Below are 144,179 nucleotides of genomic sequence, written 5' to 3'. Positions count from 1 at the left end.
CAGTAGGCAGCCTAAGTGCTCCAGCCATGCTCTAGCTATGCTCTGAGACTGTGATCTTCCTACAAGCAGCCACATCTGAGCAACCATGGCCTGCTGTCAACTGCTGGTGATGGTGGGTCTTTTCTAGAGACCAGACCTGGACCGTGGCAACCTCCTTCATCACTGGTTGGCCATGTATTATTCTGTTAATTGTTGTCTTTCAGAACAGGTCAGAATCTTGGCCAAGGGTTGGGTGTTAGCCTTCTTCTAGTACTTAAGTCCCTGAATGTCTCTTCACAGACTAGTTGAGCTAGAGAAGTATCAACTATTTTACAACTGATAATTCTAGACTCCTCATCTTTGTTGATGACCACCTTCTACTATCAAACAATTCTTTTGGACTTTTTCTATTAAAATAACTGATATAGTTCTGTCTCTTGACTGGACCCTGATGCATAAACCTTGTGTCTTAGTCCACTTGTGCTGCTATAACAAAATACCTGAGACTGGATGATTTATAAATAATAGAAATTTATTTCTCACAATTGTGGAGGTTGGGAAGTTTAAGATCAAGGTACCAGTAGGTTCAGCGTCTGATAAAGGCCCTTTCCTCATACATGGGACCATCTAGTTATCCTCACATGTAGAAGGGCAGAAAAGCAAAAGAGACAGATGGCTCCTTTTCTGAGGGTATCAATCTTGTTCTGTGCTCATGACTAATCCCTTCCCAAAGACCCCTCCTCTTCATACTATCTTATTGGTCATTAAGTTTCAACATATGAATTTTGAGGAGACACATTCAGCCTATAGCACCCTGTGAGAAGGAAATCATGTCTATTTTTTACCAAGTAAATTGCCCTTTGCTCAATGAATTTATTTGGATGGGTAAAACATCCTAAATCAGATTTTATTTTATAGTGTACTCCCTGTTCTCTAAGCTCCTTTCCCCAAGAAGAGGATGTGCTATGGAAACTGATGTTATCTATTATGAAATATACAAAAGGAACCTTAATATGTAACTAGAGTTCAGGTTTTGAGAAGCATTCTTGTAAACAATTGCCTGAAATCATGATACAATAACTGGATTATAAGTTGATGATGGTTCATAAATTTTATTGGTTGGTACAAATGAATCAGTGGCAAGTTCACTGAGTTCTCTTTTTTGGTCTTTTATTTCAGAGCTATAAAAAGCTCATTTTAACTCTTGGTGGTTAGGGAAAAAATGACATTCTTTTCTGCAGAACTTTTTAACAAAAGGATTTGTGATTAAACCCTGAAATATAAATGCAATATAAATATTGTGAATGGTAAAACACAAACCAACAAAAACTAAACCAAATGAAACCAAAATCATTTAACATAACAATCAAAATAGAAACTAGTCCTTAAAGTTAGACAGATTTCCCTGTTCCCATTAGAGTGAGCTGCAAGCTGTAGCTGATAGCCTAGGAAGGACTTCTCAAACTTCAGCATGCACCAGAATCAACTGGTGAACTTGTTAAAGCCCAGATTGCTGAATCTTACCCTAAAAGTTTGTAATTCAGTAGACAAGGCCAGAGAATTTGCATTTCTATGAATTTTTAATGTGATTTTTGTCTGGGGATCATACTTTAAGAAATTTGTGAAATGGTGGCTGGGGTTGTAGCTCAGTGGTAGAACGCTTGCCTAGCATATGTGAGGCCTTGGGTTCTATCCTCAGCACCATATATAAATATGTGCAACTACAACTAAAAAGTAAATATTAAAAAAAAAAGAAGAAGAACCAACATTTGGGGGCAAGAATTCCTTTATCTTCTCCCATTTCTTTCTCTTTATTTGATCCCAGTTGGCTTGCATGTACTATTGCCACCCTGGGATTCATATTTTTGATACCATATTCTGCCTTCAATTTCTATAATTCTTTTTACAATGTTTTGAAACTTGACACTTTTTTCTTTCCACAATCATACCTCCCACTGCCATAGATTCTCATTGCCGATTTCAATCTCCAGTGTCATGGTACACTAGCTTTTATTCCAGCTCTTTAATCAATGCCCTCCTCCTTCCTTCCTCCCCACCCCTCTATCCACAAGCACTCAAACATGCTTCTATACTGCCAGTAATGAATGGGAGGTGTGGAATTTGGAGAGACGAGTTTAGGATGTGTGTTGCTTTTTTCAAGTTAGTCCATGCTAGGAACTAGATGACTTCTTTAATAATCCAATTCAGAATCTTCCTTAGGAAATTTGTGAAATGATCTCTTACTTTTTTATGATTATTGGGTAATCTTTATTTCATTGCTATTCTGTATCCATCATATACAAGTTCTTGTTCACACTTCTTTCCCTCCTTACCTTATCTTTTCCACTCTGAAATGCTCTATTCCTTTTGAAGTTCATATTAAGCACTGCCTTTCTGAAAATTCTTTCTTAAATACCCTTCTCCCCAGGGGCCTACTTGATATGTTACCATACATCCTACAACTGCGTGGAACTTCTCCAAGTTACTAGACTTCATCGACATGTTTCTTTGTAATCTTTTTAATTGTGGATTTCTATTCCTTAATAAAATTCAGTTCATGATTGTCCTTGAGAGAAAACATGAAAATAGGGGAAATTAGGAGTGGTCTTTCTTTGTGTTGTAGGCATATCACTGGCTGTCATTTTGAACCCATCCTGTCAAGCTCACATTTGTGTGCAGCAGTCTGGCTGGGCACAAACCACAAGCCACTGAAGCAGGAACAAACTTTATTTTTGAACTGCAAGAAAACACTTCACACAGGCTCCCGGGGAATTCTCCCGAACTCCATGCGGCTAGTCCAGGAACCAGCCACCGGAAATATCTCCTCCGGAAATCCCTCCTCCTGAACTTCCCCAACCAATGGGAACTCTCGGGGAATCCCCGGGAATCCCCACGAGAACGCCAAAGTAGTGCGAGAACTCAAAAGTAGCGGCCGAGGTGGATAGTAATGCCTCGCCTGTCAACCAATACCGTTGGCAAAATGCCAGGGGCCATACAGACTCGGCCATGGCTCTCAGCATTTGTGCATGCATTTAGTACTTATTAAGAAAATGTTTGCAATATTTCCTCCTTGTTTAGACTTGATATTCTCATGCCTGACTGCTATACTTCCTGGTGCTTTTCCATACTTCTATTTATGGCTTGTTTTTTGCCTCTTGGCTCTAATATTTGATATTCCTTCTCTGTTACTAACCAGAGGATCATATCTGCTTATATGTAGTCACTCTGAGTAAGCCCTATTTCAGGGTCCATAATCTAGGGTGATGAATTAATCATATAGAAATTTGGCTTTGGGCTGGGGATGTGGCTCAAGCGGTAGCACGCTCGCCTGGCATGCGTGCGGCCCGGGTTCGATCCTCAGCACTACATACAGACAAAGATGTTGTGTCCGCCAAATACTAAAAATAAATAAATAAATATTAAAATTCTCTCTCTCCCAATCTCTCACTCTCTCTCACTCTTAAAAAAAAAAAAAGAAATTTGGCTTTGAAGAATATCAAAGTGAGTACTCTGACATACATTTTTACACTTTTGTTGGGTAACAGTGACACATGTTCAGCAGGAACAAGATATGAAACGAAGCCAGTCTTTCTCAATAGTTCCATGAGAAAACTAGACTTTATTTGCATCAAGGCATCCATTATATGCAATGAATTAATGTTTCTCTTCCATACATCTGGAGTGGTATTAGTTATATAACCACCTTGGGAGAATTGAGAAAATTGTCACACAAATCGTTTTTCCATGTTTTGCAATTTAGATGACCAGATACTGTGCTTTCTTGGTTATCCCAGAGAATGTGTGTTTGGGTGATGCCACGGTCTGAACATCTGTGACACCCTTCAAATTTATATATTGACTCCTATTACGCAGCACTAAAAAACAACAAAATCATGGAATTTGCAGGGAAATGGATGGCATTAGAGCAGATTATGCTAAGTGAAGCTAGCCAATCCTTAAAAAACAAATGCCAAATGTCTTCTTTGATATAAGGAGAGCAACTAAGAACAGAGCAGGGAGGAAGAGCATGAGGAAAAGACTAACATTAAACAGAGATGAGAGGTGGGAGGGAAAGGGAGAGAGAAGGGAAACTGTATGGAAATGGAAGGAGACCATTGTTACACAAAATTACATATAAGAGTTTGTGAGGGGAAAGGGGAAAAAGAAAAAAAAACAAGGGAGAGAATTGAATAACAGCAGATGGGATAGAGAGGGAAGATGGGAGAGAAGGGGAGGGGGGATAGTAGGGGATAGGAAAGGTAGCAGAATACAACAGTCACTAATATGGCATTATGTAAAAATGTGGATGTGTAACTGATGTGATTCTGCAACTTGTATTTGGGGTAAAAATGGGAGTTCATAACCCACTTAAATCAAATGTATGAAAGATGATATGTCATGAGCTTTGTAATGTTTTGAACAACCAATAAAAAAAATTTATATATTGACTCCTAATCACCAAGGTGATGGTATTAGATGATAGGGATTTTGATAAATGCATAGAGAGACTCTCATGATTAAGATTAACCCTCATGATTAATCCTTGAGGGACTATGGTGGTAGCTCAATGGTAGAGTGCTTGCTTAGCATGTGTGAGGCACTGGGGTTCAGCCTCAGCACCATATAAAAATAAATAAATAAAATAAGGATATTATGTTTATCTACAACTAAGAAAAATTTTAAAAAATTAATGCCTCAGAGAGACACCCTGCTCTCTCTCCCATGTGCAGATACAGAGGGAAGGCACTATCTATGACCCAGAAAGTGGGGCCTTATCTGATGCTGAATCTTCCAGTACCTAAATATTGGGCTTCCTGGCCTTGAGAACTGTGAGAAACACATTTATGTTGTTTGTAAGTGAAGGTATTTGTTTTTATAGTAGCCTGAATGGATGAATAAAGGTGTTGAAAATAGTTTTGCAATTGTCCAGGGGAAGGCCTGTCACATCAGAGGAAGTTCCTCACCAGAGCAAAGGCATATTATACTTAACGCTTCAGGATTTCTCATTTGCATGGGTCATTCGCAAGGCCTTAGAAGAGATCACAGAAATTTGAAGTTTGTTAGTTTTTATTTCTTCTTAATTAGGTGCCCTCCTCCCAAACTGAATATGTCTCAGGCCCCACAAAACCTGGATCCACCGCTGTGCTTCTCACTTAAACCATGCCTGCCTGAAGTTCCAGAATAATTAGATTACATGGATTTTAAAAACTATTTTAAGCAAACTACATCATTCGGATCATCAATCAACTTCTAGGCACATATGGTTTTTTGCCATGTCATAGAAAACATCTGGCAACCTGATCCATAAAAATTATTGTTTTTTTCTACCTACGCTGGCATCCCACTCACTGGCACCATGCAATCAAAACCAGTTAGCAAACATGCCGGAGACATGGCAGGCCTGCCTGGGACTGATCACATGCAGGAGATAGATTCAGGAGATAGAACTTGATCTTCCTCCTTCTCTCTCTTCTCCTTTTCTTCTTCATTTCTTTCTCCACCCCCTCCCCAAAATAACAAAAAAGAACAAAGGAGGATAGGAAAGAGGCAGTCAGGCAAGCAGGAAAGAAACAACTTGCTATGCATAGTATTTAGTTAGTTCACTTGTTAAGCATATTGTTGCCCTGGGACTACTAGAATAGCCCCTGTGTGCAATCTTATGTGTTTTTTGTTTCCTTTCTGTGTACACATAAAATCATTCCTCAGTGTCTATGGAGGATTGGTTCATGTTCCCTGCAGATACAAAAATGGATAAATAATCAAGTCCCTCATATAAAATGTTGTAGTATTTGCTTATAATCTACATGCACACCTTCCTATATATTTCAAATCATATCTATATTGCTTGTATTACTAATACAAGGCAGATGCTATGCAAATAGTTGTTACACTATATTGTTTAGGGAATAAGCAGAATAAAGTCTGTACATGTTCAATACAGGTATAGTATTTTTCTTTTGCAAATATTTTTGATCCTTGCTTGGCTGAATCCAGAGTTGGTTGACTCTGCAGTGCAAATCCCACAGAAACAGAGGACAAATGGTATGGGGGGTGTGTGTGTGTGTGTGTGTGTGTGTGTAGCTAATAAGACTACATAGTTTTAAATATGAGGTTACATTCACTCACATCCTCACACATACAATAAAACTCTAGTATATGGTATGCTAATAATACTCTAAAGTCTAGCAGTGTATCTACTTAGTATTAATGTGCTTGCTAATATAATTATATAATGATAATTATGCTTCTGCAATTTTCTACTCTGTTGAATTATATAGGAGTCATATTTTTTTCCTCTGAACTTTTTGAAATATAGATTCTTAAATCTAGGAAATTTCATTTAACTTAAATTTCAGATTTCTTAAAATTAAATAATGACCAGTCTTTCTCTCTAGACCTATTGCTGATTATAAAATGACAAAAATTGAAGTCTTTAATGCAGTCTCTCCTACATTACCTCCTGCCATTACCACTTTCACACCTTATGTTCCAACAAATCTATGCTACTTATAATTCTCTAATCCAGTTAGCTCCAGGGTTAGTGACAGAAGTTAAGTGCATACACAGAGATATGTCTTCTATAGGCCACCTACATGGGTTTTCCATATTATGAGAGGTTAAATTGCTAATGAGCATGCCAAAGATTCTAACTTATAAATTATTGGAAAGGGAGTTTTCACATTTAGGAGGCGGAGGATATATAATTATGATAAGAGTTTGAAATTGTAACAATAAAATTAAAAAGAAACAAATATACTAGAATTAAGGTTTTTTAAAAAACCACTTACCATTGCAGAATTGTGAACAGATTAGATGCTTCAACCTTGCTTGCACTGGCAATCCTTCTTGTTCCAGGAAATGTATTATATGTAAAGCTATGAATAAATAGATCCTAAGTAAGACTCCTAAGACTGCAGCTCTGTACCTTATTTTAGACAATTATTGATAATATTATTGGGAAATATAATCCTGACTATCTCATAGTCAGGAAATAAGATCCTCTTACACTGCTTTTTCCTAAATGGAAAGGAAATGTTTTATCTGGGAAGTAGACAAAGAGCCAGCCTTGTATACATTGTATGCAAAATGAATTTTTAAATTTGATTATAGAATATGTTCAAATAAATAAAAAGTCCAACAAGAGAAATTAACTAAATTTTAAAAAAAGGAATCAAAATAGATGTAATGACTGCCACTCTAAAAGGTCACTAAAAAGAAAAGAGAATGAGTCATAAACCACATTAGCAGAGCTGAAAATTGGGGCAATTCCCCAGAACTCCATGTGTGGGGAGGTGGAGGCGGAGAGTGTCACCACTCAGCAAACAAGCAGCTAGCAGACCTGGGCATGAGTCAGGGAGTGACTCCCCTCCAACAGCGGAAGTGGCTCTGCCACTGTGAAAGACAGGCCTGAGCTCTGCCTGTGCTACTGTCAAATGATGGTCCCCCTGTCTTCAAAGGAGGGTCAACTATCTACTTATTCTTCTCAAACCACACTCCAGTTGCCCCGATCTTCACATTATGCAGTTCTACCTATATAAAAATGTTATTCTGCCAGCTGGAGGGTGATGAAGCTGTGATGTTTATCCTGGGGCCCAACTGTCCTAGAAATTCATAAAGGGAAATTAATAGAGTTAGATCATTCGGGGGGTCAAGAGAGAGAAATACTAATCTGAGGTTAATTTGATAGCTGGAAAATGTCAAAAATTTCTGGATACTTGGCTGATCTTTTAGGAAAGATCTGAAAACCAAAACTAAACCAAACCAAACAAACAAAAACCCTGAGAGAACTACAGAATCTAAGTTTTACCCAGTTACAAGAAAGAGGCACAAATGAGAAAGGAACTGAGAGAAATCATTAAGTGTGTTGAAGGTTATGGATCTCAATTATTGTACATTTAGATGCTTCTCAGATAATTAACCTTTGTAAATACCTATCAGCTCCATGAAGCAATTTGAATTATTTCTGCACTTAAAGACTTTTCTAGTCAGACAAAGAGAACAAAAATTAAATCTGACTGGATCTTTTGGTATTGGTGAGGGCTCAATAATAGGAAAATAATCTTATTTCATTAGAAAGGATTCTCTTGTCCATTAGAGTACAATCTAATCCACATATTTCATTGTTTGAATTTTAAAAATGTTGTGTATATTTAGATAAGGGCAGTCCTGAAGTCACTTTGAGAAGTAAGAAGTACAATTCTATGTTATTCCTGGCAACCTTCTTAGAACGATATTCTCAAATATTGTTATCTATAATCTAACTATATTAATTTCTCTTTATGAACTTCTAGGACAGTTGGGCCTTCCCCAAGATTTACATCCACAAAAAAAAAAAATAAAAATAAAAATAGAATGAAATGAAAAATAACAAAGAATAGCTCTAAGAACAACAATAATGAATGCTCAATGATACCCTCTCAAATGAAGGATTGCCCTAACCATTTAAAAAAATCCCCCTCACCTTCTCTTATTAGGAATGTTATTCCTTTAACCTCTGAGAAATTCAGAGCCGGGGTTCTCATGACAGTTTTGGGGTTTGATTCCCGAAGCTATATTTCTGAGTTATATGGCCTTGGGCTAGTTACTTAACATTTCCAAGCTGAATGTCCTCATATGAAAGATGAACTATCTAAAACACCTACTTCCTAAGAGTTTTTGTGAGGATTAAATGAGGAAATGTTTAGAAAGTATTTCAGAAGTTGGCATACAGCAAGCATTCAACAAGTTTTTGTTATTTATCCAAACAATATTTATCTTTATTTATATTCACAATTAACAGTTGTATTGGCTAGGATTTACATTTGGCAGCTAGTAACAAATAGCAAACTAATTTAATCTTAAACTGTTTCTCTAACAAGTAAAAGAAGCTTGAGGTTGAGTAGTCTAATTCTCACAGGGTTGTGCCTCAGAGTTCAGAGGCCCAGTTTTTTCTTATATTCCTACTATTCCATTTGTAGTTATGGCTTCTGTCTTCAAAGTTTTCTCACGGTCCAGGATTGTTGCTGGAGCACCAGCCACCATTCTTAAGCTCCAGGTAAGAAACAAGAGAAAGGTAGAAAAGTGAGAAAGGATTCATGCAAGCTGTCTGTCTTTCTCTTAAGATACCTTTCTTTTCCATATTCAGTTTTAATGCGGACTGCAAAAAGAAGTCCTTTACCTGGTCATATTGATTCTTGGAATAAAAAGTCAAAGTTTTGTTACTCAGTAGGAAGAAAAGAATCGAATTGATTTGGCTGCTTGTCTCTTCCATAACTATCAATTGGGACACTAACATTGCTATCATAATGAAGGTTTCAGTACATCAAAGCATGACTCCCAAATTATGTTGTCTTTGTTTTTGCCCTGTGGTAAAGATATGCCTTCACCTGTGGAATGCAGGTTTCTTTGAAGTTAGTTTGTATGAGGTTAATTCACTTCAAGGTACAAAACTAAGAGTTTTGAGTTCTGAAAGCAAGATAGATTGCCAGTGATTTATGTTTTGCATTTATTACACAAATATGTACAGATATATACCTGTATTTTGCCATTCTGCATATTCATAGATCCTACAATATTTCCAAATTACTGAAGTCAGACCATATGTAAGGATCAACTCTTTCTTTGACCCAATCATTTTAAAATTGTATCATTAATAACTAGCCTAGGGGCTGGAGCTGTGGCTCAGTAGTAGAGCACTTGACCAGCAATGTGTTTGGTTCTCAGTCCTGCATATAAATAAATAAATAAAATAAAGGTCCACCAACATCTAAAAAAAATAGCCTAGAAAAAAATGTGATCTTATAATTGACATACTTTTCCTCTGACGATGTTCTAAAACCTAAAATGTGATTTGACAAAAAACAAATATGCCTTTGTGAAGTCTTACCTCTTAAATAAAAGAGAGAATTTAAATATTGAAGACAAAGGTTTTTTGAAGGGAAATATAATTTTCCTGGGAGAATGAAAGCTTAACAATGAACACAGGGAGTATAGGGACTCTGCTCATTTGAAGGACTGCAACACGGTGACGCAGAGTAGACAGGAAACATTGATTTCCCTGTCAGAGGTGGAGGTGGATGTCTCCAACAAATGGGACAGGAGTGGGTAGGAAAGAAGCGACTCAGTAGTAATGCCCTAACTAGTTTTGCTTTTATTGTTGCCATGTTACCAGTGTGTATTCATGGCCCTGTCTGAAGCTAACAGTGAGTCATGCTTAGAATAAATACTAATAATTAGAATAAATACTAATAAAAAAAGATGTTTTGCATAGTAAACTCTGATCTTCACTTTAGGGATTAGGTCATAATCCTCACATCTTATTTTTACAAGATCTCATGTAGGCTTGCCAGACAAAACACATGATGCTCCAATAAATTTGAATTTTAAATAACAGACAAATAATTTCTCAGTTTATGTATGTTCCCAATATTGCATAGGATATGTTTATGCTAAAAACTATTCATTATAGGGCTGGGGTTGTGGCTCAGTGGTGGAGTGCTCGCTTTGCATGAAGGCAGCACTGGGTTTGATCCTCAGCACCAGCTAAAAATAAAATAAAGGTACTGTGTCCATCTACAATTAAAATTTTTTTTAAAAGTTATTCATTATCTGAAATTCAAATTTAGCTAGGTTCCTGTATTTTTATTTTATTTGCTAAATTTGGCAACCTTTGATTTTAAAAAATATATATACACACACAATTGTACTCATCAGTACCAGTTTGAATATAAGTTTAAGTTATTAGGGCACTCCAAGAGGCAATAGCACTTGTATCTTTCTCTTTTAAGACCCCTCTCATCTTCTCCATAGCCTTTATCTTCTTCTCAACTTAGCTTTCTCTGAAAAGGTTACTGGCTACTTATCACCTGATTCACTGAGAAAAGGGGAGGAGGGGGAGGATAGGTAGAATTTACCCAACCTATGTCCCTATTCCTGCCTCTCCTCTTTCTGCTTTTGTTCCTATCTCAGAACTGAGATACTCTTCTGGAGAAGTCTTTCCCCTGCATGAATCCCAAGTTCTCAGCTCCTCCTAGGGGGTATAGCCCCTCTGCTCTTGTCCCTGTCTCCAGTTTTTCTTTCTTTGGCACCTTGACTGCATTGGAGCAAGCAAGCAAGACTCAACCCCCACCTTGACTTTCTAATGGCCATCTTCTCTTTCCCTTTTTCTTTGACATACAAGCTCTTTGGGAAGCATCTGTACTAGTAGGTCCCAAACCTGAGTAATTATTAGCTTTGCCTGGGAAATTTTATTTAAACTATTGGTTTCAAATCCCTCTCCAGGCAAACCAAATCCTAGGATACATCCTTACTATGTCTAACCAGTTCTGCTTCTTCAATGGCTTCTCCCTACCTGTCCCCGCCTCTGAGTGCCCACTGTCCCTGCTTTGGTCCGGACAAGCATGACTCCTGCTAGGGATATCTCCCTTTAGTTGCCCCATGTGGCTCTAATCTAATCTGTCTGACCCTTATGATAATTGTTGTCAATTCATATTTTATCTTGACACATTCCTATTTTGAGATCTTAAATGATTTTTTCTTGCCTTCAGGATACAATTCAAATTCCTTAGCATGCCAAACAGAACTCTTAATTATGTGACCACTTCAAAATATGTAGCCAGATCGCTTATCACCCTTCCTCCCAAGAATACTTATTTGCCTACAATTTCTCCATGCACTGTTCATTCTTGCTTTCCAGGTTTTACTTGAGCAACTTCAAAAATACTCCTTCTCAGAGTAGCTTTAGCCTACCTCTTAACCTCACTCCTCCTTATCTTTTAAGATGTAGGAATTTCCTGTCTGCCCTTGCTATTGGTAGTGAATTCCCTGAGGTAGACAGATATCTGATTCATTTTTGGATTCCCCCCTATGTAATTGAGGGCATAATAGATTCTTGTAGGTGGTTGTTGAAAGAATGCTAAGCCAGGAGTGGTGGTGCCTGCCTATAATCCTAGCAATCCCAGTGACTTGGGAGGCTGAGGCAGGAGGATCACAAATTCCAGGTCAACCTGGGAAAATTAACAAGTCCCTGTCTTAAAATAAAAAAAATAAAAAGGTATAGGGGTATGGCTCAGTGGCAGAGTGCCCCTGAGTTCAATTCCCAGTGCCTGGAAAAACCATGAATGATTTAATTAAAAATATTTAAAAGCTGGTAAATTACTCCCAAGGGAAAAAGTGTTGGAATACAAATTAAAATTTCAAAAAGCAACTAAAATGTAGTATAATAGACTTAGGGGCTAGTGATGCATCTCAGTGGTAGAGCACTTGGCTTAGCAGTATCAGGTCCTGGGCCTGAAAAAAAAAATAGACCTAAAGATCAACAAACTTTCAGGGTCCATAGAATCCATTTTACAAATGTATGAAGATTAAAACCATTAAATATAAAATGCTATTCAGATTTACACATATACTTCAACAAAACCAACTGGGTCTGTATTTAGCTATTCTCTATTTTGTTTTGTACCATCGGCTCTCTGGCCTTTCTTTTTATCTTTCTCTTCCCCATAAAATCCTACAATGGCTACAAAATTTCTTAATGCATCTAGTAAATCCAACTAGCAAACTCAATTTGAATGATAGTAAGTCTTGCCTACTCAGTCCTGTTTCTGAACCTCAGTATTATGTAGCCCAAATGTTTCACAATCCATTATACATCCTTTTCTCCTGGACTGTGTGTGAGTAGAATGTTATTGAATGAAATAGATTATTTCCTCTCACTAGTACAGGTATTTGTTATCAACCTTTTATGTTTTCATAATCATTTCTACTATTAATTATTTTCTCTACATTAACTAGAAAAGATAAAATCTCCATGGGAAAATGATGTGAAAAACATTGTCATTCCTCAAGGTATGCTGGGATGTGCATGCATGCTGGATTTGCAAACACACGTGGAAAATATTTATTAATCTATCCTGTCTCATATACATATTTCCTTTATGTACCATGCTTGTTTTCTGTTGCAAAAAAATTGTGTTAATTTTTTCCTTCTTCAATTTTTCTATTGTGGTAAAATACACATAACATAAAATTTACCATTTTAACTATTTTCAAGGTACAGTTCAGTGGTGTTAAGTGCAATCATTGCACAACTGTCATCACTAACCATCTCTAGAACTCTTAAAAAACTGAAACTCTACACCCATTAATATAATAACTCCTTATTTCACCTTCCATGTAACCTCTGACAACCATCATTCTACTGTTTCTCTAGGATTTCTTACTATTTTAACTACTTCCTTAAAGGGGAATTACAGAACTCATCTTTTTGTGATTGAATTATTTCACTCACCATCATGTCCACATGTTGTAGCATATGACAGAATTTCCTTTATTTTTAAGGCTAAGTAATATCCCGATATAAGTGTGTGTGTGTGTGTGTGTGTGTGTAAAACATTTTGCCTATCCATTTATTTATAATGGACAGCTGGTTTGCTTCCACATTTTAGTTATTTGAATAATGCTTCCATGAACATAAGTATACAAATATCTCTTGTAGACTCTGCTTTCAATTTGGGGGAGTTTATACTCAGAATTCAAGATGCTGGATCATATAGTAAATCTATTTCTGGAGGCTAGAAGTCTAAGATAAGGAGTCAGAGGGTTGGTATCTGGTGAGGCCTCTCTTCCTAGCTTATAGGTAGCCATATCCTTGCTGTATTCAAACATGGCCTTTCTTCCATGCAGTATATGGAGAGAGATCTTTGTTATTTCTCTGTCTTTTTATAAAGACACCAATCTCATCAAATTAGAATCTGCTATAGTTTGGATCTGGAATGTCTCCCAAAGATTCATGTATTGAAGGCTATGTGGGGTATTGCCTTATATGATAAGTTAAAAAAGAACATAAATTGAATATATAGAATAATTTATTATGTTTAATAGAATCAAGAATAAACATCACATTGTGTCAACTGACATGGAAAAATATTTTAACAAAATTCAACATTCCTTCATGCTAGAAGCCCCGAGAAACTAGGTATAAAAGGATGGTGTCTCAACATAGTAAAGGCTATATATGACAAACCCAAGGCCAACATCATACTAAATGGAGAAAAACTGAAAGCATTTCCTCTAACATAAGGAACAAGACAAGGGAGTCCATTCTCACTACTCTCATTAATTATATTATTTGAAATTTTAGTCAAAGTGATCAGGTGAGAGGAAAAAAAAATAAGAGGGACACACATAGGAAAGAAAGAAGTCAGATTATTCCTATTTGAAGATTATATGATTTTATAAATAAATAAATAAAATTGAATATGATAATTCAATTATATTCTTATATCATTTAATTATATACTTAATGCTCCAAAAATTTCTGCTTAGAAAAAAAAGACCAGAAATAAACCCATTGTTTACCTTTGTATGTTCAAATTCCTTTGATCAGAAAAATGTTTATTGTAAAATTCTAACTATTAAAATTATGAAGGATATTGAAAAGTACTTTATGCTTTCTATTAATATTTGATATTAGGGAGGTAATCTAAATTCAGTTTTTTGTAAAAGTTCATGCAAAATTCTTCTAAAGAGTTTGGCTGTTTATTTTCCTGGATACTCACACTGAGAATTAGATTAGGTTTAATTGAGTCTGATGATGCATCTTTTTATAATGCTATGAAGTTTATATTCCTTAAGGATGTGATTTTGTCAGATAAACAAAGTGAAATTTTTTTCCAAAAAAAGAAAAATCATTGATACTCTTTAAAACTAGACTTTTTGAATAAATATTTTAACCTCTTTGAGGTTAGCAGATAGATTGTGGGTGGAAGAAGAAGTCCATGTTTAACAAATCATTCTTGTCTGCCTTCATTGATTTTAGTTGTTTAGAAGCCAAAAATATCTTGGAGATATGCCATATATATTTGACCTAAGATGAGATGTATGGAATGGACTCTTGAATTGTTAGTTATCAATATGAATCATTTCTAGCTACTAGTTGCTAGATACCTACTATTTGGCAAGCTCTCTGTTAGACATCTTGTTATCTTAATAGATCATCAATTCAATCCAGGGAAGAGAGTATTTTCATTTCCATTTTTAATGAGGAAATTAAGACACAAAGGGAATATTCATCTTGGCCAGGGTCAGCTACTATGTAAGTGACCAAGTTGGCTTTAAGACTCAGTTTTTTAGGACAGCAGTTGTGAAGAGTAAATAAAATAATCAAGGTGGAAACAATCCAAAGTCTACTCATGGATAATTAAATTTACTTTTTTTGGATAAAGGAGATTTATTTAGTATAATACAATAGAATATTATTTAGCTCCCCAAATAATCATGACACATATTATAACATGGATGAATCTTGAGAAATTTATACTGAGTGAAATAGTCAATCACAGAAGAACAAATATTGTCTGATTCCACTTACATGAAATACCATTAACAGCCAAAATTATAGAGACGGAAAGTAAAAAGGTGGTTGCCAGAGGCTGGGAGGAGAGGGGAATGTAGAGTTAGTGTTTAATGGGTACCATTTTTTAGTTTGAAATGTAGAAAAATTTCTGAAAATGAATGATGGTAGTGGTGGCAAAACAATGTGAATATACTCAATGCCACTGAACTGTACACAAAAAATGGGTAAAATGGTAAATTTTATGCTATGTATATTTTATTACAATAAAAAAGTCACACATTAAAACTTTAGAAGCATTCTAGTTCATTATAGAACCAATACTTGGTTGAGGATAATAAACGACTTTATCTGTAGTAATAAGTGAAAATGGAGCCTGGTAAATTGGCAACCTCCTATAATCCCAAATACGCAGGAGGTTGAGGCAGGAGGGTTGCAAGCTCCAGGCAGCCTGGGAAACTTAGCAAGACCCTGCCTCAAAATAAAATATAAAAATGGCTGGCGATGTAGATTAGTGGTACAGTGCCCCTGAGATCCATCTCCAGTACTGGAAAAATAAATGGAAAGGAGAATATTAATGACAGGACATGTCACTGGTTAAATCTACTTACATTTAGAGAAAATCAGGGAAGAATTTATGGAGAATGCTTAGAGGTTTCCTAAACTTCATTTGTAAAATGTGACACTTTTGTCACCTCCTGGAATGTTTCCCTGTTCATATTAAAATTTCTTAAGGAATGAAATAGCATTGTATTGTTATTTCTACCTAGTGATGGAATGGGGACTTCAATGATAGTCAGCAAATTAATAACAAAGATTGCTCTATGTTGGTCTCATGTTAGGTACTGAAAGAGTATCTTTTGCTACACAACTACTTTTCTGTAGCAAAAGATGGAAGGAAGAGAAAGCAAGTCCAGATTTAAAAAAAAAAACAAAACTGTAAAAGAGCAGGCAAAATAGTAAGGCCTTCTGAAGGGATACGGAATGGAAGACAGAAGAAGGGGGGAGTGGGAAGAGGGAGGGAGAGGTAGAGAAAGAATATGAATCTGATGCTCACATAGACAAATATAAACAGTTTTACCCCCCAAACTAAAGGTCAGATAAGAACAAAACAAAACAAAAATCTTTAAATAGATCATCCATTGATGCATGTTTCTGAACTGAATTATTCTCTTATTTTATAGGATGACCCCCCTTGCCTACCTTGGGCATTTTTTTTTAACATATAAGAAGGCAGAAGAAGAGGCAAATCAAACACATTACTCCATCTGCTGATGCCAGGTTCCTACTGTCAAGAACAGTCAAAGAGATGTCAATATTTCTCTCCGTATCTGTTTATGTCTGCATCTATCTCTATCTGTCTTTATATCTGTTGCTGTATCTAACAAAGGACACATTTCCCCAAAAAGTGAGTTGTTGCAAATCCAGGAATAAAAGCAGGCTATTTTATAGAAAATAGGCAAATGAACCCAGCAGCAAAGACTATCTGTAGATATTCAAGAAGTAGAGAGTTAAACTTTACTAATCATGAAGAAAATCCAAATTAAAACCATGAGATGCAACTACAGTCTCTTCAGAATGGGTAAAAGAGAAGGGTAAAAGAAGAAAATCAAATGTTGGCTCAACTGGAATTATCATACATTGATGAGGGGAGAGAAAATTTGTATTATAATTTTAGAAAACCATTTGTCAGTATCTACCAAAGTGACTGTGTATATATATATATATTATAATCTAGCATATCCATTTGTAAGAATATAATCATCAGACATGAATACATTCATTTACCAAAACATATACAAGAATATATTTAGCAGCATTGTACCTCTCTTATAGGTTTAATTAAGTCTCCACAAAATTCACGTTAAAATTCTGGCCTAAGAATTTGACTTTATTAGGAAACAGGATTGTTTCAGATGTTCTTAGTTAAGATGAGGACCCGTACACCTGTAATTCCAGTGACTCTGGAGGCTGAGGCAGGAGGATTGCAATTTAGCAAGGCCCTAAGCAATTCAGAAAGACTCTAAACAACTTAGTAAGACTCTGTACCAAAATAAAAAATAAAATAAAAATGGCTGGGGATATTGCTCAGTGGTTTAAGCACCCTCAGGTTAAATCCCTGATACCAAAAAGGAAAGAAAAGATGAGGTCATACTGGAGTAGTATGGGACCCTAATCCACTGTGACTAGTGACCTTATAGAAAACCCGATACAGAAATGCACAGACAGGGAAAAATATATGAAGATGAAAGGCAGAAATGGGGTGATACTTCTGCAAACCAATGAGCAACAAATATAGTAAGCAAACCATCATGAACTGTAAGAAAGCAAGTTTATCTTTATTCATATCTGTATGGTTATCTGAAGGAACCAACCCTGCTGACACCCTGATTTTGAACTCATGGTCTCCAAAACTGGGAGATAATAAATTTCTTTTTCTTACATCACTCAGTTTGTGATGCTTTGTTATAGCAGTCCCAGAAAATGAATACAAAGCCCAAACTAGAAACAATCCAAGTGCCAACCAGACATATTATTCAGTAAAATTGGTAAAAAATATATACTTGGTGTGGAATACTAAAAATAGTGTGACAAAAATGAATAAACTACAACTATACTCAGCAATATGAATAAATATTATCAAAGTAAAATTAAGCAAAAGAACAAATGTATAAAGGCACATCTTATTATTCCAGTAAACAGAGTTATAAAACAGTTGAAACTAATTTATTATGTTATATGTCAGGATAATGGTTATCCTTTATATGGGATAAATCAGGAAGTAGATCATGGAGGATCTTTTGGGGTTTTGGAAAAATTTTATTTCTTAATGTGGAATCTGGTTGTAGTTTGTGAAACATTATTAAGTTGTACACTTTTGAATTATGTACTTTCCTGTATGTAAGTATATTGAAATAAAAAGTTGTAAAGTGAAGAAAAAAATGTGACAGATCTTTTTTCTCTCGCTTGCTTTGTGATTTTTGGTAAATTTCTAAAGACTAAAATTTCTAATATGTGAAATGGTAATGATAATGCTTACTCCATATGTTTGTTGTGAAAATGCATTGAGACAGTACATATCAAGCACTTAGCAAAATTGCTAGCAACATTCAATAAATGTTAGCTATTATTACCATAATTATAATGATTAACAAATATACTATGTAATAGTTCTACTCCTGGGCAAACAAATACTGACATATTTTCTGTGGTTACACACTCTTAAGTCTGTTACTTATTAGTTTGTAGAATATAATAAGCCCAATTAGCCTAGAAAAAAAAATACGATGTGATCAAGTTGGGAGAACTAGTTTCAGAGTAGAAGCTAGTCTCCATATTTCTTAAATTACAATATTTATTCTACATTTTAAGTGCGAAAGGTTTTAAACTTCTTTTTTTCCTGGCAGTCAATATAAAATTAAAGAAATAAAAAGGGCTTCCAGAAATAAAAAGGACTTCTTTATATTTGTATGGTTATATTTTCATTTGAGCTTTACGACAACCAGTGAGACAGGCAAGAAATAATTATTATGGTATTAAACATGTGCAACCAGCTTAGCAGGTTAAGTGACTTACCCAGGGGCCACATTGCTAAGATATGGCAGAGTTGGGATCAAGGCTATTACAAAAATTATTTGGATAATTCAGGAAGTGAAGAAAGGAGGGTAATTAAACGTGAATAATAAGAGAATGTTTGCTTGAGCAATCATGTCCAGTGGAACTTTCTGTGATGGTGCAAGAGTATTTTATCTGCAATGTCCAACATTGTAGCCACTAGACACTTGTGGCAACTGAGCACTTGAAATGCGGCCAGAGTGACTAAGAAAATAAATGTTTCAATATTATTTAATTTATATTTAAATGGTTGTGTGTTGCTATGGGCTACTGTATTGGACAGGGCATCAACTCCATTTTAAGAATTATGATAAAATCTCAGGGTTAAAAACTAGAGACTGGTTCACACTTCTAATATCAGATATCTGGGAGACTGAGTTGGAGGATCCTAAGTTCAAGACCAGTCTGGGAAACTTAATGAGACCCTGTCTCAAAGTAAAATCAAAAAGGTATTGGGATGTAGTTCAGTGGTACAGCACGTGCCTTACATTCTTGAGTCTCTGGGTCAATTCCTAATACTGCAAAAGTGTGGAGGCTGGACTAAGAGAGACAGACTCCCACTTACTTTATAGGTTTAGGTTCTTTTACATCCAAACCTATATAAATGGATATGTATGTATGGGTTGGGATTGTTTGGATTTTAAGCTTGAATGCATTCAACTAACGTTGGATATCTACTGTATTTTCAAAGACTGCCGCAGCCCGGCTGGCTGGGCAAAATAACCGGGGGGAGGGGGAGGTGACAAATGACTTGTGTAAGTTGATACAGCAGGAATGGAAGCCGTTTATTGTAGGACAGGAGTGGTATTTATACATTTTACACAGCTTATCTAATTAGCATAAAATAGATACAGCAGTCAACCAATAAGGAATCTCCACACTTAATGGCTCGATTTTGTTACTTCACAAACCACTCCCTCTGGCATTTTGCCAGGCACCATGCAGACTTGTTTACAGACTCCAACATTTCTCTGGCAAAATACCAGGTGCCATCCTGACTTGTTTACAGACCTTAACAAAAGACTACATTTGTGAGGCATACATTTTATTGTACTTTAAAAAGTAGATATTTTACTTGCTCCAAGGCAGCAAATCTTGAAAGAATTAGTAACTAAGACTCTTATCCTTTTTGGTGGCAATACATTTGCCTGTCCTAGTTCTTCCAAAAGAGTTTTTAATATGTCAAGTACAAGATGTGTTGGAATTCTATACTTTTTACTTTTATTAGTACTGCTTTCAAGGGACAATTCTAATTGGGTGAGGTGAGAAAAGTCAATAGAGTATTTTGGATTGTGTTATAACTTACCTTAATTGAGTGAAACTGGAAATGGAGTGATAATTGTTTCACAGAAATAACTAGGGGGCAGGGGCTCCAGATGTGGCTCAAGTGGTAGCGCACTTGCCTGGCATGCATGGGGCACTGGGTTCGATCCTCAGCACCACATAAAAATAAAATAAAGATGTTGTGTCCACTTAAAACTAAAAAATAAATATTAAACAACAACTTTAAAAAAAAGAAATAATTCGAGGGCAGTATTTATCTCTTGGAACCTTAGTTTCTGTCTTCAAAATGAAGCTGTTGGCAAAGGTGGTCTTAAAGTTTTGTGGTAAACACACAAATGCTAAAGATTTTTTTTTCAGGGGTGGGGGAGGTCTGGGGATTGAACCCAGGGTGCTTTACCACTTATCTATATCCCCAGGCCTTTTTATTTTTTATTTTGAGACAGGGTCTTCCTAAATTGTTTAGGATGACCTTGAATTTTCAATCCTCTTATTTCAGTTTTCCAAGTTTCTGGGATTACAGTATGTGCCACTGCACCTGGCCCCAAATGCTAAAATTTTATAGCTCTATAAAAACACACATTTCTCTATTTTCTAGACAATTAGGTTCAAGGAAGTTTCGGTCAGCCCCATATTGCCCCAATTCCAACAAATAAGCAAAAAGTTTGATTTTATATTCTGTGGCATATTTGTGTGTACATGAGTGTTTTTGTAACATTTATGCTTTTGTTTCTAAGAATCTGCAGAAAGGAAGCTCTACCTTGAGGTGATGTCTTTTTTTTTTTTTTAAGATCTCTTTTTGATATGGACACAATATCTTTATTTATTTTCATGTGGTGTTGAGGATCAAACCCAGTGCCTCACATGTGCAAGGCAAGTGCTCTGCCGCTAAGTTATAACTCCAGCCCCAATGTGATGTCTTTATTTGGGAAAATCATGTGAAATTTTTCAGTGATCATTCTTAACTAGCAGAATTTATAGATATTTCTTGTAAACTTTACATATGATTTATTGACAAATGAAGATAGATGCAGTATAATCATTTTATTTATTCTGGGATAAAAATGGTAGATAAAAAAAAGGAGTTTCCTTTTCTTCTTAAAAAGTAAGTTCACTCATACATTGCTAGTGGGATTATAAATTGGTGCAGCCAATATGGAAAGCAGTATGGAAATTTTTTGGAAAACTGGGAATGGAACACACATTTGACCCAGCTATCTTTCTCCTCACTCTATAGCCAAAGGACTTAAAAATAGCATACTACAGGGACACAGCCACATGGATGTTTATAGCAGCACAATTCACAATAGCTAAACTGTGGAACCAACCTAGATATCTTTTAGCAGATGAATGGATAAAAAAGAAATGTGGTATGTGTGTGTGTATATATATATATATATACACACACACACACACATACACACCACACACACACACACACACACACACACAATGGAATATTACTCAGCAATAAAATAATAAAATCATGGCATTTGCAGGTAAATGGATGGAGTTGGAGAAGATAATGCTAAATTGTCGGAAGCCATTCTCACACGTGACTGGGTGACTCCCGGTTAGGGTCTGAGGCGCTCTGGCTGTGTCGGAGCTTTCCCGGCCCTCTCCTGATGAGAGAACCTGTCTGTGTGGGGGTGTAACTGACCACTGACCCCGGAGGCCCAATCACTGACCCTGACCTTGGAGTGCGGCCCCCCCTTCAACCTTCATTGGATGGAATTATCCCCTGAATTTCTTGCTCCCCAATAAAAGGCTACTCCCTGGCGTGCTCTCTCTCTCTCTCTCCTGCTAGCCCTGAGTAATCCTTGCTGCCCTGCCGGGCGGTTAGAGGAGGGAACCAGAGAGGGGAGCCGTCTCGGACCTGGTCATAGAAAAAGGTAACTGAATCTGTGTGTTTATTTCGATCTCGCTAGCTAACTTTTATGCCAAGAACCTCATTAATGAAACCATTGCGCTGGCCGCATGGTAGAATTGGCGCCCACGAGGGGGGCATTCTAGATTAGCTAGATTGAGTGGGAGCGCGCGCTATAAAGATAAAGAAAAAAGTAAAGATAAAGGAAATAGTGACAATTTGGGTCACAAAAGGAAGTGGTGACAATTTGGGTCACAAAAGTACCTTAAGATATTGAAGGAAAGAGACGTTAAATTAATTAAAATGGGAAATTCAACTTCTACGGATAAGGAAATGTATCTGACTATTTTAGACAGTATAATTAATCAGAAAGGAAAACAGATAAAGAAAGCTCAGTTATTACAATTCTTAGAGATTGTAGGTAAATATTGTCCTTGGTTTTGTGAACAAGAGTCTCCAAATTTACTTACTTGGGAGAAATTAGGAAGAAAGTTACAAAAGGTCTGTCTTTCAAATGAATTACCTGGAGGCATAGATAATATTCAGAGAACCTGGACGGCCTTGGAAGTTTGTCTTTTTAAATATACGGGCCAGGATTCGTGGCCCCCTGAGGACCTGCTAAAAGACATTCAATGGGCTATCAAGTCTATTCAAATGGAAAATCCTATGTTAATTCCTTTTCCTTTAAGCCCCTTAAAAACGAAGGCCCTAGGGGCCAGGCCCAAAGTTAAAAATGTAAATTTAAACTTACAAAATCAGGCTACTCCACAGGGAGATTATGGAGAGCAATATCAGAAAGGAGATACCTCCGAGGTCCTAGAGAGCCCTCCAAGGGAGGTAGACAATCTTCCTGGAGAGGAAAATTGCGGAAGAGATTCCTAGAGGGGCTCAGAGTTCTTCTCAGCCACGTGACTTAAAAGCCCAATTTCAAAATGGCGACAGCACAGAACCTTTACCAGCTAATCTATGGGGAAGAGATATTTTAACCAAAATGGGATTATTATTAGTTACTCCAAACTCTATAAGATCAGTTGAGGAAGTTAGTCAGAGGTATTTTCCTGGAGATGATAGGGAGACCCTTCAGGAAGAGTATCTGTTTACAAACCAGTCTCCACGACAAAGATTAGTAAATACTCCAAGCCAAAATTTTTATTAGGGGCCCTGAGTACTTCCCCGATCCCTAAGACAGCTGAAAAAATCACCTGGCTCACAGAGGAGCCTATATGGATTTCTCAGTGGCCCATCTCAGGGGAAAAGCTTAAAATAATTCATAGGTTAGTAGAGGAACAACTTCAGGCTGGTCATATAGAACCAACGCTTAGTCCTTGGAACACACCTATTTTTGTTATTAAGAAAAAGTCAGGAAATTGGAGATTGCTGCAGGATTTAAGGGCAATAAATCATGCAATTCAGCCTATGGGATCCTTACAGCCAGGATTTCCCTCTCCCACAGCCATTCCTTTAGATTATAGCTTGATGGTAATAGATTTAAAAGACTGTTTTTTCTCTATAAGGTTACATCCTGGAGATTGTGAGAGATTTGCTTTCACTGTCCCAACAATTAATTTTAAGGAACCTGTTAAAAGATATTGCTGGAAAGTACTCCCACAGGGAATGCGTAATAGTCCTACTCTGTGCCAAAAATACGTAGACCAGGCGATAGATCCCATAAGAAGTAGCTTTCCTGATGCATATATTATTCATTTTATGGATGATATATTATTGGCTCATGCTAATTCAGAGGTACTTTCAGAAATTTTTACTCAGTTAGAGACTTCGCTTGCAGCAATGGGTTTATGCATAGCTCCTCAAAAAATTCAAAAAGTGTCACCTTTTCAATATCTAGGTCAGATAATTCAAGGACGTACAATCCGTCCTCAAAATCTTCAGATAAGAATTAAGGAGTTACATACCCTTAATGATTTTCAAAAGCTATTAGGAGATATTAATTGGCTGAGGCCATCCTTAAAACTAACTACTTCTGAGTTAAGTCCTTTATTTCAGATATTACAAGGAAATCCTTCTCCAACCTCTCCACGTCAGCTAACTTTAGAGGCTAAAACAGCTTTAAGGAAAGTTGAAAATGCAATTAAAAATGCACAGCTTACTAGAGTTGATCCTAAGGAAATGGTGTATTTATTAATATTTCCAACTGAACATACACCAACAGGAGCCATATGGCAAAAATTAGGAGTTATTGAGTGGATTTATTTATCCCACTCCCCTCAAAAAACATTAATTCCTTTTCATGATTCTATAGCTCAATTAGTAATTAAGGGTAGAACTAGGATTTTACAATTAGTTGGATCTGAACCTGATATCATAATTATTCCATTTTCTGTTCAACAGATTAATTGGCTTTTTCAAACTTCTAGCCCATGGCAAATAGCTTTTGCTGATTTTCCTGGCCAGATAGATAGTCACTATCCTCGTGATAAGATTATACAATTTACATCATTAACGTCACTTATTTTTCCAAAGATTGTACGTGCCCATCCTATAGATGAAGCCTTATCAGTGTTCACTGATGGATCAAGTTCAGGTAAAGCAGGATTTTATAGTCGTGTTCACACAGAGGTAATACAAACTTCTTATACTTCTGCCCAAAGAGCAGAGCTTCAAGCTCTGATTTGTGCCTTAACTTACTTTGCAAATGAGCCTATTAATATTTATTCTGACAGCTTATATGCAGTCGGAGTTACTAAAAATATTGAAACTTCAGTTATTGGGTATACTTCATCACAAGAGTTATTTAAATTATTTCATAATTTACAAAAGGCAGTGCTAATGCAGAAATATCCATGTTTCATAGGACATATACGAGCTCATACTAATCTTCCAGGACCTTTAGCTTCAAGTAATAACAAAGTTGACAGACTCGTAGCTTTTTGTCAACAGATGTCTTCATATGACTGTGCACTAGCTTCCCATTCGTTACATCATCAAAATGCTTCTAGCTTACGTAAAAAATTTAATATTACTAGAGAACAAGCTCGTCAGATTGTAAGCCAATGCCCTAAGTGTGTTATTCACACTCCATCTCTGCCATCAGGGGTAAATCCCCGTGGATTAAAACCAAATCAAATCTGGCAAATGGACGTAACTCATATTCCTCAATTTGGTAAACAGTGTTATGTGCATGTCATAGTGGACACTTATTCTAGATTTATTTTTGCCACAGCACGTACTAAGGAAAATTCTCAAAATGTAATTTCTCATTGCCTAGCAGCTTTTTCTGTTTTAGGATGCCCTATGCAGATTAAAACAGATAATGCTCCAGCTTATGTGAGCTCTTCTTTTCAACAATTTTGTCAAGAGTTTAAAATTAATCATAAAACAGGAATTCCTTATAACCCCCAAGGTCAAGCCATTGTAGAACGAGCTCATTTATCTATTAAACTTCAATTACAAAAATTAAAAAGGGGGGATAGGCTTATGACTCCCCAAAATAGCCTTAATCATGCCTTGTTTGTTTTAAATTTTTTAAACTGTGACGCAGAAGGTCACACTGCTGCTGAGAGACAAATGTCTCCCTCAGTAATAGGCCCTTTAGGCAGAGTTTTGTGGAAAGATTTACAGACCGGTCAGTGGAAGGGCCGAGACCCGGTGATTATATGGGGCAGAGGGCATGCTTGTATTTTCCCAGAAAATTCTTCTCGTCCTATTTGGGTGCCTGAACGTGCTATCAGACATGGAAGAGATAGAACCCAGATTGAAGCGACTGAGGATCGACCCAGAGGAGCCCCCATCCAGAAGGAGGAGATATTGGAAAAGGATGAGGAAAGACCAGATTGACCCAGCCAAAAAGCTGATTTCATGGAAAGACGTGAAGAAGCTAACAACCTAGGCTTCCCGAATACTTCGAGACCTAGGAGAAAACAGGACCCCAGTGATGATGGTAACAACAGTAATTGCCCTACTGGGCTGTCAGGTAAAGGGGGATCAAGTAGACACTTACTGGACATATTTCCCAGATCCACCCCTGGTACACCCAGCTGTGTGGACTGGAGAATCTATTCCAGTATTTACTAATGACTCATTCATGATGGGAGGATTTACAGATACTCATATTGCTCCCAATCATGTGACTAGATTTAATTATTCTGGCTATAGTGCCCAATTACCCTTGTGTTGGTCCCACGATAAACATGCTGGCTGTCTGAAAGTATCATTCGAAGAAAAGACAGCGATTGGTAGACCTAGACTGACAAATAATTCTATTTATGGAGATTTAAAGCCTAATACTAGATCAGTAATTAAGATGGGACTTTCCCATAATAAGCCAGTCATTTCTGCCAAACCTCCACGGATACACCACTGTCCAAATAGTTCTATAATTGAGATTGGCACCTTTCCTAAATGGATGGATTGTATAAATCCCTTTCCTGTACAACATAAGGTGTCTAAAGATAGTGGGTATATTTTAGACTGGTCTCCAAAAATTGATAAGAGGCAATTACGAAGAAATTCTGCTATGACACCTGCAGGATTTGTTAGTAATATTTTGACTTATAGTAAAGGTGGTGTTCAAAAAGATATTTGGCGTTTAATTGCTGCCTCAGAATTCTTACATTTTACAGACAAACCCTTACCAAGATTTATTGGCAAGAACTGTAAAGAGGGATCTTGCTATGGCTTACGAGCTTGTGTCCAATCTCCTTATGTTTTAATCATTGGAAATGTAAAAGTTAAATGGATAGATGACAGATATATTGTTACTTGTAATAAATGTAACCTAACCAATTGTATTACTAGGTATAATGGAGGAAAAGGAGTGCTGATACTTCATCAGCCCTCTTTTGTTTTATTACCTGCTAATATTTCAGAGCCATGGTATGCTGATGCTGGTTTACAAGTCTTACAGCAAATTCATGCCCAGCTGGCAAGACCTAAACGTGCTATTGGAGTTATAATTGTTGGTGTTTTGGCGCTAGTCTCTTTTATTGCATCAACTGTCTCTGCGTCTCTGACATTGTCTCAGAATATTCAGCATGCAAAATTTCTTAATAATTTAGCTCAAAATACTTCCAAGGCTCTGCGTAATCAAGTAAATATTGATGAAAAGATTGAAACTAAATTAAACGCCTTAGAGGCAACTGTTATTGACATAGGTAATGAACTTTCAGCCTTAAAATTTAAAGAAAGGCTTAAATGCCATGCTAATTATAAGTATGTGTGTGTTACAGCTGCCAAGTACAATGCTTCTCTCTGGGATTGGGAGAAGGTTAAAAACCATTTGTTAGGTATTTGGCAAAATAGTAATAATAGCTTGGATATTCTGGAACTTCATCACCATATCCAAGACATTCAAAATAATAGAGCTGATTTTTCAGATCCTTCTTCTTTGGCTAACCAAATATTGAAGGAGTTAAATGGATTCAACCCTGGAAATATTCTCAAACACTCGGCCTGGTACATTATTGGATTATTCTCTTTGCTGCTAATTCTTTATTGCGTTGTAATTGTAGGATGGCGAGTCTTCAGAACAAGAATGCAGTAACTCCGGAGAGTGAATCGCCGCCTCATTTTTGCGAAAAGAAAGGGGGAATATGTCGGAAGCCATTCTCACACGTGACTGGGTGACTCCCGGTTAGGGTCTGAGGCGCTCTGGCTGTGTCGGAGCTTTCCCGGCCCTCTCCTGATGAGAGAACCTGTCTGTGTGGGGGTGTAACTGACCACTGACCCCGGAGGCCCAATCACTGACCCTGACCTTGGAGTGCGGCCCCCCCTTCAACCTTCATTGGATGGAATTATCCCCTGAATTTCTTGCTCCCCAATAAAAGGCTACTCCCTGGCGTGCTCTCTCTCTCTCTCTCCTGCTAGCCCTGAGTAATCCTTGCTGCCCTGCCGGGCGGTTAGAGGAGGGAACCAGAGAGGGGAGCCGTCTCGGACCTGGTCATAGAAAAAGGTAACTGAGTCTGTGTGTTTATTTCGATCTCGCTAGCTAACTTTTATGCCAAGAACCTCATTAATGAAACCATTGCGCTGGCCGCATGGTAGACTAAATGAAGTTAGCCAATCCCCAAGACACAAATGCCGAATGTTTTCTCTGATATAAGGAGACTGATTCATAGTGGCATAGGGAGGGGAAACATTGGAGGAATAGACAACTCTAGATAGGGCAGCGGGGTGGGAGAGGAAGGGAGAAAGCAGGGGGTTAGAAAGAATGGTGGAATGTGATGGACATCATTATCCCAGGTACGTGTCTGAAGACTTGATTTGGTGTGATACTTTATATACAACCAGAGATATGAAAAATTGTGCTCTTACGTGTAATATGAATTGTAATGCATTCTGCTGTCATATATATAAAAATCAATAAAAAAGTAAGTTCACTTACTCTGCCATTAGATTTTTCCCTACCTAAGGCCAGGAAATGTGCATAAGTTTCTTCATAGTTTTGGAACAATAGCATGTGATAAGTCTTCAGTCTTATTACCACTGTCATTGTATCCTATAGATATTGAGTTTTCTTTATCCTCGATGCTAAAAGCAGACAGCCTTTTTTATGGTGACCTTATAGTTGATGATGTATTATGTTGTTAATGGTGAAGCAGTGAACTGACATCAGACTGTGTTTAAAAAATGAGGCCTAATTTCTGTTGTGGAGGGAAAAAAGCAAATGCTCATTAATATGTGAAGAACATCTTAACAGAGGAGATATTTTTGTCTGCTAGTAATTTACACCCACTCCACACCCTCACAAACAGTGTTTGTCACTTTACATCAAGATCACTCATTAATCAGTCAAGGGAAACCTGTCATAATAGGCAGCACATTTAGGGCCAGTTCTGCTCTTTATGAGGACAGAGAATAGCTTGCAGAGGCAAATAACAGCATATAAATCTCTGCTTTGGTATTACACACTTAAGGTAAAACAAAGTTCACTTCATTTAATTTTGTAAAGTTCATTTTAATAATATAATTTACACAATTTCAAACATGAAATATCTAAGGCAAAGTAATTGTTGATTTATTTAATTTGTTGCCCAGGACGAACCAAAGGAAAAAAGTAATGCTAAAGATTTATATATGTATATATTAAAACTGACAGGAAATACTTAAATATTGGAAACCTATTTGAATCTTTAAGCTAAGTTTCTGGTGCTTCCTGTCTTTTTCCTGTTCATTCTCCTTTCCCTCTATCCTTTATCTTTGTTGTATAGAGACCATTTCAGTTTATAGTGTTTAAACAAACATGTGATGTCAGTTCTCTGTGTCAATCTGGCTAAGCTGTCACCTCAATTATTCATTAAGCACTGTTCCAGGCATTGCTGTGATTGAAGTTCAAAATCAGTTGACTTTAAGTAAAGAAGATTATCCTCTATAATCTGAATGGGCCTGATTCTATCAATTAAATGTATTTAAGGGCAGAACTGAGACTTCCCTAAGAAGAAATTCTGCCTGTGCCAGTAACTTCAGCTTCTGCCCTGGAGTTCCAGTGGCATGAGCTAATGGTTTCATACTTGCCTAGCCAGTTCCCGCTATTGTATAAGCCAATTATTTGCAATAAATTTGTTAATATATATCTTCTGCAAAATCTGTTTTTCTAGTTAAATTATGGCTGATAAAAAACATTGGTTATATTTTAGATTGTACTGAAGAGAATAAAGAGGGCAAGGAAGTAGATATATGATTGTCAAATTGTTCACACGAGATTTCCTCTCTAAAATTATAGAGCAGGGGCTGGGGATGTGGCTCAAGCGGTAGTGTGGTTGCCTGGTATGTGTGCGGCCCAGGTTCGATCCTTAGCACCACATACAAACAAAGATGTTGTGTCTGCCAAGAATTAAAAAAAATAAATAAATGAATATTGAAAAAAAATTCTAAAAAAAAAAAAATAAAATAAAATTATAGAGCTGAACAGATAACAGAACTCTCAAAACCGGTTAAATAAAGAACTTGTGAAGCTAAGTTGAGGTTCAATCCTACAGAATTGCTTTAAAGATACTCATGGTAACAGAGATAAAACTTGAGAGTAATAAATGTGCTTATTCATTTATTAAAGTAAAAAGCAATAGTTTCTTGTATATTCTAAGATATGTTTTGGAATTTAAAGTTCAGAAAATAATGGTTAATAAATTCTAATTGAGAAGAGATAGATATTTTCAGATAGAGAATGCAATTTTACACCTTTTCATTCTCTAGATAAATATACAAAAATCTTACATATTCCAAGTACAATTAATTATTAAGGTCTTTGGTCACACTAACCATAAGAAGCTACTTTAAGGAATAGTTCTATGTTATGTGTTCTATATTGCAGAGGAAGTGACAAAAAAAAAAAGTCACTGAACAAGGAAAATATGGAGCACTTGGCTACTTGTGACTTAGGCCTATGTAGATGCCCTCTATAGGCACTGACATTTCTATTGCTCTTTGATGAAAATCTCAACACAGAATTCTGGTGCACATGTACAGATTTCAATATACATTGTTAGAAGTAAAGGGAGAGGAAAATGATTGACAAGAAAGGAGTTTAACTCTAGAGAAAATGGTTCTGTTCTTGGAAGGTGGGAGTGTTCTCTATGGGACATCTGATCCAGACAAAGAGGTCCCTGTGATCCGACAGCATCACTCTGTAAAACATTGAAGTTTCTTAGTGTTAAGGTGGTAGATACATTATGTCTACATGAGCAAATGCTAACAATGTGGGGTTCTGAGGGTCATTCTGGACATGAAACATCACCACATGAAATGATATTTATAGACATTTAACATAATTTTGATGATATTAATAATCTTCTATTACTTTACTTATTGGTACTTGTCTAGGTTGGGCTCTCTAGGAAGCAGATGTTGATAAAAAACTAAGAGTGCAAGAGATTTATTGGAGAGAAACAGGTGTGAAAAGAAAAAGGATTGTGCATGATTTGACAAAGTTTTGCCAACTTGACAGGCAAAATATGCTCCTTAAAGAGATCTGGAGTAAAGTAAAAACAGTTTAAACTTGTGCCACCGCCTTACTCATTCAAAGGCTGAATGTCATCATGAAAGCAGCTCCACCTAAAATTGAAAGCTGAAGGAAACCCTGGCAAAGCTAACAGCTGGAAGATGTTGAATATCTGCATTCCTGGGAAGAGTGAGTTTTTTTGAAAGGGAATCTGGGTAAGTGTATCTGTCCCAGTATTTCAGCATTCACTAGTAATATGTTGGGTGGTTGTGTTTAGAGGTGAATATTGATTAGATCAGAAAAAGAGGGGTTAGTCAAGAGCACTAAATCAACAATTCTACTGAGTAGCCTGTAACAGTGTACCTCATCAATTTCTTAGTTAACTGGAATTATCAGCAGAAGATCAAATTTTGAAAATATTATTGGATATTACTCAAGACCTCTGAAGTGGCAAAGAATATTGTTACTCATGTTTCATTCCAAAGAAATTGCTTCCAGGGTGACAAGTCAATGCCTCTGCTTGTGACGGTCCATTAGAGATCACCCAGGCTTAGTCGAAATAAAGCTCAAAATGGCTCTTTTTGGGGATGATGAGAAACATCATTTCATACAGATAAAGACATGGCTATTTGTGGTGCTGCATCACTGTCGTTTTATGTCTTCTGAACAAGTTTTACAGTAGTAGTAGCCAGAAAGGAGAAAGACAAGTCCTCTTTTTTCAAGATTGTATTATGGCATAGTGCTTAAGATAGTGGAAGCTCTGGTGTTCTTCATCACTTACTGGAAATTTGGTGTTGGAAATACACCTAATATCTCTGTGCCTTAGTTTCCTCATCTAAACAGGGGTTACAATAATGTCTAACTCTTGGCTTTATTGTGAGGATAAAATAATTCATGCATAGTCCCTGGATTAAGAAGAGCTCAAAACTTATACGTTGTTGTTCTACTACTGTCTCCTCTTCCTCATTCAAAATGTGCTTTCCTGTTGAATTCTGTTACCTTCTCTACTAGAGTAACAAAATGTTCAAAAAACTTTGGAGGAGGATAAAACTGAAAGATTTTGTTACTCTACTGAAAGAATTTGTTACTCTAACAGGATTTAGGATGCCTGCCATTGATCAGGTCTCTGGTTTTCAACATTATGTTCTCAGTATTGTATAGGGAGTAAGAAGTAGTCTCTGAGGAAAAAGTCTGTTTGAGAAATGGACATTAAAATGGTCAATGAGGGGCTGGGATTGTGACTCAGTGTTAGAGTACTCGCCTAGTATGTGCGAGGTCCTGGGTTCGATTCTCAGCACCACATAAAAATAAATAAATAAAATAAAGATAAAAAAAGGGTCAATGAGAACACAAGCACATATAAAATTTAATTCTACAACATTTCAGCGCTTACTACATCAGCCTGATCAAACATAAATGAGTAGGAATCTAATTTTATTTTGCTACCATTGGCTCTTTTGATCACTGATAGACAATTCCAATTGGGTTGATAATGTGAGTGTGAGTACTTATGTCAATGATATCAATAAGATGTCATACTTGTTGTCTTAGATTCTAAAATATATTACAGTAGATCATTACAAAGCAAGTTTAAAGAAATTTAAGTATGATATCATTGCCTTTCATTACTGTTATCTTAGTAATGCTCTTGACTACCAGATGTGTCAACATAGCAAAACCAGGTACAGCTGATGAATGCTTTGGGGGAAAAAAGCTATCAGGAAGGCTTAAACTTTTTAGCTGATGATATTTCAGTGAATTTCCCTCTTTATTGTATCATGATATTTAAACAAGTTGGTTAGGCTCATCCATTGACCTTCCAGGAATCTCCTCTTATTCATGAGGAAAGTAAAGTGAGTGCTGTTCCAGACACTTCTCTATCCTCTCCTTAATAGGCTCTTCTATAATATCACTTAGGATGAAAGGGTTCAATTATCTTAAAAGATACCTGGGCCTGATCATGTGGGATCATATGTTATTTAGTCTACAGGGTACAAAAAGCAGGCCTTTGGATTAAAAAGTACTTTTTGCTGCTCCATTAGACTCTTCTACTTGCTAGAGAAACATGCTTTGTGTTCTGGGTGAGAGATGCATATACCATCTATGCTTAATCAGACACTAACAGAGTATTACAATAGTCCAGAGTAATTCCTTACAGTTAAATTCCTAGGAATTATTGATAATTACCACAATATTTCCTACCTTATTTCATTATTTTCTTTTCTCCTTCTCACTCATAACCCAAAACGCTAAAGGCCCGTTTCCTTAAGAGATATATGAATATGTCTGTGTATTCCTTACTACCAAGAACGAAAAAAAAAAAAAAAAAAGGATTAAACAAGTATTCCACACAGAATTTTAAGGCAGTGAAAGTATTTTCTATGATACTATAGTGGCTATTACACATTTATTCAAACCCCTAGAATGTACACCACCCAAAATGAAAACCTTTATGCAGACTATGGACTTTGGGTGATAATGGTGTGTCAATATGGGTTCATCAATTGTAACAAATGTTCAGTGTTGATAACATATTGCCCTAGTGCGGCAGGCTTTGCACGTGTGGGCACAAGAGGTATATAAGATATCACTATGCTTTTCTTTAAATTTTATTGTGAACCTAAGTTGCTCTAAAAATAATCTTTTAAAAAAACCTTTTTTTTTTTTTTTTGTACTAAGGATTGAACCCAGGAATGCTTTAATACTGAGCTACTTTGCCAGTCCTTTTAATTTTTTAAAATTTTGAGACAGGGTCTTGCTAAATTGCTGAGGTTGGCCTTGAAATTGCAATTCTCCTATCGCAGCCTCTGGAGTTGCTAGGATTACAGGCGTCGCCACCAAGTCTGACTCGGTAATGGAGCTGAACGACCGATTTAGGAATGCCCTGGAGATGGATTGCCTTGCAGTGTCCTAAGGCTGGATGAATAACAACAGGAAGCGGCCCTCAGGTGTTGTAGGAATGCGTCCTCTTTCCTCGCGATACCCGCCTCTCTGCAGCGCACTTGCTCGTTCCTGCGCAAAACCCGTGTACACAGAAAAATCCAATCAAGGACGTAGATTTTTTTTTTTTTCTTTCCCAGTTCCTTTTGCCACCTCCCACTCCCGACAGACTGACAACCTACACTGCTTCCCTGAACTTCCCCTATTTTCCCATCTCCTCCCACCCAGCAGTACCCTCTGAGCCACGGCGCGGATGGAACACCGGAGGAGCCAGCGAGCATGCGCGACCGTCCCGAGCATGCTCAGTAACGCACGCGACGCCCCGGAGCTTCTCCAGCGAACCGCGCGCGACGCAGAGATCTCCGCGGCTACTGCGGGAGCGACAGGAAGTGAAGCGTCCCCGCCGGGCGACCGCGGCGGCAGAAACCCAGGCGGAAGCGGCGCTGCGGCAACGACGTCGACGACGGGGGAGGCCGAGGGAGCTGAGCGCGGAGGGGACTTGTCCGCTCGGAAGCCGGATCCCGAGCCGGGCAGGATGGATCATCACCAGCTGGGGACTGGCCGCTACCAGGTGGTGAGTTCCCGGCCTCCTGGGACCTCGGGACTGACGCCCACTGTGACCCCAGAATCCCTTTCCTCAGGTTATTCTTCGGGAGGACGTTCTAGTTAATTATTATTATTTTGGACCTCTGGCTTGGGCTTTTCCCCTCACACCTCTTCAGTTGGATTTCTGCTTGTGACTCTAATCAAGACCCTTCCCTCTTGCTCCATGTCTCCCCTTGGTCCCCTCATCCGCAACATATTCCACCCTGTGAGACAGTCTTCCCACCGACACCGTAGAACTCATTTATTTCTCCTTATTCCCTGTCTCAGTCTCTCCCGAGACTGCCCCGGCGATTTTCAGCTGGAAACAGCTAAGTTCACATACCTGCCAGGAAGGTGGTCGCCGTCATAAATGGGGTGGGTGGGGGAGGTGTAAGTACTGTGTACTAGGTGGGCTGCAGATTTGGTAAAATTGCGGGTTAGGAATTGTGGAACTGTAGAGAATAGCTTTAGTGCTGGCCTTGCCTGCTCTCGTTAACCTTGTCATTTTGTCCTTTTCCATTAAGTTAGTTATTAAAAGTGATTATATTCATTTCCCTCCCTTCATTCCCACATGCATTTTTTTTTTGGAGGAGGGGTGCAAGGAGCAGAAATGTTTTATTTGAAAAAATTCTGATCTTGTTTGAAAAATTAATTTTCACCAAACACAAGGTTTTCCGGTTTCTACTATATAAATCTCAGTTACTTTAAATGTGTGAAATGTGTTGTTTGTTACTTTTTGTCAGTTTTCCTGTATTTTTCCTTTGTATATTAATTCTGATGATGTCATTGGAAATTCTTATTGTAAATCTTATTTAAAAGTGTACTCAATAATAAATGACAGTTCTGTTGCAGCTTGGTAGCATGTTAGTCTTTAAAGTTTGAGATGATAATTTAGTTTAAACCTGTTTACTGAGGAAAAGGAGAAAAATGTTAATACGTACTGGTAATGATGCAGTTTATAGATTATAAAATTTTACAAATGTAGATTAGTTAATTCCATTATTTCATTCAAACTATTTGCATATTATTGTGAATTAAGAATTTTTATTAATAAATGCATCTTGACATGAAGAGTACTGAAAGATGACATCTCAAGGTATGTAATTTTTCATTTTTCTATGGAAGATCTCACAGTATTTCAGTTGTCAACTTGTCTACCTCCTGTAAAACCTCCAAATAAATCAAGTTAAGAAATTCCTGAAAATTTATCAGTATTTCCAAAATGATTTGGAAAATACTGGTGCTAGAATAGAGGGTGTCTTTCAATTTGTCAGTGTATACACTTTTGGTGATTTATTTTTTCTAAAGTAAATTATATTTGTAAACATTAACAAAAATAAAATGCAATAGATAAATGTTGAATAATATTAGCAGTGGTACTTTTTTTATTTTTCTTATCTTTCTGTTCTGTTTGTTTTTTCTTAATGGTATGAAGTGATTTAAATTCTTTCTTTTTGGGTGAATTTGCTTATTGGGATCAACAGTGTTCTCATACATAAGTCACTAATCAAAACAATTTTAACTGATGTAGCTGCACTTTAAATAATTTATTGTTACATTTCCTTTCAATAGGTATTACCAGTTGAGACTATTTTTCAAAATTCCTGCTACCAAAATGTTGAAATCTGCTTTCAGGTTTAAAAAAAATTTTTCTTTTTTAGTTGCAGATGGACACAGTACATTTATTTATTTTTATGTGGTGCTGAGGATTGAACCTAGTGCCTCATATGTGCTAGGCAAGTGATCTAGCACTGAGTTGTAACCCCAGCCCATGCTCTTTCAGTTTTCAGATACTTTCTTTTATTCTACTACTTTCAAAAATAAGTGGATAATATCTTTTTTTTTTTCCTTCTGACATTGGGATTTGAATCCAGGGACACTTTACTATTGAGCTACATCCCTTGCCCTTTTTCTTTTTTTATTTTGAGACAGACTCTGAGTTGCTCAGGCCACATTTGAACTTAGAATCCTCCTGACTTGTCCTCTCTAGTCACTGGAATTAGAAATTGAGCCACCATACCCTGCTTACAATATCATATTTTATTGCCCCTTATTTTTTCAGTCCGAAGCTTTGACCTATATAGACTTTGAATGGGTGGAGGCATTCCTTGATAGCAGAGGGCAAAACTCAGTTATTCTAAAGATTCTACTGCCTTTAGGTGGGAAATCAGTTTGTTTCTTCTGTAAGGCAAAGCAGTAGAGAATGTTAGCACAAATTAAATTTGCATTTTAATTTCTGTTATTTTGTAATTACATAGTAATTTCATCTATTCAGAATAACTCTTGGTTTTGTGAATGGTCTCATTAATAACTCTGTCTTGGTATATGTTACCGAAACAGCTAAATTTAAGTTTTATGTAGACTTAGAAGCTAGATTTCTGTCTCTGACTCTGACTTTTAGAATGACCACAGCTGTTTTGTGACTGCTTTAGCTTGTGTGTGTGTGTGTGTGTGTGTGTGTGAGAGAGAGAGAGAACGAACTCTGGAATGGTTAATAAACTGGAGCAATAAACAACTTTGGTTGTTAAATGTTAAGAGATGACTAAGTCAGGAGACAGCCAGGTATCCATAGGAATGGAATGGTATGCCGTGTTATTTTATTATTTATTTAAAGGTTTAAAATTCAGCTCTCCATATTGGAAAACTGACAGTGCTGCCCAGAACATCAGAATGACTTTCTTGTATTGATGAATAGATAACCTTTCTCTGGAAACTGCTTTTTCTATGGTTGCTTCTTCCCTTCCATTGTTAAACGGATCTGAATTTAGTTAAGGAAAGCAATTAAGTAAAATAGTTAAGCAATTAAGTAAAACAATGTAGAACTGCAAAAAGTCTTGTTACCCTTCTAATTTGAAAAAAAAAAAAAATCAGGCAAGATAAATAGTTTCTTTGACTTATGGAAAATTTAGTTTTGCTTGGTCAGAAAACAACTTTGTCCCAAATTATTAAATAATTAAATTGTCTTGCAACTGTTAGACCACATTCTAACTTTGATCTTCTGTGTTTTAAAGGATCATATACCTCCACCAAGGTGACTACTAAGATTTAAAAGGTATTCTGTGTAGAAGTTAAATTGGCAGTTTTCATTGTTAGCAGTAGTTTCCCAGACTGTGTTCCAGAATGATGATAATAGGTATTCTTGGAAGATTTATAACATATACTACCTTTTTAAAACTACGAGAAATTCTATAGTAAAGACAGGGTTTGGATTTGTTTACTTTTGCTCTTCCTCATCTTTGATCACAGTTATTTTTTAAAAATTTTAAGATTATGTTAACATTTCCATTCTAAAATGTTAGTTTTCAATGAAACATGATTTGAAGTATTCACATTATGAAGATTTGAATACTTTGCTCTTGGATCTGGAGAATTAAATTTGCCTTTGATAAATCAGCTAGAAAGGAAGCTTTATAATTAATGGCCAAAAACGGGATTTGGAGCTAGTTATTTTATGGCTCAGTGGTAAAGTGCTTGTCTAGTTTTCACTGAGGTCTTGGGTTTGATCACCAGTACCATAAAAACAAAAAACAGGTTTTAATGTCATCTAGGCTTATATTTAAGTTGTGCTATTTAAAAACAAAAAACAGGTTTTAATGTCATCTAGGCTTATATTTAAGTTGTGCTATTTGCAATTTTTGAGATATTGCCTTAGTTACTTTGCATCTTTTCTGTTCTTTTTTTGGTATCAGGGATTGAACCCAGGGGTGCTTAACCACTGTGCCACATCCTTAGCCTGTTTATATTTTATTTAGAAACAGGTTCTCCCTGAATTATTAAAGCCTCTCTAAATTGCTAAGACTGTCTTTGAACTTGTGATCCTCTACCTCAGCCTCCCAAGCTGCTAGGATTACAAGCTTGTACCACTGTGCCTGGCCATTACTTTGCATCTTGAAGCTTCAGGGTCCTCATATAAGTGCCAACTCATTAGGATAGTGTAAGAAGTACCGAAATATATATAAAACATAGACTGGTACATGATAAATAAATGCCCTGTTTACAAGCTAATATTTTAGTGTATTAAGGTTTTGTGGTGGTTGGCAGAAAACAGGAAAATCCCAAATCAAAGAAAAATAACATTACTCATGGCATCCTGAACATCAGCATATTTGAATAGATTTCTTTTGTTCTCAAGTTCCAAGAACCTATAATGGGTGTTCAGATGGACATAAGCAGGGGATTTGCTTCATAATTGAGGAATGCAGAGCCAAGGGTGCATTCCCCTTTAAAGCCAGCTTACAAATAGTGTAGCAGACAACAAACAGGCTAGTTTACCTCTCCTTTGGACAGTTACATGCTATGGTTGTCTTGATCTTTTTTGCCTATGTAGCTTATTACAAAAAACAATTCAGTATCAGGAAATGGAAAGCTTTGCAGACGGCATACTCAGCAAGAATGTGTGGGGACATTCAAGCCCACGTACATGTTCTAGAAAAGATAAAGTAAGGTGATTTTTCAGGTGAAGTAGCTTGCTTTCATTTTCCATCTTAAAGGAGTATTATAATGTTTTACTTTATGTTGCTCTCTAGTTATCATCCTCTCTTCTTTTTTGTGGGGAAGGGGGTACTGGGGATTTAACTTAGGGGCACTCAATAATTAAGCCACATCCCCATCCTGATTTGGTATTTTATTTAGAGACAGGTCTCACTGAGTTGCTTACTGCCTTGCTTTTTGCTGAGGCTGACTTTGAACTCGCCATCCTGCCTCAGCCTCCTGACCCATTGGGATTATAGGCATGCCCAGCCATCCTCTCTTCTTGACCCACTCTGATTTCTTTGATCTTCATTTAGTTCCTTTGAACTTAGCAATATGCTTTATCTGACTTATATTTACTACACCCCTTTTACATAATCAAGGTTACCTAGTTGCATAATCTAATACTTTTTAGTTCTATCTTGCTTGAGTTCTCTGTTATATTGATACTGTGAACTTTATTCTTAGGAGTTGAAAGAATTGTGCCATTAAATTTTATATACCATATATATAAATTTTAGGGCCTGTAATTAGCAGCTCATTTTATTGTGTTTTTGTATATTTGTCAATCGAACTTATTTTTTGATTCTTTAAAAAGTGAGTTGCATTATGTCAGTGTACTTCCTGAAAAATCACATACTTGTCAAAAGCCTAGAGTTCACTATTTATTTATAGTTCTTTTTCTTTGGATTAAAATCACCATAGACCAAAATACACAAATGTAACATCCCTGTTGAGTGAACTTTGATCCATGTAACTGTGTACTACTTTGAAAATATAGAGCAGAGGTCAGCTAACTACAGTCCAAATCCTGTTTTTATAAATAAAGTTTTATTGGAACACAACCAATTCATTTCAATGGCAGAGTTGAGAATTTGAGGCGGAGCCTATAAAGTCTGAAATATTTACTATTCTGCCTGTCTTGTCTTGGGCTGCCATGAAAAGGATTAGATGAGTGGCTTAAACAACAAGAATTCATTTCTTAAAGTTTTGGAGGCTCAGAAATTTAATATCAAGGTGCTGGAGGATTCAGTTCTTTGGTGTGGGCTCTCTTTTTAGCGTGGAGATGGCCAAAAGTTCTGGTCTCACTTTTCTTTTGAAGACAATTCCATCATGGGGACCCTTTCCTTATAACCTCATCTAAACCTTCTTATCTCCAAAAGGCCCCACCTTCAAATATCACTTTGAGGTTCAGGGCTTCAACATATGAACTTTGGGGAGATACAAATATTCAATCTGTACTCTTGCTCTTTACATGTACAGCTTATTGATCTGATGCAGAAGATTATTTCAAAGGTCCTTTATGATCATTCCCAACAGATCAATCTCTGTTCCCTAAGTAATTATTCTGATTTTTTTTTACTTCAAATTATTTTTTTCAGTTCTAGAATCGTATAGCATATAGTCTGCAAAGCTTCTTACATTCAGCATAATTTTTTTGAGGTTGATCCATTTTATTATTTATTTTTAGTAGCTCATCCCTTTTTATTACTGAATAGTTTTTCATAATATAAATTATATAAATATACTGCAGTTTATCTAGTCCTCTATTGGTAGACATTTGGGTTGTTTTCAGTTTTTGCTATTAGAATTAAAGCTGTTGTGAATGTTTTTGTACACATTTTTTTGAAGACATGTTTTTATTTCTGTTGGATTGAATTATGAGATAATAGGATAGGTGTATTTATACTTATATAAGAAACTACCAGATATTTTCCCAAAATAGTCTTCCCATTTTACACTCCCACCATCAGTGGATGAAAGTTGTAAAATTTTGGTGTTGTCAGTCTTTCTAAAATTTCATCCATTCCACCAGCCTTATTTTATTTTTGAAGTTTAAAATTCCTATTCTTAGCTATAGGTTCCTGGAATGGGTCTTCCATATCTGTATAATGTCATATCTCAGGAATCTCTTTTTCTGAATTTGTATGCACTGATTACCGTAGTCTAGAAGGACCTACTTATTAGTTATTCAACCATAGTGTATTCTCTTCTACTTCCCTGACTTTAATTAGTCCTGGTCTAGTTTGTTTGTCTTATAAAATCTTACTCTTAAATGTAAAAACTCCTTTGAATCTATAATTAGGAGAAGGAGACAGGGAGAGTTTCTTGCATCTGTCATCTGCATTTAATGCCAAGGAAAAATTGGGAATCGCAGTATTAGAGAACTTGTTATACTGAATTAGGTGTTTTTGTATCTTTCTACCTTCTAGACTAGTGCTTTTCTTCAAAGATGCTTTAGGGCTCTGTGAATTTCTGATTTCTATTTCATTTTTTAAATAAATTTTAAACTTTTAAAAATTGTAATTGAAGAAATTCACACTCAGTTGTTTTGTATACTGAGTTGTACAGCAACACTCAAACATATTGTTTATGAAGTTGTCATATATAGCTTGAAGATCACTATTATGTTCATTTTTGTTACCAGGGTGAATCGTTTTTAAATGGATCCAGACTAAAGTTTCTCTTGCTATTTCTGAGCATGTCATAATAATAACTGTGTGTGTCATTGATTTGATTGAATGTAGCTCATTAAAAAAATTATACATATGAGCAAATTGCTTCAGCGCAGTCACACCTGTAATTCTAGCTACTCAGGAGACTGAGTCAGGAGAATTACATGTTTGAGGTCAGTCTAGTCAATTTAGTGAGACCCTGTCTCAGAAATAAGAAAATTAAGAAGCTAGGGTTGTATAGCTCAGTGGTAGAGCACCACTGCGTTCAATCCCCAGTACAAAAACAAACAAACAAAATCAACAACCTGAATGATGCTGAATTAAATGCTAGCCTTTGTTAGCAGTTCATGTTCTAATAATGGTGTAATGTATAGTAATGAGTCAGTGCATTGGAGTTGCATCATGAAAGGGCTACATAATATAGGTAGTGTGTAGGCTTATTTTATGTTTGGAGACTCATCAAATTTATGCTTAAGATGGAAGCAGTTTTTAGACATCATAATTGGTTAACTATGAAACATTTCCTATAACTCATTTATTCATTTAATCAATACATAATATCTTAGAAAATATTTCTACCTGCCAATTTTTATGTTAGGAATTGGTGAATAGGACAGTTAAATTCTTGTCTCATGGCTCTTTCTTTGTTGGAGGGAGGCAGATAAATAAGTAACCATCATTTCAGGTAGTTAACAAGTAAGTATAGTTTCAGATAGATGTAGGCAGTTTGAAGAAAATAAAGCACTTTGTGGAATAAGTAATAAATTTTATCAATAATGAAACAGCAATAATAGAATAGTAACTACTTGCATTATGTCAAAACTGTGTTGAGAACTGTGCTAAGTACTTTATATATATCAACATATTTAATTCTCAGAACAACTCTGTGAAGTAGATAGTGCTATAATCCTCATTTTGTAAATGAATAAAATGGGATGCAAAGAAGTTAAATAATAGGCCCAGCTTTGATGAAGCTGGTGTTTAGACTTTGTTGTTTTAATTTTATATTGCTTTGTGACAAAATACTTAATCACAAGCATTTTGTTATCTTTCAGGATACCAAGTGTTGAGGCTACAAGTATAGCTCAATGGTAGAGAGCTTGCCTGGTGTGTGTGAGGCCATGGGTTCACTCTCTAGTACCACACACACACAAATAAAAATAAACAAATTTCATGGGCTGACTGTGATCAGTAGAGCATTTCTTTTGCTCCATATGATGTTAGTTGGGGCTACATCTGTTTTGAGGCTTGACTGCTTTGGATCTTCCAAGATCCACTAACTTGACTGGCAGTTGATACTGAGACTATTGACTATCACATCTCAGTTCTCTTTCTGCTTTGTCTGTGTGTCTTTACACACCTTCTCAATGTGACTTTGGCTTCTGACTGCATAGAAGTAAGAAGAAGCTGCCATCCTTCCTAAGGCCTGGAACTATAGATTCAGAATGTCATTTCTCTTTCATCCAATTGGTCAAAGCAGTTTAAGGGCAGCCCAGATTCACAGGGAGAGGGAATAAGCTTTCATATCAGTTGGGGAGAAGGTTGCATTTACATGCAGGGAAGAAATTGATGGATGCCATCTTTGAATTAGTCAGTTTGACACCTTAGTAGGTAGATATCAGGATAGTCTGTTACCTCCATGCACTTCTGACAGTCAACTGAGACTTGGTTGCTCTACCTCAGATTCAAAGATCCTGTTTTGGTTGACAAGTATTGCAGGTATAATCATGACCTTTGGAAATTAGTTTGTTGGTTTAGGAAATAGGAAGAAAGCTCTGTGGCTGTAGCAAGGTGAATGAAATGGCTTACAGTGGAATAGGACAAAACAGAAATAACCTGTGTGCTGAATTTGATAGAATAATGGAACTCTCATTTGTAACTCCAGTTTATAATTTTTGCTTCATGAAAGCAAGTGAGTCCAGGTACATAATTTACAAGACCCAATGCCAAAAGAGAAAATATGGGACTCTGGGTTGGGGAAGTCAGTCTCTCCTAGTAGTCTGCTGTCCCAACTCATAGCAGAAAGACAGTCTCCAGTGTATCACAGTCTCTCTGCTTGGTCATAACCATCACCCAAATCGGTGATAGGCTAGAGATTCCTATGATTTATTGGCTGAATCTGCCAAGGTGATGCCACCTTGCAGTGGAGATGCACTGCCTTGCTTTGCCCCTGGTTGTAGGGTGAAGATGGGGAGGTCAAACTGAGCCAGCTGACTATGAGCCCTTCCTAGAGAGGTAAACTGACTATGAGCTGAGGTTCTAAGTCCCTGTTCAGCATCAGACCCCTACTGGAGTTCACTTGTAAAACTCATATTCATCCAAGTGCCCTGGGCACCTCAGGAGGCTGAGGCAGGAGGATGGATTGCAGGTTCAAGGCTAGCCTCAGCACTAAGTGAGGCCAGTTAGATCCTTTCTCAAAATAAAAAAGGCTAGGGATGTAGCTCAGTAGTAAAGCACCTTTGGGTTCATCCCCAGTACCAAAAAAAAAAAAAAAAAAAAAAACACAACCAAACAAACAAACAAAAAAACCCCCCAAACAACAACAACAACAACACAAAACAAAAGTACCCAACAATAACAAAACCCCTCAGATTCAAAGATAAAATTATTAGAGATTTCAGGACAATGATCACAAAACATAATACCCCAATCACAGAGCCCTCTTGAGGAAGTGGGGGACTGTGTAACTGCAGTCATCACATGATCATAAGGAAGGCCCTGAAAGTAGTCTTACTGCTGGGATGGTGGTTGTGATGGTAGTGATGATGACATAAGTCAGGAGTAAGTAAACTTATTAAAAAGGGCCAGATAGTACATATGTTAGGCTTTTCAGGCCTGTGATTTTTGCCATAGCTATTCAGATCTGTTCTTGGAGAACAACAATATCTATATCAAGATATAGAAAACAAATGAATGTGGCTGTGTTCCAATAAATTTTATTTACAAGAAGTGATTGGAAGATGAGTTTGCCTTGCTGGCTACAGTTTGTCTACCCAAGTGTAAATGATATGGGAATGTACCTTTTACAGGCTTAAAGCTTTGACACTTTGAAGGATGTTTCTGAGAAATTAGGTATTGCTTTTTTTTTTTTTTTTTTTTTGGCCTAGTTTTTAAATCCTTAGGAATATGGTGAGGTTGTTTTGCATCTTTTCTTTACCTGAAAATAAGCTGGACAGGCTCTTACTCTGTTACTGGAAATAGGATATAGAGAAGTGGGTAGTGGAATAAAGTATAAAACTCCTTGTGAGAATGGCAAAGACAAATTTCTTAAGTCTGGTGAAGTCCTCTTCATTTTAAGTGTTCACCTCATTGAGGCCATTGTTATTCACCCTGTGTAAAAGCACCATTCATATCCCTTTCATAGTACTCTCTATCCCCATTTTGTTTTAGCTTTTGTCCATAATACTTTGAACCATCTGATATTGCAAATATTTTACTTATTTATTTCCTACCTCTCCTCTTCTCTCTGAATGTAAGTCTCATGAGTGCAGAGAAGTTTTTATTTATTTTGTTCAGTGCTGTATCTTTCCATACCCTGGCTTATGTTACCACTCAATAAGTATTTGAAAAGAATGAATGACTAAATGAATGTTGCTAGCTGAAGATCTTGCCTTTGTTAATTTTTTTTTTTTTTGCTATGAGTCTTGGATTCTTTAAGGTGGTGGTGGTGGTAGTTTTTTTGCATTCTTTTCCAGTTTAACATACATTGTCTCCCTCACTCCATAATGCCCCCATGAGTTGTTCAGTAAGTAATTCAGGAAGCCATAATGCAGTAGCTCTGGCTGAATAGTACTTATCTTCATTAACTATGAAGTTGTGGGTACTGCTTTGATTTTGTTCATTTGTTTTATATTGATTACTTAGTGTTTATGTTCTTTTTGGTCAGATATATTTTTTTAAATGTATCTGACTTACATTTTAAAACCTTGTCTAATTTTATGTGTATTGATAATATATATTGTTTTTGAATTTTAAAAGTATTGTATATGTAGTTCTGAAGTAAGTTTAATAACTATGGAATACTTTCTGCTGACATTTATTAAATTTGAATTTATTGACAAGATCATTGTAATTAAGGCCAGTCTACCTACCATATTATTGTAAATCATCATTATGTCTGTGTTTTCAGGCAATGTTGTTATGGATTCTTTGAAAAGTTTGATCACTTAGCTGTAATTAAGGTGTGGGTAAAATTCTTGTTAAAGACATGCCAAATGCAAGTTGGGAAATGCTGCACTAGTTTTAAGATTTACTATCAGATTATTTCAAGGTTTTGACTGACTTACTTTTAAGATTTGTTTGAACATGAACAGTTTAATGCTTTAAAAGTTCAGGAATGTGCTGTGTTTTAAAAGTTTGTCTATGATGTTTCTCCAGAATTACCCATAACATTATATGAAAAAATTGTGTTGTTTGGATAGAGGCTTTGAGAGTAATGCAATTCAACTGGAGTTTTTTTTTTTTTTTTTTTGTTGTTGTTGTTAAGAGTCTCTTAATATGATGGGGCTAACCTCTTTACTGATTTTGGAGGGTCTTAAGAAATGTAGGCTGTAAGATATTAGAATGAAGAAATTCAGTAGTGATAGTTTTAGTACAACATTTGTTCTCTTTACCCGGAGAGCTTTCATTTATATCAGATGACTTTTTGTGTGATTTCCCTAAAAAGGGGAGGAGTCTCAAAATTATACTTGAGACTCTTTTCAGTTTCAGTTTGTAATGTTTGAATAGCAACATAAGCCCTTGCTTATTACCTTATTTCTACTTATTATTTTATTGCATCACACACTTCAGCCATGTTTTGAACTATAATACTCGTGTTCTCTGCTGTCTGTAACCACTGCCTCTAACCTTGCCCACTTTGTCTTGTGGTTTTTGAATGTAATATTCCTCTTTTCTCTCTCCTATCTCCCTCCTCTGGGAACTGATGTCTATTCTTTATTAACATTTATGGTGTTTTAAAACTATTTTTTAGTTGTAGTTGGACATTTATTTATTTATTTTTATTTGGCACTGAGGATTGAACCCAGTGCATTACATGTGCCAGACAGGCGCTCTACCATTGAGCCACAACCCCAGCTCCAATATTTATGTTTTGATGTTATTTTCTCCAGGAAACCTTATCTAACCCTCTGTATTCGCATTGCTATTTCCCACTTTTCACTTCCAGGTTTGTGTATGCTTTTATCATGCTGCACTTGTACTTGTTATAGCCCTTCCTTCATGGTCTATATTTCCCCACTGGCTTGTAAACTAGTAGGAAGTAGGACATAGATCTGTTGTGTTTATAATAGTATATTGCATTGTTTCTGACTTCTTTATTATAGGTGCAGAATAAACACTTATTGAAGAAATAAATGAATGCATTTTCTGAATGATTGCAAATGTATGTTTGGAGATATGGATATATTATCATATTTATAAAGAGGTGTATAGTTTTAAAGATTCTGTCCTGGAAAAGTAATAATGTATTGTGTAATCTATATAGTATTGATATTCTTGATGTCTATAATTAGGTATGTAATTTGCTCTTAGAATATTGTTATTACAATTTTTAGATGAATTCTGGTGTTTTTGCCTAATTCCTCTTCTAACTAGTAGTTTGCATTTGCAAGATAGTAACTGTAGTTAGATTATTTGGACACCCATGAAAAGGAAAAGAAATGTTTCTAAATACCGTGGAAGTAGAAAAATCTTTAGTTATCATTTTCTTCAGTCTTCTCATTTTATAGAAGACTATCTAAGGGAGATTCTGTTCAAGGTTATGCAGCAAAGCATGGATGTCAAATTTTATTACTTGTAAACATATCAACAGAGTTAAAATACATCAAAGATCCTGAGAAATAAAACTTTCATTATAGTTAACTTTCTTTTATTTATAGTAATACCAGACGTGGGGAGGATGGGTGGAATAGCATTAAGAGGCTGTTAGTCACCTAGCAACCAAGTGAACTCAACTGTTGTACAGAACTAACAACCCAATACTGGAAGATTACTTCTGCTTGTAGGAAAGTTTTCTTTAACCCTCATATGTAAGTATGCCAAATAGAACATATACACCATTTAAAAAGTTCAAGTAGCAAAGACAAATAACGAGAAACAGCAATCTTCTTTTGCACCATTTGTCCTTTATGTCTTTCTCCTCTAAAGAAAATGACCTTTAATTCTGATAGCTACTTTATTTATTCAACTTTGTATTTTTAATATGTATATTCAACTACTTGCTGATTTATTAATTTTACTTGGCTTTCTTAAATGTTTACTTTCTCTACCAGATCATTTTCTCTATAGTCCTACCTCTTGTGTTTAACTCTTGATTCCTCACTTAAAAGCATTGTGACTTTGGGCCAGTTGCCAAATGCTACAGTTTTCTCATCTATAAATTAAGGATACCACAGGTACCTGTCTCATAGAATTATTATGAAGATGAATCACATTATTTATAAATGTATTTAATTTGCCCTTTCCCCCTAGATTTTCCCCTCTACTTTTATTCTGTGAATGAGAATGAACTTCTAAGATTTTTTCCTTTTAAGTTTGAGTCCTTTTAATGCTTAATACATCCATCTTGGGTGATATACTGTATGCACATAAGAATGTATAATTTTCATTTCCTATGTTTCTATTCATACTTGAATGAATGATTTTTTTATGATGATTTTTTTCAGCCTAAAAAACTTCCTTTTAACATTTCATAAAGTCCAGATCATCTGATAATTCAGTCTTACAGCTTTCCTTTATCTGAAAATATCTTTATTTTGCCTCTATTCCTGAAGTAAATAAATAAAAACATACTTTTGGGTATAGAATTCTTGACTCAACTCTTTTAGCTCTCAAAGGTATTCTTCCATGTCTTCTTTCTGTCATGGTTCCTGATGAGAATTCTGTAATTATTTGAATTATCATTTCTTTATATATGATATTATTTTTCTCAGGCTACTTCTAGTAAATTATCTTTATCTTGATTTTTCTAGTAGTTTTATTATGATGTGTGTACTTGTAGTTTTCTTTGAATTATTCTGTTTTGGTCTAATCAAAATTTAATTTGTAAATTTACCAATTTTATAAATTTGAGAAATTATGTCTATTATTTTTTTCTTGTTCAAATCTCTCATTTCCTTTAAGCATCACATTTCACATTTCTTTCTTTCTTTTTTTTTTTTTAAACATTTTAAGGGTTTAACGTTCCTGTAGCTTTTTTTAAACTCATTTTCTTTTCTCTTACAGGAGGTAAATTCTATCAGCTTTAATTCACTGTCTCTTTCTTATTCTTTGAGCTATTGATTCTACCTAGTGAATTTTTTTTATGTTTTATTTTTCATTCTAAAGTTTTTATTTGACTTTTTAAAAAAATGTTTTCCATTTACCCAATGAGATTTCTTGTCTTTTCATTCATTCCAAGGTAATTTTGCTTTACTTCCTAGACATAATTATAGTAGTTGCTTCATGTTTGGTGACTTAGGTTGAGTCATCTTGGGGTTGGCATTTACTGATTTCATTTTCCTTGGAGGATGACTTACATTTTCCATTATTGGTAGTAATTTTGGATTTAATCCTGGATCTTCTGATTTTTTTTTTTTTGTTGTTGTTGTTGTTGTACTCTGGAGAATGTTAATATTTTTGTTTTAGCAGACAGTAGTGAACACAAATTCAGATTGTAAATATTTTCTCACACTCTATGTATAGTGGTTCAAATCTTAGCTCAATTCCTTAGGTCTTTATTAATCTATTTGACTCTTACATATGGCATGGTTTGAGGGTTAATAGTTCCTAGGAGAGGAAAGGAGGGAAAGAGGGAAGGGGGAGGGGAGAGAGGGGTGGAGACTATCTAGTATAGAGTTTTATGATCCCTCTGTATCCCAGAATGTTTTCCTTAATGTCTGGGATGCCTAGGTAGTTGTTTATTTTTATATTTTGTCCTGAGCTTGAAGTTGCAAAAAGTAGTAAACCTCCAGTGGAGGGTTTGGCTTTGGTGGCCACTGCCATGCTGGAACTAAAGTCAACTGTAGATTTTTTTCCCTATTCTCTGTATTTAATTTTCTTCCTAGTATTTTTTTGTTTTGTTTTCCTTACGTGTTAGAGGTTTTCTTTCTTTTCTTACTTTGTTTTCCTTTTCCCTTCTTCCAGAGGTTTTCTTTAAATTTGGGATTCTTTCTGTGCCTATTTATATCCTATAAACTGTATTTACAACCAGCCTTTTTTCTGGGAGTTTCCCAAATGTCAGTGTCTGCCATTTTGTTCAGGAAGCTATGGCAATAGTTTAGGTGAGGTATATAATAATGGCTTGGAGAGAAGTGTTGAAAGAGGCCGGTTAATAGGTACCAAGTTACAGTTAGATAGGAGGAGTGAATTCTGGTATTCTATTGCATACTAGGGTGGTTATAGTTAATAATGTGTATTTCAGAATTTAGCTAAAAGAGAGGATTTGAGTGTTATATACCACAACAAATAATAAAAGTTTGAACTGATGATTCTGTCAAAATAGCTCTTTAAAAAAAAAGGTGGCTTGTATTAGCAGCATTAAAGAGAAGTGTATGAATGGAATTGAATGTGTATGTGTGTTTGTGTGTGTATGTATTCAAATTATCATTATAAATAATCATAAAAGTCAACTTTTTGGGAGAGGTAGGATAGATTGCTACCTGAGAATTTTTATTGTAGTCATTTTCAAGTAGAGCCTGATTTAGAGACAACAGAACTGAGTTTGAATCTTGATTCTGCCTCTAATTATGTGTGACAATTCAGTTCTATTATGTTTGTTTCATTATCTGCAAAAAGGAGGATATCCACTTCAGAGGACAGTTGTTAAATAGGTAAATATGTAGGGTACCTTTGTTTTAGTGTTTACTGAACATTCAGTGTATCAGGCATTGTTGTGTTTGTGATTTGTAAGACTATTTTGTAATCGTCACAACACTATAAGAAAATAGTCTCCGTTTTATAGATCAGTGATAACAGTAAGACTGGGCAACATAACAAGAGCTTGTCACAAAAAAAAAAAAAAAAAAAAAGAACCTCAGACACTTTACCAAAGAAGATATACAGATGGCAAACAAGCATATAAACAGATGCTCTACACCATTTTGAAATGCAAGCTATAACAACAGTGAGTTACCACTATACACCTAATAGGATGGCCCAAATTCAGAACACTTGACAACAAGAAGTGCTGGTTAGGATGTGGATCAACAGGAACTTTCATTTATTGTTGACTGGAACACAAAATGATACAGCTGTTTTGGAAGATAGTTTGGTGGTTTCTTACAAAGTTAAATATATTATTCTTCTTGTTTTTGGTTGTAGATGGACATAATGCTTTTATTTTATTCTTTTTTTTGTATGTGGTGCTAAGGATTGAACCCAGTGCCTCACATGTGCTACACAAGTGCTCTATTACTGAGCTACAACCCCATTCTTAACATACAATCTAGCGGTCACACTCCTTGGTATTAACAAAAAGGAGTTGGGAATTATGGTCTCACAAAAACATGCACATGTATGCTTACAGTAATTGTCAAAATTATGAAATAACCAAGATATCCTTCAGTAGGTGAATGGATAAATAAACTATGATATATCCAGATGATGGAAATGAGCTATCTAGACCTTAAAAGACGTAGAGGAAATATATATATTGCTAGGTGACAGAAGCCAGTCTCACAAATCTATATACTTTATAATTTCAATTATATGGCATTCTGGAAAAGCAAAACTATGGAGAGTAAAAAGATAAGTGCTTGCCAAGTGTATGATACTCTCAGATTGTATAGTTGTACAGAATGTATAGGTGTAATTATATATTTGTCAGAATAGATATAATTATATATATGTCAGAAGCCAAGAGTGAAACCTGATGTACACTATGGACTTTAAATGTAGTGGTATGTCATTATAGGTTCCTCAGTTGTAATATGTACTACATTGGTGGGGAGTGTCTAATGGGAGAGGCTTTGCATGTGTGGGGCAGGGGTTATATTGGATATCTCTGTACTTTAGACTCTTTTTGTGAACCTAGATCTCAAACAATAATGATAAGTATAGGGGAACATGATTAACTAACAGCAGGAGAAACTGAGCAAGTAATGGTGTGTATGTATGCATGTTTGTTTGTCTTCTGATATTCTGAAGTTATTCAGTTTATATGTTTAGATTTATCAACTGTTTAGAATATTTGCTTTGGCATATAATATTTTGATGGATCAACCCTTTAACTGTTGTCTGTAGTGGTGGCCTGGCACTTAATGCTTCCTGAATGAATCATCAACAACAGCATGTTTTAGCAATTGATGTTACTGTATTTAATTTTGCTTGAGGATTTTGGTTTTAGTGTCTTTGGGTTTGTAGGAGGAAAAAAAAATTAAATGTTCTATGAAGGAAGTTGGTGTTTCGGGTCTGGTGCTAGCTCTCTGCTTTACCTGTGATAGAATATGCTAGCATTTATTTTTCTTCATTCTCCTTGATGTAGTCCTAGTATTATACAGAGCAGTATTATGGCCTTGCCTCAGAGCTCCTAGTTATTAGAAGCTACAAGTTTTGGGGATTGATGAGATGGGATTTGTACCTGTTTCCTGTACCCAATGTTATACCTGGAACATGTTAGACATTTAGTAAGTGTTGGTTGTGTGGCTGAGTGATGACTAATTGATTGAATGAGAATGCATGAATCATGGGAAGAAAATGAGTCTCAAAGAGGTTAATAACACAGTCAAGGTTTTCCATCTAGTAGGGGGTAGACCTGTATCTTAAATTTAAATCTGACACTAAAACATATTGTTTTCTAATTTATTGTTTTAGCAGTATCGGATCTTCTAAAAGAACACGAATTCAAATAAGACAATGTATTCATTTTTAAAATGACAAATGAATACTGGAACAGTAACAGTGGTTTTGTGCTTTAAACTCCTGTGAATGTAATTAAACTAAACCAGTTACACATGATCTAGCTTCACTCTAGTCTCTTTGTATCGAACTTGCTATCTATTGTTAAGGTTCAGCTAAGAATCTTAAAAAGTTGTCAGAGGAAAACAAGGACCCCTACAAAAGGAACACATGACTGGTCAAAGGTAGGAGGAAAACCAGAAGGGAATAGTTCTCTGGAAGCTAAACAAACAAACAAACAAACAAACTCATTAAAAATATAGTCAAGTGTTTTGATTATATTGAAGATTTTAGCTAGGCGGAGGACTGAAAATGGGCTTTTGAATTGAACAATTTAAAGTTCATCATTCTTAGCAAGAGATGTTTGAGTAAAAGCCAGATGGTAATGGATTGGGGGAGGAAATGAGAATTGGAAGTATAGAGAATGAGATTAGATAGATTCCTTTTTTTCCCCTTTCAGGATGTTTGTCACCGAAAGAAGGGAGAGATAGAAATAGTTTAAAAAGCATGAGAAAAGTATTTTTAGCTAGGGGCAGGTTTTTTAAAAGTATGGTGCGAATAAAATATATGTGTGGGTAGAGAGAAGTAAGTCAGTGTTGAAAGGAGGAAGAGATATCCTTTAAAGAAAAATTCCTTTGAGAAGCAGGATCTTCTCTGTATATTTGTCTGGCATTTGGGAGTGAAGAATATAAGTTAGGAGGGGTGCCATAAGGCTAAGTTTAGAGCTGTAGGAGAGAAGTTGAAGGAATTTTTGCTTGAAAGCATATTTTCATCTCTAAAGTCAGAAGCAAAAATTTTGACTGCAGGTTCCATGATAGGAAATGGGTAAAGGAGAATGGTGGTGTTGATATACTTCTGTTGGTGAGGGTTAATAGTGAGAACACTACTGGGCTTGGAAACTAAGTTCCTTGTGGCACCAAATCGGTTGTCTCATTTGTTTTTCACCCTCCACAGGCAGGCTTATTCCAGATGATTGGGTCTTGGTGGGGTAACTGCAACTGAGGTACGAGGACTAGGGAATTGGTGGTACTGGTGAGTGTCATGTAAGTTTTTCATTTTATTATCCAGGTTACAACAGGATAGATGTTGTGTTGGTCAGCTTTTCATTGCTGTGACCAAAATACCCAACAAGAACAACTTAGTGGAAGAAAATACTTTGTTTGGACTTAGGTTTCATAGCTTTCAGTACATAGTCATGAACTCCATGCTCTGGACCTGAGTTGAGGTAGAAAAAACCATGGGGAAGAGTATGGTGTAGGAAACCTCTCAGTTTTTGGTAGTCAGGGAACATAGAGAGGGGAAGGAGCCAGGGTGACAAAATATAATCCCCAGGGGCACACTTAGTGACCTGACTTACTGCAGCGGTACATCTGTCTATGGTTGCTACCCAGTTGTCCATTCAAATTAGGATGAACTGATGAAGTTCCAGCTCTTATAATCTAATCATTTCACCTCCTATGTTAACACAGGAGCTTTGAGGGGACATCTCATATCCAAACTATAGCAGAAGGTAAAATCAGATGCTAATGAATGAGGGTCACAGATAATAGACTTAGTAGGAGTGAGAAAACTAGATTTAAGGCTAGGAGATTGTGATCAGAAACTAAGATGTACCAATTTATTGTTTTGGAGAGGAAGCACTCTGAATGATGACCAGGCCAGGGAATCTGCCAGGGGAGTAGAGAACTGAGGTCAACTCCAGATACCATTACTTCTTATTTTATAGGTGAAACATTAAGATGGTTTAGCTTTCTGTTACTAAAGTAGGATGTAAAGTCAAGGGAATCACATTGAAGTGTGGGTGCTGGCTTTAGGTCTTTTTAGGGTGATTTGGACTGTTGTAAATATTACTTCTCAAGAACAGGGTGAAAAGGGTCTGGCAAGCTGCATGGACACTGTGAACTTGAAGACAGGCTTTTGATGTATTATTGACAGTATCCAAGGAAAATTTCTTGATTGTCTTGTTCCCATGTAAGGGGAGGTGTGGGTATGGGAAGATTCACATTCCTATTTGAAAGGGCTTCCAGGGATGTAGAACCATCTAGGGAATGTTGGATTTCTATTAAATGTGGAGAGATTATTTTATGAAGTGACTGAGTATGTAGAGGAGTTAATGATCATATAGGGTTTCTAGAAACATTGGAAATTAATAGGGCCTCAGCTGTACAGTTTTAACTTACTGTATTTGTTTTCATGCAACATTAAATTTTTTTTTACCATTTAGGAAAACTTTATTTAAAAATAATTTTAGAAATAAAAAAATGAGTGGTAAAAACACTTGAGTTGCTGTGTACCATTCACCCAAGTGATAGCATTTTACTACATTGGCTTTTTGATATTCTTTTTATTTATATGTGTATACACATATTTTTCCCTGAAATACTTGAAAATAAATGGTAGACATTAGGTCTCTTTGCATTTAAAAATTTCTTTATACATTTTCTAAAACAAAACATTCTTTTATGTAGTAGTATAGTGTAATTTTTAAAAGGTTTAACATTAACACAGGAATCTATAAAATAAAGAATAGTAAAAAAAAAAGTAAAAAAAAAACTTGCCAGCAACCATGTTTACATATTTTGTCTATGAACAGTCATTTTGAAACTGTTAACATTTTTTCTTATTTAAAATTGGAATAGTGTATGGTTCATACCCCTCAAAACGTTTTAACTTCTTTTACATCATATCATGAGCATTTCCTTATGTTGTTAAGTATTCTTTAAAAGCAGTATTTTAAATGATGTATATATTCCATTATATTAGCAGTGTTTATTTTGAATGAATAGGTTTTTTTTCTAGTTATCTATTATAACATTATGATGAACAGCTTTATAAAGAAATCTTGTTTTAAATTTCTGGTTAGTTTCATAAGTATGGTATTAAAATTGGAATTATTAGGCTGAAGTGTGTGAATGTTTTAATAATAACCTTTTTAATTTTATAGATGTGATATATTATTTAGTTTTTTAAATATTGACAGTGTAAGTACAGAGAGACAAGCAGTTTAGGCACCTAAATCTTATTAACCAGAAATAGTGTATGATAAAATCTGACGAACAGCATTTCATTCACGCTTATGTATAAGTAGAAATAATTTAATTTTATAAGAATGAGATAATGCTATTTATGCTGTTTTTAAAAATAAGAAGTATGATTTTGTTTGAATTTACTACCAAAGGCAGAAACCTTAAAGAACTCCTGCACTCTAGGAAAAGTTTTTTTTTTAATCACTGAGCTCGTACATGATGTAAAATTTCACTAAAATTAAGACATGAGTATAAAAATCAGCAAGAAATTGGAATTTTAAAAAAAACCGCATGTTTAAATTTTATATATTAGAGGTCAAATATCTGCCATGAAACATGAAGCGTTACTAATTATTTTCTCTCATTTCTTCTTTCCTCAGTTATAATTTTTATACTATTGATATTTTTATCTTTCAAGGTACATAATATTTATTTTCTTTACCGGAGGTTAGTCTTTAGCTCTATATTTAGCTTTGGTTCTATATTTAAATGGATTTAGTGCTTACCACCATGTCTTTACTCCTGGCTTTTCTGTTCTGTGCTTTTAATTTTGATTGATTTTTTTTTTTTTTTTTTTTGATTGCTTGGGTTTTGTTGTCCTGGAGTAGTTTTATTTCAAGAAAACAATGGTTGGTATGTGTTCCCTGACTTCTTTAATGGTTTAATTGTTTTTTTTTTTTTTTTTTTTTGGGATTGAACCCAGGGGCACTCAACCACTGAGCCACATTCCCATTCCAATTTTGCATTTTCTAAATTTAGAGACAGGGTCTCATTGAGTTGCTTAGTGCCTCGCCTTGGTCAGGCTGGCTTTGGACTCCTGCTTCAGCCTCCCGAGCCACTGGGATTACAGGTGTGCGCCACTGCGTATGGGTCATGTTTGAAAATCTCTCTTTTGATTAGTCATGGAAGAAAACTTCGCTCTTTTTTTTTTTTTTAAATTTAAACACAACTCTGAAAAATTTCTAAATAAAGTATGGAAAATAATATAAAACTTAGTTCTATATTCACCATGGAGATAATAGATTTTATCTTTTTGCTGTGTTTGCTTTAGATCTTGAACTTTCCTAAAGTCTTCCTTTCCAAGTTTTCTCGTCTTCTCATTAACATTCTGAAGTTGGTATTTATCCTTGTGAATGTTTTTCTGCTTTATTTTTACTGATTATATTTGTATTTCTATGCAATCTATATTTTAGTTTCAGATTTTTATAACAATATATTTGTTACATGTATTACAATGTATTTTGCTTTTTTTTAATTTTTGAATTGGCTTTATTCACTTAGCATGTTGTTAAGATTTGATGATTAATACAGATAAAATTCAACAGTTTCAATTGTTATAGAGTAAAATTTTTCATTGCCTTGAGCATTCTTTATGTCGTATGTGAGAGTTTTCTAATGCCAACATCTAGAAGTAGAATTATTTGGTCTGCATTACCTGAAGTTGCCAAATTGCTCTTCAAGGAGATTGAATTAGTTAATTATATTCTTACTAACAATATATCAAGTCCATCCTTTCCAGCATATGTTTTACTTCTTTAATTATTAGGAACATTTTTATTAACACTTCATCTTTCATAGCAGATACTTGATCTCTAAAACTTAAAATTTAAACATGCAGTTTTTTAAAAAAATTCCAGTTTTTTGCTGATTTTCATTTCCAGTCTTATTAAGTTTAGTGAAATTTTACATCATGTAAGAGCTCACTGGTAAAAACAAAAAAACAAATAAAACCCCCAAACTTGCATGATATTATTGCATGTGTTTTTCCAATGAAATTTGTTTTTCTAGACTTATTTTTACTGATTTTCACTAAAAAATTGTCCCTTCTGTGACCTATTTCAAGTTCTTGCCCTTATATATTTTTTTTACTATTGTGCCTTTTTTTTCTTGTATGAATAAAAAGTCCTACGTGTGAACATTTATAATTTTATTGTACCATATAAGTCACTGATGCTTCCATCAGTGTGTGAAGAGTTGTCAGGCAGCTTAGTTTATCTCTAATTCAGGGACCTTAACCTACTTGTAATCTTTTTTTGAACTGTTTACTGTTGACTGTCTTTTCTATTTGTGGAAGCATGGTCATCTCTAGTTATTCTGAAGACTTAGATGATGGTGTTGGAGTTTATATTTGTTTTGTGGGATACTTATTCAGTGATCTGTGGTTTTTGGAAAGCAGTTTTAATTCAGTAAATTTGGGATACTCAATTATTAGATTATAGTGACTGCCTTACAACAATAAAATGATTAAATATTTCAAGTTTCTACTATATGTAAGTACTATGAAATCATATGTATGAGGCATGATACTAGATCTTGATATGTTCAGTGCACATGGTATTTGTTACTTGAGTCATCTCTCCTTTGGTAAGAGAAAAACTCCAATAAGCTTAGAAAACTGTGCATTTAATGAGAAACCATGCCTTAAGCTCTACACCCTATTTTAGGGGTTACCAAAATGAACAAAACATACTTCCTAAGTTTTCAAAAGCTAATAATCTGATTGGAAAGACAGAAATATCCTCAACCAGGGTCCTTCAGCCCTCAGGGCTTCATAAAGTAGCACATACTTGCAACAGGGTGTTTCCTGAAAGAAAATGATTACAAAACTTCCTAGCTCTTGTTTTTTGATGTTTTGTTCCTAGATAGTTTTGCTTTCTTTCTTTCTTTTTTTTTTTTTAATTGTTGAAGATTCAGATTCTGATTGCTGAAAGGGTGCTTATTTTAAATTCATGGATAGCTATTTTAATATTTTTTACTATGCTTTAATGTTAGAGATCCCAGTCCTTAATTATGAAGCATACTCTTCAGGGCATTTTAGGTTTTTTTTCTTTTTAAATTTATTTTTTAGTTGTAGGTAGACACCATACCTTTATTTTATTTTTATGTGGTGCTGAGGATGGAACCCAGTGCCCCATGCATGCTAGGCGAGTGCTCCACCTCTGAGCCACAACTCCAGTCCCAGGCCATTTTAGTTTTTAAACTTTACCATCTACCACATTTGCCAATGTATTTTTGATTCGTGCAAATCAGAAACCCCTGGAAAATCTGTCAAAATGTTCTTATTTAATTTGATTAAGGGAAGAGGAAAGGATAAGGCTTTATTATAAATTGCAGTTATCATTATGTTATTAATCTCTGTATTAACAGAATACCAGTATGTTGGCTTGTAAAAATCAGCATTGGAATATTTTAAAAACTCAGGATTTAAGATTCAAACATGATCATTTAAAATTTCTTCTGCAGTTTCTCCTTCCGAACCAAAATTTTGTCCTCAAGCCACTTAAGGAAGGATATATTAAACATAAGAATTACCTATGTCATTTCTAATTAAACATAATTCAGTGAAAGGCAAGCTTGATTTGGAAATTATTTCTTTTAATTTACAGAAAATACTGAAAAGTGCCTTGGTATTCCCTTGGCTGTATTGAGGAAGGGAGGTACCTCATCACTTTTCCAGTTTTACTACTTATCCTGTTAACACAATTTTGGGTATACTCTAATTGTATCTTCCTAAAAGCCTGTCTTTGACCTATGTTCCCTTCCCAGTTGAAGGCCCATGCTGGTAGGTGGGAGTTAGTTGGTGTGAAGTAATACCCTCATTGATGTAAATAGTAAGGTCCTGGAGTGGGGTCTCATCCAAGTTTTCAGGAATTTAAGATTGTTTTAGGGCACTGTTCCCTGTTGGCCCCCTCCACATATTTCCTCAAAGTCTAGTAATCCAACAATCTACCTCACACCAATTTAGCATGGAAAGACCACAATTCATGACATAAATATATATTTCATTTTGGGAAGATGTGCAACCACAATTTTTTTTTAAATTTTATGCCAACATATGTTTAAATATAAAATATTTAAAGTTTATTTTAAAGGATGGCTTTTTTCAAAATCTGTTTTGGGTTTGTGTCTCTCTACACTACAGTATTCTGTTTCATCAATGCAAACAGCTTTTTGAGAAATACTTAACTAGGTTGCAATTTTAAGCAATTAGGGTAGATAGGTGATTAATCCCTGAAATCCCTCTTTCATTTAAATTCCTGGAAGAGTGTTGATAACTGCAATTTGTAATAAAAATTCTTATTCCTTTCCTCTCTCCTTAATCAAATTAAATAAGAACATTTTGACAGATTCTCCAAGGGTTTCTGATTTGCATGCACCAAAAATAAGCCAGCAAATGTGGTAGATGGTGAGAAAGATGAAAGAAAGGAAATGATGTGGGGGGGGCGGGGAGAGGGAGGTAGTATCGGGAGGAAGTGGGAGAGAGAAGAGGGGGAGGGAGAAAAACAGGGGTCCCAGTTAATGCAGAAATGTTCTGAAGTGAAATGATTGGTTTATGAGGGGTGTAACCTAATTAGTCCATCCTAGTTTGAATGGGCTAACTGGGGGTAATTACAGGCAGGCAGAGTGTATCTGAAGGAGATGGGTCATTGGGAGTGTGTCTTTTCCCCTCATTTCCTTTCTTTCCCCATTCTTTAAAGAGTAGGAGATCAGCAAGCTATAATCTGTGTTAAGATCATATTCAGATTTATAAATACATTTTTTCTTAGGTAAGATCTCAGTAAGCTAAATAGAGTTTTGTAGTTTGTTGATATTTTATAACATATTAAGAAGCATATGTCATTTAATTAAAGGATTGAACACAGCTAATGAGTATACCATATAGAGCACATTATGTTCAAGAAGGGAATCTTGGGATCTACGATAGTTAGGTTTCAGTTAGCATATGAAAAGGAATTTAACCAGAGGTGCAATTCTTTTGAAAGCAAAAATTTATATAAAGTTTACTCCACCTGTTGGTTTCTTTGTTCCTTGGAGGTCTTTGAGATGTAAGTATTTTTCAGCCCCTTCCCTTTTTACTTACCTAGGAAAGTAATAATTAGCTTTGAGAATTGTCAAAGGATTTGAATTAGAATGTTTATTTTCTCTCATGGCTTTCCATTTTATGATTATTTGTGACAGGTAACCTATGTTGCATTTTCTTTTAATTTTAACCAAAGCTTAGTATTTTTGGAGGGCTTACTTTTATTTTTAGTGTTTAGCAACACAGATATAATGTCTACTTTTGTAGAGCTATTACTTTAACTGGTAAAACAGAATGTAAATGATTGATTACCTAAATAAAATGCTATTGTGTTAAGTGTTCCAAAGAATAGAATTAAGGTTATAACTATATCAAAAGAATCCTATTCATAAAAGTTTTCATGGCAATTTGATTATGAGATCTATACAATATGTAGAATTAATTAGGCACCGAGAAAAGTAACAGAGTTAAACAAAAATCCAGAGCCCTTTTTTGATATTTTTGTGAAAAATACATTACTGTATATACAACTGGAGCTCAGAAAAAGAGCTAATCTGCAACATAATTTTGATTTTCTACTCATTAATTAACTTAATCACTCCCATCAATATAATAATCCCATCTATTTTCTTAAGAGAAATACTCTCAATTTTATTACAATGTACTTTGTGGGGTTTTGTTTTGGTTTTTTAAATGTGGTGATGGGGATTGAATCCAGGGCCTTGTGCATGCTATGCAAATGTTTTGTCACTGAGCTACATCTCCAGGTCAAGAAGATAGCATTTCTAATTTACATGTAGATATATGTTTTGTTTGGTTATAATTCCAGACTGTATCATTTTCAACCAAAAAAAGCCTGCATAAATATAAATCTAAGGGAGCTGTTGTAAGGATACTAATGTCATATTTTATGTTGGAGAATGCACATAGTATATATCTTTCCATTTTGTTTCTGAGACATGCCAAGCCAGAAAATAGAGGTCTCATTTTATTGCATTTTGCTTTTGTTAAAAAATTAAAAGTTTCTGTTAATTTACATTTGGGATGAAAGATCTCCCAACCTATAGCTATTTTTTGTGTATCCTAGAAATTTTGATTGTTCATATATATGATATAAAATCTTTACTTTTTAATGCAATTTCACTGTATATTCCCTTCTACAGCTTTTTTTAATTTGACATAACATGAACAACAGACAGCAGCAGTTTTAAGATGAAACCAAAACCTCTATTTTTTAAAGACAACTTAGTTGTGTCTTGCTAAAAATGACCGTTGGTTTTAATCAGACTTGTTCAAATGATGAAGCAAGCATCTGGAACTCATAGTCCTCTTTTGTAGAGCACCATGAAATACTAACATGTTTTGTTATACCAACAAGAAATGTTTTTGCTAGCAGAAAATTTCCCTATATTATGAAATATAAAATAACACAATTCTTGAGTGCATATTCAAACAAAAATTTGAGAATTAGGCATGATTTATTAACTTGCAGTTTTTCATTGATATTCATTGGCTGTCTATACATTTGTTTACTAACTGTTCATATTTTTGTTTTGTCAAATGCTAGCTCCCACCATCTGTAAAAGAGTCTAGAGGTATTAAAGGTTTAGTGGGAAAAATATTCGGAAAACTAAATTTGAGAAAATTCTGCTTATGTGCTTAATGCTGTGTGTGTATGAGAAAAACTGCTATAATTCAGTTTTATTGGTGGAAAATCTAACTCCATTTGCTGAGCAACATGGGTATGTAGAATCTTTCTTGTGAGCTGTTGGTTCAGAACAGTTGGGCTGTCTGTAGAGACTGCCTAGCACCTGTGCTATCTAATACCTAGGAGCACAGATAGGTAGTTCACTGTCTCATCAGTTAACTTAGATGAGAAACTTGACTTGAAACTACCACTGAGCCATTTGATTTTATTATAACTCCAGTCTTTTTCTTGTTTAAATAAGATGTTAAATAAGGAAATTTAGAATGATAGAAATTACTGTAAGTTTTTATTAGTGACAGTATTACTAAGAGTTTGGAGGAACCTTTGGCATCTACTCTGTAGTATCTTTTTAAAGACTGGAATTTTATTATATGTATTGACTATCAAATTTAAACATTTTTGAGAATAAAAGTGGTGGATAAATTGGGTAGCAGAAAATTTTGTCTCTGGAACAACAGATATAAAGTGAAAGTGTCCTGGGAAAAATAGGTTACCCTAGTTATACCACAGCCTCATCTTGAAAAGATTTGTTGTCTTACAAAAAGACCAGTGGTATGGGTATTTCTAATAATAAAATGTTTTTTTAAATTTTTTTAGATGTTGCTAGACCTTTCTTTTATTCATTTATATATATAGTACTGAGAATCAAACCCAGTGCCTCACACATGCTAGGCAAGCAGTCTATCACTGAGCCACAACCCCAGCCCTAAAAATGATTTTTAATCGAGCCAAAATTTATCTCATTGCAACTGCTAACCTTTTATGGGGGTGGTACCAGGGATTGAACTCAGGGGCACTCAACCGCTGAGCCACATCCCCAGTCCTATTTTGTATTTTATTTAGAGTCAGGGTCTCAACTGAGTTACTTAGTGCCTCACTTTTGCCGACTGCTGTTTTTGACCTTGTGATCCTCCTGCCTCAGCCTCCCAAGCTGCTGGGATTACAGGGGTGCACTATTGCACCCAGCTGCAACTGCTAACTCTTATTTTCAGTTCTGCCCTCTGATAATAAGTGTAGTCATAATATTGTAGTATACAAAATATATCAGCTATTTAGGTACCCTTTTTCAACTTTAAGATAGTTTTTTTTTCTTTAACAAAATCCTCATCTAGTAATGGGAAGAATGTTTTCTTTCTATAGTAATGAACTGTGCTCAAATTAAAACGAAAGAAAAGAAAAGAGAAGGGCTAGGGGGAGCTGTACGATGCTGGAGATCTTATGGCTATGATGCAGGGCACTCCTCACCTGGCAGCACTTCATACACATCTACACATTCTTATCTTGGTTCTTTCAGAAAACATTCAGTGAGGTCTTTTACTTCACAAAGGCAAAGCTTCCAGTTACTGTATTAGTGTTTTATTACCTTAAGATAGAATGAAAAGCTGTGCTGTAGGAAACATATCAATTAGAAGAAGCATTAGTTTAAACACTGAAGGCTGACTTTCCCGTTAGAGTTCATCATAATGCTTACAGTTTTCTTGACATTGAAAACCACTATTTTAGTCTCTGTAGAGACTAGCTACAGTAGTTTTAAGGCAGCCTTGTCATTTCTTTTCCTTCAGACAAAAAATCAAACCAAACCAAACCATGGTTCATTCAATATGAAACTTTTCACCACCCTAGTCACTATATTAAAAGGCAAATTTTAGTTTTCGTGTGCTACACTGTTTTGCCCATATCTTTTTCAGGAGGTCTGTAGTAGAAAGAGATGGAATGATAGCTGGTTTATGTTGGTCCTCTCCTTCTCCCTATCCCTGCTTTGCTGTTTAGGTAATTGTTAAAGAATGTAAAATAGCATCATTGGACAGAACAATTAAGGGAAATTATTTCCAAATGGCATTGTCTAATATGGTAGACATGTAATTTGATTGGAACACTCATGGATTTATTTAAAATGTCTCCATAGTAGATTAATTTATAGAAGCAATTTTATTACTTGCAAAGATGTCAAAGTTACAATACTACATTTAAAGCAAATTGAAAGTAATATGCTATAGTGGGTAGAGCTTGTTGACTAAGTCATTGATTTTACTCTTGATGCGCACAGCAAATGTTTGCTGCATATCATAATCTTATAAAATAAAACAGTTGGTGTTAGGTAGGCTATTTTAAATAAATCATTTACAGGTTCCAAAACTTTATTTCAGAGATTATATGTAGAGGAACCTCTAATTACTCTTAAGCAGATTTTAAAAATGAATTGGTCATTGTAGGGAGCACATTTACGTGCTATATTTGATGTGATAAGAAGTATATCTTGTGTGGAATCCTCAGAGGAAAGCTGTTTTGTGGTAGAAGATTTTTTTCTTTTAGTCAAGCTCATTGTATTTCATTTGCAGTTTTAATAGCAGTGTGGAAAGTGGTTTTCTCTTTTTGACATGACTGTACTTAGTTGTTTAATTGATAATGCCAAGTAAATATCTTTACATTTATTTGTTTTGCCTTGTTCAACTGACATATTTGCTCTTAGAAGAATAATCAGTTAAAGATGAGTAGCTGAAGAGTTCTGGATAGTATGCAATGTGAAGGCACACTGCCCTCAGCCTAGAAGGTAGTCATTTTGTTTTGTAATTCACTGAGAAAGTGCTACGAGCAAATGTAAAACTCATAAAAATTCACATTATGATTATTTGAACCAATAATTCAGTTTCTGAGAATTAATTAATTAATTTTAAATATCTTTTTTTTTTAGTTATAGGTGGACACAACACCTTTTTTATTTATTTATGTGCCTCACACATGCTAGGCAAGTGCTCTACCACTAAGAGAATTGATTTATTATCCAAACCTTGGTGCTATGATGTTTGTGGAAGTTATCTTGGTTAATTTAAGAAATTTTAGGTGTATTTATGATAGTTCCATTGAAAGTGGTATTTATTAACTTGAAAAATGGTTTTCTAGTGTGATCCTTACTAAGACAAATGGAAGAAGCATTTTAGTAAATTGATCTTCGTGTGTGATTGTGTGTGTGTGTGAGTGAGTGAACTTTTTAGGCAAGTTAGTTACTACTTATTGGACTGATAGTGAAGCACCTCACAATTTCTGTTTTGTGGTATTCTAAAGTATACTAAGTAAAAGGAAAGAAGGAAGAGACTAGTATTTATTTAACGTCTTCCCTTATTATGCCAGATGCTTTCTAAATATTATTTTATATCCCTGTGAGGATTTGGCTGTATTCAGAACTTATAGTTGAATGTTGAGGTACACAGAAGACAAGTTTACCAAAGATACTGAAAGGTAGATCAAGAATTTGCTTGATGTTCTATCTAAAACCCCAAATCTATGTTTTACTACATCACAATGTTTAAATTTGTTATGTGTACTAGCTCTATGTCAAATTTCTATGGAGCCTTGTTTTTAACATTAAATTTCTTAAAGTTTTAACAAATTAAGATATGGAAATTAAATAATAATGAAAACTTGTGGTTTATTTTCAAACTGAGGTTCTAGTTTAAAAGTATCTTAGTCTTGGGTTGGGGTTGTGGCTCAGTGGTAGACTGCTTGCCTTAGCACACTGAGGTACTATGATTCGATCCCTAGCACCACATATAAAAACTAAATAAACAAAATAAAGGTATTATGCAAAAAAGTACTTCAGTCTATTTTAAAAGGCTTCTTTTCTAGAATCATTTAAGGATCAATTATAGTTCCTCCCTAATGAATTACCTTTTATGGCATTGAAGCCTTTGCTCACATTGTATTAGTTTACCTGTATTAGGTATTATTAACTACTAAAGAATGATCTTTTCAGAGGTACTGTAAATGAAATAAAAGGTCTGTAGCCACATACTTGGTTTTGATTTCTGACAGTGTGTTGTTTGGCAAGTTACTTTAAGTTTCTGTACTTCCAGGTTTTTGTTTCAATTGGGAATAGTAATAGTATCTAAACATGCACGTATTCAAACATACACATGTGTATAATAGATTTGTTGTGAAGAGTAAATGAGTTAAATAATTAAGCATCTCTAGATTGGTTGTGAAGAGTAAATGAGTTAAATGATTAAACGTCTCAACATGTTATTTTTACAGAGTTTTCAATTGTGATGAAAAACAGTTTTTAGAATTCTGTACTCACTGACTCATTTTGCTTTATGGTAATTTTTTTCTATTTTTAGAAAAACTAGTTTTTAATATTTCACATTTTAGAATATTTATACATCATTGATTTGTTTTATAATTCAGTTTCCATTTCCAGTTATTCTAGATTCAAGTATAGTAGAGATGGTATTGTGACTACACTACTAGGATTTTTTGTTTCCTTTTCAATACATATATTGTGATTGATACATGGAAGACAATATCTATTATAGGATTACATGAATTTAAATTTATCTTGAATCCTAAAACTTTTCTTTGTGAACTCATAACAATTTTGTGTCTCATTTTTATTGTAAAGAAACTATGAAAATTCTGAATTTCTTAAGAAGTGAGTGATTAGGTGACTGATTAGATCTTTAAAATGCTAAAAGGTGGTCATTTGCCATAAATTATCTTTAAAAATTAAATTTAAGAAAAATAATAAATATCATTAATTTGGTTTGATTTTCCTTTTCCCTTGTTCTTTTAGCTTCATAATGAAGAGGATAATTCAGAATCATCTGCTGTAGAGCAGCCATCCACTTCAAACCCAACACAACAGACTGTGCAGACTGCTCCTCCAGCACCAGCACTTGAAACTGACTCTTCTCCTCCCCCTTATAGTAGTATAACTGTGGAAGTACCTACAACTTCAGGTATGAAACAGCTAGTAATGTTTTCACTAATTTTTTTTTTAACCTCCTTATACTGGGAACTGAACCTAGGGACTCTTTACCACTGAGCTATATCTCTAGCCTGTTTACTTTTTAATTTTGAGACAAGGTCTTAGTAAGTTGCTCAGGCTGGCATTGAACTTGTGGTCCTCATGTTTCAGCCTCCTGAGTAGCTGGGATTATAGTTTTTTTTTTAGTGTGGTTTTGTGTAATTAAGTGGACTTTTAAACATGCACGTATTCAAACATACACATGTATATATGAATATACAAACGTAAACACACATGTATACACACATGTCATATACACATGCATATATAAATATGCACATGTATAGACACATGTATGTACATGCATATATAATCATAAAACAAAAGTTTTAGTGATGATAGGAGCGGGTAGGAATGTGGTGTATCTGATGAGAGGTAAAAGGTATACATAGTGTTAATTCCATATGTACGGTAATAATTCTTAAATACAAGATAGTGATTCCTGCTTACTGTTTATCTTTTCTGTTCAGGACATTCTAGAGAACAAATCAGTTAATTCTCTGGCCATAATTTACATATTTTCAGCAGTGCTAAACTAATCATTATGATGATTTGTATACTATTATGATTTTGTATACTATCTGATTTTATGATTATATGATTTTTGTAAACTATTGTAACTTCTGTAAATAGTCTGATAACATCTAAATAAAATCTAAATTATTGCTCTTAATACTTTATATATTCATTATGAAACATGGATTTTAAAAATCAGTTACTGGAAAATATTTTATAGATAACACCCTTCACTGGAATGTTTCATCTTTCTTATTCCATAATGCCATTTACTTCTCTTGAAGTCATGCCAACTTTCTCTGGTTACCATTTTTCATTTGCAGTGTATAGAAAGACCCAATACTTTTCTCCCCTTTTTTTAGGACCCAGTATTTCTTCCATCAAATTCATTTACTTTTTTTTTATTTGATTACTGAAAATAATCTTTTCCCTGAAGGTGTTCTTACTAATTAAATTAGTAAATGCATATTCTTTTTATTTGTATATAATGTTTTGATCAGTATTTCCATTTCATATGCTTTATTTATTTATTTTTTTGGTGATGCTGGGGCCTTGTGCTTGTGAGACAAGCACTCTACCACTGAGCTATACTACCAGCTTCTTATGCACAGTTTTCATATTGATTTCCACCAACTTTATTTTTCTTTGGAATTAGCAACGGTTTGTTACTTATTAAAATTTATGTGCTAAATTTTCTTTAATATTTTCAAAGAAGTCTGCAGTACTTGATTAAATTAAAATAATATCGACAAGAATGAAAACTCAGTTTGGGGCTAAGGATATATAGCACCTTGTGAAGTCCTGGGTTTGATTCCCAGCATCACAAAAACAAAATAAAAATCACTTTGATGATAATCTTGAAGAAAGAAAATTAGTTGTTTTCTTTATGATGTCCATGTCTGAATAATGGAAGATACTAATTTTAAGAACGAAATCTTGATCCCTTCGTCGGGACTATCATTACTACTACACTGCTGTGTAACAAATGACACCCAACTTTATGGAATAAAATGCCAATCATTCATTACTAATTTTCATGGTTCTGGAGATGTCCTGGGATCAACTATATTATTTTTTCCCATGAGCTCATGTGATTTTCATCTAATGGTAACAGGGATTGAAGTCATCTCAAAGACTTCCTTTTTAATGTGTGATGGCTTTAGTTAAGACCTCAGCTGAGGCTGTTGGCCAGAACATCCATATTTAGCCTCCTGTTGCATAGACTTCCTCACTGAATAATGGCTGGGTTCTAAGAAACAAGCGTTCTGAGAGAAAACTAGGTAGAAACGCTGTCTCCTGTTATGATATTGTCTTAAATGTTAGTATCACTTCTGCCATATTTGGTTTGTTAGAAGTGAGTCCTTGAGTTTAGTCTTTCTTCAAGGTAGAGAAATTAGTCTCTATTTCTTGATGAAAACCATTTAAAACTACTATGGCTATACACTTCCTCTTAACTTCTTTTACCAAACCTTTTCTTTCTGCAGGCTTTTCCCCTTGTAATAAATGGCTTCAGTAGGCCATATACCCCTTAAAGCAATTTTTGAAAAATCTGATCATAAAATAATGTGTTTTTTCTTCTTTAATTTTGGTTATAATGAAATATGTTATTAGTAGATTTTTAAAAAACTAATTCATTCCTGTGTTCTTAGAATAACCTCTCATGTCATGTACTGATCCCTTCTAGATTTAGATTTGTTATTATTTCACTTATAGTTTTTACAGTTTTATTAGTGGGATCTGTAACTTTGTAATTTTTAAGTAGTATAAAATGAATGGAGAAGCTTCCGATCTTTTTATGACTTGGAGTAGTATTAATAATACGCATATCACTTTTAAAGGTTACATTTCAACTGTAAAAACCAGTTGAGCCTGGTGTCTAGATGTTCAGTTATTCTTTTTTTAAAAAAATATTTAATTTTTAGTTGTAGTTGGACACAATTCCTTTATTTATTTATTTATATGTGGTGCTGAGGATCGAACCCAGGGCCTCACACATGGTAGGCGAACACTCTACCGCTCAGCCACAACCCCAGCCCCTATTCAGTTATTCTTATAGTGTCCTTTGTGGAGACTGGTCTTCTTCATTTTTTACAACTCTTACTAAAAAGTCACTCATGACTTTAATCCAGCACAAGAACTATGAGTAAATCTAGAATTTTGGGTTTCTTCAGTAAAAGCTGTTGCTATTTTTCTTCAACTTCTTATAATGTATTATATGTTAAGCCTAGGGTGTGCTAGTTTTCTTTGGAGATTGAGGTTGTTTTATGGCTTATTTTTTAATAGATCTGACAGCACTAATAATATGTGACATTTTTATAATGTTTCATAATATATTCCTCTTGAATACTCTTCTGTTTCCCCCCATAATAGTAGTAATAGCCTTCCTGGGTTAGTTTTATGGGTGAGAAAGCAGAGCTTCAGAGTGCTTAAATGATTTGCTTGAGATGACTCACCTTCTAAGGAGAGAACTTGGAGCTGGTGCTTCTTGATTTTAATTCTCTGAGAACCATTGCCTTTCAGGGTAGAAGAAAAATGATTAAAATTAAAAAGTGAACATTAATGCTATAGTAATTTAGTGCTCCTCAATTTCCATCTATTAGTTGTGGGGATTTTTTTTTCTATCTTTTAAAAAAATTATTATGTTTATTTGTTTTACTTGTCATGTTGTACATGACGGCAGAATGCATTTCAATTTATCATACACAAATAGAGTGCAACATTTCAATTCTCTGCACCATTTGTCAAGTCTCACATGTACCTTGGGTAACTATGTCAGTCTCATCCCACCATCTTTCCTACCTCCATAACCTCTCCCCACCTTCTTCTTTGCCCAATCCAAGTTCCTCTGTTCTTCCCATCCCCCCCTTCATAGATAAGCATCCACTAATCAAGAGAAAATATTTGGCCTTTAGTTTTTTGGGACTGGCTTTCCATTAGCATGATGTTCTCCAACTCCATCCATTTACCTGCAAATGCCATAATTATATTATCTTTTAATGCTGAGTAATATTCCATTGTGTGTATATAACACAGTTTCTTTATCCATTCATCTGTTAATGGGCTTCTAGGTTGGTTTCACAGTTTAGCTATTGTGAATCTGCTGCTATAAACATTGGTGTGGCTATGTCAATATTGCATGCTGATTTTAAGTTCTTTGGGTATAGATTGGGAGTGGGTTAGCTGGTTCAAATGGTGGTTTCATTCCAAGTTTTCTGAGGAATCTCCACACTGCTTTCCAAAGTGGGCCACCAATTTGCAGTCCCATCAGCAATGTATGAGTGTACCTTTTTCCCCACATTCTCTCCAACATTTATTATTGCTTGTATTCTTGATAACTGCCATTCTGACGGGGGTGAGATGAAATCTTAAGAGTAGTTTTGAGTTTTTCTATCTTGAGTGTTAAAGAATTTCAAAAATTTACATACTTCTTGGTATAAAAGACTGCATCATCTTGAATAATGTGTCATTGTTCTAGCTTTTAAAATTTATAGCTTTAATAATTATTGTGTTAAAATTCATAACTATTGTTTTCACTTAGATTTGCTTCAGTTAAGTCTTAGCACTGAAAGAAATCTATTTACTTGATTGCATATGGTGTTTTTACATTAGATGACTAGTATTTTCTAAGAATTTATGCCTCTTGTGTCTTCTGGTGGATAACATTGAGTATTATACTGCTGTTAGCACTTTCTGTTGGTAGATTAAAAATTAATCAACTCTGGATTCTTAGCTCTATTGATAGCAGTAAGCATTGTTTTAAAACCTATAGACATGAAAATCTAAGAGGAGAAGTATTGTTAACTAAAATTTTGTTTTCATGTTGTAAATGGAAGGAAGTCTGATAGAGAACGTTCTAAACTCATGTAGAAAATATAGAAATAGTGTAGTTATAATTGAGGAAATCATAAAACAGTTGTCAAACTTCGTGGAATATGAACTCTACCTTTTTTCTCCATATCAGTGATTCTACCATAAGTCTCATAGAGTTAACTGACCTGTATAATTTGACTTATCCTACTTATGTTAGAAATAAGTGATGCAATTTTATTTTTATTCTATTCTATTTAGTTTCATTTCATTTTAGTATTAGGGATTGAACCCAAGGGCTCTTTACCATTGAGCTACATCTCTAGCCCTTTTTATTTTTTTTTAATTTTGGGACTTAATTGCCCAGAGTAGCCTCAAACTTGTAATCAATCTTCCTGCCTCAGCCTTCCAAATCCCTGGGATTAGAGTCATGTACCACCACATCCAGCAGTTTTATTTTTATAATAAGTAGAATAAGTAGTCTGTACTTGCTACATATATACACATACCCTCTCTCTCTCTCTCTCTCTCTCTCTCTCTCTCTCTCACACACACACACACACACACACTATATATACACACACACACTCTCTCTCTCTCTCTCTCCTCTCTCTCTCTCTCTCTCTCTCTCTCTCTTCTCTATATATATATATATATATATATATATATATATATATATATATTCTCTCTCTCTCTCTCTATACATACACACACACACACCCCAATATATATACTATTATGTATGCATATATATGACATATATGTATATCTGTTTCTGGAGCTCATTTCCAAAACAGCTTAAATATTGGGGAAGGAGAAGTACTTAATAAAAAAAAAATCTAAAGAACAGGTGAATATGGTAAAAATGGGAAGAAAAATGGATAAGAATGAAAAAGAGCAAGATTTCATCAATCTTTTAGCAAAGAGAAATATTGTTTGCTGAAGAGATTAGGGCAGTTTCTGAAATAAACATATGTAAAAAATTTACTCCTTATATGTTATGAGAGCAAAGTATTTGAAGTCAGGAACTCCCTGGGTTCTCCCATTTACTGGGTGTTTAGTACTATGTAAGTCTTTTAAGTTTTTCTGAATCTCAGGGTAGCTAAGATTAACGTATTTAGAAGTGGTTATGAAATGCTTAGTATTATGTAAACGGTTGTTGTTATTATTTCTGATTTTTAAAAACTTTTTTGGCTGTGAGATAATGAGCAAGTAATTTCTTTGTGCATATCAATAAGCACATAGAGGATGTCATGTATTTTGAGTCTTAACCTTCCTTGTCTGAAACTCCTTTTCAAAATCTCATTCTTAAGGTGCTTTATTAATGTAACAACCTTTAGATTATATTTATCAGTTCGTTCTCTTTATAATAAATGACTGAAATAAAATATGATTATAATAGTTGTTGATGTGCTATATGTGGAACTACAGTAGCAGTCTCTCGTGTCCTTTTGTAAGTTATTGTGGTCATGGCTATACGATTATATTAAATAGTTTGTTAATGATTTTTCTTTTTAAATTCTTTTTCTTCAGATGCGGAAGTTTACAGTGAGTTTTATCCTGTGCCACCACCCTACAGTGTTGCTACCTCACTGCCCACATATGATGAGGCTGAGAAGGCTAAAGCTGCTGCAATGGCAGCTGCAGTGGCAGAAACATCTCAAAGAGTAAGAAAATTTTATCATTTCTTTTGATAATATTTTTGTTAATTTATTTTATATGCATTTAATAATATCAGTAGTTCCTTAAGACAGTGTATCATTTCCTGTATTTTCCCTACTATTACTTATTTGCATCATTTATGGTGAAATTGACATTTTCCAAGTTAAATTCACTTTCTCTATTTCTTGACCTCATTTCTGTTGATATTCCCCTGCCACCTCAGCTTGTGGTCATTTTAGAACTTGTCTTTACCAATACATTTATCACTTCATAAAATTTTGGTTTCAGGCATCTCATGAGCTAACTTTTCACCCTTCTAACTCACTTGCTCTGTGTACCACCATCCTAACAGTTCTTCTCTTTCACCTAGACCTCAAGTTTACTGACCTCTTCATTGTCTATGTACTTATGGATTCCATATTCTGTCACTTTAGTCACGATTCATCCTAGCATAGCTAGGCTAATGACTTCATGAAAGAACTCAAGATAGGCTATATAATAGCATAGAGAGAAATAAGGCCTTTAAATACTTTTCTTTTCAGCTAAATTTTATTTTTCCTTTTAATATATTCTAGAATTTTGGAGTGATGGTGAAAGATTCTTCTTCCTTTTCTCCTTCGTATATGCCTTAGTAATGGGGTCAATAAGATACATATGTTATTTGTTCTGGTAAAAGAAGTAGCTGTCTCACTAATGGAACGACAATGAGATGCATGTATGCTATTCAGCCAGTCAGGTAAAAGGTGGAAATTATTTATATTTTAGTGTTTGCTGCAAGCAGGGCTTTTTTTTTTTTTTTTGCCTTTTTTTCTTGCTTTGGAAGTGTCATTGCAGATTTTTAGATTCATCCCATTTTGTTCAGGAAAATAACAAAAACAAAACAAAACCTCATCTAGGAAAGGTAGAATTAGGTGAGGAGTCAAGACAGAAAGAAGCCTTTCCTGTACTTGAGGCCAGAGCCCAGCAGTTAGATGGTCTGATAGATGAGCATCTTTCCAGGATGAGCTTTTTCCATCAACAATAGCTCTTCCCATCCCTGCCTCCACCCCCATCTTCTATCACACATAAATGTCATATAGCTAACAGTTACGAAGTTAGGTAAAGATAATAAACCCCTAATTTATTTTTTAAAACTTACCTATCTCAGAGAGGAAAGTTAAGTCCCTTAAGACAGTAGCATAAATATAGCTTATTGACTGATGACCTTGTCAAGAAGGATTTTTAATATTGTGAGGGAGAATTACAGAGAAGGAAGGGAGCTATAAAGTAGGGAGTTTCTGTAAAAGTGAACTGTAGCTTGCTTAGAACATGGAAGTTTATAAGTGCTCATGAATGACTCTCAGAGTAAATTAAACTGTATTTTAGGAGGTGTTGCCTTAGTTATTAGCAGAGCCAAAGATCCTTAAATTGTATTATGGGTATTGGATACTTTATTACCCTAACTTCCTACTTTTAAAGTAGGAAGCATTATCTGGACTTTGAGAAAAGCATAAAGGTGATTTTACCCCGCTTTGGAGAGAAAACTCTGAAGTGTTACTATTCCATTCTGTCATCATTTCCAGTGCCTTGTTTTAGAAAGAAACTGTGATTCCCAACCTGAATTGGAACATGTCCACAAAGAAAAGTTCTGTTTTTACTTTCTTCTGATGCAATTGCTATATTAGCCTATGGAATTCCATAAAAAGCAAAGTACGGTAGTACAAAAGACATTAATTGGGTTCCTCATAAAATATCTCTTAAATTTATCAGGGTGTCCTAATCCAGTGCTCCAGCACCCACTTTTGGCAGAGTTTGAATATATGATTGTTTATATGTATCTCCACACACAAATTTTAAAATATCCATACCTTAAAATCACTCAAGAGAGTAGATCTTGTGTTTTCACCACCAAAAATAATATACAAGGAAAAGCATGTCAGTTAGCTCAATTTAGCCATTCCATAATGGATTCACATCTCAAAACATAAGTTGCATAAATATATATATATATGTTTATATATTATGTAGATGTAATTTTTACTTATTAAGTTTTTTAAAATTATAAAACAAACCTAGTCTCATTAGCATTTGAGCACATTTAGTTGTAAATGAGTCTCAGAAGGATGAGCTCTGAATTTATTTCTTAAATTAACTCTCATTGGGACTATATAGGTAGATAGTCAAGAGACTTTGTAACATAATCTTTGTTTTCTGCTTTTTAAATTTTTCTCCCTACTCTTTTCTATTTCTGATGTGTATAGCTGCATGCATATTTTATAATGGTTAAATGGGTTTATGTCAGTTCTACTCATTTTTAATATTTCTGAGGAAAGTAATTGAATTTCAAATCATTTTATAAACTTTTTGTAATAGGGCTTGTTCACCAGGTAGGCTCATCTAAAACCTTATAGTAGTTAACATCTGTTTTTTTTGGTAACTTATTTGAAATGGTTTCAGTAGTTTACCTTTTAATGTAAGAACTAGCTAGCACTTGATAAATTGTGAGCAACTCCAGGACAGGTAGAATTATATGTATCATATTCCTAGTATCTAATTTGTTACTAGCATATATTCGGTGTTTAATAAAATATAATTGATTAAGTTTATGAATGCCTTCTTTGTATTAGCCACTGTAGGAAATTAGGAAGATGAAAATGCCATAACCATTCTGTTACAGGTCTTATTTTAAAAATATTTTAGTGTCTTTTACAAATTTTTGGATTTATTAATAAATTTTAATGTAGCTGAAATTATTTCACAGATGCTGTCCTTTCTGTTTTAGAATTGTATGTAAATATTTTCCTGTTATTTAATGGTTGACTGTCCCATGGAGTCAATATAGTAGTGTAATTAGTGCCCATTTTTCTCCAGTGAACAATTATATCCTTTTTATATGTTTGTGTGTGGGTTCCCTCCACCAATGTCAATATTATAAAAGATATCTTTGTATGCCTTCTATCTTTTAAAAAGTGACATCCTTTGATAAATTTCTGGATTAATGTTTTAAAATAATATGAAACATATTTTTGTCATCATTGATAGTATTTTTTTTCTTTTGGGGGGCTCATATTGTACTTTCATGTTATTTCTTGAATTAATTTGAAAGTTACAAAATTTTAATATGCATTTAATCATTGCCAGTCTTTAAATTTACCATATAAAGTTTACCAGGATATATCATCACAGATTTTAAGGAATCTTTGTGTTCAAATAATAAACAATATAACATGGCTTCGAAAGTTTTTTTTTCTTTTTAAGAAAGTAGTATATACATAAAACTACCAAGACTGGGTGGAAAGAACATCAGTAGCCTGGATTCAAGTTCTACCTTGACGTTTCTAATTATAGGCTCTTAGGCAGGGCACTACCTTCTCTGACTGAACCTGAAAAGTTAGTACTGAACTCAGATTGTATATAAATAGCCTGAGATATTACATATTTAAATCACATAACATTCGTTTGATCAAAATTGAGTAAGACCTCTTACTCAGTAATATCCAAGATCCTTCAGTGGACTTTCTGTACCTTTTTGACATGTTTTCTTCCTATTTTCTCTTGTGTTCACTCTAGTCCAGCCATGGAAAACTCTCTGCTTTTATTCTAACGTGTCATGTGTGATTTTATTTTAGGACCTTAGTTCTGGCTTATTATTCTGCCTAGAACTCTTTCTATGAGGTACCTGAATAGTTTACCCTCTTACCACTCCTTTAAGTTTCTTGCTTAAGTCTTACTTCAGTGAGGCCTAGCTGACCACCATATTTAAAATTATAGACTTTTAGCTCCATAACATCCCCAAATTTCCTTAGACCCCTCGCTCTTTCCCCTTTCTTTCATTTTTCTTCTCTTCTGACATAGCATTTGCGTTTTTAAATAATTATATACATAACTTACTACTATGTTTTGTTTATTGTCTGACTCCCTTGTCTGCAATATAGACTCCAGGTCATACATATTTGTTTTGTACATATTGATATATCACAAGGACCAGGAAGCAAAGTCTTATATAGTAATTGCTGGGTCTTCCAGTAATATTTGTTGAATATTGGAAGCAATCAGTGCTTTCAGAGAAGTTATTTGCATTTATAAGAAAATATATTCATACCTTAGTATATTAGTTTTGTATACAAATGGTATTATACAAATTATCTTCATATAATATGTTTTGGAGATTGCATTAGAATATAAGACTTGAAGACATTTTTTATTCTTTTTTATTTATTTATTGCTTTAAAATTTTCACATTTTTTTGTTTCATTGAATAGATATAAAATAATTTATTTCCTCAATCTATCAAGTGTTGAGTTTTTACCCAACTTGCAAGCAATCTGATTGGTCTGTCGGTATCCTGGAAGCAGGTAGACGACATAGGACTGCTTAGGACTTTATTATTCACAGTAATAGCAGTACAGAGTATTAGTATTTATTTCTGTCACTTCCATGAGCCCTGATTCTCACAGGGCAGTACAAGGAGGACTACTTCCCAACTTAATGTGGTGGAGTGTATTAATAGGAGAAGGAACCCTGAGTTTAAGGATATCATCTTTACTAACAGTTGATAAGAATGTCCATACATTTGCTATGAAGGGAAGCATTCTCTTTTCCAAAGCTCTTCACTATATAAACATCCAGAAAAAGGCAACCAGTATTTCTACCTGGAAGATGTGCAGAAACATGAGAGACCTATGGAGCATTATCCCCTGACACAGTTGACTTTTTTTTTTTTTTCCCCCTGGTATTGGGGATTGAATTCAGCACTCAAAACACTGAGCCACATCTCCAGCCCTTTTTTGTATTTATTTAGAGGCAGGATCTCACTGAGTTGCTTAGTGCCTAGCTAAGTTGCTGAGGCTGGCTTTAAACTCACAGTCCTCCTGTCTGAGCCTCCGGAGCCACTGGAATTACAGACCACAGTTCACTATTGATGGGCATTTAAAATGTGTTTAATCTTTTACTCTTATTAACATTGTTGCAAAGAACTATATTTATATTTCATTTCTTACAAGTGGGATTGTGTGTGTATATGCATTTGTACAATATATTTCAAAAACTGAAATTGCTGGATCCAGAGGTATATACTTTAATTTTGACAAAAATTGCCAAATTGCCAGCCATTGGAATTGTACTCACTGAATTCCACTACTGATTTGAAAGTGCCTGTTTTCTCATTTGACACTGATACAACAGGGTAACATCTATCTTCGTGATATCATTTTCATGAATTGATGTTATTCAACTTAATCTCTTTTGTGTTTATCTGAAAATCTCTATTTGTTTGAGTGCCCCTGAAAAAATAAGACTTGCTAATGTTTTTTGAGTCTAACTCAGTGTACTCATTATCTCATTTTGTCTTTGTTAACAGATTGAGAACCTTAGATACTATTGAAATTTTTATTGTTTATTGTTACATTAAGAATATAAAATTATTTTTTTAGAGCTATTCTGATATTATGTGTTTCACAGAATCCAGAGGAAGAATGTCCACCGAGAGATGACTTCAGTGATGCAGACCAACTTAGAGTGGGTAATGATGGCATTTTCATGCTGGCATTTTTCAGTAAGTGATCTTTCCAGACTTTTTTTTAAATAAAAATATTTGTTAGCTGTATGTATATATAACAGTGAAGAAAATAAATTATTATTAGCATGTATTTACCTCATTTGAAATACAAATTGTTCTAGAGAGGACTAGAGTGAATATAAGTCTAGAATTTATTAAACATTTATTGGATAATTACGCATTGCATTCATGATGCTAGATGTTGACGGCATAAAGATATATAAGCTAATTTAAACTAAAGAAGATTTTATAAGAGAAATGCATTTAAATGTTCATTCAGTGCTGTAGGAATGTATAGAATGAAACTGTAAAATATATTTTGGGGCAGAAGACTTCATTTGAGTGGTCTAAAGCCAAAATAAGGGTTGAAAAGTGGGATATTCTGGGCAGCCAGAACAATATCACTGGAGGCACAAAGGTATGAAATTAAGTTTAAGTTTTCTTTGGGGTAATGATGCATAATTAGAAGATTAGAAGAATAATATTTTTTTAACATTTTATAAAATTCTTAAATTAATGTTTGACTTATAGATTTAAACTCCATGAGGGATGTTTGTTATTTCAGTTCCTGAGAAAAGCATGTGGTAAAATCATTGACTAATTTTAATACCTTCAATAAACTGCTTTAATAGTTAAAACGAATAGTAGAAACCCAATATTCATTTAAGCAAATTTGTTAGACAATGATAGGGCTAATTTAACTACCTATTTAAATGATTGGGTTTTCATACCTTCTTAGAGAGAATGCTGATTAAATTTATTTTAGCTCTAAGGTTTATTTGGTGGTAAAACCAAGAAATAGTTTATTTATTTAAAGAGCCATGTTCAACTTAAAAAAAAAAAAAACTCTTCATGTGTTCAGTTACTTTTGAGTCTGGAAATTCACTTTTACCTTTTCCATTTTGAAATGGTTTCTTGCTTCCCTTTCTTTATTTCATCTGCTACGAAGAGACATTGGTGGTGGGAGAAAGGCAGGCAGCTATAACTTTTCAAATTTTCTAAATTATATTTAGTTTACTGGCTAATATATATGTGAAATTTAAATCACAAATTGATTCTAGTTGCAATTCTTAGATACAATGGAAAGAATATGGACTTTAGTTACAAATATCTGATGTTTTGTACTATTGATCTGGTGAACTTTAGGTTATTTATTTATTTAAATTTTTCTATTTTTTGTGGTGTTTGGATTGAATCAGGGCTTTGTACATTCAAGATAAGCACTCTACCAACTGAGCTATATACCCAACCCTGAACTTTAGTTTTTAACTTAACTTTAGTTTTGGACTTTTAATTCACCCATACTGTTTCATATTAATAACAAACTTTGTGTATATTTTGTTTACAAAATAGTAGCCTAAACATTAATTTGAAATCTTATAAAATCATTAAGTTTATTATACTATTTGTGATATGAATACTTGTTTCTCAGGAATAAAAATATTATTATTTAACCATCTATTTTGAATCAGAGCTTGGTTCTTATTTATCTATTTCTGCATTTCTCTTAACCCTATATCATCTTCTTTTTATGTTTTTAAATTTAAAAATATTGCACTGATATAAATACTGTAAATATATGGTAACAAATATGTTGGGTGACTTTATTTTTGTTCATCAATAGTAATTAATGTAAATACACATATATAGATTTAATATAAATAATCTGACTTTTACTAAATTTTTACTAAATCATTTTTCTATGGCTTGTTTTATTTTTTTTGTGATATTTTGGATTAAACCTGGGGCCTGGTTTAATCCCTGCCCTGGTAGGCAAGTACTTTACCATAGAGCTACAACCTCAGCCCCCCCCCCTTTTTTAAATATATATTTTTTAATTGTTGATGGACCTTTATTTTATTCATTATATATGGTTCCAAGAATTGAACCCAGTACTTCACACATGCTAGTCAACTGCTCTACCACTGAGCCACAATCCCAGCCCCCAACCTCAGCCCTTTTTTAGTTTTGAGACATGAGTTGCCAAGACTCTATTTGAGTTTGTAATCCTTCTGCCTCAGCCTTCCTACAGCTTACATTTTTTATACTTCTTATTCTATAAATATTGCATAAATGTTATAAGAGTGATTTTTGTTTTTTTAATCTTCATTTCCTGATAAAATTTTTTCCTGGTAGATTAGGCCTAGAGCTTGCATTGATAAAAGCATAGATTTATTTGTAAATACTACCATCTAGTGGTTATTCTTCAAATTGCAACTTGTTGTATTTTCCATGCTTAAACTAATAGCTACTGTTGGTAAAAAGATCTAGAAGTAGGTTTTTCTTTAATGGGTTTGTAATTTGAGCATTTCAGATTGTATTTGTACAAATAAAGTCAGTGAAAAATCACTAAGAATATTTTAATTAAACCTTTTGTAGGGTACATTCTTGCCTTATTTATTTTTGACATCTGTATTTCAATCTCTTATCTCATATAACTAAAGAAGGTTTATACTTAAGGGCTGGGGTTGTGGCTCAGAAGTAGAACGTTTGCTTATCAGCATGTGTGAGGAACTGGGTTCGAGTCTCAATACCACATACAAATAAATATATTTTTATATGTATATAAAAATAAAAAAGTAAACTTTACACTTAAACTTGGCAATGTAATTACATGTTCTTGTTCAGAAAATGTAAAGGAAAAATGCATGTATTCCTTGATAATGTTTTTGCTTCTTCATCCTTTTAAATATTACCACAAGTGCTTCATATACATGTCTAAACTGAATATCTCTGGTCTTATTTTTTTTTTTTTTAATTTAGAGAGAGAGAGAGAGAAAGAGAGAGAGAGAATTTTTTTAGTATTTATTTTTTAGTTTTCAGTGGATACAACATCTTTATTTTATTTTTATGTGGTGTTGAGGATTGAACCCAGCGCCCCACACATGCCAGACCAGCGCGCTACCGCTTGACCTACATCTCCACCCACTCTGGTCTTATTTTTAATAAAATTTTTTAAAGAATGAAATAAAATCCAGCTGATTGTCAGTTAAACTCAAGAAATTATAATTGACAGGTCAGTTTGAAATGACCTTGAACTCTGTACTTTAACATATAATAGATTCTCTTTGGCTATATTTAGATAATTTTTCTTGCAGGGTTCGGCTGTTTGTACCATGTATGTGAGTATTAACATGATGTGCTGTAATTAATCACCTGAATCATTCCAGTTTTAGATTTGAGGGAAACATAACTAAAGAAAAATTAAGTTATTTGTAACTTTAAAAAGAACTAAGAGTGTTTTGAAGTGTTAATTCTGACTTAAATGAAATTGTCTTCTAAAGTAGCTATATCATTTTATATTCTAACTAGCAGTAAAAGAGAGGTCCTGTTGCTTTATATCTTCACCAGCAATTGATATTGACTATTATTTTTTATTTTTAACTTTTGACACTCTAATACGTATTGCATTTTTCTAACGATTATGATGTTGAGTATCTTTATTCTGTAAACTCTTTTGAGGACGGACATAACACATAGAAGTGAAAAGTTACAGTTCTCAAAGGGGTTACATGGACACCACACACATTGGAAAAACAGTACTTTGGTGACTTGTTCTGTCAATGTAATGCTATAGTTTAATTTAGCTTTTAGATGAGGTTACATATTGTAAATGAATCCAGAAAAGGAACACCTAAGAATTATAAGTATACTTTAAGAAGCCCATAAAATATTTGTGAAGTACTAAGTTTTATTGTTTTACCTTTGAAAAAAGGCCAGTTTTGTTGGCTGATTGCTTATACTCAGTTTTTGGGTTGGAACTACATGAGTAGTACATTGTGGTCTGTTTTTTAGCTGGTTAAAAATGTAGTTTTACCCACTGATAATAAGCTTTAAGGAATTGATTCTTATTGACCTGATTCTTGTTGACCAGGAAACCAAATTTACTCATTTGTTCATGTATACATTTGCAAAAGGCAAATTATAGTCTACAAAGATGGTTCAGTTGGTAGAGAAATGTCATATTGTTAATATTATATATATGTTAATTTGTTTTTAAATTATAATCTTTAAAAAACTGTTTCTGTTGCTTTTAGTGGCATTTATTTTCAACTGGCTTGGATTTTGCTTATCCTTCTGTATCACCAACACCATAGCTGGAAGGTATGGTGCTATCTGTGGATTTGGACTTTCATTGATCAAGTGGATCCTTATTGTCAGGGTGAGTATCTTGATAGCCTAAACCTCTACTATTTCTAAAATAAAAAGATATGAAATTTTCTGTATAGTTCATAAGTGCTCACTTTTTGCACATGAATTCAATAAACTAAAGGTTTCTACTTTTATATATAATTATTATAGTGATCTCTTTAGTGTGAACATTTTATAAGTTTATATTAGAGAGGCTGCTAATTGTTAGTATAGGAGAACTTTGAAATCAGAAAAATATAAGTTCACATCTCGTGTATTCTCACATTAAGTTAATTAATTGTTCTTCTGAGTATTAGTTTCTTTGAAAAAGGTCGATAATATCTGCTTCACAGAATTTTTATAAAGTATGGTAAATAGAGTAGGTTGTTCATTTACTGCACAAATGTGTGTGCTTAGTAAGAGGTGGTTACTACTACTGTGGTCCAGTGCAAGCATGCCTATAATCAGATGAAAATAAGAATTTGTGTTGTTTAGCAAATTATAATAAACTGAAATATCTTATCTCTTTTTTTTTGTAACATTCAGAGCTCAGAAGTAAAGGCCTATGAAATGTCTATAGGAACTCATCTTTTTTTCCTTATATTCATTCTAAGTCTCTCTTGTTTTCCTGCTGTTTCTTGAAATCACCATCTGCCTGCTTCTCATCCTTTATAAGATGGTTTTCAGAGAGAGAGTGAAACATCCTTTTTTTTTTTTTTTTCCTCCATCACAACAACTTTCCTAGTCCCAAAATATTCTTCTGTAAAAATTAAATAGGCATTAGTACCATTAACATAATCATCCCCTGGCTCTTTACCTTTGCCTCTTGAAGTTTCCTTTTGGGCTTCTTTTTACAAATGTTTTTTTCCTAGATTTTAAAGGATAAGGCCTAGGAGAATGATCAAAGTGCTTTAAGTATTTAAGAGATGTTGACATTTAAGACCTATAATTCTTCTGAAAACAGTAGAAGAATTTAACTTATTTGAGTAGAAACCAATATTTAAGTAAATGTGACTTATACAATTAGTAAATTAAAATATATAAATTATATAACAGAACTTAAAAGTATGTGGGTGGCTTTTCAGAAGATTAAAATGATGAATAAATAAAGCCACTTTTGATCATTCTCCTAGGCCTTATCCTTTTCTCAACTTGCCTCAAGTTGATTAATTGCTAGTATCATTTATGTGCATAAGGAAGAAGTTACCCATTATTTATAACCTATTCCTTTAGCATATGATAGCCTAATTCTCTCATAGAATGAGAGTTGAAGAAGTGTTAGATGTTATGAAAAGGGTTAGCCAGTAGTCAAAGCTGGTTAATGTGATAAGATGGGGAACCTAAAACCGAAGCCTGGAGTTTCTCACAGTTTTGTGAGTATAATGCCAATTATATATCTTAATTCATAAGATGTATACCAAATCAAGTTTAACTACCAGGACTCTTTAGTTTCCCTTTAAAATATGTTTGCTTGAGTTAAGGCTAATATTAAGCTATTAGTGTTGAGAACTGATAGAAGAATTTTAAACAATCCTTTGTATAAAATAATAATAGCTACCATTCATTGACCATGTTCCAGGTATAATTTGATAACACCAAATTCTTTAACCCTATCTATATCTCTAATGCTGGTGATGATCCAGCAATTTTGTTGACGATGAAACTAAACACAAAAGAGTGATAATTTGCTCAAGGTCACACAGTTTATACGTGGATTAGAATTTACTTTGTTCTCAATTCAATGCCTGTCTTCCTAATTCTGTGCTGCCTTTGTTACACTGTACTTTAACTTATTGAAATGCTTCAAGCAATAAATTCCTTTTGGAGTTTAGTATAGAGAGGTTTTCTCCAAAAAGTTTGGTGTTTCCCTTTATTAGATGATAAGTATTTGATAAATAATATTGTAGCCTTCTTTTTCATTTCTGATCTGCCATGAATCTCAGATTTTGTATTAATATATTTAGCCCAGAATTTTATTACTTCTGCCTAAGGCTTTTGATTTTTTTTTTATTTAACCATGCATGGGTTTTATTAAAAATAAGTTCTTTTTGAAAGGGGGACATAACAAAATACTGGTGTTTTAGTATAATAGCATCAGACAAATTCTTAATGTTGATAAATTGGTTTTTAAAATTTGATTTCTGTAGCCTGTGGTTGGCCAGTCAACATAATTGATTTATTAACTAAACAGGAAAAAAAAAAAAAAAGAAAAAAACCCAACTTGGCTCAGCTCTATGATACCATCTCAGTATTCTAAAACATTTTATTTTTAAATTTAGTAATGAGTCTAAAGCTTCTTTTTCTTTTTTACATAATGAGTCTTCCTCTTGACTTCAAGGTGAAGGTAATTATATTCTTAATTTTGGAGTAAATAACTCTATGCTAGATATTTTTGGATAGGAATGACTCTTTTCTTGATTTCCTGGTTGCATCTTGTTTGGGTACCATGTACAAAAAGTTAAAAATGTATTGTTTTGGTTCCTTATTTTTTTTTTTTTTTATAACCTCTAAAGTCTCTATGAGAACCTTTTATTTCTAATCATTAACACTTAATTAAAAAGCATACTGCAGTTCTATTTTATAAGCTGCAATCTTCCAGTTTTCAAGTTCTTTATTATATATTTTTTAAATGTTTGGGAGTATGTGGGATTTGCATCTTTAATAATACTTGAAATTTTTACTCTTTGGAATTTCTGAATCTAAGAATTAGTATATAGTTTATTAGTTGAAAATGATTCCAGAGAAAATACTTAGAAAACTTTTAAGAAGAGATAACCTTTAGTTGATCTGATTCCCAAATAGTGGTATTATTTATTTAGTTAGTTATTTATTTTAAGATTTCATGCAAATCTCTAGAAAATATTTGAGCACAAATGTGCATTTAATTTAATAATAATAACCTGTAGAAATAATGTAATAAAACAAGTTAATTTTTAATAGTTTTAAGGTAGATTATATGAAACACATTTAAGATATAATTATTCAGGGCATTGTTGATGCTAAAATGATAGGGAAGGAATAAGGAAGAATTATCAGAAGTAACTCTGAAGAAAATTAGATCTATATTTTTAAACCTTTTAAAAGTATTGAAATATGATGGCTAGAGTCTAATCAAGGAAAAGATACCTGTGTTCTGTACCATCAAACCTACCTTCCATCTGCCTGTTCATATTCCCACATATAAAACTGTCTGCCATGGCCACCAATAGGAACTGTTGAAATGCCCCTTCAAGGTTCATTTAGCTGTTCTCAGCTCACTGTTGAGAACTGAATGCTACCCTATTTAGTTTGAAAATAAAAAGACTCCAATGAGTTGGGGGTCTTTATGTGCTTAGTATTTTGGGCAGTGATTAACAGTAGGGGACATACAGAAGGTCAAAAGCTCTTCTTTTTAGAGGCCACCAGAACATCCCCATCTGATAAGATTAAACTAATGTAGCTTTTGGTGTTAATATCTAAAGCAGCGGGTTGCTGTAGTGTGTTTGGGATGGTAGTTGTGGCTTTGAGAGATTGTAAGAAAAGGACTGACATGTGAATGCTTTAATGAGAAAATACTTGAGTCAGATATATAGCATTTACTTTTCTTTTTTGTAAGTAGTTCAACTGTTTTTTGTTAATAAAGTTAGTAACAGAAGTCAGTTTGCTTTTTGCATAAGAGATTTTCTTTCATGTAATTATCAATAAGTATTTTTTCATTATTTTTCTTTCTGTTTTTAAGGTAAATTATTTCAGGTAAATTATTCTGAATTTGAGTGTAATCTACAATTTTGTAATTCAAGTATGCAAATATGACTAATATATTTATGTTCATTCTAGTTTTCTGATTATTTTACTGGATATTTCAATGGACAGTATTGGCTTTGGTGGATATTTCTTGTGCTTGGTAAGTGTATTATTAATGAACTTCAGTTAAACTAATTTTAGTTTTAACTCTGATATTCTCTAACATTACAAGATGGAAATAAATTTTTAACAAACTTTTCTGCTGTATAATTCTCATCCAAATACTTAGCTTTTCAATTAATTTTATATGGAGGCTATCAATATGAAGAATGAGTGGTTTGAATAACTGAATTTTACACAAAATTTGAAAATCCCAACATGATTTTAAAAAATTGTCACCAGTATTTATCTTGCAAAATAAACATGCATAATTTATTTTAATGATATTAGGAAATTTGAGAGTAGGATAGTTTGGGTGTTTTATGCATTCTATCAAAAAAATAATTTTGCTAGAATGATAATAGCATTTCAGTAGGTGGCAGTCTTCTCTTTGAGTTTTTATTTAGCCATGCTATCAAATCTGTAGGATTTTTTTTTTGGAAACAGACTCTTGGTGGTCAGTTTCTCTGATAATCAGTGAATTTATTTTATTGTCATGACTGTGTTGAGAAGTTAGACATGTATGAGGGTTAAGTCAGTTTTACATTGTTTACTATATTCTGACTTCCTGAATTTTTTGTTCTTTATTATTTAACCATAATTGTTTATATGTACATTATTAAGCTATTAAAGGAAATTTTAGGAGAATAACTGTGGGTCACAATAGAATACAGAGAACAGTTCCATTCCACATCAGAGCCATAATCTAGCATTTATTTAGGGAGTTTGGAAAATGAATTGAGTATTTCTTCTCCTTTTTTCTTCCAGTTTATTACAGATAAGCTTTTTTGTTAATGTGTTGATTACTGTTTTTTTAGTTGGGGTACAAATTTATTTTTGGATTTTATGTTTTAAATTTACAGATAACTTTTTTTCCTTGTGAGGAAAATTGTACACACACATATATTTTCTGTATTTGTTATTGTCACCTACCATTTTCTGATTATAAATTTATAAAATATATCTCTAAAAATTATATGCTAAAATATTTTAAAGACATAATAATACTGGCAGTGCTTTTATACTTATCTAATACTTTTCATCTGAAGCTTTGAACATTTCACAGGCATTGCTTTTTTAATTGTTAAAAATATCTTTGATAAATTAGTATTTATCAAAATACTGTTTTACAAAGGAGAAAAACTGAGGTAGAAATCTCATGTCTAATAATCCAAGAAATTATACTAGAGTGACTGCCTCTCAAGCTTTCTTTCTTGTCTCTTCTTAATTTTTGTTATATATTAGTTTTTAATTATTACTTAAAGAACTTATAATTAAAAAATATACAGGGGCTGGGGATGTGGCTCAAGCGGTAGCGCGCTCGCCTGGCATGTGTGCAGCCTGGGTTCGATCCTCAGCACCACATACAAAACAAAGATATTGTGTCCGCTGAAAACTAAAAAATAAATATTAAAAAAAAATTCTCTCTCTCCCTCCCTCCCTCCCCCGCCTTTAAAAAATATATATATACATATAATAAATTTATCTTCAAATGTTTATATTACAGATGATATGGGTACTTGATATTGCTTGATAGTATTGTTTTTTCCCTACAGTTATTTAGCAACTAAATGCATAGGTTCTCCTTTGAATGCTTCATATAAAAACAACATGTCTTGGTTTACACAGTAGTTATATTAATTGATAAATTTGCTATAAAATTAGATTTCTCATTGAATCAGTTTAAGTGCAACAGGAAATTTTGCTGTTTAAAGAAATCACTTAGCAGGTGTATTTTTTAATGTAATTCTGAATTGTCATAGCTGGTTTTGCATTACTTCTGTTTTGATACATTAAAGCTTACCAAACTGAAAGAATGTAGATGGCAGAAAATTTCATTATCTTTCCTCATGGTGGAGTTATCATTAATGGTAAAACATAATATAAAATAAATGGAACCCTGAAGATTAACTTCCCTGAACCAAAAGAGTCTTATTTATAATTGTCTATTTTATATTTATGAGGCCCCTTTATGCTTAATAACATAATATATATGAATTATTTCAATCTTCTCAGGCCTGCTTCTTTTCTTCAGAGGATTTGTTAATTATCTAAAAGTCAGAAACATGTCTGAAAGTATGGCAGCAGCTCATAGAACAAGATATTTCTTCCTATTATAGAGGTAAGGAATATAAATATTGTGACCTTGTTATTTCTTTTCTATACTCACATTTACTAGATACATATTAAATGCTTAACGTGTACTTATAATTTTTTACTCAAAGTTAGCTAATACATTTTATACTGTCGGCAGCTTAATGAAACTTTATAAGTTATAGACTTTTTAAGGTACCTTTATTTTCAAAATTGAATTTCATAAATTTTAATTTTTAAATACATAATGAATAAACAAAAACCTTAAATCACATACTTTTTAAACTTCTTTTTAAAGATTGTTCATAGATTGTGTTTGAAGTAACCACCAGCACAAAACTTGCATACCTGAAAATCAAAATCTGACACACTGAAGTGTTGGGCATTTTGCATAAAACAAAAGTGAAATCTACATAAATGTCTGGTGAATAAAAAAGACGAAATCTGCTGAAACATTTAATTTCTGATTGAAAGAACTATAAGGATAAAGTGTTTCAGGGTTGCTGTAACCAAGTAAACATTCTATATTTGAGAGTTCTGCTTCAGTTTATTTTACCAGTCATGGATTGAAAAAGAAAAATTGCATCTATACTGAACATGTGTAGACTTTTCCCTCTTGTCATTATTCCCTAAACAACGTAGTACAACAACTATTTACATAGCATTTCAATTGTATTAGGTATTATATGTAATCTAGAGATGATTTAAAGTTTATGGGAGGATGTGTGTAGGTTATATGCAAATACTGTGCCATTTTATGTAAGGTACTTAAGCAGCTAAGAAGTTTGGTATCCAAGGGGGGCCGGTCCTGGAACCAATCCCCTGTGGATATATAGGGAGGATTTTAGTTTTATAATAAATGTATATTTTTAATTGTAGATGGACACAATACCTTTATTTTTAAATTTTTATGTGGTGTTGTGGATTGAATCCAGTGCCTCCCACGTGCTGGGCAGTCATGCTATCACTGAGCTACAGCCTCAGCCCCGTTTTTATTTTTTTAACTATTTATTTGTTTGTTTGTTTATTTATTTATGTGTTGCTGAGGATAGAACCCAGTGCCTCACACATACTAGGCAAGTCCTCTATCACTAAGCCACAACCACAGCTCCTGTTTTTTTTTTTAATTAAAAAATTTATGTGGTTTGTGATTTGGTTGCTTAACTTTTATTTATAACTTACATAGGTCATGCATAAGCATGTATACTTTCCTTATTTCTGCCAAAGACGATAATGTATTTCTGGATCATATTAAAGTATCACTTTAAGTGTTCCATTAAAGTTCCTGCATCACCTGCCCACAGAGGTGTTATATTTTCTTTTTAATTAGTAAAATGTTTTTGTAAACAAGGCATTGAGAATTTGTCAGTATTAAGATAAAAAGGCAAAGTTTACTAATCTGACTGTTTTGTGAGTAGTGAAATTGGTCTTAAATATATTTTCTTGATGATGCCTATAGAAGAATTATACTTTAGAATATATTCTGAAATAGACTATGTTATCTTTATCCAAAGAACATTATATATTTGATGTAATGCTGCTGTAAAATGAGTTTTTATTGTACTGTGATCTAGATAAAGTACAACTTAATACATTTTAAGACTAATTCTTTCTTTATCTCTAGACTGCATCAGCCCAACATTCCTTTCTTATACCAATGTGAAATTTTCAGATCATCTATAAACCTACAACTTTAAAAGGATAGAAGACTACTGATAATAGAAGAAAAATTAGTGAAGAAAAGATGGAGCTTCAAAATTGAATGGCAGGGTGGTTTATGCTTAAAAGCCATTTCTGTTCATTCTTTAATTATTTATATTTCATTTGTTTTGCACACTTGCATTTGTGCCCATTTAAAGATTTGCATATCCTTGAAAGAAACCATAAAGTTGTAGTGGTAAAGTCTACTCATATTTGGTTAATCAGTGTTTGATGAAATTGAAAGAGTTGAGTAATACACAGTCTTCCAGCATGTAAATGCCATTGACTTTTGACTTGACCATTAGTATAATGAAAATAAAATCATTAACCATGTCAAATGCTTTAGTTTCTGGCTCTTAGATTCATCTAGTAATTCTACACATCAAAAACTTTGTTATATATAACCTTCATTAAATCCTGAAGAGCTGATTAAGAAAGGATTTGTTAGATTTTTGAACATATTTTAACATATTATTATTTGGGAAAATTCTTTCTGTAAATAACCATTCATAATTACTTTTTACATTTTTTTCTTAGAAATTATGTCTAGATATGTTTTCATTAATTTTAAATTAAGCAAACTAAACATATATAGAAATTTGGGGTGTTAAAGATAGAATTTGTTTTCTGGCAAGTCTTAAGAAAAGTGAGATTTATGAACTGTCCTTTATAAGAAAATAAAGTGTTTAAGGTACATAAATAGTTTTAGGGATTTTCAAATGAAAAACTTGTTTATTAAGATTACCCATCTTAGAGATTCTTGCAGGAACAGAGTGTAGCAAATATATAAATTTTAAGCCAATTTTAAAAATTAATTTTTCAAATAAGATATTCTCATTTACATTTGTCTTTTTTAAAGCCAATAAAAATATCTTTCAATATCAGTGTAATAATCTTTCTTCAGATGTTTAATTTGTTAAGCTTAGTAAATAAAATCTTGTTTTATTAATAGCTCCTTGCTTTAAGATTACAGGTTTAATTTGTAAAAAAAAAAATATAACCAGAATTGAGATATGCAAAATACCTATTTTCAAATTATGGAAAAATTATCTGTGGAATATAGAGTATGTATGTGTGATGAGAGTGTGTAACTATTACTGCAACTGGAATCTGCTCTACATTCACAAGCTACTACATTTTGCACCTTGCAAATCATTTTATTTCTCATCTATTTTTCTTTTAAGTTAGTTATATCTTTGCTTTTGAATGCCAACATTAAAAAGGATGGGAATTATATTATCCTTAAACATAAAAATCATTTAATATAGCTATGTAAAACATAAAATTGATCACTTATTAGACACTGGCTACTACTAAAAGATACACCTGATTGTTCAGGGACATTTTCCGTTTCTGAAAAAAAATGCTTTATTAATCTCTTATGTATTTCTCTGTATTTTCTAATTTTTTTTCATTGTCTTTGATAAATAAAACATACAGTTTTGTTTGCTAATTGAGCCTCCTACATTTTGTTTTCCCTCATTCATTTTATTCTGCTGCAATAGGCTTTTTATTGTTGATTAAAGTACCTGTGTTATACCTCTTAAAGTAAAACAATAGCATGGGGTAAACAAAATATTTAGTTGTCCAATTTGGAAATTAAAATTAGAATATACCAGTAACATATACAGATTCCCACTAGATTTCTTCATATCTTCGGTTCATTTCCCACAGACCTATACTTTGTTCTTTTAATAATTTTTAAATGAAATTAAACTTTGGCATATGGTAGTTTTCAATTATCAGGAAGCTCAGCTATCAAACATCAATTTCTTAAAATTTCATTTTATTTTTTATGATATTTATACTTGTTTTCTGAAGTATCACTATTAATCCAGTATTAAAACTTCACTTTTTGTTTGATTTCCCCTTCTAAATCTGTTAAGGTTCATGTATGCATATTATATCATCCTCTGTAATTGACATAATTCAGTGGTAGCCTTTAATTTCATCATCCAAGCAGAGGCATCAAAATATTCTTTTCCAAAACTTAATATTCCCTTCCAGATTTATTCAAATACTGCATACTTCCTTCATTTCCTGTGAGCTTGAGCTTGAATAACTGTTGTGTTTGGGGAACACATGACCGCCTTTGCACTCTGCCTTAAAGATTGAAAATCAGTACTCTTTATTAGAGTGTCTAAACATTTTTTGAATGCATATGAAATGTGGCTTGGAAGTTAATGCAAAAATGTTTAAAATTATTTCTATCATTTGATTAAGCTAGTAATTGCTAGGATAATCCATTTTTATGTAGTTATGCAATTAACTATTTTAAGGCAAAATACATTTTTCTATATAGTGTATTCAGGATATTTTAGAAATTTAAAATTAAAACAAATCCTATTTACACTGTTAAAATGAAAATATCTGTTACTAGAAAAAAAATACTAATTTGCAGCCTTTTATTTTGAGCCTATAAAGTATATGTCATTTTAGACATGCCTTTGATTTTCATACATTTTAACCTGCTAAAATGATAATCACAATATTTTTAAACTTCTCATAACAGAAAAAGTGGAGTCCAGAATATCCAATTGGAGAAAAATTCAGGGGTTTTATTTGTTTAATAGATTTTTTTCCAACTGTTTCAAAAAAGCACAAAAGTATTTACAGTGAATCTGATACTGTACTTAACTATGTATTTTAAGTTTGCTCAGAACAATTTTGGTTATTCCCATTTTCTTGGCTTAACTAGTGCCTCCTCTTCCCTCAAAAGTGTCCTAATTTGGAGAAAAAATTATATGATCACCCTAAATATATTTGTTCACTGTACTGGGAAGTGACTACCTTAATTTACTACCCTTTGAGAGAAGGAACTGGGGTAGGGGCAGGAACCAGTTGTTAGAGTCTTTCTAGCCAGCCATTTCTTTGGCCTGTAAAAAAGCATAGTTTTTTGTTTTGTTTTTTAAAAAAAGTTATTGTATTTGAATGACTTCAACTTATGGTAAATCGTGAACAGTGGCTTTTATGTTTTTTTTAACTGCTGTTAAATGTTATTTTAATCATTTATTATTTAATTCAAGTAGTCATATGAAATATTAGTATATTATTTTTTAAAACCTCATTCTTGAAAAAGTTCAACTGTTGGTTGATAATGTGCCATTCATTATTATAGGAATGTCATTGCCCATATATAAACATGCTGGCATGTATTTTATTTGTTAATAAAGTTATATAGATGTGGAAATGTGAACCTGTGATGCATCCTTTTAAAAGCAATTTAAGATTTAAAATATACTATCACCACTTTGGTCTATCGTTCATGACAAAACATTAAGATTTGGGATAAAAATGACTGTGGCATAGAATTAGGTTAGATGGTGCAGCATCATTTAACTTTACAGTCATTTGTTAGGAGACAGATTGCAGTTTAATTTTAGTAAATGCAAAAAGAAAAATCAATTTTTTTACCTTTGTTTATTTTTATATGGTGCTGAGGATCAAACTCAGTACCTCATACGTGTGAGGCAAGTGCTCTGCCACTGAGCCACAATCCCAGCCCCCAAAATCAACTTTTTGACTATTTGTGTTCAGTTCTACATTGCAAAAGATAGCGGTCATCAAAGATGAGACTTGTTTATAGGCTTTTTTATGTGGTACATGATCCAATGTGCAAAAATTTCAAGTTATTAAGAAAAATAGAAAAAGCCACCTTATTTCACACTTTTTAAAAATTAAAAATGTTTATTTTGAACTCCACACATTTGTTTGCATTACTTTTTTGATGTTCTCAGCTTAGAATTCATTTTGTTTTGCTTTGAGAGGTTGAACTATTGGCTTCTAAAAGACCCACCAGATTTTAATGAAAACTTTTAAAACTTCAAATCCTATAACTAAATAACAAAGAGATTGGGGTGTGACCCCATTAATAATTGAGGTTATTGCAAATCAAAATCATATGCAGTTCACAAAATCTTAGAGGTTTTTTCCTATCTCTTCATGCTTGCAAAGAACCATTTTATTACTCTTCTGCTCTTTTGGGGTGTGTTCATTTTAATTAAATCAACACTTTACTATCAGGGACACAAAAGAGGTTTCTTCTCTTAGCTTAGCCAAATTCAGCAAGTAAAATAAATTTACCCAAAGCTCAGCTGAAATGTAGAGGACAGCCACTGCTTTTAGAATATTGAAAAGAAGAAAATAACCTTATTGGAAAGTACAAATTCTTCAGAGGCATAAGAACAGTACACATGCATAAATAATACATATATTATTTCTTTTACCAAATTTAGGCTTTTAGTATTCTGAATTCCAGCACAGTGATTTGACTTGGCTATGCAGTCTATGTGATTTGGGCTGTAAAATTTTAATTCCCATCTTATTAATTCAGAGAGATGACCTAAGGATTCTTAATTGCTACCAAGCATTGGTGACCACTCATCCTAATATAATAAGTAGTGATGGGATAAGTGTGAAGTATCACTTCCTAAATTCAGAGTTTTAAAATGATATATAGACTATGGGAAATACATATCGACTGATTGAAAATTAGAGAGAAGTGTTTAAAAATACATAGTCAAAGACATTATTATAGTTATGTTTTGTATTTATTTTGAAACAAATGTGTTTTCACCCATTTAAAATAATTTGTTATTGATGCATGAGAGGTACTTTTAAAGACATCTGACTCTTATAATTCCCTAATCCTGTGGGAACTACAGGAATAAATTTTTGCTTGAATAGTTCTGATAGGACCTCTCTCCAGGGCAGTAATTGTTCTCAGTATGCAAAATCATACATAATCATCTGGGAGTTTGGGGGAAGTTAACATTCCAGCCTCAATTTCCAGAAGTTCCAGTCCAATCAGTCTATTTCAAGATGGCACGTTTCCTTCCAGAGTTTGAGTTTCTGGGATTTAGTCTAGTACTACTGTTAATTTTTTTCTCATCATTGTGTCCACTTTATATCTAGCTCCTCAAATATATGTGATAATGTTAGGGCTTATGTAAATAAGATTTATTATAAATAAAGAAAAAGGCATATAAAATCAGACCCTTACATGTTATTGTTTCTGAGTTCCTGCTATAAGCTTTAGAATGAGGACCCTTCTAGTTTTAGTGTCTGTACCCATGACATGGCTTTGCAGGGTCAGATCACCAGGGCAATGTGGGTAGTGTGACCGAATGGAGCCATTTGTGCTGAGGTGTGGGTAGTTATTGTCTTGGTAATTCTGAAAAGCAAGCAGAATTGGATTACTCTCTTATAATTAATTTTTCTTGCCTCATGAGTATTTCCACTAGCAGCTTCCTTTCTCCATTCTTGAGAAGCATATACATTATTGAGAGACAGCTTTGTTTAACAGAAAGAATGGGTTTGGAAGCTACATTAAGTAACCCAGTAAGTCCCAAAGTTTCAATTCTGTGAATATTTCAACAAAATTGACATAGAGGGCTGGGGTTGTGACTCAGCGGTAGAGTGCTTGCCTACAACATGCAAGGCACTGGGTTCGATCCTCACCACCACATAAAAATTAATAAAATAAAGGTATTGTGTTCAAATACAACTAAAAAAATAAATATTTAAATAGGATTAATATATTAAAATAGGTTTGAAACCATAACCTAGAGCTTATATAAATTATATAAGTTGCTGGGATAGAATTGGTTAACCCTAGAATCACGTTTCAGCTGTCAAAACAAATTCATATGATTTGCTTAATTGAATCCTCAGTTTCCTCACCTGCTTATTGCAAAGCACAACAGGTCCCTGAGGATTCGATGAAATGTATGCCCCCTCACCAAAAAAAGGTAGCCATTATTATTACATCTTTGCTCTTTGTGTTTCTTGTGAGCCCCTCTGAAAAGGGTGATAGGATAGGGTCATGTTAACCTATTTTTTGCTTCTCATTTCTTCTGTCACAAGGGAAATAAAAGCAAAAGTTGCCTAGATGACATTTGATTTTAAGGGATACAATTAAACATTGAGGGGAAGAGTGCATACCAAGTAGTAAAGTATTCTAGCTTCTAGCTGATAGAGGTAGAGAGACCTCACATAGGTCTCTCCAGGCAGAAGCTTGGAGGGCCCTGAGGTCAGGCCCTTGGAATTTCACAGTGAATTATGGTATTGCTTTATAACTGGTGATTCATTTGTTTTGTGTAGGGAGCCAGAGCACTGAAATTCTAGTTGGGGTAATGATCAGGAAATAACTTGCTGGTCAGATTGTTACTGATTCTAGGATAAATAAATCCCCCAGCTTCCCCTATTAATCATGGGTTAACCTTGGATTTATTTCCAGAGATGTCTATTACTTTAAAATGGAAATACTTCAATGAAAGTTAAGTTCCCGAGACTCTGCCCTGGTCATAATTTGGTCATTTAAAAATTTTCAAATTCCCCCTGTTTATAGTTCTTGAATGGATGATGCTTTTACTTCACAGAATCCATTTTGTAGCCTATTCCTCTTTCCACTTTCCAAAAAAGCTTAAATACCATGTCTTTGGTATTTCTCTTTCATTCTGTTACACTGGGTTTTGTCCTATTGAGTTCCCATAGCCTTACATTTCTAACAAGGCATTATTGAAACTGTGCTATGATGATTTTTGTGTTAGTGTCCTCAATGGTAGATATTATATCTGATTATTCAATTTTGTATTCCACCCCAACAACTAGCACAAAGTTCAACAAATTCAACAAGTGGTTGGAGGGTATAGACACAAGTTTCAGGCTCTGGATATACATAAAATGCTTTATGCCTTTAACTCTTGAGTCTAATGGAGGAAGATATATCAGTAGGCAAATATGTTTATGTTGAGAGAGGAATATAATCATGGGGCAGAGTGATTGAACTTTGGGAACAACAAGTCATCCTTCACTAGAGTAATGACATTATAAATATATCTTAAAGAATAAGTGTGCCATATGTTTAAACATTTCATAACCATTTACAATTTTTTCATCTCTTGGATAACATTCTGCCTCCCTTGTTTTCATTCAGAATTATATTTCCAGTTCTCATAACGTTTCATCTAAGCCTCTTTATTAAACCACTTTCTACCGTGTGTCGCAGTATTTGCATTCATGCCTCATCACCGTGCTTGAAGGCAGGATTTAATGTCTGGTGTAATGTCAATGTGCATTGTACCTCATAGATATCTTTAAAAAAAAACATGCTCAAGATTTGCCACCTCATTGTGAGCTACTCATTTTGTCCTGGTGGCAGGGATTACTGACTTCAGACATCAGCACTGGGATAGGCATCCCTCTTTTACAAAAACACCTGCACAAGAAGTATATAAGTTGTGAACATCCTTTTCACCTATCTCCTAACTCCATCTCCCTGCCTAGAATTAACCACTGTTAACAATTTATTACATACTCTTAAAGGCTTTTTCCACATAAATTTTTTAATAGGGTGATGCTGTGCTCTATAATGTCCATATAACTTCTGGTTTCATGTAAAGTTGAGAGGATCACAGGTACAAAGACTTGGAAAGTCCACCTTTCCTTTGTATTTCCAGGAGACAGTGATCAGGGAAGAGTACTTTTTCTTCCTGTAAACATAGTTTATTTCTACCAAAAAGCTGAGGGTTATTTACTTGATCCTTAAAGTGTTTAGATGTGGACTTGTGGTTTCAAGACCATTGGAACTGGACTATTCCAAAATCAGATATTTGCAACATTTAGTAGTTCTATTTTATGATCTTATAATTCTATTTAGTAAAAAGTTTTCTGGAACCCCAGGTCATTAGGTATAAAGAGCTCAGGATGGACAGGAAAATCTAGCCTTGATAGGCTTAGAGAAGACCAAAATGATCTGTCTTTAAAATTACTTTCCCATGTTTAAGAACCAAAGTTGTGTTCCAGATGTGTTAGTTACTGCTCTCTGGCTGGTCCTACAGACATTTGGAACCCCCGTGTAAAAGCATTCTCCAAAGAAACAGAGCAATAGGTTTATGTGTGTGTGTATAAATATGTTTTCTAGACATTTATTACTGGAATTGTTTCATGTGATTTTGGAGGTAGAGAAATTCTGCAAACTAGAGAACCAGGAAAGACCAAGTGTAAGTATCATGGTCCAAAACCCAGGGGAGCTGATGGCATCACTTCTGATTTGAAACCAAAAATAGGGTTTGGGGTACTACTGGTATAAGTCCTGAAATCCATAGGTCCAAGAACCAGGATCTCCAATGGCAGAGAGCAAGAAAAAAAAAAAAAATGGAAATCTCAACTGAGAGAGAATGAATTTGCTTGTCTTCTACACTGTTGTTCTGTTAGGGCCCTCAAAAGCCCACTCATATGAGTGAGGGTGGATTTTCCTAACCCAGCCTATTGATTCAAATGCCAGACTCTTCTTGAAACCCCTTCATAAACAAACTGAAATAATATTTTACCAGCTATCTGGACATCCCTTAGCTCAGTCAAGTCATATAAAATTAGCCACCACATCCTGCTTTTGTCAATTCTCAAGTTCTTCCTGCCTGAGCTAAATCTGACACCTGAAGCTGAAGGAGGACTCATATGCTGTTTTGAGTCTTGTGTACTGTGTACTGCTACAGTTTAGATTGCTCTTAAGATATCTAAAGTCAGTAAAATCTGCACTGGCAAAGTGAGTGGCTCACAGTGACATGGAAAATTTTGCACTTGATTTTTAAGAATTTCCCTAGAATTTACAGGAAAGCTGCTCAGGCCATCAGAAGTCATCAACATGAAAAAGAAGAATCACAATGTTAACCTTCCCTCAGGGGATACTAACCATCCAGACTCCTTGCACCTGGTCTGTTGATTGTCAAGTCAGTTCACTACATTGGCAATAAATATTGGGTTTATATCTGCTTAACTCTCACTCTTCCTTCTCTTTCTTTTCCAAGTATGAGTCTCAACTGGTTCTAAAGATGGGCTTAGGGGAATTGTCAACAGCCACAATTCAGCCAGTTTGAAGATGATTCAATGCTATCCTCCCTAACTACCAACAAAACTTTGCCAAGAGTAGCACGTGCCATTTTCAAATCTGTTTTTGGTAAAACAAATGGAAAAGGCCAGGTGAAGTAAGCGCTCCCTTTTATAGTCTTCCAGTTTCCATATGCCTGGGTTGGGTTTTTACTTTGCAGAAATGAAACTGAATTTGGGTGAAGACCCTTCACAAAGATCCTTCTAGCTCCTACCCACAGTCTCTGCCCCAAGTCCTGACCACTGGTCCAGTGCAGGATAAATGACCTTGAGACTCATTGGTTATCCACATTAGCACAGCCTTGCATAGATGCTTCCTTAGAATGTGTATGCTGCTTCACCCTCCCTCTTAATATTTGTTCCCTACCCAGAACTCCATTCCCTCAGATAAAAAATAATTTTTGCTTGCAGAAGTGTTAAAGAAAGGGAATGTGTGCAGTACTACAGATGTCTACCTGTTCTTGTCTGTTAAGTTTCCAGATTTTGAAATCAATTGTTCTTTCTACCTTGTACAGATTCAAAGGACATACATTGAAAGTCTGGGACTGTTTACACAAACTTGTTTACAGTGACTTACCTCTTCCTTTTCTCCCTTTCCTCTATTTTTCTGGTCTGCCCTTACTGTTCTTCCTCTCTCTCACACCTTTTTCTTTTTAATATAAACCTAGCTTGTTATTGTCTGAAGGCAGGAGTACAACCCCAATATAAAAAAATTCTAGAAGACAATTGAAAGAGAAATCACTCATAACATGAGCATAGTACCTTCAGCCATGCATATTCATTGGATAATTTCTGGGTCCTCGAATTCTAGGATAATATTTCTCATAATGCGTCTGTTAAATAGATTTTTTTTTTTTAGACTGAATGACTACTATAAGGGGAGGGGGAACACCTCCCCCACTTTTGATGTTTTCTCCATGATGAAGGAATGTAATTAGTGAAACTCCTGACCTCCCTCCACCTTTTTATTAGCTCTTTCCCAGGGGAGTCATTTATTTGATGGGTAAATTTGAAATGTAAATACCTGGGTATGCTCTGCTCAGCTTCTCATCTTTCTCTGGGGAGCTAACAGTTCACAGGAGATCCAGTTGTGCTCTGTTCTCCAGGGCAGGCTCTGGTTTGCCACTGCCTAGGGAAGCTGGTTCCAGTCTGTTATCATCTGGGTAGGGGACCAGGGTACTCAGTTCTGGGGTTCATTTAACTAAGCTATTTCCTCCAATCTAGTCAATATTTTGATTCTCCATGTGACATTGCTTTGTTTCATTGCTTAATTTGTGCATATCTTGAGTGAGAAAGAAGGGTCCCATCTTGGGATTCTCAGAGACTTGCAATACATTTCATTAGTTCTGCTGTTGGCTAGCAGTCCCATTAGCCACCTCCCATAGAGATGACTCAATACAAGACTCTGAACTCTTACATTTGAAGTCTTTTAGACGAGGATTTTTTCCTTTTATAAAATCATCAAACAGATACTACCTGGCTTGTTTTGGATGGCTCAGAAGAAATCAAGGGTTATCCTCTCCAAAGTAACCCAGTGTGTCCTCCAGTGCTTTAACCAATGGAACCGATACAGTCAAATTATTGGTCATATAATTTCCTCATATTCTTTTGAATTTAGGATGCATATTAGTCTGTTTCACAATGTCACTTATTATTAATCAATCTGTGTTAATTATGCCAGAAATGTACTAAGGGCTTCTTGTTGCTGGCAGTTAATCCACTTCTAGCTTCAAGGAGGAGGAGATAAGAGTTAGTCCCTATCTATCTTCTCTGATCATCATACCTATCTATTGGGCCTTCGTTTATAAATGCTTTGCTTTTCTAGCATGTGTTGTGGTTCTGTTTTTAGCTTGTCTTCTTCAGAGGCTTTTGGGCAACTTTTGTCCAGTATCATGTTCTTTCAATCTTTGTATTCTTATTAATTAACTATGTAATTCTCCAAGTTCAATAGTTATGCTGAAAAACAATAGAGAAAGTGAGCAAAGCAAGACAGAAGGAGAACCAGGAGGCAGAATGAAAGCAAAGAAGGCAGGCATGTAGAGAGGAAGGTGTGTTGTACTAATAAGTCAGGGTTTAGAGTCATGCTGGCAATCATAAGGAGAAACATGCCCCACTTGGAGAGTTACAGCAGCAGGACCAAAAGCCTACACTCATCTAGGCTGTATGGTGAGATCCATTATGAAAGACTGAGAAAACTTTGCAAAGGATGAAAGTGTAATTGAACTATTATAAGAATTTAGCAATTTCTGATTCATGAAACCCATGGGCAAGGCGCATAGTTTGTATGTACAGGGACCTGGAATTAGCAAATAAATAACGAACAGGAGCTGAATCAGAAACATTCACACAAGCTTCCTCTGGAAAACTTTATAGTTTCTTGTCTTTTTTGCTCTCTGAGTGTCTGTTTTACTCTTTTAACAAAGACAGATTAGTTTCTTTGGTTTATTGTACTTAGACCAGTCTCATCATGAACATCTATAAATGTCTGACTCAGCCCTTAACCTGAGCTTTGGAATTTGATGGAACCTAACTTATGAAGTCTGAATCCCAATTTCAAATTCCCAGGGAATACAATCTATCTGCCTTTCTCTAAGGTAGTTCCTGACTCCATGGTTATACTAATCCACAGTGCCACCTGGCTCTGGAAAAATGGCAAGATCATATCTGATTTTATCTAGAACCCTGGTAGGGACCAATTCTTATGTAGAATTGGTCAAAAAATTATTGGGATTTTTATTATACTGCATGCCCCTGGAAACATGGTCACATTGGAGGTTCCACCTTACCCAGGATGGACTTTTGTATTTTTGCTCAGAACTGACTTGAAAGCAAAGTATCTGCATTAATATTGATTGGGGTTTGAGAGTGAAGTGTCCTCTCACTGGTATAGTTTCCTCTGACATTGTTTTGGTAAAATCAGATTGGTTGAAATATGAAAATATTGGTAAAATCAGATTGGTTGAAAATTGGGTAAAATCAGATTGGTTGAAATATGAAATATGAAAAGTGTGTGTACTTCATCTTCCTAGAGAACTTCTGCATCTAGGAAGATGAAGTAGACATACTTTTCATATTTCCTATTAAAATAATAGGAAACTAAAAATTTTATAACTAAAAAATGGACATTGTATATAAAATAAGCATAGAAAGATCCCAGAAGACAGGGAGATGCCAGCAGTCTGGCCAAGGTCCTTGAGATCCAAGGAACAGCACTGGAGTGAGTTCTTCGAGTTTTCTTTTGCCTCATTTATCCCAGACCTGGAGCTAAAGAAGTTAATAACCCAGAAATATCAAAGGGCACAAACCAAAAAAAGGCCTCAACAAAACTCTGAGCTTTCTACCCAAAGGACCAGAAAAGGGGCTGGCGAGCAAGCAAAGCTTTTGGATAGTAGCTACTCTACTGCTGCCAAACAACACAGAAAAAAAACTGGTCTCATCCCTACCTCCTCAAGCAAAGTGGGAAACCTAGAGTGCCACTCTTGTTAGGTTGTCACAATGAATCCAAATCTCCCCACTGGGGTGAGAAGCCAAGTAGAGAGCTTGAACTTGGCCACCAGAGGAGGCCTGATGGTAAGTCAGGACTTTCACCACTGCCCAGCAGTAACAAGGTCACCCTTTCTTCCGTGTCCCTGAAGACCACTCGGGGAGCTGGAACCTCTTCCCTCCCCACCATTCAGAGGAATGCCTCTCTTCTGGCACTAGTATAAGACTAGAGGGGACCTTGGATGTCTACCTCTACTCAGCAGTAACTGAAACAGCCACTCCCTCTGCTGGAGAAGGTTAAAACAGAAGGTACAAATCAGAGTCTCATAACAATTAGTATGAAATGACCAGGTTTCATTCAAATATCACTCATCACTACAAGGATTTCAATTGTGCAGTTACTAAAAATCCAAACCAGAAGGAAATACCAATAAATGGTCATGTGACTATTAGTATTTAATCCTACAAGTGACTTGGATTGGAGGAAAATGCAAGTGATTACAACCACTTGTTAAGACTTAAGAATATTACTAGAGATAAATAGGTAAAACTTCATGATTATTTTGTTCTGAGCTTGACACTGTGTTCACCACACAAAAGAGCCCTTGAGATAAGAGTTTGGAAGAAAGAATGAAATGAAGAGAATAAGATCATTCAGGAAACCATGAAGTAAGTAGACATCGTAAATTATGAGACTTAAGTGTTCAGTTGCAAATGGGACCTATATTCTGGGAATTTTTTTTTTCTAGAAATACTTGGAAACAAAGCTATTGAGTTTTTAGAAGGGAGAGTATTTTTAGCTTTTACTAGAGCAAGTTTTTGTTTTCCTGTGCATGTATATCATCTATTATTTGCCCATGTTAGTAAAAATTAATGCTTTTAGAAATTTAACCTTTCCCATCTCTATTGTATATTGTTGTTGATTATTCTTCAGATGTTTGAGTGAATTTTGAAAATTTTTAAAAATTAAAAAGATGATAGTCTTAAAAGAAAGAAAAGTCCTGCTAAGTCCTTAAATAAGTTCATGTCCCAGCCCCAGGGCTGATGTTCTTTAGCATTCACATATCTGTTAAAGGGTACGAGGAATGAGTGACTTGTTTAATTATATAATCAAGTTTTTCTTCTCTTGATTCCTGAGAAGAAAAAAATACTTGATATGTTTACTTAAGGGTAAGGAATAATGGAATACTTATTGAATGGCTAGATGAGTATGTGACAGAGAATAGTTTATATATGCTTTGGGTTCTGCCTGATGCTTACGCCCACCCAGAATGGTCTATAAAACCTTTACTGCTCAGGATCAGTCTTCCTGAATTCACCATATAAACTTTTAATGAGTGACCTATTTGCAAAATTTCAGATTAGCAAATGCAAGTTGATAGAGAACTTCAGTTGCCATTTTTTTTTCCTAGCCTCTCTTTCCTTGTATTTTCCCCTTTGAATCTTACCAAATTGGGAATCTGTCCCCCAACACACACACACAGTAAATGCATCAGCCAAACAAATTTTTAAGTGAAGAGAAAAATAAAAATTACAGCTCTCATAGTGACTATAGCCTTTTCCTACTTTGATCTCAGTGAAATGTATTTGTCACATTGTTTTTTTTTTTAAAAAAATAGCATCTAATTTAGTCTATTTGGAAGTTTTGATGTGAAATGAAAGCTTCTTATTCAACGGTGAAGATATCTAATCGTTGAAGTAAAGATAACATGGCATATAATTTCACTTGGGAAGAAAAAGAAGAAAAAATTAGGGTCTGTTATCTTTTGATTTCAAGTAAGCAACTAGAATGCATTAGTTGCTCTCTGCTATCTTTTAAGATAATGTTACTAATAAAGGCAATATCTTATTTATGCTAAGTCTTGCTCCGTCTTGAAATGAGGCCTGACATCCCCAACCCCAGGGCTGAAATTCTTTGGCACTCACATATCTATAAAAGGAATAGAGGAAGGAAAGACTGGTTTAAAGCCAACCAAAGAAAAGCCACTTAATCTTTAATGTTATTTTCTTATTGTTTGTCTTTCCTCTGGAATTTACATATATGTTGTAAATTAAATTAAAACTGAATGGATGAGGAATAAATATGAAACATCATTATTCATCTGATTAACTGGTACATCAACCATTATTATAACCACTCAAATGGCGTATTTATGAGAAAAAATAGTACAATAAAAACAGGGTACTGTTTCTTTTTATTATTGTCCTTTGGATACTTTTCAAATATTGAAACCTCCAGTAAATAATGGTTTATGTCCTTAAAAAACTATAAGACTCTAAAGAAAATCCATTCTTTTTCCACATACTCTTTAAAGAATAAGAATAATAATTTTCAATGAGAAACTGACATACTTCTATAATTAGAAAATGTCAGTTGTCTTTTAAAAAATTCCATCAGAATTTAACATTATTTTATAAATTTTGAAAGAAAAAAGAACCCATTCATAATCCCATTATGTTGATACAATCTTCATTTAGGCATATTCCTTCCAAGTCTTGACCACATACACAGTTATTGTTATTTTTCAGGCAAACTTACATTCTTCTTTTTCTTAACAGTGTTTTATCCTAAATCTTATTTACAATTGTCATAATTTTCATTTGTAATAGTTCTAATAATTTAATTTATGGGAATTTATCCCGTGGAAAAAATTTAACTGAAGAAAAATACTCTAATGATGTTCATGGCAGCCTTATTCATGAAAATAAATAGTGAATGCAATCATTGTCCAGCAGTGGTAAATCATGGCCTATAAACTGGATGGAACATGACTGTTAGTGCTTTCAACAGTAGCCAAGAAATGAAGATTCTAATCATGGCTCTTTGGTCAGCTCAAGGGGCTCTAATGGTCCAGCTGAGTTTCACAGTAGGGTGAGTCATTGTCCAGTGCTGCCTCCTGTGTTATGTCTCTTATAAAAAATCTCATTTGACAGACAGAATGTGAGGAGAAGACTAATGAGTACAGGAGGTCCAGGGATGGCCCAACTATTGTTTGACATTTAGAATGAAACACAAGTGAAGCCAACCTCCAAATTTGGCCATGCTACAAGCAGATATAAGTTAACAATTTGTAGGTATTATTCTTTCCTCTCAGGTTTTTCTATAAGGAAGGACTAAATATACTGGTATGACTTGGATTACCTGGTTCTGGTAACCAGGATAGGAGAAAGCAACTTGTTAGGTAAAGAAGTAATGTAAAGGGATTGGAATAAACCACTTTGAAATGCTGACTTCTGGCAGCCTGGGTGGGACTGGTCTGGTAGAGATTTTCAGCTCCTTGAAATGAGCACAAACTGCAAGTATTTCTTCGTCAACAGAAAGAGCCAAGACTGTGACTGATGCCCACTGTGTCTTTGCAATCCTGATCTTTGTCTATACAGGCAGTGTTTTAGTCCACTTTTTTCACTGCTGTGAATAAATGACTCAACCAGCACAACTCTAGAGGAGGAAGAGTGTATCTGAGGGCTTACTGTTTCAAAGGTCTTAGTCCATAGAAGGCCGGCTCCATTCCTCAGGGCTCAAGGTGAGGCTGAACATCAGGGCGGGAGAGGGTGGCAGAGGGAAGCAGCTCACATCACAGTGATCAGAAAGCAGACAGAGATTCCACTCTCCAGATACACAATATATACCTCATAGCCACGCCCCCAATGAACCACTTCCTCCAGCCACACCCCACCTGCCTTCAAGCACCAATCAGTTAATCCCATCAGGGATTAATTCACTGATTGGGTTAAGACTCTTACAATCCAGCCATTTCTCCTCTAAACTGTCTCGCATTGTCTCACATGTGTGCTTTTGGGGGACAACTCACATCTAAACCATAATAGGCAGGCAAGTTGACCAAGTCAAATTGGGGCTTTGGATTTTTGTTGGATATAACTGTCCCACTGGAAATGTGTTTAAGAAATGTTTTCACTAATAGTATTACCTTTAGTAAAGACCCTTAGAATATGTAAAAATCAATCCCCCAAAATAAAGATATATCAGTATGTCATCAATAGGTTGACTGATCATTTACATATCATTAATATCATTCACTTATTTGTGGTGGGTTAAAAGAAAATATCTTAACACTTTTAATATTTTGATACTTATTTCTAAGTTCATACTTAATTTTGAAATAAGTATCAAAAATAATTTCAGAACTTTCTTTAGTGCAATGAGATAATAACCTAAAATATATCCCTTCCTTGGTCTGTCCTGTGACTACCACACTTTGTCATGTTCCCACATAGGCAACAGGAAGGTGGTACCAACAGTTCTCAGCATATTATTAATATAATACTAATGCAAAAGACTAACAAGCAAGGAATTTAACTAGACAAAAAAGTCAATGTTCAGTTTCAAGTTCTCATTTTCATATTTGACATGCAGGGCAATAACAATAGTTGAAGAAGAAAAGGTTCTTGAGTTTTAAGAAAATCTTTCAAAAATCAGAACTTTGGAGAATGAAGGTTTAAAACTGTGCCACAGAAAATCATCATTAGAAGAATTGAACAGATTGAGGTGGCCCACATAGATAGACAATATGATCATTATTTGGAAGAAGAAGAGAACAGAAAAGAAGAGCTCTGGTTAGAGGATGGGATGAGGAAATGAAGGACTCTCTGTACATGCTTGAGGATAGTAAAGAACTTTGCAACTCAAATGCTTCATTTCCTGGAAGGGAGACAAGGTTCCAGATTTCTCCCACTCATGGTACAAGTCATGGTCTCTAGGTAAAGTAACGAATACCTTCCCTAAGATGATGACAGAAACAAGAAAAGAAGGCTATTGGACCCAAAGAGCCCCAAGGTTAGCAAAATGGTGACTCAAAGAAACTGTCCTGCAATTTAAATGGAAGACCAGATGGCCATTGGTAGGTGTTAGCATGGATAGATATCCCACAGTAGGGACCAGTGAGATTGAGGACTAACAAGAAGTGCCAACAAGGACAGATGACAACAGGGCCCAGATGTCCAATGCCTAGATGTTATAGATGCTTCTGCATCTTAGATGCTATCGTGGAGAAATGGGAAGGGGTTGCAGAAAATATTCTGAATTGGCCGAGGAACTTCTGCTTTTATAGAATTAAATTTATGTCATTAACATAATGAACTCTCAAGAAATAAATTTACTGAGGTATAGAAAATTTTTTCAGCTTGAATTTGTAGCCTATGATATTCAATGTCTGTATATAGTTATTAACCTAAGAACCTGTTGAAAAATTATATCAGAACTTTACATTTCAAATAAAATATCTTAAAATATACACATATAGAGGTTTAAGTATCAACTTGGGAGGAGATGAGGATTCCACTTGATAGTTCAAAATTTAATACAGGAGTTCCTATTCTTACAAAATAAATATCAGCACTGTCACTATAGTTTCACTGGTGGAGAAAAAAATAATGTAAAACTAAGTTTAAGTGAGAACCTTGATTCAGAAGCACTAATAAATTAGAACTGTGCTTTCCCTACCTTTTGTGCAAAAGTATAGATCCTAAGTACTAAGTCCCTGCAGGGCCTATTATTTGACCTTATTTAAGAAAAAGTCTCTAGGGAAACCCAGAGACAAAAACGAAAACACTAGAGGAGATTTTAGCCTTTGATACCTACAGGTATGAAAACAGTAAGCATAGCCTAATTTCTAGATGGACAAACATAAAACCTCATGCCAAAGGCCTAAGAACCTCATCATGTCCATTTATCAACACAACATTGTGCACTGACTTCACTTATGATCCCACACCTCAGATAAAAATAGGAGGCCTTTCCATTCTCTCCATCATTTTTAATTCTTTCTTATTTTGGTACAGGGAATTGAACCCAGGGGAGCTTTATCCCTGAGCTACATCCCCAGTCCTTTTTATTTTTTATTTTTGAGACAGTGACTTGCTAAATTGCTGAGGCTGGCCTCAAAAAAGGGATTCTTTTGCCTCAGCCTCCTGAGACTCTGGGATTGCAGGTGGGTGCCACCACACCCAGTGTGCCTTACTCTTCTCAAAGACTGCAAGTAACTCTGCTCTCTAAATAAAAACTTTCCAATTTATTAATTACTCAACAGACTTAATTGGTCACTTCACATTATTCCTTTTTCTTTGTCAGTTTTTATTAAATATGAACACCACGGAAAAACTGGTAGCTTTCAATGTGTAAAATAATGACATCAATATGGCCAGATGAACATCTCTATCTTTCATCACTCAGCTTGAGAAGCTGAAGACCCTATGGGTCCCTTTCACCTGCACCACAAGAGAACCTATCCTGAACTTTGTATTTGTCATCTTTTTGCTCTTCTTTATTAGGTATTAGCCTCTTAGATGGTTGGTTGTGCTGCTATAAAAGAATACTGCAGACTGGGTAATTTATAAATAATAGACTTTTTTTTTCATAATTCTGGAAGTTAGGAAATCCAAGATCAATGTATTGGCATTTGGTCCAGTGACTTCCTTCCTTCAGTGACTTCACATGGCAGCAGACAGAAAGGCAAGCAATAACCAACTTATTATTTCAAACCCCTTTGTAAGGGCACCTAATTTAACTCACAAGGAAGGAATTGCCGTGGCCTAATCAGCTCTTCAAGGTTCCATCTTTTAATACTATCACATTGACAACAACTGAAATTTGAAAGGGACACATTGAATCCATAGCTTTCCATCTATAGTGCTCCCAGACAGCTTGTGAAGCCTGTTCCATCGAATTATGTGCTTTCAAAATTCAGTGGTGACATAGTCCCATTCCAATATGGAAAATTAAAAAAAAAAAAAAAGCGGTAACTAAGTGAGTCCAAAACCCAACAAGACAAATTAAGTCTTGCAGCTTGCCAGTAATCTTATTTGACATCACAGCTCTCCTTCCAGATACACTGGGGTGAGGTTTGGGCTATCAAGGCACCTAGGGCTCTCATGGCTTTGCTGGGCGCAGTCCATGCCTACCTGTCACAGGTTGAAGTCAAGGTCTGTGGCTCTTTCAAGCTGGTATTACACCCTCATGACTCTCCAGGCCCCAGATCTCCAGAGTAACTGCCTGCACAACTCCAATAAGCATTGCTCTGGTGAGGGCTCTCTGAAGTGTGTCCACCCCAGCAGCAGGTCTCTGCCTCTAGACTCCAAGGACCTCTTGGGCATTCTGTGAAATTTAGGAGGAAGACGTCATTTCTCTATAGCTCTTGTTCTCTTTAAGCCTGCAGAGTTGGCCAAAGGGAAATGCTGCCAAGGTTTGTGGTTTACACCCTCTAGAGTGGTGGTCTGAACCACATATGGGCCCCATTGTGCCACATCTGGGATAGCTAAGGAATACTGTGCTGAAATGCTAGGACCATCACCACATTGGTAACACCTAGATTTTAAAGGGAATTCACAATTTTTCTTTGCAAATCTTCTATAACTGTATATCCAAGCTAATTTTTTTAATATGGTTTTGAACTTTAACGAAATGCCACTATCCTATATTCATTCTTCAGCAAGGAGCTTTTCCACTCAACTCAGATTCATCTTTGCTGATCTGATGCCTGGTGTAGTTAATTCCTTGATTCTTTTCAGTGGTTTTTCTTTTATAGAGCTGTATAGTTTGTAGTATGTAACTTTTTTTTTTTTGGTAGTGTGCAGATTTGTAGTTTTGATTGAAGCATCAAGGGTTCATGGCAGATCAAGAATATGTGGTACATATATACATACTATAGAGTTTTATTCAGCCATAAAGAAAAATGAAATTGTCATTTGCAGAAAATTAATGGAACTTGAGAACATTATGTTATGTGAAATAAGCCAAATGCAGAAGGTCGAGAGTCATGTTTTCTCTCATATGTGGAAGCTAGAAAGGAAAAAGGAAAAAAAGGTGGGACAGGGGAGGGGAAATAACATGAAGGTCCAAGGGAGATCAGTAGGAAAGATGCAATAGGAGAAGGATCAGGGGGATTGGAAGTGGGGAGGGAGTGGGAAAGGGGTGGGAAATGATATTCGCCAAATTATATTGTTATACTGTGTGCACGTACAAATATGTTAAAAAATAGTGACTAAAATATGGCTCGTGGCAGAAATGCTCTTATATACTTTTATATAGGCCTATGTATATTTATTATATTTACATTTACATATTGTCCATTCTTTGTAAGTATTTCCCTGTTTACTCCCTCCCTTTCATTGCCATTAATGCCTGGTTTGGGGCCCACACTTAACTTCCTAGGGGCTCAATGTCCTCCATTACAACAATATCCAAAAGGAGGAAAAGAAAAAGCTTCCTCCCAGGTGTCCTTAAAATCCTTCTCCAGAGGGCCTCAGGGATTTCATATGTCTTTCCTAAATTAGTCACTTGTGAGGGCAATCTAAAAGATCATAATTAAACTAACAAGATGAGGAAACTGTTCACTTCCCCTGAAGCATATAACTTCCCCAAATGTGCACCAAGGTAAGATTCTCTCAGAGGGGAAGCGGAACCTGTGTGGGTGTGTGTGTGGGTGGGAGGGAAGGACACCTGCCACACAATCACAGGATTATGGTAGAAATGAGATGACACGAGAGATGTGGAAGAAGAAAAATACATACGCCATTATTAGGTTGAGAACTGTGAAATGTTAAATATGGGACATTTTCTCACAAACTACTAGCTTGGCAGTTGTTTTATCCTTAAAAAAAAAAAAAAAAAGAACAAACACCATGTCCTGACACGTCCCTTTCCATTCCCAAGAACCTAGCCAAGTCAAGGGAACAATGAGAGTGGGCCCAGACCAGCATGTCCAGATAAGGATTATCTGGAAGGACACTGACTATCTCTCATGAAAACTAGGGCAAACTAGTGTTCTCTGTAGAAACTGCTTTCTTGCACCTATGCCAAGTTTCTTGGAGTGTTGGTCATATAATGGAATAAAGCAAGCCAATGATGTCACAGTTTCTGTAATCTACCCTATACACTCCCCACTGTGGTAACTGGTATGGAATCTCTTTGAGTACTGTGGAGAAAGAGGCGCTTCTCCAGTCGGGCACCACTGGACAAAGTTCCATGAGGACTGGAGATGCTACTCTCTGGAGAAGCACTGTGAGGGGCAGAGGTCACCACCGGATCTTCTCCATAAGCAGTTTTCTACAAATCTTATGTAAGCTTCACATGCCAGCCCTGATGTCTTCTCTGGTCTCTTGGCAACCCATCACACTGACCTAGCAGAAATAGGCTGTGCACCCGTTTTCATGGGTAACTGCAAACAATATTAAAATGATTAATATTTTATAGAGATCTTCTGGAAAAAAATCGAATATTTAAAATGTGCCTTACTTAATAATCATTGTGCAGAATCCAGTGGAATCTAGGATTGATGGGAAGTCTGTGAGAAGAAAGTCCCTATAATTTCTGCTGCTTGGTAATGAAAGTTGCTGGCACTATACTAGATTTGAACACTGAGGTAATAAACTAAATGTTCTGTTCCTTTGTGTGACCTTGGAAAAATAAAACTTAGAAAGGAATTTCACAAGATACTCAGGAGGATAAAGTTTCCATAAGGGAATATCTTCCCTATAAACATTGTTAAGTTCTTCAAAAACTAGCCTTTGTTTTTTCCTTTTCAAATACGAACAAAAGCATTGATGACAGGATTTGTCCATATGAAGTCTTTGAGGAAAGATTTATAGTAATAACATAGTTTGAAAAATCAAAAGAATCATACTATACATAGTAATTCTATAATTTTTAATAATCAAAAGATCAAATTATTATAAACATCCAAAATGTTTAAATTGCCTGACATCTATTGGTGACATTAGAGAGAACTTTGTTTTAGTAACCAGATATCATTTAAAGAATTAATTTATGTTACACATAAATATATGTTATATCTATTGGGAATGACTTATATTGTGGCAAGAGAAATTTTTAATACATGTGTTTTTTACCATAAACTCAGAACTGAGCTTTTGGACTGAATGGTGCTATTGTCAATATTATAAAACCAAATGTTATTTTGAATGGAAAAATATAGAAAAAAAGAGTAGTGTCTTGAAATGAGGAATGGTGGTGGGTATCAAAACAAGCAAATCTTCTTAACTTAATCACATGATGTGCCTATTTAAAATTAGACAAAGAATAAAATTTCTCATCCTCTAATAGATACAAATATTCTGAGCCTCCTCCTCCTCCTTTTTTATTCTCCTCTTCTTCCTCCTTCTCCTTCTCCTTCTTCTTCTTTGTTATGGTTTGGCTATGAGTTGTCCCCCAAAAGCTCATATGTAAGACAACAAAAGAAGGTTTAGAGGAGAAATCATTGGATTGTGAGGGTCTTAATACAACCAGTGAATTAATCTCTGTGATGAGATTAACTGAGTGGTAACTAGAGGCAGGTGGGGTGTGGCTGGAGGAAGTAGTTAACTGGGGGCATGACTAGGGGATATATATTTTGTATCCGGAGGTGGAGTTTCCCTCTCTGCTTCATGATCAGCTTGATGTGAGCTGCTTACCTCTGCCACACTCTTACGCAATGATGTTCTGCCTCATCTTGAGCCCTGAGGAATGGAGCTGGCCTTCTCTGGATTAAGGCCTCTGAAACTGTGAGTCCTCAAATAAACTTTCCTCCCCTACTGTTGTGCTGGTCAGATTCTTTAGTAACAGCAGCAAAAAAGTTGACTAAAACCTCCTCTTCCTCTTCCTCCTCCATTCTCTTCCTCCTCCTCCTCCATTCTCCTCTTCCTCCTCCTCCTCCTCCTCCTCCTCCATTCTCCTCTTCCTCCTTCTCCTCCTTCTCCTCCATTCTCCTCTTCTTCTTCTTCCTCCTCCTCCTCCATTCTCCTCTTCCTCCTCCTCCTCCTCCTCCTCCATTCTCCTCTTTCTCCTCCTCCTCCATTCTCCTCTTTCTCCTCCTCCTCCTCCTTCTCCTCTTCCTCCTCCTTCTCCTCCTCCCCTCCTCCTCCTCTTCATGGGGAAAGCTGGGTGTGATGGTGCACACCTGTAATTTCAGCTACTCAGCAGGCTGAGGCAGGAAGTTCTCAAGTTCGAGGCCAGTCTCAGCAACTAGGTCTCAACTTAATGAGACCCTTTACAAATTCAACTAAAAGTTTAAAAAGGTGCTGCAGATGCAGCTCTATGGTAGAGTGCTTGCCTAGTTTATGCAAGGCTCTGGGTTTGGTTCCCTATACCCCCAAATGGGGAGAGAGACAAAAAAAAAAAAAAAGGTATTACAGATAGAAAAAGCAGTCTGAGAAATGATAGGAAGGTGGGAAGATTAGAAGCTCAAGTTTTTAACTTCAGTGTGGCTGAGAAAAAAATGTCACAGGTTGTGTAATTACAGAAGAGCCTGGAGACTTAGGTAGGGGCAGTTTTCATCTCTTGTGAGAGAGATGAGAACCGAGGAGCTCAAGATGTGGCAGGCGAAAGGAGCATCCTGATAGATCAAATCCTGATGGACAATGGAAAAAGGTGTCAAGAGTCCAGGTGTGATGCCCCTCGAGCTGGAAGGGGAACACCTGGTTTGCTCCCTGCCCATGGAGTGAAGGAGACAGAGATAAGTATGGATGCAGGAGACCTTGTAGCAGTTGAGCAGGCACTTGCTCAACTTGTTATTTAGCCTTAAATAGTAATGAAATTCTGATACACACTACAGAATGGATGAACCTGAAAAACATGATGCTAAATTACATAATCATACATTAATAGTATATGATTTCACTTACATGAGGTACTTAGAATAGTCAAATTTGTAGAGCAGGATGTAGAACAGTGGTGCTATGATCTGAATGTGTCCGTCAAAATTCGTATGTTGAAAGTGAAAGGATAACATGTCAGTTTTAAGAGGTGGGACCTTGAGCAGTGACTAAGTTATAAGGGTGAAGTTCTTACAAATGGATTAGTGGCCTTATAAATGGTCAAGGGGGCAATCTAGTCAATTTTCACCTTTCTGCCTTCTCTCATGTTAGGACACAGCAACAAGGAGGGAATCTTAGAAGCAGAGAGCAGCCCTTACCAGACACCCAAGTTGCAGCGTCTTGATCTTGATTTTTCTAGGCTCCAGAACTATAAGAAATAAAATTTTTTTCTTCTAAATTATCCTATCTGTGGCATTTTGTTATGGCTGCAGGAACAAAAGGAAAAAAAAGTGGCTATTAGGGACTAGAAGGAGGGGGAATAATTTAGTTAGCATTTAATGCATACAGAATTCTAGTTTGGGATACTGAAAGAGTTTTGAAGATAGTAATGATGGTTTCACAACATTGTAAATGTATTTAGCTGTATAAGGGTTAAATTGTAAATTTTAAGTTACTTTTTACCACAACAACTCCCCCCCCAAACCAGATTTTGAATGTATTAATTCAATGAGAAATAACCATCATGGTTACCATATACTTTAAGTCTTGCAGACTGAGCTTTTGCTCCTGGACCCTGAAGCAGCCCAGACTATGCTCAGAGTCTCACAAGATCTCTGAGGAGCCTGCCTCTCTCCATTTCTCAATCCACTCTCTCAGAGAGACTCAGAATCAGGCCTACTGTGCAAAACAAATTCACATCGTCATTCTGTATCTCTTCTGTTCTCTCCCTGACCCACCAAAAATATAACCTTTGCCTCCTTCTTTAGCCACATTCCTCATTCCCACCTCTACAAGAAAAGCTAGGGGCCCACATGCCAATCAATTTGGGTAAATAGGTGCAGAAGAATTGCCAGTCTCACTCTAGTTCAGGATCCAAATTGAAGGCAGAAGCCACATTGTCTTGTCTGACCTCTCCTCAGAAGTCATGCAGCCAAATTTGGCAACTTTTATCAAGTGGGACAGTTATAAGGTCCAGAGAGATTTTAAGGAAGGAAACAATGGACCCTAAAGGAGATATGCAGATGTCACTTTGTTGGAAGAGAGCATGTGAGATGGGATAGATATTAAATGTGGCCGCTTTTGGAAGATACTACTTGTCATTTTTGTGTTAGGCCCTATTAATGCTTTTTGCTATGCGTTTTCTTTAGAATATTTAAATATTTTTAGATGACTAAATGGAAATTAATGATAACACATTCTTTTGCTATTCTTCTTCTATATCATATTCTCATAAATCTAAAAAAAGATCAGAATGTATTGGTAACCTTTCCCCCACCCACACCATTTAAGATGTATTTAACTACATTACCTTTAGTCATGTTTTCTTAGGTTCCTGTTGGTTGTGATGGTTTCTCAGACTTTCCTTGTCTTTGATGACCTTGACAGTCTTGATGAGTACCCAGCAGGTATTGTAAAGGAAGTTCCTTAAATTGGAATGTGTCTGATATTTTTCTCATAACCAGATTGAGATTATGGGGTTTGGGAAGGAAGATCACAGAGGTCAACTGCCATTCTTACGACACCAAATCAGGGGTACACACTATCAGGATGAGTGAACATCCTTGATGTTGATCTTGATGGCCTGCCTAAGGTGATGATTGTCAGGTTTCTCCCAGCTCACTGCACTCTTGGAAGGAAGTTCTTATGCACAGTTCCCACTCAAGGATTGGGGAGTTGTGTGCCACCTCCTCCAGGGCACAGGAGCTCCATAACTAATTTGGCAATTTTCTGCGTAGAAGATGGATTGTTTCTTTCTTGGAAAACAACTTTGTCATTTGCCACCTGCGTGACCACTGGTAAGTCTCTTTACCTTGTTGACTTCGTTTCCTTCCTTTAAACTCGTAATTCTTCAATATATGATAAGCCTACATGCTCTGTGCTTTATGAACTATGCCTGTATAAAGATCTTAGTAATTGCTTCTCTTAGTTTGGATTACCTGTCTCCCCAAGAGATCTTCTCATGAAGTCTGCGATGGGTATTAGGGACAGTGGAACAGCCATGGGGAGTGAGGGGAGGACTATGGCTGGGGACAGGGCTGGGTGGGATCTGCCTTAGGGACAGACCCTCAGGCCCAAATAGGGAGTTCTGTGCTACTTTGAATCCCTTCTCTTCCTGCCAGGAAAGCTCCTCATCTGGGGTGATGGTTGTGGTTATGATTGCCCAACCCAGCTGTTTCAAGGCTATTGAGGAGGGCAGAGGTATAAGGAAAAGGAAGACTTTTTCCCAGGGAATATGCATAGTCTGAGGTCCCGAGCATTTTGGCCCAAGGATTTTTGTACCTGACTCTTTTCAGTTTGCTTAAACTGTCTGAAGAGCATTGTTTGCAGTTTTGTACAAGTTCCTAACACCATTGCAGGTCGTGACTAGGATGACTGTCTTTATGAAAGATACTTGAAAGTCAGGTCCGAACAAGGCACACGTACGTTCTTTGCAGAGGATGTGAAGCTTGCTGACTGGAAGCCTGCCTGCCAGAACAGGATCCTTCTGTGCACACCAGAAACAATCTGCTATTGTCTCCAGGGATAAAACGGTGCCAACAAAAAATGAAAACTCCCAGCCAAGAGAAGGAATACTGCATTAACTGCTTCACCACTAAAGGTGATTATGGGAAGGGACAGACTGGGCAAAACTTGCCTCTTTGCTTTTAGCCAGGAAATACACACAGGACGCAGATGTGATGTCCTGAGTCCAAGCTGAGGCCAGGGCCCAGTTAGAGTAAAGTGAATGGTTCCCTCCCTCTGGAGGCACTTGTCAGGGTTAGAGCTCTTGTTTCATTCTGAGAGTTTCAATGCTGCCAGGGGAAGTAGCTGGGCACCTCCTCAGTCTCCCTTACATTGGTCTTGGTTCCAGAAGCTGTTACCTCGAGGATGGTGCCAAGCCAGGACTGGGGGGAAGATAGGAGAGTGTGCATAGCTTAAGGGAAGAGGAAGAAATGTAGTATTCGTGGAAGAAACCGAAAAGGAGAAGCAAGAGAGAAAAGACCAAAGAAAGTAAACTAAATTAGCTGATGGGGAGGCTTATCTTAATGTTATTAATTCTTTAATATGTGATTGCCCATTGTTCCCCCTTAACCTCTGGTGGAAAAAAAATATTAATTAAATCTATGTGGAAACCCCATTTACTTATTTCCTACAGTCTGAGTCAGCATCTGACTATAACTCACAAGAAACTTGCTCGTGGTATTCTAAGCCCCTTCAACTTACTATCAGGTCTACCATGAAATTTATTTTTAAAATGCAGATTTATTTTTTAAAATGCAAGCACTGCAGAGCAATTCAAGACTCTGAGTGTTTGGGGAAGTCCTGCTTCATATGAACAATCCCTGAGGGTAAAGAAATGATTCTCCAGGCAATGATCATACTCACCTCCTACTAAGAACAACCCAGCCAGGTGTAGTGGCTCAAGCTTGTAATACCAGTGGCTCCAGAGGCTGAGGCAGGAGGACCGTGAGTTCAAAGCCAGCCTCAACAATTTAGTGAGGCCCTAAGCAACTTTGGGAGACCATGTCTTAAAATAAAATATAAAAAGGGATGGATGTGGAACCAAGATTCTGGAACCAAGACCAATGTAAGGGAGACTGAGGAGGTTTGGCTCAGTGGTAAAGGGCCCCTGGGTTTAATCCCTAGCAAAAAAAACCCCCAAAAAACAGAAAATTAAAAAAAAAAAACAAAAACAAAACTCAACCCACATGGAATGACTGTCTTGAAATCTTCAGAGAAAAAGCCTGTTCCTGAGTGACCAAGATTCCTTCCTAGCCAGGCTCCCTTCTGTGTTATGTGCTATAAACTTTTCTGTGATCCTTATGGGCTATCTTACTTTAAAATTTGGGTCCATTTATTTCAATATCTGTATCATCATTGGGTTTAGTTTTTTTTTTTTAATTTTTTTTTTTTTTTTTTTATCTTGGTCCTCTCTTTGGATGTGTCTGGTAATCTTCCATGGAAGCCTGGACATGGTATATGAAAAACTGAAGATTGTCTAGGTGGGTGTTTTGCTTCAGAGAGAATGTTCTTTAGCTTCCAGAAGTCGGTCAGCACTTAAGGAGCAGATCACCTTAATCCAATTAGGGAGTGAGTTGATTTGAAGCTGTACCCAAGTCTTCAAGGTGTGTACTGTTTTTTAGGTCTGCCCTCACTTCAAGGGTATAAGAAGTCTCAAGCAGAGCCCTGGTATGTTTACTTGGGCATCTCCACTTTGGCAGTTCTAAACTCTGTCTTTTTTTTTTTTTTTTTTTTTTTTTTAATCTCCATATCCCAGGGAGACTGCCAATAGCTCTGCTTAGTGTTTTAGCCTCTTGGCAAACACTTTTTGGATCAGCTTTCCTATCTCTTGAGCTGAATCAGAAACCAATGAGGACCGTCTCAAGTGGAAAAACAGCTTGAACCTTCTCTTGAGGATCTTGGCTTCTCTCATCATGGATCCCTTGATAGTTTTGAACCCCCAGTTTTGTTTGTCCAGTCCCATGAGACTGATAGAAGCTTTGCTTGGCTTCTTTGCACCTCTCTGGCCACTTGCTGTCCAGATTCTCAGTCTCTGCCCAGGCTTGATGAATTTTTCTTCTTTGAAAGATCTGGACTCCTCAAAATTTTGATTACTTTTGGGATTCTTCAAGGCCATTGAATAGGGTCTTGTGTGTGTGAATGTGCTTTTTTTTTTTTTTGATTAGAAGTTTTCTGGTACTAGCAGGAGAATTAATTAGCCATAAGTCAGAAAGCTAAGCAATGCTGTTGTTCTAAGTGCCACAGATGGAAATGTTCTGAAGGTTTGCAATGAACTGGATATTTATGTCCTCTTAAAATTCATGTGTTGAAATTTTAGCTTCCAAGGTAATGGTAGATGGGTCTTTTTGGAGATGATTAGGCATGAAGGCAGAATGCCCATAATTGATATGGGATCATAACTAATCCTTAGTGGGCTTAGTGCCCTTATGGAAGAGACCCAGAGAGATCCTTTGTCTCTTCGGAAAAAAACAGCCATCTATGAACCAGGAAATAGCCCTCTTTTTTTTTTTTTTTTTTTTTTTTTTTGAAGAGGGAGAGAGAGAGAATTTTAGTATTTATTTTTTAGTTTTTGGCGGACACAACATCTTTGTTTGTATGTGGTGCTGAGGATCGAACCCGGGCCGCACACACGCCAGGCCTGCGCGCTACCACTTGAGCCACATCCCCAGCCCAATAGCCCTCTTAAGGTATCAAATCTGCCAGTGCCTTGATCTTTGACTCCCTAGCCTCAAGAACTGTAAGAAATAAATTTATGTTGTTTATTAAGTCTCACAGTCTGAGGTATTCTGTATAGCAATCAGAAAAGACTGGGACAAGTTTCCTTCGTCTTCTACTCTGTTTTGAACCTTTATTTTTAACCCAAGGAACCAAAAATGTACTTGTTGGACTTTGCCTATAGTAAAATAGAACAGGTTTGAAAGTCAGTGTTATGTATGTGTTCTGCAGGACAAGAGTTCATGCCACTTGCTTCTTTCATGAGGACTTACAGAGTAGCTGTTCTAGAATAACCATTGAATACACAAATTTTTTGGTTCCGATCTTACTGGTAATAAATCCCCCTTCTGGAGAATCCACTTGAGTCATTCAGTGTGTCCACCAGCTGGAGACTTTCTGTCTCAGATTGGACAGATCATCTGCATCCCTTGAGGCAAATGAGAAAGAAGTAGGAAGAGAGGTCACTCCCATTTCTTCAACTGTGAAATGAATAGGATCACTAGATTCCTTCAAAGACCCTCTAACTCTGATAACGGGTCCATCTGTTAGTGAACTCAACCTCATTTGTTGATCCCTTTATTGAGAATTTAGTTAAAGATCTCTGCATCTGTGTTTCCTTGGACTCACATGCTCGGGACTGTCTGTGATAATGGCAACTTAGGTCTGGGTGCTTATTTTCGAATGACCCCTCTTTAACACCATAATAGTTTCCTAGGACTGCCATAACAAGTTACCACAAACTTGGTGGCTCAAAGCAACAGAAATGTATACGCTCACCATTCTAGAGGCCAGAAAATGGGAGCCTCCTTATGGAGGCTATGAGGAAAAACCATCCCATGACTGTCCCTTCACCTAGAGAGGCTGCCAGCAATCTTTGGTGCTCTTTGGTTTGTAGATGTTTTGCTCCACTCCCTGCTTCATCTCTGCCTCCATCTTTCCCTGGCTGTCTTCAGGTGTGTCTCTTTGTGCTTGCTTCTCTTACAAGGACACCAGTCATTGGATTTAAGGCCCAACTTAAATATAGGATGACTAAAGCTGAAGAACATTAGCTGGTTACATCTACAAGGAACAGTAATTCCAAATAAGGTCATGTTCTGAGGTTATTATGAGTGAACATGATTTTTTAAGGAACGCTTCACTTTTACTATAGCCACCTACATCAATCTTAAAACAATAAGCTATTAGGAAGGCTGGGTCATGGCTGTCTTATTCACTATAGATCCTCAATGCCTTGTACATTCAAGGCACTTAAATATTTCTTGAATAAATGAATCAGTGGGGTTGCAATAGGGTGTAAGTTGTAGGAACTCAGTAGAATTACCAGCTGTGTTCAAATAAAGATGTCTCTGGATACAGTGATGCACGCCTATAATCCCAGCAGCATGGGAGGCTGAGGCAGGAGGACCATAAGTTCAAAGCTAGACTCAGTAATTTAGTGAGGCCCTAAGTTATTCAGCAAGACCCTGTCTCTAAATAAAATATAAAAAAGCCAGGGGGATGTGGCTAACTGGTTGAGTGCCCCTAGGTTCAATCCCTGGTACCAAAAAAAAAAAAAAAAAAAAAAAATGTCACCCATGGGCCAATGTTCTAGGGTGCTTTCTCTTTATGATTTTTTCCATGTATTTATATAAGGCTCTCTGCTTTGCTAGATTGATGAGAATGCAATCTATTGTGAAAAAAGTTACTTTTCATTGACTATTAAAAAACGAATCTTTCTATTATTTTCTTAGTTTCACCTTCTTATTTCTTTTGTTTTCTTCCTTTTTTTTTTTTTTGATTAGTCTGCTGTTGTGATTTGCCATTCTTCTGTTTTCCTTCTCGATTCTTCCTTTTCATGTCCTTTACTCTCATTATTTCTTCTTAATTCTGCTTTTAAAAGGTCTGGGCCTAGAATGTTCTTCAGATATATGTACATCTTCTAATACATATCTTAGTAGTTCATAGTTTTTAAACATTTCTCAAACATTTAGGCAAATTTGAATCTGGGAACAGAGAAGGATCCTTATTTAGTAATTTCATAGTTTCCTTAAAGAAAGGAGAAGCAGCTCATTTTGTATTTTAAATTAGTCATAAGAAGAAATAAACTCCACATTTCCAGCATACAATCTTTTAAGGTAATACAGTCTGCATCTTTTCTGACTATTAAATAAAGGCATAGTGAGTGAGGTGACATTGGGCATAATAAGCTGCTAGCAATCCAACCAAGAAATCCTTTCTCACGCTATTTCCTCAGAGTGAGATTGTATGGATGCCTGCAAGTAGCAAAACTTGCTGCACTGTTTGAACATCCCTATTACCTTTCTGAGCCTCAGATCTAGTCCTTTGATTTGTTCTCCCAAGCTCTTTAAAGCTTCTTCGATGCCAGTTTGGATGGTATTTAGGAATCTTGATGAATACGCTCTTTATCTAATACAAAGTGACATAACACACTCCGGCCATGAACTCTGCCACATAACCATACCCTGCTGAACTCCTGTGATTCATGCAGTACTAGATTAATAGCATTTATGTTATTCACATATCTCAGTTGACCTTGATCTGCTAGAAACTCCCTCCTTTTTATCTCTGTTCCATACTGGGGAGGTTTTGTCCCACATTAACAATGGTTCTTTTGTACATCAAAGCATACCCCCCCCCAACATCCCCAGTTTTAATTTGCCTTGCATGCATAATATGTATCTCTCTCTGTTACTTTTTACCTATGTGTAATTGGTGGATAATAGAAATTTCTACTTATTTTGCAAAAAAAGAAATTCTTAAAAATTAGTTTTTTAGTATCTGAATTTAAAAAAGACTAGAGCTTTGTACATGAAAAGTGTTCACAGAAATGATTCTTTCTTCTCTTTTTCAAATTTAAAAAACACAGATTATTCATTTAGGCAGAGATCTGGTCTCATATGCTTCTATTTGTCCAGAATCTTTCAAATAGCAGTATTTATTTGTCTTGGAAAGTGAGAGTTTCAATTACTCTCTGATTTCTCTATTTGTGTTATATATTTGTGTTATATATTTGTGTATAAGCAACCAATATACACAAATATATAAGAAATATATTGTTTTATTATATATACACAAATATATAATAAATATATTGTGTTATTATATATACTACACACATATAATTTTATATATATGTTTATATATAATGCAATTAACAATGATACAGACATTGATATGCTGAATAAAGATTGTGGATAACAATTCAGAGTCCAATGCTGTGAATCAGTTATGTCATACCTGTTAGGAAATTTCACTGAACAACATTTACAAAAAAAGGCCAAATAAAATCTGCAACAAACCCCTCAAAGTCTAGGAATTATTTTGTAATGTGTATCTTCCTACTTTCACCTAGTTTTTTGTTTTTTAATGAATACTTACTTGGTATTTAGTAGTTACATGTAAAGTATTTGTAACTCACTTCTCCAGCAATTATTATAGCAGCAGCAATAGGTGGATGAAGTCTTTTTTTTAAACTTTTTTTAAATGGCAATCTCTTTGTTTTTATCTGAAGATTCAAATCTTCAGTGTATTTGTTGTTCTGGTATGTTACTTTTCTGCGACAAGGTATTCCATACTATTTCTGATGGCAAGATATATAATGAGGGGATTGGGGTTTTAGCAGTGGCAGAGCTCTTGCCTAGCATGTGCAAGGCCTTGAGTTAGGTCCTCAGCTCTGAAAAAAAAAATGCACTGAAGATATATAATGAGAATTATCTCCCTTTAAAAAATTATCCAAATTTTCAAACTTAACTGTGTATAAATATTACCTGAGCAGCTGTTTAAAATGCAGATTTCTGGGCCCCTTCTTGAGAAATGCTGACTTAATTGATCTGAAGTTATCAGAATGTGTGTTTTGAGAAAAGAATTCTGTTGATACTGGTGTTTGTTATATATTAAGGAACACTGTTCTAAAATAATGTAGAGCCAAGAGCAAGTTCTATTGCTGAGAAACTTAAAAAGAGTCTGAAAGTTTGAAGGATTCAGTGGAAATCTGCCCTTGAATGCAGAATGTTTCACCTAAACATATAGCAAAAAATTCATAAGGACATAAACTATGAATAAGAAGTGATTGACAAATTTTATTTTTCATACACTGTCAAAAGTAAGATGGTAAAATCAAAGAAATTGCTAAAGGAAATAATACGGGCCAGGAGTGGAACTATCTTGTGACCCATGTATCTCGCTCCTCAATATTTATCCAAAAGAACTAATATCAGCATACTATAATGATACATACATACCAGTGTTTATAGCAACACAGTCCACCGTAGTCAAATTATGAAACCAGCCCAGGTGCCCATGAACTGACAAGAGGATAGAGAAAATGTGGTATATATACACAATGGAATTTTACTCAGTAATAAAAAAGAATAAAATTATGTCATTTGCTGGTGAATGGGTAGAACTGGAGAACATTGTGTTTAGCGAAATAAAACAGATTTGGAAAGCCAAGGGTCAAGTCTTTTCTCTCATTTGTGAAAGCTAGGGGGACAAAAAATGAGGGGGATCTCAAAAGAATAGAAGGGACATCAATGAAGTAAAGGAAGGGGATTGAGAGAGAGAGAAGAGGAAAGGCATAGGGAAGTACTGGGCAATGGATTCTACCAAATAATGCTATATCCATGTATAAATATACCACAGTGAATCCTGCTTATACATATAATAATAATAATAATAGAAGGGATAATGATCAGTAGAGTAGAGCAAGTGGATCAGGGAGGAAAGGGAAGGTACTGGGGAAAGAGATTGATTAAATTATGTGAATGTACAAATAAGGCATAATGAATTCTGTTATTACTTATAATTATAATGCTTTAAAAATAAATTAATTAATTTTTTTAAAAAGGTACCATGAAGTGATGAGTATTGTTGAAGATAGGAGTGTTAGGATATTTCCTTCCTTATCCCTATTAATGGCTTATTTAAAATGTGCTGGGCCCCATGATTATTTATGCAAAAAACTAGAATAGGAATAATAGGAATTGGAATAAAATTATTTAGCAACCCACTTATACTTGTTTTGTTTTTTAAGTCTTCCCATAATTGTGATATAAGGATACTTGGAGAATGAAGTGATTCAAATCATCACTTTTTAACTCCTCCAGGATAAATTGCTCATTTCCCCAGATGAATAGATGTGGGGTTATTCAAAGTCTGCATTAACATAATTTGTGCTGAGCCTACTTTAAAAATTAGGTCATATAGTTAATTGTTTCTATCTGTGTTTGGCTTTTGTTAATTACATAAGATAACATGTGTGAAAGTGCCTAGCACAGAATCTAACAGGCGGTAAGTACTGGTATTCAGTTGTTTATTTAGCATCTCACCTTGGATAACTTGCAACCACCTCAAATTCAACATTATCTGCATTGAAACATCCATCTGCTCCCTGTCTAAACTGTTCCTCAAATCACCCACTCAAACTATACATCTTTTTAAAAAAAATTTTTTTAGTTGTTGATAGACCTTTATTTGTTATTTATTTGTAGGTGGTGCTGAGAATGGAACCCACTGCCCCACACATGCTAGGCAAGCAGTCCACCCCTCAAGCTATATATCTTGGTTTCATCCTTGATGTTTCTCATCCTTCTCACTTCCAAATCCTATTGATCTGACTTCCTCAGTAGTTCATAAGTCACCACTTTGCTCATTCATTGTTCTTGGAATATAATAGTGAACCACTTAATCCTATATAAAGTTATTTAGGCAGGTTCTGTTCAGGTTCAAAGATCTTGGCACAAACAAAGAACAGAAAAGGTAAGGGTACAAAGGGAAGAGGGCAGGGGCAGACCACAAAGGACCCTCTAAGTCCTGTTAAGAATTCTGAAATTTTATTCTAAGAAAAATAGGGAAAGTTTGAAGAGTTTTGATCATGCAAATAACACTATCAGATTTATCTTTTACAAAGATTTCTCCCTACTATATCTCTTCAATTTCATATATCATGACGTAAGTTCTGGTCACAACCACCTGTCCTCAGGAATATGTCCTTGCCCCATTCATCCTCCCCAAAAATGTCATGCTCACATTGCAATCAAACAATGGAACAGAACAAACAAAACCCTTAGACATCTAATTGGAGGTTCTCCAGTTTCAGATCTTTTAATGATGTTCCAATGATTTTAGTATAAAACCCAAATCCCTCGACAGAGGTTCCAAGGTTTTTGGCCAGTGTTTATCTTTCCAGCCTCTTCTGTCACCACCACTCCTCTCTCCAGGTGCACCAAACATCTTTCAGTTATTCTAGTGAATTGTGGTTTCTCTCACCCAGATCTTCCTGTTCCTCATGCCTGGGCATCAACCCTGTCCAGCTCTGTTTGGGCTGGAGAATTCTTTAAGCTTCACTTTTCTCAAGATGGATTTTTCTAACCTGGACTATGTGAACTCCCTCCTGGTAATTTCCATCTTTCCCAGTTGTAACATTTATCTCATTCTCTGTTAAACTTAAGCTCCACCAGTGTCTGTACTGGCCATTTCTTTAGCAGCAGATCCTCATGAGGCTTGCCACCTGGCAAGTTCTCAACACACATCTAACAGAATGAATGGGTGGACAGTCCTATTAACTTCCTTCAGAAGAGGCTATTGGAGAAAAGGAATATGTCAATGATAACCTACCTGGATTGGGTTTAGATGACAAATTTTAGTCCCATTAGTAGTCTTAAGAATAAAGGTAACTGAGTTCAGACAGGGATGTGGGATCTGATAGATTAGACAAGCATTTCCATATTTAGATATCTGGCCCCTCTGGGATTCCTTTCATGTAAGTTACGAAGTAAAGAATCAAAGTTATATTTCTCCTAGGTGGCTACGCAGATGTGTTCATACCTGGTACTGATTGTCCTTTCTTTTCCCCACTGACTTGATGTTACTGTTATCGAATATTAAACTCATTACACTTATTTCTCAAATTTCTATTCTATTTTGTTGATCTATTTTCATTTTCATATGAAATTATCTTATCAATAGTAATAACTATAGCTTTATAATTTTTCTAGCAGGGACAGTCTGCCAATAACCATTATTATTTCAGAAATGTTGTTTTACTCTTATTTTTTAAATTCTCTGTGCTTTTTTCATTTAATTCATCAAATGAAAATATTCCATGTGTATTATTGTCAGAATTAAATAAAATTTGTGGATTTAAATTTGATATTTTGCTTTTTTATCAAAGGGCACTTTCTACCAACTCTCACCAGGTTTTGTTTTTAAACTAAAGAATGTTTGATTCTCTTCTTCAGGAGAAACTTGTCTTTAGGAAATATGAAAAAATATACTTTAATTTTTCCTTTCTTTCTTTTTTTGTCTTTAGGTTTGGTCAAAATGTGTCCCTGAACTCACAAAGTTTGTGACTGAAATTATAGTGGGAAAAAAGCAAGTTTGCTCTCATATGATCTCATGCATACTTGGTCCTGAAAGTTTGAGTGGTACACTAATCAGCAATGCCAAGTGCGCTTTGTAAACTAAGAGACTTGGCTGGGAAAGGAAAACTGTAAATGCTAACTAAAACAACCCTTACTATTTCATAGCAGTGTTTGGCAAGTTTGGCTGATGTATCCAGTGGCTCTCTGTTTTCCAAGGATTAACACACTTTGTTGTGGCCTTAGTTCTCCAATAGCAATGGCAAGGTCATCCAGTTCAGGTGTCACCAAGACAAGCAGCATATTCACAGTTCACAACTAGCCTCACTTGTATGCCAACATTCAAAAAGTACAACCTAAACAAATACTTGTTTTCTTGTTTAAATCTTGCCTTGAGTTCTGTAAGCGAACTTTTTTGAAACCAACTCCCCAGTTAATAAAAACATCCTTATCAATGTTGGGCATGTGCTGTAATCACAGTCTTGTTTGGAGAAGTACACAGATTATGGCCAAACATCCCTCTCCATTTGGAAGGAGCCACTGTGCAAATCTTGTGAAATAATTCTGAGTTCTCTGCATGCTCTGACTTGCTATGTAATTAAGAACTTCCTCTCACAGCTATCCAACTTGCTTGATTCCTCATGGCTTTAAAGAGTTTTTTCAGAGATGTAATTTGAAATTACATTGTATGTTTAATTGAAATTATTTATATTTTCAATTAAAAAATTTAAAAACCTCTATTCTAGGGATTGACATATTTTTCTATTTTCTTTCTATAAACACTGGTTTACTTAGGGGATGAAAGGAAAATTAAAGATCAGTGATAAATTAACCTTATTTCATGCAGATATTTAGTTCACAAAAGAACATCCTGAGGTGCATTTGCTGCTTTCCTATTTTTTGCTGTATATCTGCACAGGGTCCCACCAGTCCCCGTGGCAACTTTAGAAATCAAGGTGAATTTCAGTAACAGCTGAAGGTCAGGGACACACTGGCTGCTCTGAACTTCTTTGGTGCTTCTTAACTTTGGGGAACTCATTCCACCATCTTCCCATTAACCCAGCTTTTTTGTTTTTGCTATTGTTCGTTTTGATTTCAATGTTTTTTTTTTTTTTTTTTTTTTTTTTTTTGAAACTCCAGAAAGAGTTAGAAAGAAGGAGTGATTATTTGGGTGACTTGGTTTCTACTTCTAAATAAAACAGGATTATGGGATAGAGGGGTCTGGGGCCGGTTGTAAACTTAGCCAGAGTGTTTATAATTTGTCTAGCAGGGACAGTGATGCCTGGGTGAAGACTTGGACTCATGGGAGGAGGTCAGCCATATGAAGTGCAGGGAACAAGCTTTCTGGGTAGGAAAGGCTAGAGTGAAGGCATGAGGTGAAGTCGAGCTTAGTGTATTTAGATGATAGAAGGCAAGTCAGAATATTGGCAGCGTGAGGTTCAGGAGCTGGTGTGGTATGCAGCTTCTGACATGGCTCCCAGTGATTCTTTCTTTTTTTTTTTATAATTTTTTTTCCTTTTATTTTATTTTTTTCATCTTTCATACATTTGATTCAAGTGAGTTATGCATTTCCATTTTTACCCCAAATACAAATTGCAGAATCACATCAGTTACACATTCACAATGTTTACATAATGCCATATTAGTTACTGTTGTATTCTGCTGCCTTTCCTATCCTCTACTATCCCCCCTCCCCTCTCCTCCCATCTTCCCTCTCTACCTCATCTGTTGTTGTTCAGTTCTCTCCCGTCCCCCCCGCTTTCCCCTCACAACCTCATATATGTGATTTCGTATAACGATGAGGGTTTCCTTCTGTTTCCATGCAATTTCCCTTCTCTCTCCCTTTCCCTCCCATCACTCATCTCAGTTTAATATTAATCTTTTCCTCATGCTCTTTCCCCCTGCTCAGTTCTTAGTTGCTCTCCTTAAATCAAAGAAGACATTTGGCATTTGTTTTTTAAGGATTGGCTAGCTTCACTTAGCATAATCTGTTCTAATGCCATCCATTTCCCTGCAAATTCCATGATTTTGTCGTTTTTTAGTGCTGCATAATACTCCATTGTGTATAGATGCCACATTTTTTTTATCCATTCATCTATTGAGGGGCATCTAGGTTGGTTCCACAGTCTAGCTATTGTGAATTGTGCTGCTATGATCATTGATGTGGCAGTATCCCTATAGTATGCTCTTTTAAGGTCCTCAGGGAATAGTCCGAGGAGGGCGATAGCTGGGTCAAATGGTGGTTCCATTCCCAGCTTTCCCAGGAATCTCCATACTGCTTTCCATATTGGCCGCACCAATTTGCAGTCCCACCAGCAATGTACAAGTGTACCCTTTTCCCCACATCCTCACCAGCACTTATTGTTGTTTGACTTCCTAATGGCTGCCAATCTTACTGGAGTGAGATGGTATCTTAGGGTGGTTTTGATTTGCATTTCTCTGACTGCTAGAGATGGTGAGCATTTTTTCATGTATTTATTGATTGACTCTATGTCCTCTTCTTAGATGTGTCTGTTCAGGTCCTTGGCCCATTTGTTGATTGGGTTATTTGTTATCTTATTGTTTAATTTTTTGAGTTCTTTGTATATTCTGGAAATTAGGGCTCTATCTGAAGTGTGAGGAGTAAAGATTTGTTCCCAGGATGTAGGCTCCCTATTTGCTTCTCTTATTGTTTCTCTTGCTGAGAAAAAACTTTTTAGTTTAAGTAAGTCCCATTTGTTGATTCTTGTTATTAACTCTTGGGCTATGGGCGTCCTATTAAGGAATTTGGAGCCTGACCCCACAATATGTAGATCAGAGCCAACTTTTTCTTCAATCAGGTGCAGGGTCTCTGATTTGATATCAAGCTCCTTGATCCATTTTGAGTTAACTTTTGTGCATGGCGAGAGAAAGGGATTCAGTTTCATTTTGTTGCATATGGATTTCCAATTTTCCCAGCACCATTTGTTGAAGATGCTATCCTTCCTCCATTGCATGTTTTTAGCCCCTTTATCAAGTATAAGAAAGTTGTAATTTTGTGGATTAGTTTCTGTGTCCTCTATTCTGTACCATTGATCCACCTGCCTGTTTTGGTACCAGTACCACGCTGTTTTTGTTACTATTGCTTTGTAGTACAGTTTGAACTCTGGTATCGCTATACCTCCAGATCCACACTTCCTGCTTAGAATTGCTTTTGCTATTCTGGGTCTTTTGTTATTCCATATGAATTTCATAATTGCTTTATCTATTCCTACAAGAAATGCCGTTGGGATTTTGATTGGCATCTCATTAAACCTGTAGAGAACTTTGGGTAATATTGCCATTTTGATGATGTTAGTTCTGCCTATCCATGAACAGGGTACATTTTTCCATCTTCTAAGATCTTCTTCTATCTCTCTCTTTAGGGTTCTGTAGTTTTCATTGTATTCTTACCTCCTGCTATTTGCGCCTTTGTATAATCCCCTCCCCCTTGTGTTTGGGCTAGACTGAGAGACTCTTTTAGAAGGGAGAGAGAGAGAGAGATACAGCAAGAGTTAGAAATGTCACTTCTGAGATTGTGTTATAAAAAACTGACTTCTTCATTGAGTTCTTGTCTGTCTTTGGCTCTTTTTGGCTCATTCCTGGTGAGGCAAGATGTAATGTTTTGAGCTGCCATATAGTGTGATCCGTAGGGCAAACAACTAGGAGGGTTTTTGGGCCAATAATGAGTAACTGACATCCTTAGATGAGCAGCTTACAATGAACTAAATGACCCCAATTATCATGTGAGTGAACTTGAAAGAGGATCTTCCCCAACCAAGCACAGAGATGACTTATTGCTCTGTTGAATACCTAAATGAAGCTTGAAAGATACCCTGAAGTAGAGGACCCAGGTAAATTGCCCTTGAATTCCTACCTTCAGAAACCATGAAATTTTTTTTTAAAAAGTGCTGCTTCAAAACCAATAAGAATTGGGTTAATTTATTATATAGCAAAAGATAAGTAATACAGGAGGGGAGAACTGGATCAAATAGATTTATAGGCTGTGAAAGGAGTTTGGATTCTGATTATAGTTCAGGGAGGGATCACTCTGAACTCTGACTGCTGTGTGAGGAAAGGACAGTACTGGGATAAGAGGGGGTGCAGGAAACTCAACTAGGCAACTCTGACAGAAGCATGAAGATTTGCACATATGCTGATACAACCTGCAAGGGGACTGGATGTAGGGGATAAGACAAACAGATTTACATTGACCTCCACATGTTTGGCTTGATCAACTGAATACATACAGGTGCCATCTGCCAAAATGAGGAAGGTTGGGGAAGGGTTAGCCTTGGGGAAAGATGGGACTATTTGTGTTGGAGATGCTATTTACATGTGGAGATGTAAAAGGGAAGAAGTAAAGAATTCAGAGGTACCTGTGTACATCGGAGGATGAGTGGGACAGTTCGCTAGAGGAATCTATTTATGTGAATGCTCACACACCTCTTGAGGAAGGACTATCCTAAGGACTATCCTTTTAGGCCAATCTGTGAGAGAGCAGAGACAATTCTCTCTATAGCTTCTTGTATTCCAACTTAGTCCACATGTTGTAGCATAAAGGAGATACAATGACAGCCTCAAGAAAAATTAAAGCCTCTCAATAAAACCTCCACTCATCAATTCATCATTCATCAGCTCTAGTGCTGCAGAAATGGGAGATGAAAGTCTCAGCATAGACATCAACCTTAGGGTACTAGATCCTTGGTATTGTTGTCAGCCATTGGTGATGACGACTTCTGTCAGGTACCTTGATGTAGGTGCCATTATTTTGCCTCCAGTGTAACAGGAGCTATCACTAGGAAAATAAGAGAGAAATAAAATGCTAGATGCCTCCCTATAGCCAAGATAGCCTTTCTTGGAGACTTTTGTTAAGAAAATTAAAATGAATTAAATTTCTTCAACTGGGATGGAATTGGAAAATATTTTCATCTGACTCTACCTTTACTTCTAGAATGTGCTGTCTGGAAAACAGGGTACTAGGAGAATCATTTTAAAAGGACTTCTTCAGTTGTTGGAAAATGGTTTTCAAGAACGTTAGCTATTGAGCCACGCAATGTACATGTATAAAATCATACATGATATCAATATTTATTATTTTAGATAAAAAATTGGTGTGCTTTATATCTTGAACACTTATGTTCAAAGGACCAACATAGGTGACCATGTTTTCATTTTAGCTCTACTTCTTCACAGATATTTTACTATCAATTATGTTGATGCTTATCGTTGACATACTTTTCTCCTCAGGTGTTACTTTTTTTAACTTCATATCTTGGTCATCTTAAGATGGCTTTTGCTATACATTCTTTCAAGCTTTTCCTGTTTGTTTCAAGAAAAATGAGGAGCTTGAATAAAGCATTTTAAGGATGTTAACATTTTAAGGATATCAACAATATTGAGTTATTAAATATTAGATTAGGACTTTTTATACTCAGTATTTCTTATAATCTAGTAGTTTTCTACTCAGTATTTTTTATGCTCTACAATGTGACATGAGTTTTTTTTTCATATGTCAATGTTTTTAAATTCTTCTCATTACTCAATAGGAAAAAAGAGAAATTGAAACTATTAAATTGAGTTCTCTTTGTCTTTGATCTCTCTTTTCATATTTGAAAATTTGGAACATTGAGCTTTTTGAGAGCTAGGTGTAGATAAGTTATTCAGCCTGGGGCTGGGGTGTAGTTCAGTGGTTGAGCACTTGCCCAGCATTATTCCATCTCCAGTACACCCACCAAAATACATTAATAAATAACTAAGAAAAAAAGAAACGAAAGAAAAAATATACAGACCAGGAGATGTTAGAGAAAGTAGTTTTGGAATTAGAAAGTTGTTAGCTAAGTAGAAAAGAGTTTAAAGAGTTCTGAACTAGAAATATTATATTAGCACATAGGCTCAAAATGTTTCTTTAATGTGATATTGCTATCTAATTTTTCAAATCATTCTTTAGTTTAAAAATTTCCTTGCATAGCATGTGTCATTGTTTTTCCTGAATATAGTATTTACTGCTTCTGTGATAATTCATAAACTAATAATTAGTAAATTTGACATAGAAAAAAATAATTTTTGTAATTTCAGATGTGATAAAATAATATTACTAAATAAGTAATGGCATACACTGTATTAATCCCTTATTTTAAAAAATAGAGATGTAATGCAATAAATCAAAAATCTTCTGACCCCTCCCAACTATATAAAGTCTTCTGAACCTTTGTCTAGCATTTTTATATTTAAGTAATTAATAGTATATATAATTCAACATTCAGAAAATCTGCTGGGGATTGAACAAATTGAAAAGAGCTTCTCTTATTAAAATTAGTTGATGCTTGAGAATCTCTTTCTGTTTGATGCTCCCAGACCTGACACTATCAAGGCTTAATTAAAGTGAATCTCAAATGAGTTATCCATTGCCTGAAAACCAAGAGTTCACCATATATTCACATTTATAGGGGTGCTAAGTCTTGAGCTTCATGTTTTCTAAAAGGATCCACTTGAATTTGCAATCTGGCCTGTTAACTCCATGCTAATTTACCTTAGAGAAAACTTGCCGGTTTACATAGCAGAATCAGACCCTTAAAAAAAAAAAAGATTCTTAACGTTATCATTTTTCCTTATCAAGACTAAAACCAATTTCAATTTTTAGTTAGTAAATATATATATATTATATTATAAATATATTATGTTATATACATGTATACACACATTATATATATTATATATATTTATATATATTATATATTTATATAATACATATAAAATATTTATATATATATAAAACAGTATATATTAGTCTGTTTTTCATTACTATAAAGAAATACTTGAGGCAACATACTTTATATACAGAAGAAGTTTATTTTGGCTCACAATTCAGAGGTCCAAATCGGGGGCTGCATCTGATAGGACTTCTTACTGGCAGAGTCCCAAGGTGGTACCAGGCATCACATAGCAAGATACAGAGAATATGCATGTATGTGTACAAGTATCCTTTGGTTCCTCTGTCTCTTCTTATAATGTCCGCAGTATGCAATCATGAAGCGCTGATCTAATTCTAATCACCTCCCAAAGTTCCCATATTTAAATATTATAATTGATCAAGTTTCCATTTTTTTAATAGCTCCCAATGAGGTTAGATATCAACCTACCCTTAGTGTGTGTGTGGCGGCAGAGACCATATTTAAACCATAGCACAAACATTGTTATTTCCAATTTGACAAAATAGATTCTGTTTACTAGTTAACTTATTTTTATGTTATTGATTTAGTACCTATGCCACTTTCTTTTGGTTTTGTCTGCTTTCGCATTAAATAATTTGAGCAGAAATTATTATAATAACCAAGAATATAGTGGAATAGAAAAGGGTTGCATCTAAAATGCAAATATTCATTAAAATCACAAGAGTTTATTTACTTTTATATTAGGTAAGTACTAATTTCATATTGCATTATAAAATGGCATTATATTATGAAAAGAGGTGTTTGCATATGTCAATCTAGCATCTAAAAGGACACCCAGAACATAGTAGAAAGTCAGTAAAATTTATGGGATAATTCAATATGTATAAATTGAGATCTGACAATAAACACTATTTTGAAAAATTTTTTAAAAATTTAATATGTGGGCTGGGGTTGTGGCTCAGCAGTAGCGTGCTCACCTAGCATGAGCGAGGCCCTGAGTTTGATTCTCAGCACCACATAAAAATAAATAAACAAAATAAAGGTATTAAAAACATTTAATTTGTATTTATTCTGCAAGTTTTTTGATCTATTTATCCTCAACTACTAGTGGTATATCTGGCCTCAGGATTTCAGAAACAATGTGGTTAGGTCTGTCTCTCCCTGCTCTGCTTCCCTCAATTTTGGCCACATTCTTTCCATTTCAGAAGAGCTTCCTTCTTATAATGAGAATTGAGGTTTCTGGCCATAGGCCACCTAATGTCAGTGACACAGAGGGAAAGGGAGCTGAGTCTTGAGAGCTTGCTGTGTCTCTTCATTTATTCAACAAATATTTATTGGACAACAGTAGGTGTGATGAACATAAATTAGAAATAATTTGTATCTAAAACAATGATTTTTTACTTGGTTTGTTATGATGAGGAGATGATGTGATCAGAAGTAAGTTTTAGAATGAGGATTCTGATAGCAGTGTATACATGTACCTTCCCAAGGAAAGGTAAGATATTCATGCATGTATTCACTCATTCATTCATTCTTTTTCTGAGTGCTAGGGATTGAACCCAGGGCCTCATACATGCTAAGCAAGTGGTCTGTCCCTGAGCTACATCCTCGGCCCTGTTCATTCATTCTTGTGGTTCATTTATTCCACTCCAGCATGCCCATTTCTTGAGTTTTATTTTCAGTCCTTTCTTGCCATCCGCCATGACAGTTCTGCATTTCTATTTGATTTATGAGGGCTATTGTTTCCTCCAAGTGTGTCACATCCATCTTAGTTTTTCTTACTGATCATGGGTGGTGTGATAAGTTTTATCTCACTGGAGAGTGATGCTATAACAGAAGCTCTCACTGGTCCACTTGTGTGTTCTGTTTCCATTGGTCCATACTCTTTAGAATCCAGTCATATATGTATTTTTCTATTTCCTCCTGGGACCTCCTGGGATACCAAAGCATTCCTTTTGCTTTCTTAGTAGACCTAATACTTCTTCAGTGAGATTGTATATTGACTTTAACTCTAGTTATTAGCCTGGTGGCCAGGAAGTGGGAATAGATCAAGAGTTCTGTGAATGTAAGAGAGAGAGAGAGAGAGAGAGAGAGAGAGAGAGAGAGAGAGAGAGATTGTGAGGTAGGTGTATCTTCATAGATTTTAGGAAAGGAAAAAGTCACTAGCCTTTATCTGGGAGGAGTGGATGACTCCTGAGGCTCAGAGATCTTAAAAAAATATGAGCAGTTAAGATTTCGCAATGTGTTAACCCAAATTCCCTACCCCATATCTTGGATTCCTAATACTTATCAATTAGAGCCTTTTCAATTGGAGTACCAAATGAGTCAAGGTTGAAAATGCAACTTTCCCTGGATCTCTGCTACTCTTTATTTTTAATTTTTTTTCTGCTATTCTTAAATTAAGCTGTGAGTCAAATCCCTCCCAAGTTTTGTTGGCCCTCTGGTTGTAAAAGATGAGAGTCTCTTTATATGTTGCCTAAGGAAGCCCTCTGGCTTAAAAATTTATACTTAATTGGTGATTAATCACTCTCAGCTATGTGTTCTTTCCCAGCATTCATGGACCTCAGGAGCATGCAACCAAATGTATGACATATTGCACTAGTACACATACACTTCCCGTGGGCCCAGCTCTCCACTGGTGAATGCTTCAGCAGTGAGCCATGTGAGCCAGCGTCTCTTTCTCTCTCCCTCTGTTCCTCGTACAGTAAGAGGGTACTTATGGCCAGCAGGACGACTATTTACACAGCTGATACGAAAGCCCACTTTGGAATGTGCTTTTATGGATCCCAAAAGGTTCCTTGGAAAGTGGCATCTAACAGATTCAGGTGCAGGTGGTTTATTGGATAACTGAGTTCAACATCTAGAGCAGTGAAAGAAGCCAGATTGGGTTCAGAAGTTGGACGACAATGCCCTTGCAACAAAGTTCTCAACCAACCTTAAAGCCTTATTTATTTATTTATTTATTAAAACTGGGGCCTCACTGTGTTGTCCAGGCTGATATCAAGCTCCTGGGCTCCAGTGATCCTCATGCCTCAGCATTCCAAGTGGCTGGGACTATAGGTGTGTGCCATTGTACCTAGCACCTACAGACTTTAACCTTCAATGGGTTAATTCCAATGATGCAAGGACTGGCACACTGAACTTTGGTGGGGGTGTCTTCAAAGTAGGGCAATTCCTGGAGTTGGACAATGCTGAGAAATGATGGCTGACTTGTGTAAGCAATGGAGGGCTCAATTGTTGAGTGACATCTGGCCAGTATCCAGAACATTCCAGCATTCAGTTGGAGTGTGAAGTGGCTGGTCTTCTCTTACTGAATCTGTCTGTATCCTGTGGAAGGCAGTAGAGGAATTACAAGTGGATTGACTGTTGTAATAGTAAGAGTGTTAAAGGTGGTAAAGAATGTGTCAGAAAAGATGTGGGAAAGAAATTGCCTTTTCTGTTTAACAAAACTTGGGAGTGCTCTACATTTGAGTATGGTCAGTAAGCTTGGTCTTATTTTCTTTTAAAGTTAGCAACAGCAAACACCTTTATTTAATTTTTTTCAGGGAAAAATATGACTAATCAGTCTGATAATCTGTATACTCTTTTCCCACTGGACTCTGACTTAGAGAGTAGCTTTATGTTTTGTTTTTTCTAATCAATCTATATATAATAGCATCCCCAAATCCTTACTTTATGTAATTCCTTAGATATTACACATAATTTTGTATATTTTTCTTTTTATATATATTTTCAGTTTTTGTTATGTTAAACTTAGGCACGTTAAAATTTTAAAGAGCTTGCTTGAGCAGACAGTGATTCATGGAACTGGGCAGTTCCAGGGTGCATGTGGTTTGAGGCTCTGCAGAAAGGCCATGGGGGAAGGTTTTAATAGGGTGACTGTGGAAGCGAAGCAAAGAAAATATTTGATTGGTTAAAATGGAGCAAAAACCTTATTTGGATCATTCCAGTGAAAAATCCTTCATTAGAGGTTAGTTGGCCTTTTCTGATTGGTTAAGCTTAAATTTCGTTTTATTGTTTACACTGAGTTGGGTTTTTGGTTTGCTTACATGGGAACTCCAGGCACCAGAACCACCTCTGTTGGATGGCTCCCGATTAATTGCCTACTTTTAAAGATGAGGACACTGAGGCTCTTAGGAATTAAATGAATTGCCAGATTCCACAATTCTGCTTCCTAGAGCCTGTGATATTTCTGCATAGGAGACCGTGTATGTACTCCTGGTCTCTTGCAACCTGATAAGTTAGCAGTTTATCTATAATTCAGAAGCAAAAAGGGGAGAGGACAGAGAGTATGAGCCCTTCTGAAATGAATCCAATTACATGGCATAAAAGAAAAGTTTCATTTTGCCTTGGGCAGTGAAATACCTTGGACCCACCCTGGATATAGGAAGAGAGAAAAAGACCAAAGGGATGTGAAGAATTCAAGAGATTTACCCCAGGGTAGGAAGTGATTCTGATGAAATGGCACCTGAAAACCACATTTGTTCTGGGAACTTGAGAACGGGAAAGATGTAGACATTTTCTTGGAAAAAGTTCAGACAAGAAGTCAGGAAGATGCTTGAGGGGGGTGGAAGGCACTGACTTAGGAGGACAGGTTAAAGGAATTAAATAGGTTCGCTTTGGCTTAGAGACAGCAAAGATAGGCCTTGATAACCATCTGCAATATTTGGGTGCCCAAATATCCAAGGAAGGTAAAGTGCTACTGGGGTGGAATAAAGGATTATAATTACATGAAAATCAAGGCAATGAAAAAAAAAAACGGGAAAATGAAACAATTCACATTTGCAGCAATGCTCAAAGCAGTTCTACTATAAACATGTGGCCTGAAACGACCATTTTATAATATACCAAGTGACAGAACATCACTTATTACCTCAAAACTAATCTCAAAACTAATGTTGTAAATTGTACTGAGCTTGAATGCAGATATTATCTAAAGCAAAACCCTTCAAGATTGCACTAAGCAGTTTCTAGTTACTCAGCTGGATAACATGGACACCCTTTTGTCATTTATTCCTGATCTGGAGTGACCTGATGTGATGGGAAAGGTACTGGATGTTTTCCCCAGGACAGGTCAATGACCCAGAGGACACCTGGAAAGGTCAGTGGTTGGGGACTGTGGTTGTACAGATCTGTGGTTTAGCTACATGCTCTGAAGAAGAATTATGAATGTCAGACTCACCCAACATCCTTGATTTGATTAACCTGGAGTTTTGGATGCTGTCCTCTTTTGCTATTGTAAAGTATAGCTTTTATCTCTTTGTACATTATATTCTGCTTTTGAAAGATGGTCAGAAGATTCTCATACTTTGTAAATATTTGCATTTCTTAACATTTCTTATAAAGTATTTTGAGATAGTGAATCAAATCCCTAGTTATATACTTATTTTAACCCATATCCTCATAGAAAGGATGGTGGTTTACCTTGGGGAATAATCTTAAAGTCTAATAGTGCCTCTTGAACTTTTTGTCATGAGGGATTAGTTTCTTTTTCTTTAATTTTCAAATTCTGCAAACTGAGACTTTTGAGAATGCAATAAAACTAACTGTGAGAAAAATGAAATGAAAATCCCTGAGACATATAAAGTACAAACCCTAGTTTCCTTGGTGTTAGATTTAACAGGGAAATGTTGTATTTTTAAATTGTTACACTTTCAATGAAAACTTTTGATTCTGCCATTTCCTGATCATGTAATATTGGGGAATACATTTACGTACCTAGAGCATGAACTTGCTTATTCCTGAAATGAACATAATGTTGTACAGTTTCAAAATGTCTCACAGGACATTCTCATTCTCAAGCCATTCAATGCTCCTTTGAGAACAATTACTCTTTATCTAGGATTAGTTAGTTGAAAGTAAGGACACTAAGAGTCTGAGATCATAGAAACTACAGTGCTAGTAGCCTGAAAAATACCAGAAGATTAATTGGAGAAATAATAAACTAGGGACAACCGAAGCAACATGGTGGCCATCTGCTTAATTTGAAATATCATTAACTGTAAAAGTAACAGAAATTCACTATCACTAAGATTTAGGTAAGAGGAAGGTGTACTTAGCTTTCTTTTTTTTTTAATATTTATTTTTTAGTTGTAGTTGAACACAATACATTTTATTTATTTATTTATTTTTATGTGGGGCTGAGGATCGAACCCAGGGCCTCGAATGTGCTAGGCGAGTGCTCTACTGCTGAGCCACAACCCCAGCCCCTGTACTTAACTTTCAATGGGCAGCAATCTGCTAAGCTATTGGACATGTGAGAAAAAGTACAGAAATTTGATTTTGGTTGGCCAATTGTCTGATTTTCAGGCCTTCAAGCATCTAGTCAATCCTAGAATGTCTTATTTCTGGATCCTGGACATGTGTCCTGAAATGAGACTCCTTGCTGTTCTGGAATCCCATGATGGATTTATTTATTTATTTATTTTTTTACTTTCCATCTTATTTTTTTTTCCATTTATTCATATCATTGCCTTCTGTTTTAGTCAGTTTTGTTGCTGAACAAAAGAACCCAAACAAAACTAATGTAGAAAAGGAAAAGTTTACTTGGGGGATGACGGTTTCAGAGGTCTCAATTTATAGACAGCAGATTCCATTTCTCAGGGCTCAATGTGAGGCTGAACATCATGGCCGAAGAGTGTGCCAGAGGGAAGCAGCTCACATGATGATCAGGAAGCAGAGATAGGGACTCTACTTACCAGATACAAAATATGTGCCCAAAGCCATGCCCCCAAATGTCCTACCTCCTCCAGCCACAGCCCACCTGCCTTCAGTTACCACTTAATTAACTCTATCAGTTGATTAATTCACGAATTGTGTTAAGGCTCTCATAACCCAATCATTTCTTCTCTGAACTTTCTTGCATTGTCTCATGCGTGAGCTTTTGGGAGACACCTCATATCCAAATCACAACACCTACATTAAATCACTCACTTGTTCCACAAATTTATTAGAAAACAATATTAACAAAATGAGATGATTGGCAGGTCCCTCAATACAATATCATTTGTTTTGTGATTCTGCCATATGACAAGTGGTACATACACACAAAAGAAAACCTTAAAGAACATTCTAGAATAGTTAATAACTTAGAATCATGAAGCTGCCCAGAAAATAATGCTTGCATAATATAATCACACGTCTTTTCTTAAGTATTTATTAGATTTTCATGATTCAATTGATTCAAAACTTTCTTAAGTATCTGAGAAAAATACTCTGAATATGGCTAAAATAGGGCAGAGATCTGAAATTGAATCATCTTGTACCATGTATTGGAGGAGTTTCTTCTAGAATTTCACATTAAAGGAAGCAGCATAGCTTTGAGATCCAGACAGAACCAAGCACTCATCCCGGCTTTATTACTAATTAGCACTGTAACTTTGGGTAATTATGTAATTTCTCAGCTCCAGTTTCTTCACCTATAAAATAGAGCAAACTTTCCCCCTTTTTTTGGTACCAGAGATTGAACTCGGGAGCACTTAACCATTGAGCCACATCCCTAGTCCTTTTTTTTTATTTATTTTGAGGCCGGGTCTCACTAAATTGCTTAGGGCCTTTGAATTTGTGATCCTCCTGCCTCAGCCTCTCATGCCACTGGACGAATTTTGCCTTTCTTGCAGAATTGTTCCAAAGTTTAAACAAGAAGGGATTTAAAGACAGCAAATATGGTGCCTGGTATAGAAAAGGTGTTACTAAATGTGTTGCCTTTCTTTCCCTTTAGTGGGCTTTTGAGATTTCATATTTGCAAACACATTTCTTAGTATTGATGAGACAGTTATATTAAGGTGAAAATTATGAATTCCAATCCCCCTTGAACAAATGAATTTAACAGGTTTCTACTTCAGAATATAGCCAAGACTATGTTCTGTTAGGAAGTGTTTTCTTGATTTCAAATATTATCATTTGATTTATATCTTAATAGTAGCTATTTTTAAAAATCCTTATTTAATTAATGTTCATCTTAGACTCTACAAAAATACAATGATATCCATTAAATCTGTAGTAATTTTGAAGCTAATTGCATGTTGTATTCAGAACCTACTACCCTGAATCCTATCTGGAAGGCCTTTACAAGGGTCTCAAACAGGAAATGGTAACAGTGCCCATTCCCACAATGGTCTTCAGGACTGAATGCAATGCTAGTACTTATTTTTATAGCGATTTGCCATTTTGAAATGCTTATCCATTTAGTCTTGGAATATCTATATGATTTAGTTTTTTTAAGTACATACTTCTCTTCGTTCTGTGTACATTATTCAAAAAGATAATTTCTCATCTACTTATGTATTGTCAAAGAATTTTAGGATGTAGTGGCAACTATTGTGAGATGTTTTCCTTCTTTCTGAAGAAGAGTTAATTATCTCTCTATTCCGATATCAAAGGATGTGTTCTGACAAGACCAACCAACAGCTAATGAATATCACTGAGCAGAAAGTTTTTGAATGACAAATTGAACTTTCATTAAAATAAATAATATCAATAACAAAAAGTACAAGTCAAGAAAAGCTTCTGAGCGTGGGATATACTGTTTGGAGACTCATTAACCTACTTTAACATTTTAGCAAAAGAAATATGTGTTACTTGATATTGCAGTTTTTCTTTTCATGAATGTAAATCTGAGACATATAGTTAAATAGAATAATATTCAGCCTTAAAAGAGGAATGAAATTCTGACCCAAAACAACAAGGATGAACCTTGAGGACAGTATGGTAAGTGAAATAAGCCATCATATTATGATTCCACTTAAATGAGTTACCTAGAATGATCACCTTCACAGAGAGAGAAAGTAGAGAGGTGGTTGCCAGGAGCTGGGGGAGGGAAAATTGGGGAATTGTTGCTGTATGTGTATGAAGTTTTAGCTTTGCAAGTTGAAAAGAATTCTGGAGATTGGTTGCACAACAATGGAATGTACTCTACAATCCTGACCTGTACACTTACAAATGGTTGGGATGGCAAATTTTATGTTATGTATAATTTACCACAATTTCTAAAAAGACTATAGCAATTATCCCCCAAAATGTCTGTTTCCTGGGAAAATCCGCATTCTCTCTTGAATGTGTCTCTGCTTTCCTAAATAAATCTGTGTCTCTGAAAGAGAGAGAGAGAAAGAGAAAGACAAGGAGAGAGAGAGAGAACTATAGTAGTTAAAAAACCCAGAAAGGTGAAATAAAAGAATCTCACTGTCATCTACAAATCTTTTTGCCCCTCTACTTTATGACCTTACATGGTTCAGTGTACAACTTTTAAAACTGTAATAACCTTGGTACTAGTACATCAGGAATGTAATTTGTACAATTAGAAGTGTTATCTCTCCACATGACCCTCATTGCCCTTGATCAGGATTACATAAACACACTGCAGGAAGGTTAAAAGAGGCTCCTGGAACTCACCAGGTTGCTGAAACATGTAATACATATATCAGTTTTTTTTGTCTGACCGTAGCCATAGTAGAGTACAGACCTCATTAACTTTACCATCTTTATTTCAGTATGTTCCCTTCATCAGTTTTCATTTCTGTCAGTCACTGTCACATGGCACTTCCGGCTTTATCCCTATTTGACAAGGTTAAGCCCCTTGATGCTCTGCAGTTCTGTTCAGCTTTATTTTCTATAGATTTCTCCTGATAACCATAGTGTGAACTCTGGAGCATGTGTTAGAAACTGAAAAGAAGCCAGAAGGTTTTTATTAGAGTTTGTGTTCACACAGTCACTAATTTTCTGAGTGGCAGCAATATGTCAGTATCCTTTATGAAAAGATTTCATTAGGATAAAGGCATTTTTTTCTACATTTAACAAAATCCTAGTCTGACAATGTCTGCCTTCTATGCATGTCTTCAAAGTTAACCTAGTGTTTTTCTTTATCCACTTTTTTTTTAGAGTACAATTAAGTGTTTTACTCTGTTGCACTTTGCTTTGATATATGCTAAATAATATAATAATTGCAATGATTAATTTAATCCTTAAGCATAAATGTTCTAAGAAAGAGTTTACCACTACTTGTTATTTTTTCTTTATAATGTTGGTCAAATGACTAAACAGCTTGTATTTCTTTTATCGCTCAGTTTTTTCTGCTGATCATTTTTTTTGTTGTTGTTAATTTGTCTATGCTGAACATAAATGCTGCATAGGAAGGTATAACAATCATTTGAAAATCACCAGTATGTATTTAGTTTTCACTATGTAATAGGCCCTGAAAATATATTCAATGTTTACTCACTTATGTTTCTCATCCACATTTTATCAACATTTTAGGTTGATAAAACAGATGATTAAGAGAATGAGCCCATGTTGGCAGAACTGGGGAAGAAGCAAATTGTGGGCTTAACCCAGTGTTCCTGGCATCAAACCCTAGAGCTGCTAATTTCTTAATTACTTCTTTATATAAGTGTTCAGTGCACTTTTAATTTAGTGCCATCTGTCTTCTCATCTTATATTAGAAAGTTAAAGGTCTGTTTACGTTAGCTTGAACTGAAGAGGGCAGAGCCAGCACAAGCTGGACAGAGGACTTTGTATTTCCAACTTAGTGCCAGTAGAAATGAGCTTAGAAAACTACTCTGCTGCAACCTCAGGTTACTTCTTAGGGAAAAGGACCCAGAGAGAGGAACCAAGAACAGAGAGTCAGGAAGTAGGGGTAATTGTCCTTAGGAAGGAGGCCTGTGCTGGGCTGTAATCAAAAAGTGGCCAAGGCCTGTGCGGTAAGATAAACTGGCAGACAGAGAGGAAGTGGGATGGAAGTGAAGCTAGAATCATTTATTTCAGATAATATGATTATTCATATATACAACTCAAGATATTTTATCAATAGATGATCATATTTTCAAGATACACCTTCAAAGCCT

At 35.2% G+C, this 144,179-nt stretch overlaps 1 protein-coding gene across 1 annotated transcript; it reads left to right on the top strand.

Moving 5' to 3' along the window:
* The first annotated feature begins 34,159 nt into the window (after positions 1-34,159).
* Positions 34,160-89,968, top strand: Ndfip2 (Nedd4 family interacting protein 2). The gene is made up of 8 exons (XM_076872446.2): positions 34,160-34,480; positions 66,395-66,560; positions 72,485-72,618; positions 78,053-78,146; positions 82,187-82,311; positions 86,097-86,163; positions 88,179-88,284; positions 89,881-89,968. The coding sequence occupies exons 1-7, from the start codon at positions 34,160-34,162 to the stop codon at positions 88,280-88,282; spliced, it is 1,011 nt and encodes a 336-aa protein (XP_076728561.2). The 3' UTR covers positions 88,283-88,284; positions 89,881-89,968.
* The last annotated feature ends 54,211 nt before the right edge of the window (positions 89,969-144,179 follow it).

The sequence above is a fragment of the Callospermophilus lateralis genome, chromosome 12 (assembly GCF_048772815.1).
Source record: "Callospermophilus lateralis isolate mCalLat2 chromosome 12, mCalLat2.hap1, whole genome shotgun sequence".
Taxonomy (NCBI): Eukaryota; Metazoa; Chordata; class Mammalia; order Rodentia; family Sciuridae; genus Callospermophilus; species Callospermophilus lateralis.
This window is presented reverse-complemented; position numbering and strand designations above follow the sequence as displayed.

What these genes read in the sequence shown, in the direction of transcription:
- Ndfip2 (XM_076872446.2), top strand. Translation starts at nt 34,160, where the DNA reads ATGGAACACCGGAGGAGCCAGCGAGCATGCGCGACCGTCCCGAGCATG. An exon ending in GGACTGGCCGCTACCAGGTG is followed by an intron (nt 34,481 to 66,394) that starts GTGAGTTCCCGG and finishes TTGTTCTTTTAG; the next exon opens with CTTCATAATGAAGAGGATAA. An exon ending in GTGGATATTTCTTGTGCTTG is followed by an intron (nt 86,164 to 88,178) that starts GTAAGTGTATTA and finishes CAATCTTCTCAG; the next exon opens with GCCTGCTTCTTTTCTTCAGA.